Genomic DNA, 144,179 nt, shown 5'->3' on the forward strand with positions numbered 1-144,179 from the left:
GGTATTGTTTTATTGAGTTTATCATATACAGTCTTATCATTTTATTGATGTCAGTCGTTTCCCAGTACATATTGAAACGGCTTGTGTAGCAACTCAGATATTCTTTTTTGTAATTGAATACTATTTTCAACGTTTGTTTTTTATATTCAAAAAAATCAAAGTAGTTCATTATTACCCTGAAGATAATGTAGAGACTGAGCAAAAAATCTCAAAATCATGTTTCGGCCTTCACACAACCGAGACCAGTCAACATTCCTTGAAACCTTTGAGACAACAACTGAAATTCTAAACTGCTGCTGCCTAAAGCCTGGTTTCCATATTGGCTGTGAGACCGTGGTGGTAATCTTGTGCAGCAAAACACTTGTGACACTAAACTTGTGAAGCTTCTTTTCACATAAAACTGCATTGCTAATAATGCAGTTTTATTAGCAATGTGGTTAATTTTTTTTTAAATAGGTAAAATTATTTTTGTATTATAAAATAATGTCAATTACAGTTCACCCTCGAGATGCAATGTCAATTAATTCCAGAGTTAGAATCGTACGATGAAACATTTGTATACCGGGGTATAGAGATCATGGTAATTATACAATCCACGCATCCCCTAGCAAAAATCGCCAAATTTTATATAAAAATGTGTACATATTGACAATTAGCAACAAAATAGTATGTCAACTTTAGTAATTATAGTTACCTACAGTAACTGCATTGCATTTAGTGTTTTTTAATGGTTTTGATCTGCAATAAAATGCAAACTTATAATGTGTTTACCAAATGCAGTAGGTACGGTAAGAAGTTCTTACCTTCAAAAGGTACGCATAACATGAACTTTGAAAACACTTCAAGTAAGTTTAGCTTCCTAAACCTACACTTAAAACTAAGTTTTAGTATGTATTTTGAACTATTTACCGAATTTCAACTTTTTATCACAACATTTTATCCTTCAGCAGTTCTTATCCTCACTTTCACTATAAAAATTTAGCGTGTCTGGTTGAAAGCTTTTTCAACCTAAATCAACTAGGCCGAGCGATGCCATTATTGAAAGTGGCCTCTCGCACACTTGAACATTTAATGGCTACCAAAAGGAAAAATAAAATTTTATTTGCTATACAGGGCGTACATACCTTTGGAATAAGGTGGCTTCAGCAGGAACATGTAGCGAGTAAAGCAGAAAGGAGACAAAAGCGTATTAATGCTAATTATGTTGCAGTACACTTAAAAATAAATTTAATACATAATGAATTGGATTTTTTTAGCAGGCTGAAAGAAGTTGTCTATTCCTGTTCAATTTTTCTACTGGTTTAAAGAAAAAGGATGATGGTGCGATGCAGAAAATTGCTCGCTAGCTAACGCTTGTAAAAGGATCCAGAGGAGGTGGTACAGTAGTTTGTCTTGTATGAAATGAGCACAAGAATCAATGTAACCAAACATACAAAGTTTTGATGTATTTATACCCTAGAGGACATGGCTTTAGGAAGTTGCAGAAAGTAATGTGGATGCGTCAACTATCTTGAGTAGCTAGTTATATATGAGTTACATACATACGATGAGTTGTATTTACGTAGTAGAGAACATGCCGAACCGCAAAGACATGGTTGAACGAGAAAATAAAACATAAAATCAAAGTGAATTAAATAAAACATAAAATGAAATGAATAAAACATGCCACAAAAATATAAATAATGATATACATGTACATTCCACACGCATTGGTTTTATGTACCAGTCCACATCAGTAAATTAAACCCTTGAAATACTTCTGCCAATGTAGGTTTTTCTGTATCTTCTAGTTCCTCAGCCCTCACCCATACTAAAGGGTTGCTCCTCTTTAATGCTGATCGCGTGCATGGCTTTCCAACTGTTTGAAATCGTCACTCGTAAGCTCCTCCTTGTGCTTGCTTTAATAATAACTGCAAATTCTTATTAGTTACGACCATATTCCTTGACAATATTAACAATACGGGCGCTTTCTTCTTATTTATTTATGACTGCCAACTTTGTTGACGTGGAATAGAGAGTATAACACTCAAAATGAATATTTGCTCTCGCTTGTGTATTTTACAAAAAATTTCCACGCGAAATGCTGTCCTGAGAGAAGTCGGTCATCGTTTCTCTTCTAAAAGTTCTGAAAATGTTTTTGGCAAACTGTATTTTGGTGTCTTTGTTATTCGAGGTGCGTTATGAGCACCCTGACCGCCAAAGTTTAACTCGGGCGAAACTTTTCTCAAAATCGTATCTTGAAATATAATTTGTATAGCGAGGTGAAGATCTCACGATGTTCGACTTCATTAGGTGAACAAATCGTATATCAGGGTAATCGTATCCCGAGGGTGCACTGTATTTTGAAAATGGCAACCTTCACTTGTACAATGCATTTTGAGAAAGTTTCGCTTGCAACTTTCTACCAAAATTGCTTGTTGAAATCTTGCGTTGACGGCCAGTTGCATGCGCATAGGATCGCTATTCATCACTGATAGCCCTGCGATACTAGCACGGGCGCTTGCAGCATATATAAGAACCGGGCTATGGGACCAGTTTGTACTGTTCTATCCATCAACCAAGAAGTACTGTGAGGTAGGACTCCAATAGGTATTACCAAATGAATAATGTACTTTTAGAATTGTTGAAATTTAAAATAGTTGAAACATTAAAACAGAAATATATAACATTCTTGATTGAAAAACTCTTAAATTTTTATTTTATTTTGCGTATACACATTTTATTTGATTACAAACGGGAACATTCTCATATAAACGATCCACACTAAAAAAATAAAATAGGTTATATGACAAGAGAGACAAATCCTAGTATTTCAGACACAATCATCCTAATTGTTTTGCAATTATTATATTAGTACTTGCATGGCCCTGACAATATTTTAACTGGTTCTATTATTTATACATTAAAGTTATGTTTCTGAAATTCTTTGTAAGAAAAGGCAAAAGCAAAGGTGCAATGATAACGCTCATGATGCTCATGGCGAAGCACTCTTTTCCATCTCAAACCAAATTAAAACAATGACAATGCATGCAACCAGACCCATTGTTGATCTGGAAGGTTTCCAGCATAGGCTCTTTTCAAGTGTCATTATAAATATGTCTTTTATTAAAACAGCAACATGGCTTAGAAAGGCTAAAGTCAACACCTGGCAACCTAATCCATTGATTAATTATTCATATATAAAACATTTCTAAAACAAAATGTAAGGAAGGTCTAAGAACAAAACTAACATTATAGGTTAAATATAGTTTTTCTTTTCCTCTGTTTGTCTTTTTTTCCACTTTGCCTCTCCTCAAGGTGATACCGAGCATGGTAATTCTCGGTAGTAGATGGTGGCTCAGTGGAAAAAAGCAGGATCTCTACGAATGTTGGCTTTGCTGCGAGGGAGCGAGACGGGTGACAGAAGAGGGCGGCTTAGAAGGATACGGCTGAGCTTAAGAGAACTTGGCTTTTATGTCAACTATGTTACGGCTTGTCTTTTCATAGTAATATGTTTTGTGTTACTTACAGTCTCAAATAGAGACTCAGCTGCTAGTCATTTGTAATAATGTCTCTCCACATGTCTTTACATAACGACCTTTATTCTCGTGACATTGACTGTAGTCTCTGGTATTAATTCATCTTGTAGAAGCTGACCTCCTTGCTGTTATATTTAGGTAGGATTAGAGTGGAGCCAGACACCTCTAAGGAGGGTACACTACCTGCATCTATAGAGCGATGTGCCATCTGAGAAACTATATTCCCTACAATATATAATGATAAATACACAGTCAAACTTCCACATATAAATATTAGCTCCACATGGACACTGCTGTCAGGCAGGTCTTCTTAAAAGAAACATAAAATGAACATGGAAGCACCACCAAAGCTGACACAAACATTTTATGTCAAATTTCTAAGCTGTAGATGCTTGGCTCTCTCATAAACCGATAATAACCACTGTTCCATGGAATGACACAAGGGCAGGGCAGCAGGTCCTCCCCTAGAATGGTACGAGCATCTCTATATTAATCTCAGGTGTGATAAGAGCTGGGAATGTTATTTTATAACACACAGTACTCTCACAAGTGCACTCAGAAGTACTTGATTAGGAAGAACAGAGTACAGGATTTCTACAGCAAAATAAAATTCATCACTGCTATCTTACATAATGATAAGGTACTGATACACACTTTCTGATTGTTAATATAACACACTGCATTAGTAGTTTTCATCTGATTTTTCATTAAGAATTATGACAAATTCTGTAAAATTGTAGTTTCGTGTTATGAGCGTTTCAATAATTTTTTCTAAAGGTTTTATTCAAACTTGCCTACAATGTGAACTCAGACTACCTTTTTGCGAGAGCTCAGTCTATCAACCAATTTTGCTAGTAATATTTAAACTGTACAAATAGTTGGCATGCTTCCTTATAACCATGTACACAATTTAACTATAATGTATTCCTGCATGATAACAATACATATTATAATAAACCTGCACCATGCTAATAACTAACCTGTAGTAGAATTAATAATGTAGATAGTCTTGTTGTTGTGAGCAGTCAGTAGAATATATTCCCCATAGCTGACCAGCCCTTCAGGCCTCTTCACTTGAGTGAGGGTCCACATGACTTCATGGGTGGTCGTGTCTATTTTACATATTTTGGAATGTGTGAATGATGATAAGATGAGAGATGAGTTGTCAGGGGAACGTATGGTGACATGGCTACTAACAGTGAGAGGACAGGGCATATGATGTAGAACCTGACCATCTAGAGAGTAGGTAGTGATCCTGCTGTTGGGTGGGTCAGACAAAAGAACCTTGTCATTAATTATCACCAGCATGTCAGAGAAGTAGATATGATATGGATGCTCCCAGCTGGTGATTAATTCTCCTTCCATGCTGTAGACACTGACTGTAAGAGGACTAGAATGAGACAGAGTGTAGAGCTTGTTCTTGTAGCAAGTGACGGACTCTACTTGACCAGAGGTTGAGATGAACCCGTTGGTGACATTATTATCCATGTCTACTCTGCTGACTGTGTTATCGCGCAGTCCAATATAAGTGTTACCCTTATAGTGGCAGATGGAGAGGGGAGCGGATGGCATTTGTACGCTGGACAATCTGGTGAGGGACTTGGGGAATTGAACAGGTGGAGCTCCTTGTTCTTTAACGATAATATGACAAGCGGAGATAACTTCCAACTCCATATCTCTTCTCTCACCTGTAGAATATAGAGTATACATGTGAGTAGCAACACTTATTAAACATTTTACACAGAAATATTGCTCTTGAAAGAAATATATTAGCTCATAGAAGTCAGGATTCCTGTTTTATCATCATTTTCACATTCTTTTGTAGGTTATTTTACACAATAAAAACATAGAGTCAGCCAATATGACAGCGCTGCCAAACAATGATGTACGACTATAAACTAATAATTAGTTATATAATACTAATATCAACTGCTATCAGTAGTGTACAATATTAAGCATTGTTATAATGATTACTTGGAAGCATGCCGACCTGGCTATTTCTACCCAGCTATTTCTCACCTAAACACCAGACTGTAAACTATTGATATGGCTAAAGGTGCTCTATTATTCCATCTAACAATGATAATTATTATGTGAATATGTTGATGGCAGATCATACAGTGGTACCTGATCGGGCAGCATATAGTACCAAATACACTGAGACTGCACATTATTGACAATGAAACAACAAAACTCAGTTAACTGCTACATAAGCCATATTTTAATCAATCGACCTGAGGCTAACTGATCAGTCTTAGTAAACCAAATAACTTATCCATCAATTTTCAACCAAGACGCAGAAATAAGAATTATTAATATGGTTTATGACTGAAGAATCTTTAAATAATATACTTGAATGAGTGGTTCATCACACCCAATCCTGACCCTATTTCACAGAGATTATGTTGCAGACCCTTATTCGATAAGAAGTACCTCAATATTGAAAATAAAGTTATGTTAAGTAGGAACCATAATTTCAACACTTCAGAACATTTAAACTGCTTTCTAAACTCACACAATTATTATACATATAAGTACATATACTCGTCCATCATAGTATATATGGTACACTTGTATAGTAAAATGCATATACAGTGATTCATGAAGGCCAGTTCACACTAAATCAGTGTATTACATAGTGAAGATGTCATAAACTGATGCCTTTACCAAGGATATGTCTGGAACAATTAACAATTGCAGCTGTCAAAGTTGCCCCATATTTTGCTAAACATCTATGACAGCCTGCAACATGTGCAACAATCACGGTTCACTATGCATTAACAGTGATTGACTGTCACGGATTGTGTAGTCTACAGTATAGTTGCTGTAGGACTAGTATTTCATCACTTCAGTCACTACATTGTGTAATATGATCATCATGTCAGGGAATATTCATGTTGATGTAAATACTGAATTGCTAGAAAAAGTGTGAAAAATGTTACAACAAATGATAACCATGTAGTGTGGGATTAACACAGACATTGTGATACAGTGTGAAACATTTCACCGCTAATAGCCTGTGATGCTGTCATCGATGTTTTGCGACGTATATGGGGACCAGGCTTTACGCACTCCTTGATTCCATCCGTTAGGTGGCTTTTTAATAATGAATAAACTGCAGCAGCATTTCAGTTAATAGTATCCAAGGCTACGTTCACAACTTTAACCCTTTGAACCCTGGCTGTTCTTGTTAATGCGCGTGTTAGTAACTATGGAAATTTTTTTAACCATCCATAGTTTTTAAAATTCTATTAAGTATATTCAAATGTACTCATAATACAATGGTATATGGTAAAATACTAGTAAAAAAAAGGAAAAAAGTCGAGCAACCCATGGTAAATTTCATCATACAGAAAAAATTGTACTTCACCATTATTTGGGCTAAAAATATAAAAATTAACACGGTTTTAAAAAAAATTAAAAACTTTAAATTAAAGCAAGGTGTGATATTTTATTGGCATGTGCTACAAAATGTGCTCGCTGATTTGGTACTTGCTTACTGTACCGCAATTTACTGCATGTGTACCGCATTCCAGTCAAAGGTGAGAACACTCATTGACCGATTGCCTTTTAGTCAGCCAAAGCACGAGTGTCATGACGAAGACACAGAGTACATTTGTCAAACGACTATTGTGTGTGGGTTAAACTAAAACTATTTTGTGAAAATAATGGGTGTGGCTTATATATGCTGTAATCCTGTAACTCAAAAACAACCTCCAAGTTTTGGTATGAGGGTTAAACAGGATGGCAGCATTTTCATGAGGATTTATGGTGCCAAAATAAGATTTACCTCAAGGATTTATAGCCCGAACACACTATCGCTCAAATCGACGATTAGCGATGCGATAGACCGCAACGATGGACTGCTATGACATCATTCTGTGATGAGCGGCGTACCCAATCGTTGCTGGCGACGATGCGATGGACTTTCAACATGTTGAACTTTGACACCGATGACAGCAACTATTAGCATCTTGATCAGCATCAGATCCAATCTCAACAGTTATGAAGATTTGTGTCAGTTAATAATCATAAGCATGATGAAGAACTATGCTCGTGATGAATTGCATAATCAGATAATTAAAGATAACAAAAAGACTTACAATATCACTGATGCAATTTTGTAATTTCTAATTGGCTGTTGGTTAGCGATCACATACAGCTCATCGCTCAAAGTGTGTACACCTTATCATTGATGATGACGTACAAACAGCTAATCGTTGTAGTCCATCGCACAGCTAAACGTTGATTTGAGCGGTGGTATGTGTAGGATTTTACACAAGGATTTACCAAATACACTATTCTAAATGACTTTTAATAGATTCCAATTTATATCAATGACTTCTGTATATATTTACTCAGGGTAATATTTTTGTTCACGAAATTATGAAAAACTGTTTGTGTCAAGGAAATCATTTTATCTTCATCAATTGAAAGGCCCAAAAATGAATGCAACAGCATGTATATGAAATTAATGAGATAGAGTGGAGATGGTAAAATTTACTATTTCATCCAATTACAGACATGCCAGTCATTTCTCTACTGATTGTGACAACGAAACTAGTTTCAAAGTGACACATCCATAAGCCATCACTGACACATTGCAAATACATTGGCAATGTAAGCAATTCATTTTTATGGCATACGAGTAGCTAGTCTTTACATGATACAATCACTGAATGCCACTTGATAACAGCTAATCTCTGGAGCAATCAGAGCGGCTACCAAAAATCTTGGGTAAACGGACGGCTGTATCACCCCATGTTATCCCATCAATGTACTAGCAGCCATGCTACAAAAACATCTCCCAAATCACTACACTGAATAATGTAACTCCTTTCTTACCACTTCATGCAGAATCGATGTTAGTAAAAGCTACCTGAGCTAATCATAAATATTGTACTTGTACTACAGTACAGTGAACCCCCAACATACATATTCAATTAGTTCTAGTGGCAAATTATAGACAAATACTGATACTTTCTTATAAAACTTAATAAAAATTAGTGTAAGCTCCTCTTTAAGGGGAAACAAAGCAAATAATTGCTTGTATTGCTTTGATATTCGATTGAATGAAATGGCAAGTTATTTGGCTACTATTCACTAAAAGTTTTTTCAGTGAAAAGAAAAAATCCTTATATCAAGGTAGCAAGTTGGTAATAGCAATAGGAAATCACAACCTTCTGGAATAAAACTGCTTTCAATCAAAGATCTAGCCTTACAATTGTTAAGCTTCCAGCAAACCCTAACATGCGGAGTCCACATGTCATATGCTAAATAAATTGATGTCAGCATCAACAGGAGACATGCAGTGTGGGCAGCCCTGTATGAGGGTAGAGAAATTATCAATTTATGGTCATTCATATACCTGTCTGCTTTAACTGTAGCTGATCTGTGAGTTTGAGTTTTGGTAAATCTTCTTTAGCAATTCTGTCCAACTCTGCCTTCAATTCTTTGAATTCTCTCACAATTGCAGCCTAAACATAGAGTGATCCTCATAGAGAAACTCATATAAAATGACAATTAAATTGTGTGTGTTATGTTAAGGATTAAGGGTAATCTAATTACACGTAGTCATGTCTGTAGATAGAACTGCCCCAACATATGAGAAAATCGAGATGTGATCAGTATTTCAATCAAGTTTCTTTTTGTAGATATAGATTTTGTAATCTTCCACATACAAGCATACGACCGACTTTTTGAAGGCGACTATATGACCAAGTACGGTAACAGTTCACCTCACGAGGGCCCAACATATGAGAGACTTGAGATACAAGCCAGCTTTTAGGCAAGTTTTAGCACTAACATACGAGCCATGTTTGAGATATAGGCACGCGAGTCGGTGCCCAAGTATATCGAAGGTGTTTTATGAGAACAACATCACTAAGTATTTTTCAACTGTATTTTAAGTACAGAATTAGGTGAATTAAAAATGCTGTGGGCAAACCAAAAGTTAACCAGTACAATGAAGAATAATGCAGAGAAAAAGTGAATGATAACAATTGGTATCAAACATGAAATTATTGATAAACATGCGAAATGTATGATTGAGTTAGCTCAGCAATATAGCAGAAATGCCTTCAAAAATATTAAACAGAAGGCATTTAGTTTGCATAATGAATAATCATAGTTTATAAACATCGCAGCGATCTTCAAGATCGGCAGCGATTTTTATGTGACTAACTAACTCTAACATTAACTAACATTAACTCTTTGTGACGACACCTGTGTTCATCATTATCGCAACATGTTAAAAGGGCGACAAAGGCAAGCGTCCTTAGATAGGTTTCTCTTCAAACGACCGACTGATCGTGAGGGCGAAACTAAGCAAAAATAAGCTAAGTTGCAAGAAAATTAAAACTATGAACGCCTACAAAATTTTAATTTTGTTCAAAATGAAAGTCTGCTTCTAAGTCTGTGGATCGCAATCCAAAGTCATTAAAGTCAACTGTTGTAGCGAGGAATAACTTTTCTATTCGTTCCTGGCAATTGCTAGCAGCAACTGCTATTGTACATGTATATATTTAATTTTATATTTTATTCAATCACGTTTCCTTGCATTATCTTTTATTTGTGTTGCTTTTTGAAAGCAAGTCGTAAGTTTTAAATACTTTCTTCAAACCAGTTTGACGAAAGTATTTAAAAGGTTGGCTAATAAAGCTCAATAACTGCATTAAGATCGTAAGTCTTATGGCTTACGATGGCTAAAGTATGGCTGTACATGAGAGACTGTGTTTGAGAACAGGATCACCCAGTCTTTCTCCCCGAACCAGTTTGAAGTAGTTAAAATATTGGCTAAAAGTTATAACAAACGTGTGGCAAAAAGCGCCAAACAGGAAAGAGCTAATAAAAAGTTAAGACAACAAAATTAGAGTTAGTGTAGTAAAATATTGAAACATAGCTTCAAGTGCGTATTTAGTTAACTAAATTTATAAAAGTAAAATTCAGTTTCTGTTACGTAAGGTGGCAAAAGTTTTATATACTGAACACATTTCTATCGAGTCTCTCCGACCATCGTTAGCAACTATGTAAAATCATACAGTAGTGTTCATAGTAATGTTACATTTTATGGTAGATTTTACCAAATAGGTATTTACTACTTCTTTAGTGCATGGACTGGATTATTAAGTGTTGAGATACTTGAAAGCAAAAAAAACAATTATTCTATTATTGAAAAACAAAGGCTTTATTTTTATCAAGCTTTTTGATACTTGATGCCTTTTATAGCTATAAAACTAACAAACTGCTAGATAAATGAAATCACATTCTGTACTCATCAGTCTGATCCCAAATTACAAATAAACTACTAGTGTAATTCCAGCACTGGAATGACTAAGTATTTCAAACCTTTGAAATAACCACATTATGGGCTTTAAGTTACTGAGAAATAAAACAAAAGGGTAAATACTAGTTTTTTCCCAATAATATCATGTTTATGTAGTCTCTCTCTTGCTAAACAGTTTTACTAAAATATATACATCACACAAACACTTGTATACAGTGGAATACAAACATATATACTCTGCACAAGCAATAGTACACATGGGTATTCCAACATATATACTCTACACAAGCACTGGTAGACATGAGTATTCTAACATATATACTCTACAAAAGCACTAGGACACATGGGTATTCTAACATATATATATATATATATATATATATATATATATATATATATATATATATATATATATATATATATATATATAGTCAAATTAGATTGAATAGGAGGCCACTTTGGAAAATATATCCACGATATAGGGCTTTCTGATAATAGGAGGCTTCTGATAGGAGGCTTCGCTAGAAACATGCTTAAACAACTCTACTCGTCATGCTGATCGCATACGTATCTATTTTGTATTTTGCATAAATTTTGCCGGAGAGTTCAACATTTTGGAAAATTTTGCTGGTTAGGAGGCTCTGTAGTTTGAAATGGAGGACCTCCCATTAGCGTAAAATTTGAAAATCTTTATACAAAATTCTGAGTTGTCTTCTCTTTTGCAAGAGAAGTTATCTTCTCATTAATTTCAGGGCCTCCTATTATGTTTTTATATCTTGAATTAGATAGTCCTAGTTCCATGCTCTAATTCTTTTCTTTTTATATAAATTTAGCTAATTATGATATTTAGTTTGGTTCTTTTTAGTTGTAATGAACCTTTATTGCATCATTTAATTTTCTATCAATTGGTTAAAAAAGCAAACTAATTTGGGTTTCAGGGATTTTGCCAACAGATCTTAAGAAAACTGATTTGCAGGCACATCTGTGTGTGCTTTGATCTAAAGTTTATCATACGTATTATTCATAAAATTGAAAACTTATGCTTTCCCTTAATTGCTTGTTAGTGGGCATACATGGCAAAAACAAGCATTTTGTCCATTTTAAAAAAGTTGTAATAAGTTGCAATAAAAACTATGATGGTATTGACATCAAGTAATTAGTATTGAAACCATCCTGGTTGTCAAATAGAAAACTTTTAAAACGTATATTAAATAAAACAGTGCATATATTCATGCTGCCAAATATGCCTGGTAGAGTCAGAGACACCCAATTTTTAAAACATAAATGTAAATCATGGGATATTTGCATACCTGTGGCCACATTTATTACTTATACAATTTGATTAAGTCAATTCATTGCTACTGAGGCAAAACTGGGAAATATAGCATATGTGGGGCCCTTTGGATTATAACAGGTTTCAGATAAGAGCGTTCGATGAAACCATGCAGTAACATTGAACACACTGTGCAGATTGCATGCATGTATATCTAACTCACATTTATCAACATTGGTCAGCATATTTCTTTAAAAAAAGCCCAAACTTACTCATAAGGAAAAAAATTGACTTTTTAAGCAACCCCGTCAAGGAGTTGAGTTTACAGAAAAGGAAAGCTCAATATAAGTACGTCAAACAAATTGCTTAAGTGAGTGCAACGGTGACAAATAAAATATTCTTAAAACACAATGAGTTTGTATAAATCTAAAAGTCTTTAGTGCAAATGGAGCAACCTATCAAAAGCAGGCCAAACAGCTGTTACATTACCAAAAGATTAAAAATCAAAGCATTCACAAGAATACCATAAAACATCAACAAAAGTGGACTATTTTATTTCTGTCAAATAAAGCTGTAGAGCTTCAAAACACTGAGCTCCATAATTGTCTTGCAAATTGTGTGACCATTTCCTGGCACCTCGAGTATAATGTGTGGAGTGGTGGTAGCTGTAACTAATGGCTCTGCACAACGTTTAAAATATGATTTTAGCTAGAGATCTTTGAAGCAATTCGCAAGAGAACTTTGCTGACTGTAGACACGCCCAGCTACAGAAAGAACTTTAAGGTTGGATGTCATTTCAGTCACTGGATGCCTTTTTGGAAATTGAACATCGACTTGTTGTTTGAAGGTTAGGCAATCTTGACCACTTTGCCTCCACTGGTAAATATGCTGCTCTACCTGCAAAGAAACCAGTTATTAACCTGTTAGTATAGTTAAAAATTAGGAGAATGTTGAACATTACTCATTTTACAGACTTTCCCAAGATATCAAACCAGCTTTAAAACAATACTGACTAAAAAGTGTGCTCCATCATGTTGTTTTAGAACGCTTAGGAGATTGGCCAGAAACTTGAAGAGTAGGCTTTTGCAGCAAGCTATATCGGTGGCTGTACTAAATTTAGGTCGCACAGAAGATGCTTTCCTACTAAAACTCTGCATAATTATGTTTCCCCTAAAGAGATTGCAGTTCTCACTATGTTGATGTTTTGCCTAAAAAAAAATTAACCTAGTAAGCCTTAAACATTCTTGTTTCGATGTTGTTAACACAAGTTAACTCAATAAAAGTAAAAAACAACAAACATTATCATTAATGCTTTCTTTTAAGCTAAAGCTTTTTTGTCAAACTATTAGGTAAGAATGGTATCTTTTAAATATAAAATGTAATGAATAGTTGGGTTAAGAAAAGCTTTGCTTTACAAACTAATAATTACAGCGTTACCATTCCTCTTATTTCTAAGCAAAATGCACCAAAATCTACAAAATTCTACACATTCAGCCTGTACTGTGATGAGAACCGTGTCTGTCCATATAAAGCCACCGTTGGATAATGGAAAAATATTGCATCCCACAGGATTTGAACTTGCAACATTTACCTTGCTAGACTGACACTACAACTATGCTAATTGACCTTGTAATAATTTGCAATATTTGAATGCATAATTAATGCAACTGATAATCTTTTACAGCACTCTATACTGCCATGGTATTTTTTAGTACAAGCCAAGTTGATTCAAATTCTTGAGCTGAGTAAAATTCCTAACTGTCTACACAGTCAATTTTTTCCATGCACAAATTGACTATAAATTGTATAAAAGTCCCTTTTCATTCAGTTGGCCTTTAACACTGTAAGGTTGGTGTGTATGAATATGCCTTTCACTGCAATGCATGCATGTACAAATTAAGCATAGGGTTACTGCCAGGTTACTCTGCAAAGCAGAGTTGTCCTCTCGCGCACTCCAAACAAATCCTAAATATTTAGGATTATACATTAATCATTAACCCACTCAGGACTGTTCCCGAATACCTCGGGAAGAGTTGTGCTCTCCAGGGCCCATTCCCGAAGTACTCGGGTTAAACTTTGATTTGCTCTATTGCTTAGCTGTTTAGGTACATCGGTTTTATTCATTCACCAAACGAAGTTTAAGAGTCTGGGCATCATTTTGATACCAAATATGTGATTGGACAAGAAAGTTTTAACTAACAAATTATGTGATAGATATCAACTGTTTTGGAAATTTGATGATCGCCATATTGGAAAAGGTTTATCCGAACGATGGCAAAATGTTTAAGTGAATTAGATGCGGTAATCAGCTCAGGGGAAAAAATAGCAACAAAAGTAATGTTCAAGAAGAAAATGAGAATTTTCTGATGGAAGAAGGTAAGTTTTATGTGGCTATTTATAGAATTTTACCGAAAAAAAAACGATAAAAAGCCGAAATTTTTCTTGTGAATTTCTAACAAACTTTATTCTAACAGTGTAAGATATGGATATTTTTCATGATACACATGATTATAACATTTTCAATCCAATAAAATTTAGATCTTTTTGCAGCATGAACTCATCACTCTATTACCCCATAATAAACAATAGTTTTATGATTTCCTTGTAAAACTACAAGATAATAAAAATTTCTTATTTCATTTATATCCAATTGTTCAACCCACAATTAGTCAAGCATATAGTTCTCAACCTCAACATCTACTATAAACTAGCCTCAACCACTAGGCTCTAATATTGGTCGATAGGGGACACTTACCACAGTAATCATCTTCATGACTTTTTGTGTTTATATTTACAGTATCAAAAAATATTTGCAATTTGTATTACCAATTGTTAGCTGCAGTAGACTACTTATTTTCAATTTGTTATTAGGTATTTACCCTGAAAAGCTACTAAAGCACAATTTTTTCTAGGCTGTACAAGAAGTTTGAAAGCAAATAGGTTGCTTACTACCGATCATATTTGCTACATGTAGGTGAAGACAGTCAAGGGCTTGTGAGTGATGATGCCATTGTTGATAAGCCTAGGGCTTCAACACCAATATCTGATGAATACTGCATCAACTAACTTATAATGGCAGCAAATATGCATGTGTAGTTGGCATCAAATAACTCTCACCATGTCATAATTTTTTGATGAACACACCCTTATTATACATGTATATATTGTTTCGTTTTCATGCATATTCATTTTTACTGTATTTTTTACAATATATTTTACTGTATTTTTACACCTATTTTTTTTGCTAGTAATTGATTGTCTGTTAGCTGGTAACTTGAGTATTTTTTATGCATAATATATTCATAATAACCTCTGCAATGCATTTCAATATAAATTAACAAATTGTTTGATTATATAATTGATAAAACTGTCAGTGACGTAGTGTTGGTTAGAAGCTAGTAACACCTGTTCTATTGCTCGGAATTGAGAAATCTTTTTTTTCATTTGCTGCTGATAAAGTTTGCTATCAATCTAACATAGGTCCAACAATGTCAGTATCAAAAAACTGCTTGTGAGCTGCTACGAAACATGAAAAACAATTTTGACAAAAAAAAGGTTCACAGAATTATTAGAAATTGTGGTCAGTAGAATTTGTAAAGGTGCACAAAAATTTATATCACATTGTAGCCTGGAATGTCTTTGTTAAGCTGCAAAAAACAAATCAAGATTATTTTGAAAAGAACTCTAGTTATACTCAATTTTGTGTAGCTCTATTTTAATTGTAAGGCTAGTGAAAAATTAATTGGGCTGGGGGAGCAGTCAACCAATAACTAATTAGTCCTGAATGGGTTAATTATATAGACCCTATTGAAATTCTTTAAATAGTTTAGAAGTTTCTATTAAAACATATTTTTAGCTTTTGTTTACACTATTTAGTCTCTGCTTATATAATAAAGCTACTCTTTGCCATTAGCATGTCTGTGCAAATGCGCTCGTTTATAACAGTTCATCTTCGTAGACTATTTGAGATGACCAAAATAAATTCTAGCTCAGCTAAAAATTTAATTCTGATGCTGATATCAACTGATTTGGCAATTAAAAAAACATTCAGTTTTGAAGGTAGTAAACATGAATTAGGAGATCAAAAAGAAGGTGAGGTGAATAAAAGCCACAAGAGACAGACTGCTACTTGTTGCGGCTAGCTAACAAAGTAAAATCAGTGTCTGTATGACTTATCATTTATCCATCGTCGGGAAGAGCTTGGGAGCAAGATAGATTTTGATGAGACTAGATATCATGACATTCAGCTTGGTATACAGATGGTCCCCAACCTACGAACGGGTTACGTTCCGAACATTTGTTTGTACAGTGAATTTGTTCGTAAGTTGCTTCAGTGCTATATTTTGTATTATAATTTATGCTTAAAATGTATTTATTATTTATGCCTACATGTATATAAGTATATTGAAGGTTTATATAAGTATGTTTAAGGCTTGTATAAGTAACCTGTAAATTGGTTTGTACTGAAAAAACTTTTTAATAAAATGGAGAGAATACTGTGGTGGACGCCGGGCCATGACACTGCATTTCTTATTGATTGTATGTGTTGTCCTTTTTTATTATATCATTGTTTTAATCGTTATGCTGGAACTTATCGTTGTTGTCCTTTTAATGTGTTGTCCTTTTATTATACCGTTGTTTCACTTATTATGCTATTGTTATATCTGATATCCCATCATAACACTATCATTTATCGTCACTTTTATTGTTGTCATACCAACTCGCTAGCGGTCCTATTTATTCACTTTGTTAGCCGGTGTTCTCACCGTTTGCCGTTAGAACGGAACGGTTGATATTACTGAATATAACGGAGCGCTCTCATTTATTTGAGCAGAGCAGATAGATGTACGCTCCGCGAATAGTGAAATTTCCTTCGCTAATAAAAAGCTGAATGAAACTACACACACTCTTCTTTTTATTTATTAGTCTAGATCGTGCCAAGTAAAGGTCGGCAAACTCCTTTACAATACATACAGGAAAAATAAAAAAGTTATTTGCGCATTGGAGATACGTTCACACACTTATGCACTGCAACGAACTGGGCAGAGGAAGATGGATGCTGGGTGATGCTTCTACATAGCGCCTCTTTCTGCCGCTAATACGTCGGTAATACCGTCGGTATTATCGATGAATATACGCGCAGACCTGTTCGTATGTACCGTTGTTCGTAACTCGAATGTTCGTAAGTAGGAGTCTGTCTGTATTAACACTCCAAAGCTTTCACTGATAGATCCCCTTCAAATATTTCTGATTTCTTGCGAAGCGAATCATTTTACATATTTTTGACAAAAATAACAATCTCTAATGACAAACTAGTTTAACAATGTATTGGTATCTATAATAGCGAACCCTATGCATCTTATCATTGCTCAAGTTTGGTAAGAATGTAAGCGATATTTTTAAGGACAACTATGAAAATTTTGTTAATAAATTTGGGAATTTTCACCAACTTGACACTTTACCCTATATGGCATTACTTATGTTGGTCAAACAAAAGCTTTACCTAAATTCTTTACATTGAGAGGAATTTGCGTTATAATAGGTATACATGTACATTATAGCAAAATTTGCTGTACAGCTATTCCAACCAGATAAAAATCTGACCTATGCCCATAGTACAAAAAATTCATAATTTGAGTTAAAATACTTGGATTTAAGTTAGAATATGTCCTAAAAGTCAATGAAAGGAACATTAATTTACTTTTCACATAGGAAACAAATACATTATGCTAATGAAACAATGCAAGTGTTTTGGCCTTAAAGTTTGGCTCATTTATGTATATACTTAAAAACATTACTTTTTATTTTGTGGGTTTTCACTGTCCACAAAAGACCCTGGTCCCCGTTAATCCCGAAAATTGAATGATGACTTCAGAAAACAGCTATGACAGGCCGAACTGGACTTGGAACAAAAGGTACATTTCTCACAAACAGAGATTGTAAATGGTACAAAAATGCAAGTTAAGCAATACGAGTGTCATTCAGAGTTTAAAAAAAAAGCTATAGCTTGTTGCAGACTATTAGATACATCGTCCAAATACATATTATTGAAATTTTCGGACTAGCACAAAATTTTTCATCTCAATATTTGTAAAATACATCTAAAAAAATATTGTTTTTCACCAAGGTTCATTCTATGTCACTCAATATTTTGGTGTTTTGACACCATAATTTACCTTCACTAAGTTCCTTTGTCCGCTTTCCTCTGACCAGAAACCTCCCCAAATATGTAAGCTTTTGTAACCTTGAATCGCCGATTCTTTAGATAACTTGTCTAGCACCAGAGTGGGTGCGGAACATGCTATAGCAACACCCTGCAATTAGTAATAACAAAATAGAAATATCACATTTTTTGAATATATGATTTTCCGATTTAAATTAAACTCTGTTCATAGCTAATCAATTGCAAGCTCATTGATTGCTGCAAAAAAAGGAAAAAACTGAGCAAGCAGAAGTGCATCTGATATTTTAGCTTATGACTCTCAATCCCAGCTCTGATATTTGTCATCATTGTGATTTGTAGGCAGTAGAAGAACGCGAGTTAAGCAATGTAAAAACTTATTCATATCCTATTAAAAAATTGGACTTCAAATGTTGAAGTGGTATTTCAAAAGCAATTACTCAATCGTAAAATTGATAGTCAGTAGTCTGACCCTGATCTGAACTTGGCTTTTAGATATTATTGCAAGGTAAAGTTTAGAGCTGGTCACCATAGGTTTTAACTGTGAGTTTCAGTTCCTATCCCAGACACTATGCTTACATATAGTCTGTACAAGTGCTATCGTCAATGGTCAGGCAACCAGAATGCAAGAACATGACAAATATAAACATGCAAGGGTGAATAGGAGCTGTATACACAATTAAAATAAAGCAGTTATTTCACAGGGCACAGTCCAATTTGTAAAGCGGAACAACTAGTAAATGACATTCAACTAAATTGTTGTTGATGACAGCCCTGCACAAGCTTCAGCTAAACATTCACAGATAAAAATTACATAAAGAAATACACAAACTAAAAAGCAATAATACTTAGTCAATACTAAGAATGATTATGAAGTTTAAGAATATTAATTAAAATTACGTACAGTGGCACTCGCATACCGTTGTTGCTTGAAAGGTATGTCTCCAAAAGAAAGTCTTGTCATTTTTCGAAAAGATCACTAATGCTTAAAGGTTGACTTGCAACAAAATTCACACTACAGTTATTTGGTATCAAAAGATTCACTATGTCTTACTCTGTTGTGTTGCATGTGCAATATATGTAGAAATGTGATAACATGCTCTTAAAAGCTGAAAAGCGAACAGTTAATTGCCGCCATCACAAAATTGCCGAAGATTACAATCCCGTTCCAAAAATGGGTCAAATGGAACGTAGCTCAACAAAATGGCTTCTGTTTACACTTTCATGCAACCTCATTCATTTAAATTATTTCACAAATACACTTCACGCATTCAATAAAACGATGTCTATTGTCCTCAAGCATCTGTTTCCTCATCACTGTATTGATGTCACTTTGAGCACTGATATCTTAAAACCTACCATAAAAATTTGTTTAATTTTTAACCTTAGCTCGAAGGAATGCATATCATCATCTGATAAGCATGAAAAGCCTGTTGGTCACCTGTGATAGTCAAAAAATGCTGCGGAAATTATGCTCGCTGTTTGGCAAGAAGCATGGGTCACATGATCAGATTGCGACTAGACGATTAGATCAACCCAAAACAAAGTTGTAAACTAGCGAGCATCTATATTTGGTAAGAGCTCTTTGGTGAAACCCAAAGTTTATGTCATAAACTAGTGCTACAAGAAGTTTTATATTGAGCCTTTTACGGAACTTACAATTCATGTGAGAAGATCATGTGTCAAAACAATAACCAAATCATTTTACTATGTCAGAGAAATAAATTGATTCCAATCTACGGCGGTTTCGGGATCGCGGAGATTAACTGTTTCTTTTTAGCTTTTAAGAGCTTGTAATCACAGTTCTCCATATTTTGCACCTACAACACAGCAGAGTAAGCCATGGTGAATCTTTCGATACCAAATAACCGTAATGAAATTTTGTTGCAAGTCAACCTTCAACAAGCAAAATGATAACAAGCTCCAGTACCATGCATTGACAACTTGGGCAGCTAAGTCGTACATGCAAATCAGATGAGTATTTTACGGTATTTTGGAAAAGCCAATAATTAACCAATATTTAAGTTTTCATCAAATTAAAGTACATTTAATGGGCCATTTTAGCAGCGCAAAGAAAGCACATTTCTGATGACCATTTGCACCAATTTAGGGCAGGTAGTAGGAGTGAAACAAATTGGTTCGACTTATTTTAGTCAAAAATGGATACAAGTATTAGCCAAATGAAAGTTTGTTACGGAAAGTTTTATCATAATAACATAATTTGAAATAAATTATATGATAAACCTCTTGCAGTTGCTTCATTTTGTCCTGCAAATGCATTAAAATCTGTAATAGAAAACAAGACACCTATACAAAATCAAAACTGGTAGTTAATTTCTGTTAGTGATGACATATTTTTTATTGTAGTTCTACAATAGCACTATAAGTTCCAAACAGTGCATTAACTATTAATATGTGTCATGATCACAGAATTCATGGTAAGTCGGGATTACAAGATTTAGCAAACAAAATTTTGATTCTAGCCTAATTACAGCAGATTTTATGGTCAAAAAACTGAAGCACATTTACCATTAGTGCAAAAACATAGTTCCAAGAAAACTGGTGTTAAAGTTTGAGAAACGAAAACAAATGTACAGTTTTGTTTACATTTCAAAACGACATAGCAACCAATATCAAGATATTGTGTTATTTATCTAGATTTCTGCACTTGGATCCAAAACATTATGCTGAATTTAAAAATCTAAACAGATTTTACCTGGTTTTCAAAGAAATAGCTGTATATTTATAAGAAAGTGTATTACTTAATTTTGCAGATATTAAAAACAGCTTGAAAGTATCGCGATATTGGGCACACCCAAATCATCAACCAAATCTTTATAAAATTAACAACAGTAACATATTGCACACCATCGGTCACTATATACTTCGACCTTGCAAACTCAAATAATTATTCTCCTAACTAAATCTGATTATAATTTCATAAAAATTGAATAATTATTCTTATTATTAAATATTGTAGTAATCTGGTAAGAATCGTTAGGAAAATATCACCGCAACTCCCTTTACTTTCACTGCTTTTGACATCAGTTAGAATTCCAAAGAACTTATTACAAGTGTCCAAAATGTCAAAGTTACCTTTAAAATTGGCAAAAAATAAACAATTATTTTAATCGGACACCATTTTTCAGTACTTCTTGTTTAGCATAGCAACGGTTTTAAGTTTTTTTTCGAGGGTAAAATACTTGTATTGGCTAAACTGACTTCAGATTCAGAAAGATCACTCTTTGATTGGTCCAGAACTACAGGTTACAAAATTTGTTACCAATATTATAAGTTCAGTTGGTGCAACTTCATAGTCGAATAACTCAACTTCGTGATTTGCGACTTAACCATGGTTTCTGTGACCGCGACCCATATGATCTACCTGCTTATAACTTCAACTCCTTTACTACCAAATGGATCTCTCTACCGCGACATAAGTGTTTCGTGAAACCTAATTTCTAAAAAGAGTGTATAAATGGTTATAACTTTACACCCCAATTGTTTATTAACAATATTTTTATAGCAAGTTTGTCAGCATAAGTTTTTATGTTAGTTCATGCCCCCAAAAATATTACAAACGAGTTGCCGAGTGAGAGGGACCACTTTTCGTCCATTTTGAAATTACTGTGAGATAAGCACAAAACTCTAGTCGGATGATTTATGAATATTATTAGTTTACATGTTAATTAATCTGATGAACATAATTACTCTCATTAGTACTATTGCTCAATAAAGTTACTCAGTCTATAGATCTGAAGTTAGTAACCATTTATGGCTGTATTGCTTCTGAAATTACTGGTCATCAGTAAGAAGATTTCATAAAACAAGTTTTTGCAAAGCAATACTATGCTCAGGTTGTAAACGCATTCTTATTTGCTCAAAATATGCAAATAATAGCTTTTTTTAATCAGGTATAGATGTAATAAGGTAATTTACTAATTACTCAATAATCGGAAACAATTTGTACAAAAGCTTGCTAAAGCCGCATCATGCAGCACTTGGCCATACAGAAACACATTGCCAAACGAGCTGTACTATTGGTAGTTTAAGAGTTCACACTGAAACAGCTTCAAAATAAAATTAAGACATAAGAAATCAGTGCAATAACTGCTTCGTATTACATTTACTTCATGCCTTGTTGTAATTGAGCATCATACTGCGTGCACAATTGGGAAAAAATGGCTGCAAGATCAAAATTTACCAAGTATTTAATTTCTTAATGAAGCCGTGATAAAAAACAATTTAGACAATTTATGCAGAATTTAAATGCAACTGCATTTCATCAGCATTTTTATAAGCAGGCTTAGTGCAAAAACAGAGTAAGAGCCATACCACAAGTTCATGAAGTTTTGAACAAATTGTTACTTTACCCTTCAATATGTTATAAAATGCTAAGACAAGGTTAAACAATTATTGACGCTGTTGGAAGAAAGAACGTTTCAAATGCCTCTAGATTTCATAAGAAAACAGCTAAAAAATGATGGCCAGGGTTCTTGAGGACACTTTTATTTGTATGAAAGATTGGTAGATAGAACATTATTACACGAACAGACAACTCCAGAATTAAAGCGCAAACATTGTGGCTATAAAGGGTAAATAAAAATTGGTTCAAAGTAAAAGCTAAAAGGCTATTGTGCCTGGTAGTGGTAGCATCATTACCATATCATTTTTCTATTGAATAACGTAATACACTTTTTATTAGAAGAGAACAGACTTTGGTACATTAATTTGTCCTACATGTGATGGCTCTTATTAAAGACCTAATTTTCACCAATGAAGTGTGCCCTCAGATTAAGATGACCCTATTTATGAACCACACCGCCTATCAGAGTTTTTTAACATACACATTAATCAGCAGAAGGTTTTACGCCTAATGTTACCGACAAAAGATCTAAAAAGTGTGTTGCAGTATGAGCTTGGTCAGGTTCTCATCCTCTTTTGCTGATACAATAGGTAGCAATCAGTAGTCCATTTTCCAAAGGTTTATTTATTGCCCATTTCTAAAACCTTAGTAGCTGTAAAGGTCTAACACAGCTGTTTATTGCAATAATAAACTGTAAAAACAAAAATAATGATTCTCAAAAACTTTGGTCCCTGTTGGCTGTTAACATGTTTTCTATTAGTTAGATGCAGGATGGCGATTGGTTTTTTTCTATTAGGTACACATATGACCGGCTAACTAATTGCCTACTCACTAATAAGAAATTTTTTGTACAAAGATTTTTTTAGCGCATTGTTCTTGGTTATAAGCATACATTGTGCTGAGCTGCACTGCGCAGCCTGTTGTACGCACTCAATTAATGGACTAGACCAAAATCTGATTGTGTTTTAGACTTTTTCCATTTGGAAAACCCAGGCTACACTCATTAAGAAATACATTCAATCTTTAAAAAATGGTTAATATTTTAATACTTTGATATTGTATTTGTACAATTTAAATATCAATTGTACATGCCACTCCATACATGGTTATTTTGCTTCATAACTATTGTTTTACTATTTTTGCGGATTGTCAGTGCTATAGTATTTTAGTGTAGCCAACTACCCAATGTAATGACTGCAGTCTCCAGAGCTCACTTTAGTCATCAAAGCCCAATTTAATTATCAGAAGATTAGGACTACAAAAAGTAGAGGACTCATCAACTTACCCTTCAGTTTTTCAAAAAACTTGTAGGCCAATATGATTAGTTCTGTGAGAATATGATTAAAGAACAATAGTTCTGCTTGGTGAGCTCATCTTCGTTCTCCAGATTAAACAACTTCTACAAAAGCACAAAGTTTTTAACATTGTATAAAAAAATAAGTTGATGAGGACTTTATGCACAGAGTCTCTGACCACCTTCAATTTGGTATTGGAAGAAATGTTAAAAGTGAGCTTCTGTTAAACCTATATTTGAATGCACCTTGATTTGATTGGCACCGCTATTTGGGACCACATCAGGAGAGTGCTTTGAAAATCGACCGCCATTCTTTTAATGAACGCCACCTCTATTTGAGGAGGTATGTTACCTTCTCAGTATAGGTATAGGTTTAGGTATATTCACTTTTTTTTGAAAATATAGCAAGGAGCTTTTAAGGTCCAAACAGGGCGATTTTATTGCAAGCGTCATGAGGGCGAAGATATCGCCTGTGCGTGCATAAACACACTTGAGCGATTTACTAGTAAATGATATAATGGGCACGCTCACAAACTGCCAATAAAAATCCGTATCATCAGTTTTTTCGGAGTTGTTAATAAATTTAGGCCAGTCAATATGTCGTCGTCTAGGCTACAACATGAACAACCTCCACATTTGTTATTAAACCTATCTTCCTTTCAAAGAGTGTACACTGCCTACACTATAAAAAGACAAAAGAAAAACGATTCTTGTATTTTTAACTGTATTGTTTTTACAAATTTTTTATACATATTATATTTTGTAGTGGTTTTTCATATTTAATATATTAAATGTTTACCCCTCTCAAGATGGTCAACCGGCACAACGATTGACTCCAGATGTTGGTTTTCAACTCAGATTTTTTTTTAAATTTTGTTTGTTATGATGGACAGAACTGGGAGTGCTATTATTAAATTCATGAACAATTGAGTGTTCGTTCTGAAGATGTTTCAATCGTAACAAAATAGAAAATTGGCGCTGCTGTACGTTGTTGAACATCGGTAAGAAATAATTACCCGCCGTAAAATTACATTCTGGTAAAAACTAACCAATCGAAATGCATCTCGTTAGCAATAAAGTTGTGTAGAGAAATTCTAGCTTTATCGCTCTGCATGAACACGCTGAGTGAATTCAGATTAGCGCCACGCAGCAATATCGCAGCAATATCGCTCTAATTATCGCCTAATTTGTTTTCACCTTAAGATAATGCTTCAGCGATAACACTTGTTCTATTGAGTCAAATATGCTACAAAGCAAAAAATTCCTCTGCATTTATTGTCGGGGTTTTATAAAAAACACCATTATCAGCTTTTCAAATGTCTTAACCGCCAGTACATCAGCAGTCATAATTAAACATTGTCCCAAAAACAAGCTGCCTCAAACTGCCTAAAATATCGTACTAATCAAACATTCCACGTTGAGTGGAAAGAAAATGGGATAAACTACAGCATTGAAATTAAAGCACTCTCACACTCATTTCATGAACAGTTCTGTCAAAATCTTAACTGATAACTCAGCTTGCACTTTTATCCCATAAGTGCCAGAGTCACAGCTAGGAGCAATAGGTCGGCTTTGCGCTAGAGGACAAGCAAGGCTAAAAGTGATAAAAAATAGATAATACACAAGAAACTTTATTTGTCTACAAAAAAATATAGCATAAATGCTGAGACATTGTGACAAAACGTGGTAACCTGACCAAAATTTGGAACAGAGTTCAATTAGTGATGAGGGAGCAAAAGTATTCTACATGGGAGCTATTGCACACTTTAAACATGATATTTGTACCTCACAAACTCACAAGGTCTTTTAGAGTAAATTAGATGCTCCTATAACATATACCTCCTATAGCATAAATTCTAGAAAAAGTCAGGCAATTTTGTAAAGTTTTTGCTTCGTACCGCGTAAAAAACGCCATATAACTTAAAGTGTATCATCGGGCGAGTTCTAAAGTTTGATTTGAGTGTTAGTCTGTCTTGCCACACCTGCGAGAAAAGAAAGCGACATACAGTGGTGTCAGAAAGTCTTTGTCCACCTCAAACCTCACTGCCCATTTTAGGTAAATTTGTTGTTGTAGTCAAGTAGAGGGATTGAACCCTGACAAACCATGCATCATTTAAAAGTAAGTTAACATTAGATCTTGTTGACACCATCAGTAATAAAATTAGGGTTAATCAGGGATCAATAATCAATTTTAGGCCAATCAATGTGAATCAGTGCTTATTAACTCATTTTCAAACGCAATATGACATTATTAATTTTCAAGTGGAATATTATCACAACAATACGGGTCCTTTTGGACAGCATGTGCAGCAAAGGCTTACAGTTTTGCTTGTTAAAAAAGGAACAGCTAGAGATCCCAGAATTCATAGCAGCGTCAACATCAACCATGGATAAGAAATGTGTCAACGGCCTCATCATTCACCTGCATACGATGGCCAATCTGAGCAGTAGAAAAATAGCGAAGAAGCTTAGAGTATTTCAATCTAAAGAAAATTAAGTGGTAAAGAAATGAACGCAGCATCAAACCACCAAAGATCTACCACGATCAAGGCGTTTGAAAAAACCAGCTGTCCAACATGATTGCTGGTTTCAGATTATGAACACTCAAGCGCTCGTGAGGCTTGTTCACAGCATGCCTAAGGCTGCAGAATGGTTATAGTCTGCAAAGGCTACCAGATAAAATATTAAAATGCAAAACAACCCCAAAGGCTTTTTTCTGGGCCCATAACAGTACAAGACTGTTATTTTCAATTTAGAAAATAATTAAAGAAGAGATAATAACAAAATTTGCGATGACATATTTTCTGGTATGTAGTGTGAATGAGTAGGCAGCGGCTGATACAATAGAAGATATTTGGCAATTTTAAAATCTAGTTATTTCTATTCTTCAGCTCATTAGGATTGTTTTGATACAGGGCTTTATGTATGCGGTGCAAAATATTTCCAAGTTATGATGAATTTATTGCAGTGCTACACTTACTTAAACAGGCGGACAAAGATTTTTTCCCAACACTGTACATAAAGCATTATACATATAATACATACAATTTCCATGACATTCTGACTCTTGTGATAATTTGTCTGAAGTGACGACAGAACAGAAAATAGGTACATATAGCAGTGCAATTGTTGATAAATACTTTTAAGGCTATTGGTCAGTGCATCTGAATGTCACGAGTTGGAGTTGCAATCTTGAGCTCTTAAGGACGAATAGATGACGAAAAGGTACTACCGCTTTTTTATAGTGAAACTATTTTTTCTTAGTCAATTGTTGTAAGTCGCTGTCGCGTCAAAACTATGCGCTCTTCATCAAATTATTGTCAAATTACCACAATCATGGTCAATTAAACCAATGAGGTTGATCATGAAAAGTTGTCGATGAAAACCAATAATAATGCAGTTAAGGCACCGCCAATACATTCAAAAGAATTTAAGTCAAATTCTCACATGAGCGAGTTTGGAAAGGCCCTGAAATGGTTTAGATAATTTACATGTACAAATGTATGTTAACATTCTTATAATGAAAAATCCTTATCATGTAAACGTTCCTGGAACCGATCATCCCCTTTTAGGAGCGCCTACTGTACAGTCATGTCTGATATGAGAGCAAAATGCATTCTTGGACAAAAGCTCGCAAGTTAATTTTCTTAAAGTCCTATCTCAAAAAATGTTTTTCATATAAATTAACTAAAGATAAATTATTGTGTTGCCATCCTCTAAAAAACTACCAATAAGAGATATAACAATGAAAAAATACATGATTTTATCTATTCATGCTCTATACCCATGCCTCCAAGGTTACAAATACCTATGTAAAGGTTATGGTCTGCATTAAAATGTAGCAGTATTATGTATAACATAATTTTGAGTAGTGGCAGTATGCAGCAGTCCATACAGTAGCATACCGTATGAATTTCTGACCTTTCTGAGAGTCATAGCACTAATGACGGTGTGAGAGAGACTTGATGCAACACGCTTGGTACTCTACACTTTTGTGAAATCGCATAAACAAACTTAAAGTATAAATTTAATATAACTGAATTTAGCTTAATAAAACATACTTGAAAAAAACGCTCTGATCTTATATTAGAGCTAATTCTATTTTTGGGGGTCCTACCACACAAAGTTGTCGTCAGAATAGTCACTTTTAAAATCACTGTCGTCACTTTTAAAATCACTGTCGTCACTTGTAAAATCACTCACCTTTTTCAGTTGGCAACCAAATCAACCTTTTTCTTCACATTCGTTATTTTAATACAAATATCTATTCTGGTGGCACTGGGTTGCGTTAAAAATCTGAGACTCGCTTAGTTTGAACTTCTGCTAACCAAAAGCGTGGCTCAACCAGCGACCTTCACAAACTTATTAGTGATGTTTGGGAGCGTTGCTGATTACTCCGTGAAGAGTGACAGCCGTGTTAGGTTTTTAGGGCTATATTTCTTGTACTGAAAATAGACCGAGATTGTCTTTAATAATCACTGTCAGTCACAGACTTGGAAACGGATTTGCTGTCAATGTCGTGGCATTTCATTGCTTTAATTTTTTTGGCAGTCTATAAATGCTGGGCCAGATGCTTCAATCAAAACTAGTAAAGTTTCTGTTGACCGTGGTGATTTATGAACAAATAAAAAGTTAGTAAAGGTACGGCTACACGTAACAAAATTTCCGTTGGTTCTAACCAAAATCACGAAATGATTGAAACACAGAATTATTCTGCGCTGCTAGAATCGTGCTAGCGAGCACGATTCCAGCAGCTTTTGCAATTAGAGAGACGTATGATGACGTCCAACAGACGTATAATGACACACAATAAAAGTATAAGTGCAATTCAACATAGTACACACGATGCAACTGCTTAGATTGCGTTATTGAATGTATTTATTGTTTGGACGCTATAGCTGCAAATTGTTTATTTTTTAATTATATTTCCTTTTTAGCAGCAGAAATTTTGTGGTAGAAAATGTTGACATCTCTAGCGCAATCAAGTTGGTTGCATCGTATTTACTATCCTAACTTTCTGTAATATTTTTCTTGTGTGTCGCATTATGTTCTCGGACTACATATATCTTAAAATTTGCTCGAGTCGTGCTCGTTAACTAACAATAGCACGACTTAAACAGTTACATCGTGTGTTCTATGTTGAAATACTTTTGTATTTTTATTGTGTGTCGCGATATATGTCTTGGACTATACTAATTGCTAAAGCTGCTAGAATCGTGCTCGCTAATAATTTGTTTAATCTGTTAATTCAAAGCGTTTCGTCGACGAACTCGGTGGGCATGCACAGTTCAAATAACTCTTTGAATTTCGACCGATTAATTCTGCGTTTTTCGTGATTTCGGTCAGAACTCAGAACCGACAAAAAATTCGTTACGTGCAGCCGTACCTTTAGTAATCATACTTACAAAATCATCGTCACCTCGTCACCTACATTGATAAATGGTCGTCTCGTCTGTCACTTTTTAAATATCCCTGTCGTCGGGTCGTCAGAATCGTCACAAAACATGGGAGGACCCCCATTTTTTCTTCATTTTCATTTTTAAATCATCTCTTCTTGGATTCAAACTTTTCGATTTGCTTATACTCTCATTTTCAGCCAACCTTTTTAAAACAAAATTAAAGCAGACCTGACGGGAAAACCAAGTGATGTAGTTTCCGTAACTGGCCTCTCGCATCCTTGGGCATTTAGTGATACATCAAAAACCACCTTGCAAACTAGCATCTCTAATTTTCTAGAATTTCAAGGCGAAAGTGGGTAGCGAGATAGCGAATGGTACAGAATTTGTGTAAAAATAAATTGCTTGAATTCTTAAATCTATTCATTGGCTTTTGTTATATATATATATATATATATATACATATATCAATATATTTATTTTGAAGGTTTGGGGTAGACTGACACAATCTTCTGAAGAATCAATTGATTTCCTATAGCCGGTTTGTGTATTGACTCCGGTTTGTGTATTGACTCGTGTTCGCTTCAAATTCTGCATCATTTACTATTTTGCTACCCATGAAAGTTTATTATAAGTTATGACTAATGTGTTGAAAGTATATGGGAGGTCATTAGGTACAAAGCCCATCAAGTCAAGTAGTCAATGATGACTTACCAGCTGTTTAAAATTAGGTTGGGTATGTGTCTAATGACAGGGAAGAAGCGTTCAACTGACATTTATGATCTACTCATCGCCAAAATCTTCCGGAAGACAATGCAAGGAAGAGGTGCTTGATGACCGCCCAGGCCTATATAGATGAAGGAACGGTGAGTCACCACCGGTTTGTATGTCAATGAATTTGATATAGAAATACATAAAGTGCTGGTCAAATGAAAAGCAATACACGAGATATGGATGAATAGCTATGCAAATGGCTTTGTACTAACCCTTGGTATGAAATATTACCCAAGCCTGTGTCATTAGGCAGCAACCACATTTGCTAGTTAAAGCTCTATAATTTTCAAATAAATTAGACAATGCTATGTAAATACATGTAAGATAATATCATAGTTGTTAAATATAAATACAAACTTGTAAAAATCCATGATACAAAACCGAGTTTTAACCCGTTGATCCTTGCTCGATCTAATCAATGCGTGTCAGTAAACCTAGACAATATGTCCAGCAATCCGAAGTTATTAATTTTTTACCAAATATATCTAAACGTGCTAACAATGCAATCATATTTGGTGAAACAGCAGCACAAAAAGTCGGACAACCTACAGCAGATGTCATCAAACAGAAAAAAACAGTATGTCACCATTATTCGGGCTAAAACTATAAAAGTTCGCACGATTTTAAACACTGATTAAACATTTACAGATAATATTCATCCATAGCACACTCATCATCCTTTCATGACTCAAAATATACTGGAAATTTATATTTATTATCATAAAATTCTACATTTGTATCACAGTCATTTATGACCTACCAACGAATGAGTCGTATTGATTGTTTCGCGATATCATTCTAATAAAATGTGTTATTATAATGAAGGAAGTAGATAAAGATAAGTGAAAAATGTTACAAATGGAAGTGAAATTTAGAATCTAACATCCTGCGAAAGAATTAATTTTATTAGTTTTTGCTGTTGCTTAAAAACATATTTTGTAAACAGAACCATGTGGAAGCCTGTATTCCGCCGTTAAGGTTTCTGCCACAGCCTACGCGATTCCGTAATACCAGCTGTGAGGGTTCAGAGGGCTAACATTGATGAGATACTGCATTATTTACTCTTTTCGTTAGTATTGTTCCTTATACCTAAATTGTAAAAACAAATGAAAAATAATTTTCTTTTGTTTTGCAGGTACAACTACAAAAACATTGACAACAAACGTGATAATCTCAAATCAGAAGATTGGAGACTAAAATTATAAAAACACTACACCATTCTATGTCATTTTAATTGAACAAGTTGAACTGACTGAAACATGCTACATCTCCGGTGTTTTTTTTTTGTAAAACATAACTTAATACATGACACCAGCATAGTCAGCGTGATATTTAAGTGCAACTATAATTATTTCCCGAGTTGCATTAGTCCATAGCAAGCATAGTTGCTGAATATTGCACATCTTTCAAGTGGAGTAAACCCAGCACTTATACATTCTGCTCAAAGAGTTCTTGTGCCAAATCTCAAACTCAGCAGTCAAAATTCTAGCCAACAAGATAAAAATACTCAAACTTTTAAATATCAAGATTTGAGAGAAGATAATTCTCGAATTTCCAGTGAGTATAATACTACTTTGTACTAACAAAAGTCAACCACAATACCATGAGAACAGTACTACACAGTGCGGGTAAGGTTAGTCAGCTAGGCTATTGAAAACTAGATGAAATCATAATTGTTATATACAGGGTTTAGCTTTATAAGAGGGTCAGTATGGTGTAATCTCAAGAGTTCAAAACTTTCAAGTTAGAAACAAGTTGGAAAACATTGAAATCAATGTTCAGAGGCTAAGCATGACACTAAACCACAAAAAATGTTAATTTTAATGTCATGACCAGAGCTTAATCAATTGCTAATTATGATCTTTGTTATGTGGGCCTACAGAGAAAGGCTATTTTAAATAGTATTCCATAGGCTCTTATTATAATTATTTAAAACAACATGATTTTTAAATTTCTTGTTGGCATGAATAACAGTAAAAAAATAACAAGAAAAAAAGGCGTTCAGCTAATGACTAAGTCGCAGTTGTTGTCAAAATTATAGACTATATAATTGAACCCTGAAAAACAAAATTAAAAAAAGAGGCAGATTGTTTTATCTTGTCAGTACATACCTGCAACAAAAGCAAGTCGGGCATCATAGCACCATTACGAAACACAATTGCAGAATCTACAGGAAAAAAAGACAATTGATGATTAGCATGCATTCTTGGTGACCAAGGCAAGTTCGACAGTAAATCACAAGTTAGACAAAGACGTATGAGTAACGCATGTAACAAGTGCCAGCGAGGTGTTGACAGTGGCTGATGGGATTAGCCATTTCTCTGAACCAAACAATCACCAGCCGCGCTATTACATAATGCCATACACTCAGCTAAACACAAATGGATGTTTAAATAATGCTAACTACTAGATTATGACCTTCAGTTCTTGAACTGGGTAATGTTTGGCTCTGAAAGCTAAAGCTCGCAAGATACAAAAGGTGTCCCACAGCACATTGGAGAACTATCAAGCAAATTTAGTCACTGATTTTGCTAATGCTACACACAAATTTGTTGCTAACTAGCATATTAATGTGTATACAGAGAGCTTAATTATTTTGCATGTATCTGTATCATGGTTCAAAAGGTAAGCTTGCTGAAAAATTATTTAGTAATTCATATCTACCAAAGCATTATGAATTATAGCAACTCTCGACTACTGCTAATCGCTTGACATTTCTACAGTTTCTTCGACTTTTATGACTACAGAGGTTTTCTTGGTTTGCGATTAGGTTATCTGGAGTGTTCTTGTCCCTGCATACACGTATCTTTTTTGATCACTCAAACCTTATCACTATCTCTTCTTCGAGTATATAGAACAATTTAAGTATTATTCAATATATATACTTAAATTGTAATTTTACAGGTAAAAATAACTTTTTATCATTTCGCAGGTAGAACTACAAAAACATTGGCGACAAGCGTCAGAATCTCAAATCAGAAGAATGGAGACTAAAATTATAAAAAACACTACTTGGCTCCATGTCATATTTAATTGAACTAGTAGAACTGACTGAAACATGCTATATCTATGGTGTTTTATGTGTACAACCTAATTTATTACAAGACACCAGCTTAGTCATCATGATATTGAAATGCAATTATAATTATTTCCATAGTTGCTGTAGTTCATAGCAAGCCTGGTTGTTGAATATCACACATCTTTCAGTCCCAGTAAACCCAGCATTAATCCATTCTGTTCAAATAATTCATGCGCCAAATCTCACACGCATCAGTCTAAATTCTAGCCAACAAGATAAAAATACTCAAACTTTTAAATATCAAGATTTGAGAGAAGATAATTCTCGAAATTCCAGTGAGTATAATACTACTTTGTACTAACAAAAGTCAACCACAATACCATGAGAACAGTACTACACAGTGCGGGTAAGGTTAGTCAGCTAGGCTATTGAAAACTAGATGAAATCATAATTGTTATATACAGGGTTTAGCTTTATAAGAGGGTCAGTATGGTGTAATCTCAAGAGCTCAAAACTTTCAAGTTAGAAACAAGTTGGAAAACATTGAAATCAATGTTCAGAGGCTAAGCATGACACTAAACCACAAAAAATGTTAATTTTAATGTCATGACCAGAGCTTAATCAATTGCTAATTATGATCTTTGTTATGTGGGCCTACAGAGAAAGGCTATTTTAAATAGTATTCCATAGGCTCTTATTATAATTATTTAAAACAACATGACTTTTAAATTTCTTGTTGGCATGAATAACAGTAAAAAAATAACAAGAAAAAAAGGCGTTCTGCTAATGACTAAGTCGAAGTTGTTGTCAAAATTATAGACTATATAATTGAACCCTGAAAAACAAAATTAAAAAAAGAGGCAGATTGTTTTATCTTGTCAGTACATACCTGCAACAAAAGCAAGTCGGGCATCATAGCACCATTACGAAACACAATTGCAGAATCTACAGGAAAAAAAGACAATTGATGATTAGCATGCATTCTTGGTGACCAAGGCAAGTTCGACAGTAAATCACAAGTTAGACAAAGACGTATGAGTAACGCATGTAACAAGTGCCAGCGAGGTGTTGACAGTGGCTGATGGGATTAGCCGATTCTCTGAACCAAACAATCACCAGCCGCGCTATTACATAATGCCATACACTCAGCTAAACGCAAATGGATGTTTAAATAATGCTAGCTACTAGATTATGACCTTCAGTTCTTGAACTGGGTAATGTCTGGCTCTGAAAGCTAAAGCTCGCAAGATAGTCAGTCAGCCACATAGCAGAAAAGTGACTAAAAATAAAATTTCGTTTCTACTTAATTTAAACTAAGTTTTGTAACTATAGAGTTATGTAAGGAGGTTTGTAGATTCTATTTTTTATAATTTGCCCCAAAATCTGTTGCACATTAAATAATTATTTGATTCAAAACATTGACATTTTATTAGCGTAGCCAGCGCAATCATCTTTATATAGAATCCATTGAAACGTGATACGGTTTGTTATGAACATTGACCAATGAGGATCGATTTCCGGAATAGGCAAACCGATGAAGTTCGCGAAAGTCGTGATTGATGCGTTAGGATTGATTGATGATCTAAATGACTGCTATAATTGCTATTGACGCTTGTTGCATTCATCTTGAGGGTAGCTCATCAAAGCCTGAAACTGTATCACGATTGACAACAGTTAAAATAATGCTCTAACAGATGGGCTGCTGTTTCTAAACAACCTGAACATTCACATCTAAAGAAGTCATCAACTGTTACATTATTAGAGGTAAGATAAATTTTATTATTATTATTTGATGGTGTAGCTGCTGTATATATTAAATTAAAAAACTTATTATAAAAGATCTAGCAAATTTGTAAATTAGACAAATACAATTTGTTATTGTAAGTAGCAGCATGTGAATAACTGGCATGTAGAGACTGAAGGTTACATGGGCTGCTGCTGCTAATTATCTTTACATATTCATGTACTAGGCCTGTACCCAATAAAGCACTTTTTTTCTTATGAGTATACTTATGTTTACCAGAGCGTCCCATCTTCTGATGAGGAGAAAACTAAAAACTCTGAAAGTGGACCAACTGCCAAGCTTTTACGCTCTAGCTCAACTGTGAGGGCACGTCGACGAACCTCTGTTCTTGATCCTACTTGCATTATATGTCAAAGGTTGGGAAAGTTCATAAAATCTAAGCGTACTCACAAAAGGAAATCGGAAGCATTATCACAGACCCAAACTCTTACAGCGGGTAGGCCTATATTAATATAGTTATATTTTTTGTACTTATTCCTTGAAATTAATAGTAGCTCGAATCTCCATTAGTTAATGTTTTACAGCCTTAACATTTTAATTAATTATTGTCAATTATCTTTTTCCATACTTTATTATTTAACTGGATTGCAGGGCTGCTGAAGAAAGCAGCTGAAATAAGAAATGATCATAGAATCTTGATGTATGTAAGAGACGTGGATCCTGTAGCCTCCGAGGTTCGATATCATAAGTCTTGTTATCAAACATACACCAACTTTCTTCACTATGAACCTAAGGTTGGAAGGTATTTTAAATACAATTAATCTCTGTGATTAAAAAAAAACTGCTTTTGGCATGCTCGTTACTAAATGAATTTTGTCACTTCTGTTTTTAGCATTCTTAAATGTATTTTTCATTGTTGTTAAATACTTGGTGTAAAATACTGGATGTCATGTGTGCTGTGATAGTGACACTTCATTGTACTATAGCCACTTTGAACTACCAGCTTTGGTACATAAGGCGGGATATAAATACTTCCTTTACCTTTAATGTGAGGAGCCTACATTTAGGTGTCATTGTAACCAGCCAAAAACCAAGTTGCGTTTGTCCTAGTTTCATGTGATTTTGGAACACTCACCTATAGGTGTTTAGTAGCTGTTTCATTTGAGATTGACTTACAAACTAGGTAGAAGATGTATTCATTCGGTGTGCAAATTGTAATTTTATGTAGCAATAAGCAAGTGTTCTGTGCGCCTCATGCAGCACAAAATTTAGATTTTATTGTTTTATGCTACAGGACATCAGCTAAGCTAAAGTATCGACTTCGTAAGCAGTTTGACAGATTGGTCTTTTACAAGCCTGCAAACCGAACTCGATCTGAAATTGTCTATGCTGAAACTGCTTCACTGTCTGATATTGTGGCAGATGACAGTCTTCGACTCGCCAGATCATCAACAACTAGTGAAGACTCTGTAGACTGTAATCTTAGCCAGTTGATACCGTCTTCAGCATCTAATGTAAACAGAGAACTGTATTATAGTGGTCTACAAATAAGAAATGTCATAGAAGATTCAACAAAGGAAAAATGTTTGGACAATGCACAGCATGTTTCCAGTGACTTTGAGGACTTTGATAATTTTGATGATTAAGTAAATCTGTAATTGGGCTATTTTTCTAATTTTCTGTCAAATCTTCATCCAATTTTAGTCAACATTTATTATCTAAATATAGAATTCGGAGTTGTCCGTCTTGTATTACTTGCAGATAAGAAACAATTCTACTTTTGCTACAAAAGAGGTAAATCAACAGTACATGTTTGCATGATATAATTTTAAACATAACTTGATTGTTATGCACATATATTATAAAGATAGTAACAGCCTTTCTCAAAATATTTCTTTTTGGCACAATAGGGACAATTATTGCGAATTGGCCAAATTTTTGCGATAACAATTTTGGTAATAACTCGAAAACGTGCATAGAAATTTTGGGGCAAAAGTTTATAAATAAGTTCCTTATTATATAGAGAATGTTTTTCGACTATCAAACTTTAGTTTGACTAAAGTAGAAACGAAAATTTATTTCTAGTCACTTTTCTGTTATGTGGCTGACTGATTAAAAAGCAATGTTTTTTTTTAATCACAGAGATTAATTTTATTTAACATACCTTCCACCCTTAGGTTCATAGTGAAAAATGTTGGTGTTTACAAACTTCCTAGAAGTTTTTTTAATTTAGTATATACAGCAGCTACACCATCAAATAATAATAATAAAATTTATCTTACCTCTAATAATGTAACAGTTGATGACTTCTTTAGATGTGAATGTTCAGGTTGTTTAGAAACAGCAGCCCATCTGTTAGAGCATTATTTTATCTTGTTCATTTTAACTGTTGTCAATCGTGATACAGTTTCAGGCTTTGATGAGCTACCCTCAAGATGAATGCAACAAGCGTCAGTAGCAATTATAGCAGTCATTTAGATCATCAATCAATCCTAACGCATCAATTACGACCTTTGCAAACTTTCATCTGTTTGCCGATTCCGGAAATTGATGCTCATTGGTCAATGTTCATAACAAACCGTATCACATTCCGATGGATTATATATAAATATTGTTGCGCCGGCTACGCTAATAAAATGTCAATGTCTTGAATCAAATAATTATTTAATGTGCAACAGATTTTGGGGCAAATTATAAGAAATGGAATCTACAAACTTCCTTACATAACACTATAGTTACAAAACTTAGTTTAAATTAAGTAGAAACGAAACTGAATGATAAACTACCTTGGCTGACTGACTAAGATACAAAAGGTGTCCCACAGCACATTGGAGAACTATCAAGCAAATTTAGTCATTGATTTTGCTAATGCTACACACAAATTTGTTGCTAACTAGCATATTAATGTGTATACAGAGAGCTTAATTATTTTGGATGTATCTGTATCTGTATCATGTATCATGTATCATGTATCTTCTGACCTTCACCCGACCACGCAAAGACGAGTACACATAAAAATCAACACGCTTGATGTGGAAAATTATATACTAGTACTACACTATTACTACTGCTCCTACTACTACCGCTAGAAGCAACTACTGATTGCCGAATGGAATCTTCCGATGACGATTAGATTTTGTTGATGGTAGGATCGGCTGCGGGAGCTCTGACAGTCTGTATTATATGTAATTATATGTTTGTATGTATTTTAAGTCTATAAATATTTTATTATATGTGTCTTCCTTTTTATTATAGCCTTGTTACTTGTTAGGCTATCAATTGTCGTTGTTTATGTTGCCATATCAGCGCACTAGCGGGCCTAATTATTGGCCATTTAAACATTATTACCTGGTGTTCCTACTCAGTCCCGTTAGCCGTAACGGGCAATTTTATTGTATATAAGGGAGCAACGCACACATAGTAGACAGAGCAAATGGCCGTACGCTCCTCGGCTAGTAAATTTCCTTTGCTAATAAAACATTGAATAAAATCACTCAATTTATTTCTGTATGAAATAATTTAGATCGTGCCAAGTAAGGGCCGGCAAATTCCTTTAAAGTAGTACATGTAGTAGAACTAGTAGTAGTACTAGTAGTAGTCATACAACTGGCTATTCCCTTTTAATTACTTTAAATAAAAGCTCACTATCAGAAAGAGCACTAGGGAAAGTTTAATAACAGTGTCCTAGCCTCTCATTAAACCTAGCCCTTTCGTTTCATAAACTTAGAACTGTCATTAAAGCTTAGGCTCATTTAATCAGAGGCTCTTAGCTTCTGATTGGCTGATGAGCTGCTGGGATTCACCGACACCGACTTTCAAATCAGTACCAACACCGATCTCTTTGCTCACACCGACCGATGCCGACACCGACTCATCAAATTGGTCTGTGCTCGACAAAATGGGTGACAAAATCGGCCAGTGTAAACGCACCAATAGACAAAGACGCACGAGTAATGCATGTAACAAGTGCCAGCGAGGTGTTGACAGTGGCCGATGGGATTAGCCTGAACTAAACAACCACCAGCCATGCTATTACATAATGCCATACCCTCAGCTATATACAAATGGATGTTTAAATAATGCTAGCTACTAGATTATGACCTTCAGTTCGTGAACTGGGTAATGTCTGGCTCTGAAAGCTAAAGCTCACAAGAGACAAAAAGTGTCCTGCAGCACACTGGAAAACTATAAAGCAAATTTTAGCCATTGATTTTGCTAATGCTACACACAAATTTGTTGCTAAAGAGTATATTAATGTGTATACAAAGAGCTTAATTATTTTGCATGTATCTGTATCATGGTTGATTAGCCAATCAAAAAAATATTCAAAAGCTAAGCTAATGGCAAAATAGTCATTTTCCCTAAAGTAATATCTGCGACTGGGAATATTAATAATATCATTTGATAGTATAAACATCCATGGTAAAAGATTTTTCTCATGTCATGCGTATCTAATATCCTTCACGAAGCCTTGCTAGCAAAGCTGATGCTACATGTAGTTCTAGCATTATACAATGTTGCTCATTTTACATCCATTTTTCGTCCTATATTTCTATACTGAAAAATGAACTACTGCTAACTTTTGCCTTGCAATGGAAGCTTTGATAAGCATATGGTACGGAAATAATTTTTGTATGAATATTACAATATAAATTATATACCATTTCACTATTCAATTCTTAAATATCCTTCTGTAAACCATATTATTGAAACAGTTGCTGTACATTTTTGAATCCCTTGACATCTTTAATAAGTTGAAAAACTTATCATGCGCGACCTTGAAGCTTTAATGTAAAGCATGCATCTAGCAACCAGTTAGCAAGACAACATTTTTCTGTAATCCATATCTACGGAAACATTACCAAGGATAGCGACTCTCAATTCCTGCAAATCACTTGACATTTCTACAGTTATCTGCAGCTTTTAAAACTACATATGTTGTCTTGGCCTGCGCGGTCAGGTGGGTTTTGTACCGGCATATTTTTTGCTCCCTATATCTTTATATCTAAGCATTCATAACAGCCTTTATCTTCTTTGATTTTCTGCTTTTCAGTTGTTATACGACTAACACATATATAAAGTCAGAGTGACTGCGTCAAAAACATGAATATAAAATAAATGCTAGGCTACAATCATTCAGGCTTCTAATAAAAGTCCTAATTTTTTGTTACTTTGGATGAGTGACAACCATAAATTCTTTAGTTCAATGTAGTCTCCAAAGTACATGGTAAACCAGAGCTAAAGCATAAGCACACATACCTGCTACCTTCACTATCTGTCCTATTTCTTAAATAGAGTTTTAGCCTATCCTTGTTCGTCTAAATCAAAAACTAAAAGCTAAAAGTCTGACTGAAACGAGATGGAATGAGTTAGTTTTACAGCCTTACTTAGGCCTGGTTCGAACCAATATGGCATCTAAGACACGTGAGACAGAGTACCTGTTATGCAAGCGATCGCTCATGGACTACAAGCTCAGAGTGCGCGACTATTATGTCCTACAGAAAGAAATGTCGTCATTTGCGCAATTAAATTAATTTGATGCCCATATGCAGCTACACAATTTGTTTGCTTTCCAGCTGTTTGATACATAATGAGTTGAGATTACGCAGCTGTCCCCAGGTCTGAACCCGGCCTCACCTTAGCATGCACAGACAAAGGAGTGCCACACTTTGATAATTTCAAGATAAGATAAACTTCACTACAGGATTTGTAAATTTTTGATGGTTTTAATTTATACGCTACCACATGCACCATAATATATATATATATATATATATACAATATATCATTATATTTTTAAAACGATAACTGCAAGAGACTTGCCAAATCATTAGTTCAAAAGGCAATGATGAAAGCAGGGATGAATTTGAGCAGAAATTTAAAAAACAATATTTGCATAGTGCATAAAATGCTTTAGAAAAAAATATATTTGAAGCATATAGGTGCCTTTTAATGTTTTTTAAATGCTTTCTGGAAGGCTCACCTATCTGGTATGTCTATGAAATTTATTTTAAGACTGCCGGGCTTTCTGCAATGCTTTAAAACAGTATACAGTTCACAAGCTATCGGCATGCTTAATCCATCATGGCTAACTGATTGTCAATGACAGTAGTTTAAAAACACTGCTACATTAAGCGGCAGTAAAAACTTTTGTTAAATCTTTTTTTTGCAGTTTAATATATATGATATCTGAGTAAATACAACATCTTTAAAATTTATTGAAAGCCTTTTACTGAAAGCATTGGAGTAAGAAAAAACGTCAAAGTTCAGAGTGACAGTGAAATGGCATTGCCTTAATTAGTGTGTCTCTATCAAAGCCGGGCACTGCTACACTTTTGCTGTGTCATTTGCTGTTAATTTCTCTCATCCTTTGTCGAGCTGGAGACACTCCATAGGTATTACGTAATTACTTTAGCATTGAGGGTCTGCTGCGCCAAATTGGACATTCACTGATCCCCATAGCTCGTTGCTCTGGCAGTGATTATTTCTAATCACAATCATTCTAAACATAGATGTTTGGATTCATCAAATTGAAAAACATTTAAAATCCCTAATTGGAAATTATGCAACTCCTAATAAAACATACATGATAATAATTGAAAACTATTGTATGATGGAACAATCTTCTGCCAACACAATCTGTTTGAACTATTATAGCAATAACAAGTAACAGTTATTAGCGGAGAACATTGGCTAAGAGAACATTTCAGGGGTTGATGTAGATCTGGCCATCCATAGGAGCCTATTTGAGAATTGAACAATGAACCACAGTTTGAATGCCAGGAGTTCTAATTGAACAGGCAACGGCTGTCTAAAAAGATAATGAAACTTATGAAAGGGTGGGAAGTTAAAAAGGAGCCTAGCTTAATCATTCTCCAAGTTTGTGATGACAGCTCACACCTAAAAAACAGAAGAACATTGTTTGGTTTAATCCAAACTTGTAAATACTGATGATTGGATCCGATAAGCACCCCTAGCCCATATAGGTTGCTGTTTTTTTAGGTTTGGCTAACAGTTGAAGCCAAATAAGTAACTAATGTATTATTATTATTATTGTACCAGAAAATTTGGCCAATATCTTATTATTGGGTTATATAACATCTATAATAGATGTTATATAACTCAATTATAAGATATTGGCCAAATTTTATGGCAACAATTTCATTAAGAATTGAAAAACATGTTTTCTTGAGTTGTTTGTGATAGATAGCCAAGCTACTTAATTGCAATGCAAATAAATGGCATTTTGTGCATTTCAAAAGCATAGTAGCAAGAGCTAATGCTTTCACTTCTACATATAGAGTTAGGTAGTTGGTATAATGAACCAATTTGGGAGTGGCTACCAGTTTCTGTCTAGATTGCGTAATAGTAAATGTGCTGAGGTTCTACTGTTCTGCTATGTCATACTCTGAACGTTTGCTGAGCCCTATAGTTTGTTGTTGATCTGTATTTCATTTTCATAACAATAATTGTATAAACCTATAAATCTGGAATATTTGATATGAAAAAAATTTCATAAAAGGCTTTTATAAATAGATTTGGAAACAATATTTCAGTTTGTTTTTATAACTTTTTTGTGCATTGATAAAGCGATGTAAAGTACAATCACTACAAAGCTAAAACAATCCTCCTCAATATTTCTTACTCTTACAAAAATATTACTTTCACTACCATCAGAGTCAGTGCTGCTATTTTTTGTCGGTTTATTGAAAAAAAAGTAAATCTGAATTAGCTATAATATCATCAACATAAGTAATTATCTGTTGTCTAATGTAAGTTATGTATCTTGGTCTACTAAAATTCACTAAATGCCTCTCATCTTCAGCTCTGTTGTGATACTCTCCTTCACTGTTAAAGCATACATAGCTCACTGACTCCAGCAAAACAATGCTACTAGCATAACTCATCAACTACAAAAACAGATACAAAAACCACAGCATAATTGCTTTATAATAGCATACCATAACATACCTTAGGCACGACTAACTAATGACGACAAACATCATGAATACTTTAACAGATGATTGAATGTGAGCCAGTGCTAAAACTAATATTAATGACGTATTTAATGACAGACTTAATCCTACTCTGCTTATGATAGGTAATCCAATTCACATGTATCTCGGAAGGTTCTTACATAAAACTTACACAATAATGTTGGTTTTTTCGGTTGGAAATTTCCAAACAAAAATTTAAAATTACCTTGTGATTCAATGCTAATTTAATACAACAATTTTTGGACAACATTGTCAATACCATAAAAGTCCTAAATATCATTGGTTATGTTGTCAACGGATAATAAAATTAGGCTACTACGCAATTACTGGGAAGTTCGCGAAAATGCGCAGTCGACCATATATTTCACATAAATGAGCATACGACAGTGAAAGCATATACGACACTGTATATTGTTAGTCATATGTATATTTAGTGATCGAATCTTAGGAAAACCAGAAACATGAGTGTACCAGGACCTTTGAAATTGAAATTGAAAATTGAAAATTGAAATCCATTGAAAACTACCAACTAAAAATGTATAATGGTAAAAATTAGATTAAAAAAAACACCAAAGGTAATATCAATTAGCTACCTATAGGAAGTGCAACTTTGGCTTTTCCAAGCGTTGAAAGAATATACAGTAGGCCTACATTACGAGCTCTTGCAGCATAAATAATCTTTTCCTGTGAAGTTTACAATATATTGATTGTACAATATAAGAACAGTAAAATACATGTGAATTGCACAACCTATGCAAAGACCTTTCCAAACTGACCTTTCGGGCATACAAAGAGGAAAAACTTGACGTAATTTTTTTAAATATGTGGGGTGTACTGTAACTGCAGTAATATTAGGGTGCATTGACAACTTTTCTCTGTTTTTGATCAACTTCATTTGTTTTTTACCATTTTTCAGTACTTCCACAATAACTTGGGGAGCGTACATCTTTGACGTTCATTTACAACGATTTACTAATTTTTCTAAACAGCAATGTATAATCTGCAAAGGAAAACTAATAACAAATATTTTATGTCTACAAGGAAACAAAACAACAAAATATTTTACAAAAGCTGTTCTGCCTGCTCATCACCTATCTGTATTCAGAGGTCAAGGTTAGGAAAAAATAGAACTAGTGATGATACTCCCACTCGTTACATTCACATTGGTGGACTAACGCTGTAACACCTGCGCCAATCAATCGCCTTTATATTTATGAACATTGCACAATTACCCTATTCTCTGTTTTGTCGGTAAATCTGACAATCTGTCACAACCAACTAGATTGCTACAAAAATTATATACATAATATGTATAATGCTATATGCACATAGTCTTCTCTCTTGCATATGAAGCAATCAATATAAACTAACGTTTAAATCAAAGTTGAGAACTTACTCGACTTAGCATGTAATATGGAATTTTTTTGGTAGTCGAAAGCAAAAACTTTACAGAAATGTATGTCGTCTAGACTTTAGTTCTAAGAAGTATAGGCCTACGTTATAGGAGCGTTTACTGTATATGGTAAGAGTGATGGGAGTGATAAGAATAGTTTAGCCTTGTGGTTAGTCACTCTTGTTAGTAGACTTGCGGTCTGAATGTCATGAGTCCAATATACTGCAAGGCGATTTTCTCATTGCTAAAGCTTTATCGCTATAATTTGGTGAATGAATGACAGACAGACAAACATTGAGATTTGTGTATATATATATATATCTGGATTTAACCCTGCATTTATTTATTCTCGCTTGTTTAAACTGCTATTGTGTTATCTTAAAAATTCTAGCAGCAAGGCCAAATGGCTAACATTAATAATATACAAGCTAGGGCCCAGACAGTTCTATTTTCCAAACAGCTTTCTGTAAACTGCATCATCTGATTTGCTCTAAGGTCAGCATATAGCATGCAAGCATATACCGTAACAAAAATAGGTATTTTTAATGTTTTATGTTTGAATGTACATGTTGGTTCTAGTAAGTGTTTCAGAGCAGGCTTTATTATTCCCATGTGTGTTCTACCACTCTTTAACTAGCTCTGCCTTACAAACTGGCCCTTCAGGCTGAGAGCCACATAATGCGTATATAACGAGTATGTGATAATATTGCAAAATACTAGATAAGCAGCTGTAATAACATTGGCCTTGCTTTGACTGCAGCAGCCATAAATAACATCTCTGTCACATCTAGCAATACTGTGACGATTAATGTTAGTCTTGCTTCATAAATAGGTGTATTTATAGGCCCACAGGATAAACCCCGGCAATCAGCTGAAACTTGACCACTCTGACCCATATTTCTCAGTCCATTGGTCACCTGCACCTAAATTAGGCAGGGCTAAAAATAAAGGGAGTAACAGACAGAAATTTGTGCCTGTCCCAGCAACTATAGGCAATGAATTGGTACACCACAATTAGCTCTAAAGGTTAGCTCTGAGGTTGATTAGGTAACATTGTTTTACGGGCTGGCTTGATGATCTGGCCAAATACAGAGCTGAATGCAAGCTGATTATACTAATTAATCTTGGCTTCACTCACATTTTCATTGCTACATCATCCAATATGACTAATGTTGAAGTATAATCAAAATAACTATATTATAGCATTTGTAGACTCCTCCCCTCCTGATACATAGAGTTTTTAAATAAGGTGCAAACCAATGGTGAAGGCCTCAAAATCGCTTCAAAATCTTATAAATCGCACCGTCAAGTACTTCAAAACCACTCCTGTCTCTTAAATAACCCATCTAAGAACTGTGGTAACTGAAGGCCAAAACTTCATGCTGGTTGCTTTCATGACACCAAGGCCAACCTTGCGGGTTCTCAAAAAGGGCACCTGGCTCCATAGATGTTAATTAATATTGAGGTCAAGCCTTTTTACTTGTGGCTGCTACATGCCAACAGACAGCGTGTGTAATAAGAAAATTGTGATAATAATTGAATTTTCGCATCTAGTTGCGTTTTTTCAACAATTCATCTCAACAACTATTAGACATGGTCATGATAAAAAACACTCTAAAATAATTTGAGTTATGACATACTAAACTTTGAAGTATAAAGAATTTATTGTATTATAAACATTTCCAAGTTTTCCTAATATTTTTCAGATATATGGTAAAAGTAAGAATATTTTTGTCCCCTTGTTAATAGATGTTTGTGTGAATCCCTGTTGCTATCTTTGTTCAAATGTCATTCATGGACAAATTAAAAGTATGTTGGAAACTCATTAAATAAAAATGAGACTGTAAAAATCAACCATTTCAGTTAAGCACACATGTTTTGGCTTTATTTTAAAAATTGGAGTTTTGCAAAAATATATTTGGCATATAATTTACCAAGTTTAACTAAAAAACCTCATAGTCTCAGATTTTGATGATTTTTTTTAATATGTTGTTGCCCATGTTGAAAACGCTTATATCCCAAATTTTGATATTCTAGGGTCATTGGTTCAGGTGCTAAGAAGATTTGAACATTGACCATTTGTAGCCCGAGTTTGAGGGCATAGCACATCTACATGTAGGTGACTTTAAACTCATATGATCTGAAGAATATACAAGTTAAATATCTAGATTTTTGTGTCTACACAAAGTCTCTATATTTACACAAACAAATAGGTTTGAAATTTTTTGGATAAATAATGGGGGAGATAACTTCAACCAAAAATGAACGAAAATGCTATTTTAGCGACTATTCAAAAACAATTATCTCTCCTATCATATAATTTGCCTTTGTTTCTGTTATTATCTCTGAATTTCTCCATGCCTCAGCTATCCAAAACTAGTCTCATCTTCTCTGTAGATGTATCAGGTCAGCGTCTAGAAGCCATACAAGAATAACGTCGTTATCGAATTACTGCAAAAGGAAAGGTCAAGGTCAACCTGCGGTTTCAACAGTCGCACATTTTTCTCATGTTTTACACCAATTAGCATATGCAGATTTCATTAAAACTATCAAAAGTTTGTGTTTCAGCCTGTAAAATGCTGAAAATTGAGTTTCAAATGCCCTCCAAACTCCTTTAAAACTTGCCTCAATCAAATGAGGTTATCCCCCCTTGTCAAGCTTTAACTTGGCTGATTATTAGAATATTATCCTATCAAGTTCAAATATGCCGTGTAATTGTGGTTTGTGATTGTGATAGTAATGAGCCTAAAATATTTTCTTAACTTACATTCCTCAATGTTATCAATTGTTGTAGCTTCAAATGCATATGCTTTGCCTGAGTTGGTGGTAGATGGCGGCGCCACAGCTAATAGAACATGCTCTTGTGGTACCCAGCAGATGTCATCTTGCTGTGGCCATGTGAAATTGTTTGTTGAGCCTTTGCACATGAATCTCACATTAACACAAACGTTCTCTCGATCATAGATAATTGCCATCCCCATATACCATCGACCATCATATATACAGGCCAGATATTGACCAGGTTGAGGTGTTAAGGTATTGCTGGTAACATGTGAGTCATCAGTCTTCCCAACTTTGTATTCCTGTAGCATACATTTTTCATCAACCAGTGGTGAAAGTTTGCAAACTTCAATGGCTGTTCTACTGAGCGGCTTGAAACAGTGCTGGTTCTGAAAACCAATGACTCGTTGTGCTGCCTTGAACCTTGGTTTTTAATTCGCTGCTTGTTCTGCAACTTCTTCAGTGAGTACATAAAACACCTCCGCCCCAGCAATGTTTTCTCTAGCATACTTGCACAGTGGTTTAGCACTGAGCAGTCTTTCTTTTCCTGACTTAACTAACTGCTTGGAGTGACGGGTGGCCAGTCTCTTGACCACCCCGCGAATCCCATCTCACGGACCTTTTTCATGTGAGATGGCAAAGAAGCTCCAAGATGCTGTAAGATTGAAATCAAGCTCATGGTAACGTAAGTTGGCAAAGTTCTTGTAATTCTTGTATTGGGCGCCAGATCCATCACTGAAATAATTCACATGAGTCACTTGAGGTAGGTTTTTTAAATGAATCTGATGAGCGTTCTCTGGAATGTATGTATACTATCTAAAATGCCTCATCCAGATTGTACGCTTTGGATTGTAACCGAAAAGTGCTGCAGAAATTGTATGTGATGTATTGGGTCACATAATCAGATTACGACTTGCCGATTAGACCAAACCAAAAGAAAACGGTAAAGTAGCAAGCATCTATATTTGATACGGTGTCTTCGGTAAAACCCGAAGTGTTTGTCATAAACCAGTTCTACGATAAGTTTTATATTGAGCTTTTTATTGGCCTTTCAATTCACGTGAGAACATACGAGACAAGACGATAACCAAATATCATGTCTACGTTCAAGAAATAAAGAGATTCCAATCTACGGCGGCTTTTCGTTTTTGAGCTTTTAAGAGCTTGTAATCACATTTCCACACATTTGGCACCTACACCACAACAGAGTAAGACATGGTGAGTCTTTTGATACCAAATAACTGTAATGTGAATTTTGTTGCAGGTCAACCTTTAAGTCAAGAAAAGAAAGAATGTTCAGTACTGAGCACCTGTACAAGTATGCTAGGGAAAACATTGCTGGGGTGGAGGTGTTTTATGTACCCACTGATGAAGCCGCAGATTAAGCAGCGATTTTGGAACCAAGGTTCAAATCAACACAACGAGTCATTGGTTGTCGGGACCAGCACTGGTTCAAGCCACTCAGTAGGAAAGCCATTGAAGTTTGAAAACTTTCACCACTTGTTGAAAAAAATGTATGCTACAAAGATACAAAGTTGAGAAGACTGATGACTCACATGTTACCAGCATTACCTTAACACCTCAACCTGGACAATATCTGGCCTGTATATATGATGGTCGGTGGTATATGGGGATGGCAATTGGCTATGATCGAGAGAACGTTTGTGTTAATGTGAGATTCATGTGCAAAGGCTCAACAAACAGTTTCATATGGCCACAGCAAGATGACATATGCTGGGTACCACACGAGCATGTTCTATTAGCTGTGGCGCCGCCATCTACTACCAACTCAGGCAAAGCATATGCATTTGAAGCTACAACAATTGATAACATTTAGGAATATATGTTAATAAAATAATTCAAGCTTCATTACTATCACAATCACAAACCGAAAGAATACAGAAAATTTGATAATGAAAGGATAATAATCAGCCAAGTTAAAGCTTGACAAGCGGGATTATCTCATTTAATTAAGGCAATTTAAAAAGGTGTTTGGAGGGCATTTGAAACTCAATTTTAAGCGGTTTACAGTATGAAACACAAACTTTAGATGGTTTTAATAAAATCTGCATATGTGAATTGGTGTAAACATGAGAAAAATGTGTGACTTTGTTGAAACCACAAGTTGACCTGGACCTCTACTTTTGCAGTATTTCGACTAAGACGTTAATCTTGCAGGCTTATGGCTTCTATACGCTGACCCGATGCATCTACAGAGAAAACGAGACTAGTGTTGGATAGCTGAGGCTTGGGGAAATTCAGAAATAATAACAGAAACAAAGGAAAATTATATGTTAGGAGCAATAATTGTTTTTGAATAGTCGCTAAAAAAGCATTTTTGGTCATTTTCGGTCGGAGTTATCTCCCACATTATTCTTCTGAAAATTTTCATTCGTTTGCTTGTGTAAATATACAAATTGTGTGTAAACACAAAAGAATCTATACCTCTCACTGGTATATTCTTGAATTTATAAGAGTCTAAAGTCAGCTAAATATGCTATGCCCTCAAACTCAGGCGAAAAATGGTTCAAGTTCCCCAAGTTTCATGATCAGATAACGACTAGATGATTAGACCAAGCCGAAACAAAACTGTAAAGTAGCGAGCATCTATATTTGATATGGGTTTCTCGACAAAACCCGAAGTGTTTGTCATAAACTAATGCTACGAGAACTTTTATATTGAGCCTTGTATTGGCCTTCAATTTCACGTGAGAACATCAGTTGTCAAAACAATAACCAAAATTGCTTGACTAGCCTACGTCAGTAAAATAAATTGATTCCAACCGGCGGCGATTAACTGTTCGATTTAGAGCTTTTAAAAGCTTGCAATTACATTTACACATATTTTGCACCAACAACACAGCAGAGTAAGACATGGTCAATATTTTGATACTATACACTGTAATGTGAATTTCTTTTGTGCAAGTCAACCTTTACAGCTTTTGATTAAAAGCTCTTAAATTAAAAATTAGATTAAAATTCTTTTTATATATGTTGGATGAAATGTGGTGTACTCTTGCATGTGTGACACAATAGTTATGATATAGTTAACCAAAAAATTCACAGACGTCTAAAACCATCACTTTTTGTGAGATTTACAATGTAGCTCTCCGTTAAAAAAGTTTAATGTATTACACGAGCTAATTATATTTATCAAAGCGTTTTCATAAAAAGATTAAAATGTTGATATCATCGAAAATGTTGTAACTCTTACTTACTATTTATTGAGTAGGGTGTACAACTAATAATGATGTCATTATTTGGCAAATACTTCCTATAAACCTTTTAAAACCAATATTTTGAAATTGTCCATTGCATAAAGTTTTAAAAATTGTTATATAATCGTTATATTTTCCTTCTTTTGACTTTCTGCATGTTGTTTTATGTGATTTGGCTGCAGGGATGTTTCAAGATTAAAATTGAGAATTTTTGATTCCATTGATAAAGTTCAGAAGAAAATGTTTACTCCAAAAAGATGTCAATCGTTGCACTTCCTGTTCTTCCTCCAGTGATGTCATCGGCTATTGCAGCCAAGTTGCGGTGTTATGCATATTTATTGACGTACATATTATTTGTGTTTGCTTATGAGTGTTTAGATGCAAATTAGAATGTAAGCCTATCCTTAGATACACCGCTATAGCCAGTTTCAAATATTATAAAGATAGTTTGATTAGAATTAGTCCCACTGTTTTCCTTTAAATACTGTATGAACACGTGAGTATCCATTGATAACGTGACAGTATGTCTATTTTTATAAACAACTAGCATGACTATGGATGTAATTTTTTGAGAGGTCTGAGCACTTTTTTGTTGTGTGAGCATTGTAACTGGAATTTAGTTTTGCTAATTTTAATCTTAAAACATCTTGTCTGTCAGAACACCAAAAACAACCAACAAAATTTCAAATGATGGAAAAACTTCAATACTTTTTGACCAACTATTTTTGAAATTGACAGGAAAAGAGGCCGTTAAGACATCAAAGCAAATAAACTATGTATCAAAATTGAGACTAAAATGTCACAAGCATCTTAATTACTGTTTAAACCGTATAATAATTGCTGACATTTCCGGAAGCACAGCAAGCGTTATATTAAAGTGTAACAGACAGCAAGGAGAACCACACGTTTTTAAAAAGCTTGTGAAAAATCATGGCAGCTTTGACTATCCATCATCAGTGGCCTCTAAGCACAAGTTGTCTTATCCTGCATATATACACAGCTACAAGCAAGGTGCCTGGATGATTGTATTGGTAGTTCATTAGTACAGCCTTTTCATTAGCCTTTTCTCCATCAAATACAAACTCCAAGCAGTTCTACTTGTAGGCCTAAATGTATAAGAGTGTAAACTGATCAGTTCTTTTAAATATTTTTTACAAATGTTTGTTTGCATCTCCTTGCTGATTTTCTACCCATAGAACAAAATTGCTGGGACTGTTCTTGATCAGTGTGAAAACCTAATTTTCTCAGCTGTCGCTATCCTTGTGCTTTTCCTCTAGCTGTCTCTGGCAGTGATGTTTCATGAACGGGCTGAATTCTAAAAACTTTACCTCGGGAAATTATCAAAGCAGCAATTTATTTGTAAAAAATAATTTTTTCGTTGCAACTTTTCAATCTTTACCCAGTATGAAACCTTACCTATTACGCAACGTTTTTTCCAAACCTCCAACCATGGCTTAGAGCAGAAGGAGGCCCAGAATTCTTATTACAGAAAAACTGGTACCCTGTCAGTCTGGCACGCTGAATTTGTAAAATTATTACACATAGGCTATGGGCCGAGCAGGCAAAACAGTTCTAGAAACGATGTTCCTTTGGCACCCCATTTCGGTGGCATTTTCTGCAGTGATTTAGACTAATTTTGGTATGGAGAGCTCAAAACTGAAGAGTTGCCGCAGCTGCAATTCCCACTTCTATGATAAATTTGATAAAAAGAATATATTAGGATTTATCTCCCCTGTAAATTAAACTATTTCCATAGAAGCGTCAGATTTGCAACTTTTTATCATAATTATTTTGCTTTAATTTAGGATGTCATTGGTGAAGTCGAAATTTATCTTCTATCTCTTTTCGAACATTCAATATCGTACTATTGTTACACCCACGTGTAAACTATATACATGTATATATGAATATGTACATACATGTATGTAAATAATTGTATGGTTTAATAGCTTTATTTTACAAAAACTATTCAAAACACTATAATTATGTTTTATAACCTGACACAGATTAGTTATGTTTTATTACCTGACACAGATGAATAATAAAAAATAATAACATACAAGATAAGTGCATTCATTGTTTGAGCTTTGACATGATTTGTGTAGCTCACATACATGACTCTCAAAAAATTAACTTAATAAACATTGACTAGTCACTGTCTAGAAAGCTGGAAAACACTTTTAAAGAGCCTGAATGGTCTGTTTCAAATAGTGTATGCTTCAAGTTGTCTGCAATCGCTACTAGATTCACAGAACATATGCCATCAGAGACAAATAACAGCAAAATTGAGCTTGTTATGAGAAAACACTGTGAGGTGAGTGAGTATTTCAGAAGTCGACCTTCAGCAGGTAATGAAAGGACTCTGGAAATCATTTAAGTTTCAAAGCGACTTTATTCTCTCTGTGAGACCTACACACGCAGACTCTATGGCCAAGGAGATAGCACCCAGGAAAATGGTACAGACTTCAACTGACTAACAGACCGGCTGTTTGTGTCTAGGTCTAAACCAGTCAGTCCCTCCTTTCAATTGCTGAAAACCATGTGCATTGTGTCAATTATGTAGCAGCTATACATACATGTATATGGAAAGGGTCAACAACACAACTTGCCAAAGCACAATTTCCTTCTTTACATCGGTGGATACTGGGTAAGGAAAATGATGAGTATGCAGTAAAGTGTCATACCAGAATTATCGCCCCACTGGAAATTCTACAAGCTGTTCTATGGGAGTGTCAAAATCCAGGTTCCGAGGGAACTGATGTGCCAGTATCATGGCAGAGCTGCCTTACACAGAGCTTTACACATGCATGCACTGAAACAAAACTGTAGCAGGAGTAGCAGAAGATGCCGATAGTGAGGAAAATGATTAAGAACTAAACATATTGAACAAATAATTAGGATATGCGATATTTTGAAATATCCCAGCTCGTTTTGTAAGACTGCTGATATTAGCTGTTAATAATACCACTAATAATAATGCTAATAATAATCACCAATTATTATATTCTATGATTCATCAGTTTCAGGTTATAAAATATAATTAAAGAGGTTTTGAATTTTTTGTGTAAAATAAAGCTAATAAACCATACAACTATGCACACATTTACATTTACATATACGTATATACATGTATATAGTTTACATGTGGTTGTAACAATCGTAAGATATAGAAAGTTAGAAAGTAGATAGAAGATGAATTTTTACTTCACCAATGACATCCTAAATTGCAGCAAAATAAATATTATAAAAAGTTGCAAATCTGATGCTTCTATGGAAAGAATCTTATTTACAGGGGTGATAAATCCTAAAATAAAATTTTATCAAATTTCTTTCAGAATTGGGAATGACAGCTGTGGCAACTGTTCAGTTTTGAATTATCCATACCAAAATTAGTCTGAATCACTGCAGAAATTGCCACTGAAAGGGGGTGCCAACGGAGATGCAAGAATAAACTGCCTTGGCCCACTGCCCAACATAGCTGCAAGGTGGTTAAGCTGAGCCGTTTTTAGTGTTAGTTGTTAGTGTGCACAGCTGCTCAGCCAAAGTTTTGAGTTCAATTTCCCATGCAATGTTTTTCCTAACCTCTATATCTAGCTTTAGACATATGGACAGACACTGCTATTATTTATATTATTAGTGTCATTCTAAAAACTGTCTTCACAACCGGGTGGCTGGTAGGAGGTGAGCCAAGGCCTTAGCCTGATGATTTTGACTTTAACGAGTCATTTTACTGAATAGTCTTCCTTAAAATCTGACCAGCTCCTAGCAGCACTGTTTTCTGAGTTGTTTGAAAGACTGTTGAGCACTGACCTCAATGAGATATGACACAAGCTGGCTGAATAATGTATCAATCACTCCAATCACTACATACATTATATTACTTTTGGTTGAAAATTCTACAGCCTTCGATGCTCAAATCTTGCACTTTGTACATCTCCTTTATATATTTCCTTCTTCTTTCTACTCTGGCATCACATAGGATGGTTATACAACTAATCTGACAATCTGTTGTTTCTTTTTTGATCAGTACTAAACCTTTCACTTTGTCATTCTCAGACACTGGCTCTACCCTATGGTTATACCATTATGCTGTGTGTGGTATGTTATGCTTCTTACAGATACTCCAGTAATCTGCTGAGGCCACTTGATCAAGTCAGAGGTTGTATTCAGTTTGTGCAATCTTTGAGCACTTGTTTACAATATGGCTGTTTCACCCTTTGTCTTACACAACCTGCACTTAGTTACCATTCCTGGAATTGGTTTGCAGTGCTTAGTCTTGCGCTGCTGTTATTAGACACTCTGCCTCTTTCTTAAGGCCTCTTTTTGTCATCCACTTTTGTGTCCCCTACTGTCTGATTGCTTGTTTTCATTTGTTATAGTTCATTCATTAGTCTTGGTGTTCATTATCTAGCATAGCACCTTCTAGTTTATTTTTTCTAAATTCTATCTTACATGTCTTATTCATTGTTAGTTATCAGTTTATTTAAAATATGTATATGTATGTAATATGTATTTTTTCAGACTGCGGCTTTCATACTTTACAATTATCATTGTATTGTTATTGCTAGTACCCATGACAGTCCGCTGTACTTTGAGGGATGGTCATGTGTGTTGATAAAGTGCAGAGAATAATTACATCCACAATTATTCTACCCTTAAAGAAGACAGCTCATTATTGCATGTGTTAGGGTAGTCGACTCTTAAGCTGTATGCCACCAGTAGCCAAACCAATAAAAATAGTTTTTTTAATCTCTGCCCCTAGCTTCAGAGGCACAGACAAAAGTGTTGCGTACTATAGAAATTATTGACTACTGTCTGCTCTGTTTGATGTTTGCCTATTAAAACCGGTAAAAAATGAAAGCCTGAACCTGTTCTTCATTAGATGAAGTAATTCGCTTAACCACTCTCCGCTTGGTGAGGTAGCATTTTATTGACAAACAGCAATGTTTTATTCAATACAATTATATAAATATGAAATGCTAGTAGAAGCAAAAAAATTTTTTTTGTAACTATTGATGCATCGTTGTAATGATAGCCAATGAACTAAAATAAAATAACTGAATTTTTGCTGCCTTCATCACAAAACTAGCTGCAAGCGAATCTTACAGTATGTTTGTAATAATGTAGCCAGAACAGTGTAAGCTTTTCAATTAGTGGCATGCCTAATGGCCTGTTCATGGTTTTCCAAACACTTGTTATGAAGTCAATTAACACTTTGATGCCGTATAGGCCGTGGGCCAAGACAGTTTATCTTGCGTTTCCATTGGCACCGTTTTTCAGTGGAAACTTCTGCAGTGATTTAGACTAATTATTGTATGGATAATTCAAAGCTGAAGAAGTGCCGTAGCTGTCATTTCCACTTCTATGAGAGATCTGGCAAAAATGACATTTTAGGATTTATCTCCCCTGTAAATACGATTTCTTCCATAGAAGCATCAAATTTGCTATTTTTCATCTAAATTATCTTGCAGTGATTTAGAATACCAGGGGAGAAGTCAAAATTAACATTCTATCTATTGCTGAACATTCCATATCCTACGATTGTTACATGCGCACTAAAAATATACACATGTACATACGTATATGTACATGGATATATAACTGTATAGTTTAATAGCTTCATTTTACAATACGAAATAAAAACATTATAATAATATTGTTTTATAAACTGACACTGATGAATCATAGAAAATAATAAAAACACATTGTGAATACTTTGTATGTGTTTGAATAATGGTCTCTACTTTTGTAGAATATATCTTTTAAATTTTTTTGGTATTACATCGTTTTTGTAATTAAGTATCAATATGTTGTTGATTTCTTAACATTAATATCAAAAGATGATTTTTTTAGCGTAGTTCTGCATGATCATACTATGTTTGCATAAATTTGTTGCTGTTTGCTATTTATTTTTAGCACTGTTGTGAAGTAATAAAATACAAACTATTTTAATTGGTTTTAATGCATTTACAACTTTTTGGATAAAAATGCTAGGTAAACCAGCTGTTTTAGTACCTACCATTCAGTCCCTTCTTGCCATGACAATAACCAGTCAGCCAACATCCACATTTGCAAACTATATTTGTTGTACAATAAATAAAATGCTTTGAGTTTTTTTAAATTGAGGAAAAGTAGCCAATTTACACATAAGTTCAAAAGATAGATCACAATCATTGAAATCAAACCATCAGTTTTAAAGGTTTATATTCAAAAAATAACTTCTTGCTAATTCAATTCATAATTGGTTTGTTTATTATTCACATCACATAACACTTTGATTTCATGCCTGATAAAAACCTGCCTATAAAAGCTCAGCTGGCAGCCATCAGTTGTGCATTTTATTGCAAAATTTTGGGTAAGGAGACTTAACTCTTAAGTGTGTACAAATTTTACCTATGAATTCATTAATTTTGGACACATATCCTTGAGGAGACAACTCCAAGTTCAAAACTACCTCTAACGAATTTAAAAATATATCCTTAATAGGAGGCAAAAATGTTCCGCCTCCTATTATCAATTTGCTATACACATTTTAGATAATTTTTATATATACGAAGGCCTCTTATTAGGGGGCCTCCCATCCTACATATTTTGAGTATATATATATATATATATATATATATATATATATATATATATATATATATATATATATATATACGATAAACAAACACTGGAACACAGTGGCAAAGAAAATACTGCAAAACATCTAATTGAACGCCACTGCCAATTGACTGCCACCCTGAGAGGAGGGTGCAAAATAGACCGCCAGTCTCCAATTGAACGCTACCTCTATTTGACCTCCAACTTGACATTATTTGATCATTTCAAGCCCACATTATCTCTTGATCATTAGAAAAAGTGTCCGCAAAATGGTATTATTAATAAATCATTTATATCAATAACAATTACCTAATTCTCTCGTTTTCCAAATCCAAAGCTTTTGTTTTTTGTTGTAAAATTTTTTAAAGCAACACCGTAGCAATAATCGGTCTCAGACTAACAGTAGCTCTCTGTTTAACACGGTATTTCCACTTCAAAGTAGCCTAATCATATAAAAACGTCTCAAATTTAGGACTGTAGATGGAACTTAGAAAGCAACGCCATAGAATTAATAACTAACCATCTCAGGCTAATAGTAGTTCCTTGTTTAACGGGATCCTAATACTTTAAAGGATATGCGTATAAAACCGGTTCACAAGTTTTTGACCAGAGGTCATACGTTTAGAGAGCCAACTATTATCACAGCATGAGTGCTAAATGCAGCACATGAAAGTTTTGCTCTGCCGAAACATTGTTTGGACGCTAATATTGACTGGTTCAGCAGTGCAGAAGAATTGAAGACAGAAGAGATTGTGGATTGTATTGAACCACTACAAGATTGAACAACATCCATCGAAATCAACAACCAAAACGCAGCTATCCGAGCAAACGATGAAAATATTTTGTGTTTTAATAACGTTAATTTTTGTTTTTGCATGTAATATAAGTCTGGTTCATTTATGTCACTTGTTCATGAAAATATATTTGTATAATTTGACAGATCATTGTTGTATAACTATAAATATGCAGATTTATAGCATCTTATTTAATGGCATTGTGTGACTATCTTAACACGGCTTGCAATGTATCGATGCTCATAACTCCATTTCTATTTCTATTGCACACGAAAAGCTATAGTTTTGGCTGAAAACTATATATATATATATATATATATATATATATATATAGTCAAATTGTAGTGAATAGGAGGCCACTTTGGAAAATATATCCACGATATAGGGCTTTTGGATAATAGGAGGCTTCTGATAGGAGGCTTCGCTAAAAACATGCTAAAACAACTCTACTCGTCATGCTGATCGCATACGTATCTATTTTGCATTTTGCAAAAATTTTGCCGGAGAATGCAACATTTTGGAAAATTTTGCAGGTTGGGAGGCTCTGTAGTATGAATTGGAGGGCCTCCCATTAGCGCATAAATTGAATTTTTTTATACAAAATTTGGAGTTGTTTTCTCTTTTGCACAAGCAATTATCTTCTCTTTAATTTCATGGACTCCTATTAGGTTTTTTATGTCTAGCATTAGATAGTCTTAGTGTCAAGGTCTACATTACTTCTTTTTATATGAATTTAGCTAAATTCCATATGATATTTAATTTTAAGGATTTTAGTTGCAATGAACCTTGATTATTAGATAAAATGTTTTAATAATAGGTTGCAAAAGCCAACTAATTCGGTTTTCAGGACTTTGGTCAACTAATGCCAAAAAAAAGACTTATTGGCAAATATTTTTGTGCTTTGATCAAATGTTTGTCATATTGTTTATCCACATGAAAATTTTGTTTCACCCTTTATAGCTTGTTTGTGTTAAGCAACACAAGAACTAGCATTTTGTTAGTTTTAAACAAGTTGCAATAATGATCGGATTGGTATCGAGATCATCATAGTTTTCACATAGAAACAAATACACTTTGTGATCATATATTAAAGCATCGCATATATTCAAGCATGCTGCAAATATGCCCGTTACATTCACAGAGCTAAAATGTTCAAAACATAACTTTCAAACATGAACTGTGACCACTTTCGTTACTAAAACATGTTCATCAAATCCAATCATTGCTACTAGCAGACAAAACTGGAAAAGATAGCATGTGGTGGCCTTTGAATTATAAAAAAATTTACGATAGGAGCCTTCGATGAAACCAAGGAGTAACTTTGAACACACTGTGAAGATTACATAGATATTCATTTCGCATTTATCAACATTGGTCAACACTTTCATTTCAAAATATCATTCTTAGTCAAAAGAAAAAAATGAATTCATAAGCGGCCCCTTTAGGGAATAGAGTTTAGAGATGTTATAAGCTTAATATAGGCGTGTCAAACAAATAGTTTAATTGAGTGCAACAATGACAAAGACAATATTATTACAAACAATGAGTTTGTATGAACCTAAAGGTCTTTTGTGAAAATGGAACCAACCATCAAAAACAGCCCGAACAGTTGTTGCAATACCAAAATATTGAAAATTGAATGATTTACAAAGCATAGCATCAAACCTTTTGTCAACAAAAATGGATTATCTGATTTATTTCTGTCAAATAAAGTTTTAGAGCTTCAAAACACTGCTGCTACAATAATTGTCCTGCGATTTGTGTGAGCAGTCCCTTGCATGTTGAGTATAGTGCAATATGTTATGGTTAGTGTAACCAACGGCTAGGCACAACTTTTTACAATAATATTCAAGCAAGACATCTCTAAAGTAATTGGCAAGGGAACTTTGCTGATTGCAGACACGCCCAGTTGCAGAAAGAACTTCAAGCTTGGATGTCTTTCCTGTCACTGGAGACCTTTTTGGAAATTGAACAACAACCTGTCGTTTGAAGGTCAGGCATTCTAGACCACTATGCTTCAACGGGTAGAGTTGCTGCTCTTCCTGCAAAGAAACCATTTAGTAACCCACTTGTATAGTTGAAAATTAGGAGAATTTTGAACCCTACCCATTTTACAGACTTTCCCAAAATATCAAGGAAGTTTTCTAACATTAATTACTAAAAAGTGTGTTCCATCACGTTGTTTCGAAATACTTAGGAAATGGACCCGAACTTTAAAAGGAAGCTCTTGCAGCGGGTTACTTTGGCAGCACTACTACATGTAGGTGTGGCACAGAAGATGTCTTCCTACTGAAACTGCATAATTACATTTCTCCTAAAGATATTGCAATTCTAAGTATGCTGATGTTCCACCTAACAATAAAACTCTATCAATAAAACAAATAAAACTAATCAATAAGCTTTTCTTTGAAGAAGTTTGTTTTAATGTTGTGGTTAACACAAATCATTTCGCTCAGAAAATTAAAAACAATGATTATCATCAGTGATTTATTTCAAGCTAATGCTTCTTTGTTCAAATCTTAGTTAAGAATGGTATCATTGAAATATAATATGTAATAAATAGTTGGATTAAGAAAAGCTCTATTTTACAAACCAACAATTACAGCGGTACTGCTCCTTTCCCTTCTAAGCAAAGCGCACAAAAATCAACAACATTGTACACATTCAGCCTGTACTATTATGAGAACAGTATATGTCCATCTAAAGCCACAGTTGGAAATCAGAAAAAAAAAATTGTGTCACATAGGATTTAAACTTGCAAGATTCAACGCGTTAGACTGACACAATAACAATTGTGCTAATTGACCTTCTTGCAATAGTTTGCAATAATTGAATGTTTAATTATTGCAACTGACAATATTTTACCGCACTCTAGACTGCCATGGTATTTTTAGTACAAACCAAGTTTAGTCCAACTCTTGAGCTGAATAAAATTATTAACTGTCTAACAGTCAATGTTTTTTCATGCACAGATTGACTATTTAATTGTATAAAAATCCCTTATTATTCAGTTGGCCTTTAACACTCTAAGGTTGGTGTGTTTAGATATGCCTATTGCTGCCATCCATGTACCAATTAAGCATCGGCTTACTGTCAGTCGTTTTACTGAAAGATCGTGATTTTACTTCATGGTATGTTCACGGGTTTTTTAAACTTCAAACTCTAAAACATTTTTGTAACATTTTATTTTGCAAACGTGTTACCAGAGCTATGCACCAAATCGACATGTTTATGCTTTGTGCATTACTAAACCTATGTAAAGCTGTGATCGCAATGAAACTAAAATGATCATCTCCAATTTTACTTACACTTACAAAACTATTATTTCCGTCAGAACTTAGCAGATTACCGTCAGAGTTAGTGCTGCGTCTTTCATTATCTTTCTAATTACTAAGCCAGATTTTGAATTGGCTGCAATTTCATCAACATATGTAACTCTTTGTTTTTTAAGTCGCGAGGAACTTGCGAAGGCCATAATAACGCTAAATAGTTCAAATGTTGAAAAAAAGATGAGCGTTTCCGAGTTGAAATTTTCCAAACAAAGACTTAAAACAGACTTGCGAATTTATGCAACTTTCATAGAAAAATATTTAGACAACACTGTCAATACTATAAAAGTACTAAAGGTCGTTGGTTATGTTATCAACAAGTAATAAAATTAAGTTACTATGCGACTGCTTGAAAATTTGCTATAGTGTGCATATGACAGTTGGCCATACACTTTGCATAAATGCGCATATGGCAGCAAAAGGGATATCTTGCTATGAACAGTTTCTATAGTTACATGTTTTCCATGCGCTTCTGCCTTGCCAGTATTTAGGTATTTTATATAATAAAAACATTTAGCTTTAGCTGCTACTTACCACACTCCTAACTGGCAATAGTTTGAAACACCAGAATAGGGTTGTAGTCTATAGCACTAAGCTATCGTACAATACTGTTTTGAATGCATCTTAGGGTGTATCATCTAAGTACTTTTACTATCGCGAAATTCTGCTTGCGACCTGAAACACGGAGGTGAAAAACACTGACTGAAACACAACCACACAGTGGGATGCCAATTTAAAAGCCAAGCAGAACTTCATTGAGACAGCTGATCTAAAAAAGAAACAATATTTACTTGCAACAGGCTGAAACAACATTTACATACAACAGGCAGTGCAGCTCGGCAACACATACGCGTATAGCCAAGATCAATGTTCTATGGCTCTTACAAATATGTTTGTACAAAACACATTTTTATTGAGTAGCTGATTAATTAGCCTGTCATACGTGTACCTATTTGAAAGAAAAGAATCATCTGCCTGCATTGAACCAATAGAAAACATGTTAACAACCCTCACCGACCTGGGATTTTCCGTTTTTTGGGAGCACATATTTTTGTTCTCGCAATTTCGTTTTTTACTACAAGTGTAGTAAAAAAACCTTGGTAACTTTAAAGGTCTGACACGGCTGGTTACTTAACCAGCCGTGTCAGACCTTTAAAGTTACCAAGGTTTCAGAAATGGGCAATCAATAGACTTTTGAAAATGGATTACTGATTGCTTCCTATGTTATTAGCGGAAAAGGCTGAGAACACGACCGAGCTCACACTGCAACACACTTTTAGCTTTTTCTTTGCATCATTATATGTAATAGGTTCTGTTGATTGATATGTTTATAAAAATCTCATAGGCGGTGTGGTTCAAAAATAGGGGCCATTCTAACCTGAGGGCATACACATTCATTGGTAAAAGTTAGGTCTTTAACAAAAGCCATTACATTTATGAGAATAGCGATTTGTATAACAAAATATGTTGTATTCTAATAAAAAGTGTATTACGTTGTTCTATATAGATTGATATGGTAATGATGCTACCACTACCAGGCACACTGGCCTTTTAGCTATAACTAAACAACCATTTGTATTAACCGTTTTAGGCAACACTCTTGCTCACTTAAATTCTTGAGTTGTCTGCTCCTGTAATAATATTATGTTTTCCAAACTATGATACAATTAAAAGTGCTCTTGTGAATCCTGGTCATCAAATGTTTTAGCAATTTTTTATAACATCAAATGACAATTCAAATTTCCTCTCTTCCAACAAGATCAATAATTTTTTTAATCCGTCTTAGCATTTTCAACTTATTAAAGAATGAAGTAATAAATTGTTCAAAAATCATGAACTTGTGGTATGACTACTACTCTATTTCTTACATCTATCGCAAAAAATTATCGTCGACTTTTACGGACCTGAATTGCAATTTAAGAAAGCTTAAGATGAAGAGCTAAATATATAAAGTAAGTACATAGATTCATTGCAAGTTTACCAATTTTTGATGAGCTGAAATAGAAGTAGCATAAGTTGAATCAGTGCTTTTATTGAATAACAACAGGTTTTATGTAAACTAAAATCATTTATTGTAGGCAGGTGACACTGGAGGCAAATATAAACAGACAAGATCCTCACGCACACTTTTCGATCAATGTGGATTTTATTTGTATTATTAATACTGATTACACTAAAACTATTTAGTTCTTCTTAAATGGCCAGTGATCAAATTTTGAAATCTCACATTGCAGATGCATATTAACCGACTTAGCGTTGGAAGGCATTTGACACCACAACGATCGTTTTCCCTATATTTTCCAAGTTTATTAAAAATCCAAAAGGTTTACATCACTTCTATTATTTGAATTATTTTGATTCTGATCAAACAAAAAGTCACTAATGATCGCAAAATCAAATAATCTTTTATTTTACCGTTTTGAAAGTCGAGCTGATGTTGACTGTTTTTTCCAAATTTTATTCTTTTTCAAGGAGAGGCAATTTGTTTAGTTTTTAGCACAAATCAAAGCCTCTCAGATAATCATTTCATATTGTAAATCATCAACCGATATATTGTTGATGATATTTAAAACTTACTAGTGTTCATATCCTTTGTTTAACGTTACTAGGCGACAGTTTTATAAACGTCTACCGAAAGCGACATAAATTTTGTTTCTTCACGCAACCGGTAAACGACATTTTAGTCGATTCTCTGCCAAAGGGTTAACACTAAAATAGTACGTCCAGCAAGTCCAGCAAAATCAAGAAAAGTTTAGACCAACAGATTTTGCAAGCAAATAATTTTTTTAACAAATATGCTTCAAGATGTCATTTCTTACAGAAATAATTTTTTCGGTTGTCTAAGCTAGGATTATTAAAAATAAGTCAGCTTGCTTTATAACTCGCATGTTTTTAGACCACTTTGAATTACTCTTTCTAGGTTTAATGTTTTCTTCCAAAATACGCATGATACAACTAAAACACAATTAACACTAAAATAATATGTCCTAAGCTCCAACGAACAACATGAGCCTTCAATTGCTGTGCAGACGGCTTTTCTCCAAAAATTGTAATCTATTTGAAGAAGGTTCAATGCTGGGACAAAAAAACATGAAGTTGCCCTTTCGAGCACTTTAAAAAAATTCAAAAAATCTGAGATTATATAGACATTATTAAAGTCCTTTAAATAGCTCAGAAGTTTCTAGTAGAACAGATTTTCAGCCTTGGTTTACACGATTATGGCATGTGCTTTTACAATAAAGTTACTCTGCCATTGGCATGCAAGTGCCACTGCGCCTGTTTGTTACAGTTCGTTTTTGTAACACTATTCAAGAAAACTGAAATAATTACTAGCTCGGGTAAAATTTCCACTTTAATGCTCATGTCAACCGATTAAACAATTAAAAACATTCTGGTTAATTGGCAGTAGACATGAATTTGGAGACAAACAAGAAGGTGAAGTAAATAAAAGCAACAAAAGACTGATTGATACTTGTTGTTGCTAACTAACAAGGTGAAAGCGGTGTCTGTCTGACTTTTCATTTATCCATCGTCGGGATACAGTTAGGAAAAATATATATTTTTGATGAGACTAGAGCTCATAACATTCATCTGGGTATATCAATACTCCAATGCTTGCACCAATAGGTAGCTGTCCAATTTTTGGGAGTTTATGAAAGGCTAGTCATTTTTTCAATTTTTTGACACAACTGACATTTTCTAATGGCAAACTAGTTTAACTCTTTTGCTACTGCGTAAAATTCTGACCGAATGATTAACCTTCCCAAATTAATTCAAACGGTTTTTCGAAAAAAAGCGATATACCGCTAGTATTTAAGCAATAACTCAAGAATGAAAACAGATATTATTTTACTGTAAAATGCATCTTATTTAAAAGAATGTTCTCTACAAGGTAAGCTTAGAATTGTTTGGTGAATCTCACTCTCACAATTTTTCTGACGCTTTGTTTGCGATAACGATCTGGTTTTGCCGTTTTGAAAAAATGATTGGAAATTGAATAGTTGAACAAAAATAATGTATATTGGTTGCACCTGACTAGCAACAAGGTGGTCTCGTGCGAGACCAGACTTTGTTAGTCTAGCTAATGTGTAGGTTTCGTAATGAAAAGCAAAGTGAAACCCTATTGAAACGTCAATACACCGGCTTACTGTCTGTACTTAAATTACTGTGAAATGTTAGAATGGTTGAACTGCAAACGAATTATATTGGTTGCACCTGCTTGGAAACAAATTTCTTTAATTGGAGGCATAATTTGATGTGTCTAGCTAATGTCTGGGCTTCCTAATAAAAAAAGTGAAACCCTATTGATAAGCTGATGCATAGGCTTGCGGTGGCAAAAGAGTTAACAATGTACTAAAATCTATAATAGCGAACCCTATACATACTCTTATTGCTCCAGTTCGGCAAGAATGTAAACTATATTTTTAAAGCCAGCTATAAAATTCTCGTCATTGAATTTGAGAATTTGCACCAACTTGACACTTTACTTCATGTGAAAGTATTTATGTTGCATCAAACAAAAGCTTTACATAAATTATTTTTAGGTGGAGTTCCCGTTATAAGAGGTATGCATTATAAGATCATTTACTGGACAGATATTCCAACCAGATAAAGTCCAAACTATGCCCATACACTTGAAGTTCATTCTTTGAATTACCATACTGGGATTGAAATTGAAATACGACATAACAGTCAATCAAGAGAACTTCAATTTATTTATCATACAGGAAACAAATACATTATGTTTAGAGAAAAATGCAAATGTTTTAACAAAAAAAGTTTGAGCCATGTACATATATATATAGTACGTAAAAAAAACTACTTTTTATTTTGCGATTTCACTTTTCACAAAGAACCAATGTCCCTGTGTATCACGAAAAATGAAGGATAACTGCAAAACATAGCTATGACAAGCAGAACGGGATTTTGAGCAAAAATTGGATTTATCACAAACAGATTGTAAGTAATACTAATATGCGAGTCAATCTATTAACCAACATGAATGCCATTGAAAGTTATAAAGGGTATAGCATGGGGCAAATTATTAACTCTTTCGCTACCATAAGCCGATGTCACGGCTACCGAGGTAATATAAGTACAGACCATAAGCCGATGTATTGGCTTATCATTAGGGTTTCACTTTTCTTTTCATTACGGAGCACACACATTAGCTAGACAAATCAAACTCTGTCTCTACCAAAACAATTTGGTTGCCAATCACCCGCAACCAATAGAATAATTTTTAGCCTAACAGTTTCATTTCTACTTATTATCAAAACAGAAAAACCAGATCATTATCGTCATGGCAATAAGAAACACACAGCGTTCATTCAACGCAAAGAAAGCGTCAGAACATTTGTGAGATTGGGACTCACTAAACAGTTTCATAGTTATTTTGTAGAATTTTTTTTAAAAAGATGCATTTAACAGTGAAACGGTAGGTTTTGATTTTTGTGATATTACTTAAATACTAGCTGTATATCAGTTTTTTGAAAATTTGTTTGAATTAATTTTGTTTGGTCAGAAATTGATGTGATAGCAAAAGTGTTAAATGTATTTGCCAAAAATAATATAATTGAATTTTTAAGACTAGAAGTGATTTTTTATCTCTATAATTGTAAAATACCTCTAAAAAAAAAATTTTTTTTTTCACTAAAGCTCATTCTACGTTTCTCAATATTTTGGTCTATAAACACCGTGATTTACCTTCACTAAGTTCTTGTGTCCACTCTCTTCTGACCAGAAACATCCCAAAGATGTATGTAAGCTGTTTGAACCTTAAATTGCCAGTTCTGTAGATAACTTGACTAGCATCAAAGAGGATGCAGGACATGTTATGGCAGCACTCTGCAATGATTCATAACAAAATAGAAATAACAAGTTTTTTTTTAATAGAACCTTTTCCGATTTACATTAACTGTTTTCAACATACGTTTACAGCAAATCGTTTGCAAGTTCATTGATTGCTGCAGAAAAAACAAAAACTGAGCAAGTAGAAGTGTATTTGGTATTCTAGCCCTGACATTCAATCACAGCTTTTATATTCCTCACCGGTGTAGTCTTTAGGCATTAGAAGAGCATGACTTAAGCAATGTGAACAAAATTTCAAAAGCGATCACCAAGTCATGAAATCGATTGTCAGTTGTCTGACCTTGATTTGGACTTGGCTTCTAGATATTATTGTAAGGTAAAGTTTAGAGCTCGTCGCCATGGGTGTTAACTGCAAGTTTCTGTTCCTGTCTCAGACGCTACGCTAACCTATAGTTTGTACAAGTGCTATCGCCGGTAAACAGGTAACAGGAATGCAAGAACACGACAACTATAAACATGCAAGGGTGAATAGGAGCTGTGTACATAATTGAAATTAAGCAGTTATTCACAGGGCATAGTCCAATTTGTAAAACATAATAACCAGAACCTGACGTTCAACCAAATTATTGTTAACCTTTTCCACACCGTTCCCGTAAATCTTATGGGCTGAGAGCGCAGTCTCAGCGCACCAAACCCGTAATTGCCATCAGATCTGAGTCTTCGATAGGTATTTTTTAAATTCATTTATTTATTTTAAAAATGGCACCAACATTTTTCATTAATATTTTGACGAGTTTTAAAAGATATCATACTACTGTTTTGAGGCTGTAATTACTCCCTTCTACGCATGTGCAAAAAGAACACTTTGTTAGAAGTTGAACGGTCTTTATGGAAAGCTGATCACCATGAACGGATGCGATATTTGAAGCGCTATTAAAAAGATTTGTTTACAGGAAGATAACGACAGGTTTGAAAGTGAAGAAGGGGATTTTAGACCAAAAAATGTGAGGAAGCCGATGAAAGTAAAAAAGAAAATCAACAAAATGAATGGGATTGCGAAAGTGAGACTGAAACGGCCGGCGTTGAAACGGCTAATAATGACGGATATCAAAGAGGAGCTGATTTAAAACCAAAATAATTACATTTTGCTAACAGTCTGGCAGGAGTATAAGTTTGAATTCTTAAACAGGTAGGTGTTTTTTATTATTCAAAGCTTTTTAAACATCGGTCACTATAAATATTATTTTGAACGAAACAAATAAATATGGCCTTCAAAAACATTGCGATGCGTCGGAGCCTGTTGATGATAAAGATTTGGCGAGTTGTTTGTTTAGTTTTGCATTTAGGTATTCTCAAAAAGCCTACTATGCTGCCTTACTGGTCCACTGTGACATTCCTTTATTATCTACGCTGGTTTTTAATCAATTTAAAAATTGAAAGAAAATTAGAAGCAAGCTTACACTTTATTGACAATTTTGAAGACCCTACTGGCAATAAAATGTTCAAGTTAGAAAAAAGTTTTGCCATGACATGCGACTGGTTCTATCCTGTTTTTCACTCTGATAAATTTATATCTGTAGATGAAAGCTTGCTGACATGGGAAGGATGGCTCAACTTCAGACAGTATATTCCATCTAACAGATCTAAATTTGGAATTAAGTTATTTGCTTTCCGTTGCTGTCTCTGGCTATGTGCACCAGTTGTCTGTATACATTGTCGACGAGCAAGCTGAATGCACTGGCAGCGGAGTCACAAGTGGAATATATTTGTGCAAGTCATGTTTTGATCTTTACCATGCTAACTAAATTTATTTACAAATGGTATTTTATTGTTTCCGCAAATGCTTCACTGCTATGTATTGCTAGCATTTTTACATAAATTTGCTAATCTATTGTATTAGTTGTGCATTGATGTGCTGTATTTGTTGCACACTTTCATCTTCAGAGCAGCGGTCTAATCAAAAAGTTCTGTTCTCATATTGTTTTGCAATCTAGTAGTCCATGATTTGCTGTTTCTGCTCATAATAAATGTTACTTCATGTTTTTTGCTGCTTCACCAAATGTGTGAATATAGGCTCACGACTTAATTCTTCTTGCACACAACCGGTTAATGTTTGCTGCAGCACACATGAACCTGTGCATTGACTTTATATGCAAAACTTTTACATAGATCTATAGTCTCAAGAAATGCATAAAAACTAGAGCAAAAAATCGTAACTGCATATAATTATATATGTCTAGCTGCCAAGTTTTTGCAAGCTGTGTGGAGGAAAAAATCTCATTCTGCAGGAAAATTTCTCAGCTTCCAGATGCATATTTATTCACAGTTTTGTGCCAATTTGCACAAAAGTTGGAGCAACCTTGTCGGGTGACTGTCTTGCGCTGCTTATGGACAAAGCGTCTTGAGCATTTCCAGTGGCGCTCCCGCTATACATTGGAGCTCATAACTCCACTTTCAATGCTCTTGGATGACTAATTTTTTTTAAAATTGTTGTGAACATATAAATCCATGCAGGAATTATTTATACAACATTGCAAAATTGCTTTTAGTAAATATAAAAACAATTGAAAATGACCGACAAAAATAAAAAAACTCGTCGCTTCAACGAATTGAGAGTTTTGCAGGAAAGCAAATGCAAGCTAGCTACATAAAAAAAATCAGCTTGTAGAGAAATTTCTCAGCATTCTTGTGCATGTTAATTTATGTATCTACCTCAATTTTGATGAAAGTTGATGCAGTTTTTACGCAGTGGTATCAAAGGCTCAAATAACCATAGTAAATGCTCTGGTGCGCTGGGGGAATTCAAGCCGTAAGCCCGCGGTCACTAAAGGGTTAGTAAGAACTCTGCACCAGCTTCATGAAGCTAAAAAGTCATACATAATAGTTACATATATATGGAAAAAGAGACAAACCAAAAAGCAGCAACACTTATTCAATACTAAGAATGATTAACAAAGCTGAGAATATTAACCAGCATAATGCGCAGTAGCACTGACATACATTTGCTGCTTGAATGGTATGTTTCCAACAAAAAAAGCGGGTTCATTTTTTTAAAAAGATTACTACTCCCTAACAAGCAAAATGATAACAAGCCACGGAACTACGAGTTAGCAACCTAGGCAGCTAAGTTGTACATGTAATCCAGATGAGTCTATTACGGTTTTTAGCAAGGCAAATAATTAACCTATATTTGAGTGTTCACCAAACTAAATTTTCTTTAATGTGCCATTTTTAGCGGAACAAAGAAATCAAATTTTTGATGATCATTTGCACCGACTTGAGGCAGGTGGTAAGAGTGAAACAAACTAGATTTGTTCGACTTAGTCAAAAGCGTATAAAAGTATTAGGCACAATTAGCCACATCAATACTTGTTACAGAAATATCTATCATACTAAGATAGAGTTTAAAATCATTTCTATGAAAAGCCTGTTGCAGTGGCTTCTTTTTGTCCTGGGAACATTTAAAATCATTTAATAGAAAATGCAAAACCTATATAAAATATATAGTATAATATAAAATTAAAACTGGTAGCAAATTTATGTTAGCGATGACATATTTTTATTGTAGTTTTACATTAGCACTATTTGTTCTAAACAGTGTGGTAACTACATGATGTATTTAACAAACTAACGTCAACTCCTTTACTACGAAAGGAATTTCTTTACTGCGACATAAGTAATTAGTGACACCTAATTTCTAAAATGAGTCTGTATAAATTGTTATAACTTTAAACCACATGATCTATTAACAGTCTTTTTATAGCAAATTAATCCGTATAATAATACGTTAGTTGATGCCGCGAAAACTATAAAAAATGTGTTGCAGAATGAGAGGGAACACTTTTCGTTCATTTTGAAATTACCGTGAGGTGAGCATAAAACTCGAGTCAGATGATTCATGAATATTATTAGTTTACAATATATTATTACTGATAAAAGATTACTCTCATCAGCACTATTACTCAATAAAATTACCCAGTCCATAGAACTAAAACTAGTAAAAATTTGTGGCTGTTATGCCTCCGACATGACTGTCATTTCTAAGAAGAAATTGTCATAAAGCAAGTATTCGCAAAGCGAAACTACACTTGGGTTGTAAACATATTTTTATTGGTTCAACATATACAAACAATTGCTTTTTTCATTCAGGTATATATACAGTAAAGTAATTTGTCAATTACTCACTAATCATAAACAATTTGGGTCATGATCTCAGAAACCATGGTTAAATCAGTGGTTTGAGATTGGGAGTTATCTACACTACTATCAAAAGGAGTGAGTTCACAGCTATTTTGCAAAACAAAATTTTGATTTTACCTCAATTACAGCAGGTTTTATGGTCAATAAACTGAATGCATGTAATTAATGCATGCTGAATGCTGAAACCATTAATGCCAAAACATAGTTCCGAGAAAACAAGTGTTGAAGTTTGAGAAACAAAAACTAATGCATAATTGTGTTTACATTTCAAAATGTCATAGCAACCAATATCAATCAAGATGTTGTGATATTTATCTAGATTTCTGAATTTATATCCAGAAAATTATGCTGAAGTTAAAAATCTAAACAGATTGTAGCTGGTTGTCAAAGAAATAGCTGTATATTTAAAAGAAAATGTATTACTTCTTCAGTTAGTGCAGCTTTATAGTCGGATAACTCAACTTCGTGGTTTGCGACTTGACCATGGTTTCTGAGATTGCGACCCATTCGTACAAAAGCTTGACAAAGCCACATCATGCAGCACTTGGTTATGCAAAAACACTTTGACTATCTTTACTGTCCTACTAGGTTCACAGTAGCTCAGGAGTTGAACAATTTGATTCGCACTGAAACAGCTTCGTCAAAAGAAAACAGAAGCAATCAGTGTAAAATCTGCTTTGTATTTTTTTTACGTCATGCTTTGCTGTATTTGAGAATCATTTTGTATACGTGTATAATTCAGAAAAAATCAGGACCAGAGGTTTCCAAGCTTTTAATATTAATCGAGCTAATTATTATTATAGCTAATTTAATTCTTAAATGATTAAAAAAATAACTGAGACAATTTATGCGTAAATTATTGGTGAGCTTGCAACAAAACTTACATTACAGTTATTTAGTCTCAAACCATTTACCGTATCTTACTCTGCTGTGTTGTAAGTGCAAAATATGGGGAAAAGTGATCACAAGATCTTAAAAGATCAAAAGCAAACAGTTAATCGCAGCCATCACAAAAACGTCATAGGTTGGAATCCCTTTACGAAACGGCTAAAATGGGGTGTAAGTTGCGCAGTGATGGCTTCTGTTTAAACTTTTTTGCAACCTCATTTGTCAAAATATTTTTACCAATTTACCTCATGTATTCAATAAATCATGTCTATTGTCCTTAGGTGACTATTTCCTGATCATTGTAATGCTGTCACTTTGAGCACTGATATCTCAAAACCTCGCCTAAAAATTATTTTATTTTTTAACTTTAGTTCGAAGGAATGTATACCATCCTCTGATGACATGAGGAGCCTGTTGGTCACCTGCGATAGTCAAAGGATTCTGCAGAAATTGTTCATGCTTTTTGACAGGAATTATGGGTCACATGATCAAATTACGACAAAAAAATTACAGCAAGCTGAAAAAATTGTAAAGTAGCGAGCATTTATAATTGAGCATGTATATTTGATGAGAGCTTCCCGGTAGAACCCGAAGTGTTTGTCATAAACTAGTGCTACGAGACGTTTTATACCGAGGCTGTGATTGGCCTTTAATTTTACGTGATAACACTGCATGTCAGAACAATAACTACATTGAGTTGAGTACGTAATCAAAATACAGGGATTCTAACCTACGATGTTTTCCTGATGGCTGCGATTAACTGTTCATTTTTGAGCTTTTAAGAGCTTGTAATTACCATTCTACAAATTCTGCACCTACAACCCAGTAGAGTAAGACATGGTGAATTTTTTGATACCAAATAACTGTAATGTAAATTTTGTTGCGAGTCGACCTTTAAATGCAACTGCATTTTGACAGCATGTTTATAAGCAGGCTTGATGTAAGAAACAGAGTAAGAGTCATACCACAAGTTCATGATTATTGTGGATCATGTACACAAATTATTACTTCACTCTTCAATATGTTGAAAATGCTAAGAGGGGTTAAAAATTTATTGATCTTGCTGGAAAATAGGAAATTTGAATTGCCACTTGATGTTATAAAAAAATTGCTAAAAATATTTGATGACCAGAATTCACAATAGCACTTTTAATTGTATCATAGTTTGGAAAACACAATAAATTATTATTATTAAATAGGAAAATTTAATTACCACTTGATGTTATAAAAAAATGCTAAAAACATTTGATGACCAGGATTCACAAGAGCACTTTTAATTGTATCATAGTTTGGAAAACATAATATTATTACATGAACAGAAAACTCCAGAATTTAGGTGAGCAAGAGTGTTGCCTAAAACGGTTAATACAAGTTGTTTTTTAGTTATAGCTAAAAAGCCAGTGTGCCTGGTAGTGATATGGTAGCATCATTACCATATCGTTCTATATAGAACAACGTAATACACTATTTATTAGAATACAACATATTTTGGTATACAAATCGCTATTCTCATAAATGTAATGGCTTTTGTTAAAGACCTAACTTTCACCAATGAATGAAGTGTGCCCTCAGGTTAGCATGGCCCCTATTTTTGAACCCGCCGCCTATGAGATTTTTTATATACACATCAATCAACAGAAAATTTTACATCTAAAGATGCGAACAAAAAGCTAAAAGTGTGTTGCAGTGTGAGCTCGGCCGTGTTCTCGGCCTCTTTTGCTAATAAAATAGGAAGCAATCAGTAATCCATTAATCAATTAATCAATTAATCAATTAATCAGCTACTCACTAAAAAAAGTGTTTTGTACGGAAAACTTTGTAAGAGCCATAGAACATTGATCTTGGCTAAACGCGTACGTAGTGCTGAGCTGCACTGCACAGCCTGTTGTATGCACTCAGTCAATGGACTACGTACAAACCTGCTTGTGTTTTAAAACGTTTCAATTCTGAGAACCCAAATTAAACTCATTAAAAAAATCAGTCAAACTTTGCAAAAATGGTTAATATTTTTATATTAACATTTAAATATTAATATTTAATAATAATATTTTAATAAACTTTATACTAAATTTATACATAGTTGAAATACTGTACATAAATATAAAAAACGGATAATTTGTACATACAACTTCATACATTAGTATTTTGCATCCTAACTATTGTTTTAGTTATTTTTTTGATTGCCAGTGCTATGGTATTTTGGTTTAGCCAACTGCCCAATGTAATTAATGACTGCAGTCTCCAGAGCCAACTATAATCATCAAAAGATCAAGACTAAAAAAACAAGGGCTCATAAACTCACCCTTTAGCTTTTTTAAAAACTTGTAGACCGATATGATTGGTTCTATGAGGAAATGATCGAGGGACTATAGTTCGGTGTGGAGAGCTCATCTTTATTCTCCAGATCAAACAACTTCTACAAAAGTAAAATGTTTGTAACATAATATTAAGTAAGAAAGTTGATGACCACTTTATGCATTGAGCCTCTGACCACCTTTTATTTGGTATTTGCAGACATGTTGAAAGTGGGCTACCGTTAAACCTATATTTGAATGCTAACTCTATTTTAATGGTACTGCTATTTGAGACCACTTAAAGCAATTGTTTGAAAAATTGAGGGCCATTTTTTATTGAAGGATGGGAGTAGGACTGAAAGATAGAGTGTTGTTGCATCAAAATAGATGCGTTATGGTATTTTTTTGAGGTATTATTATCGCGTTTATCAAAAGTTTAAAAAAAAGTTTGGGGTATCGATCAAGTCTAAAATAAATTAAAATTATACCGCAAAAAGGTTCACTTTATGCAAAGAAATTCAAAGCAACAGACAAATGGCAACAACTGTTGAAACTAATGTGTTGAAAGGTCTATGCGAGGTCATTGAGTAAAAAGCTTATTAAGTGAACTAGTTAAGGATGACCTACCAGCCCTTGAAAATTAGGTTGGTTACGCATCCAATGACTGGGAAGAAGCGTTGAACTAGCATTTGAGATCTGTTCATCATTGTAACATCTCTCAGGAAAGATGACTTTAATGACTACGTAGGCCTAAACAGATAACAAACTACTGATCCACGACCAGTTGATATGTTGGTGGACACGCCGATAAATTTGATATAGGCATACATAAAGTGCTTGCCAACTGGAAAGCAATACATGAGCTGTTATGGATGAGCAGCTTTCAATGCAAGCAGCTGGGCAAATGGCTTTGTACTAGCCTTTGTTATGAAATATTACCCAAGCCTGTGTCAGTAGACAGCTCGCACCTCTGGTAGTTAAAGTGCTAAAATTTTCAAATAAATTAAGTAATTCCATGTCAATAAGATAATACCATAGTCGTTAAATATAAATATAAACTTGTAAAAATTCATGAATTGATGATATGTCAAGTTTTAACGCTTTGATCCTTGCCGATCTTATCAATGCGTGTCAGTAAACCTGGGCAATATTTTCAGCGATCCAAAGAATAGTATAATGATATTTGATCAAACACTAGTAAAAAACCTACCACCGATGTCATCAAACAGAAAAAAATGGTATTTCACCATTGTTCGGGCTGAAACTATAAACTTTTGTTCAATTTTAAAAACTCGTAAAAAAATTTACAGATCATATCCATCCAGCACACGCTCATCATCATTTCATGACTCAAAATATACTGGAAAAATATAGTTAGTAAAATATTTTCCACCTACAACACAACAAAGTAAGACTTGGTTAATCTTTCCATACTAAATAACTGTAATATAAATTTTGATGCAAGTAAACCTTTAACTCTTTCACTACCACATTAAAATCTTACCGAATGAATATTCTGCCCAAACTAATGAACCAACTTTTTGAAAAGCTGATATACCGCTAGTAATTAAGCAATATCTCGAGAATAAAAGCAGATATCACTTTACTGTAAAATGCATCCTATTCAAAACAAAATTTTCTACAAGATAATTACAAGGTGATTTTGACTCTTGTACAATATCGAACGTTTTATTTGTGTTGAACGAACGCAGTGTGTTTTTCCTTGCTATGACGATAACGATCTGGTTTCACCATTTTGAAAAATAATTAGAAATGGATTAGTTGAAACAAAAATTTTTTAGGTGCACGTGATTGGCAACACAATTGTTTCACTGGAGACAAATTTTGATTAGTCTAGCTAATGTGTAGGCTTCGCAATGAAAAGAAAAGTGAAACCTTATTGATAAGCCGATATATCGTTTTACGGTCACTACATTTATTACCGCGATTTGTTGACAATATTTAGCTAAAAATATTTACATTGATAGCAAGTAGTTGGCAACAAGGTTGTTTCACTGGAGCCAAAATTTGATTAGTCTAGCTGTTCTATAGGCTTCATAATTAAAAGAAAGGTGAAACCATATTGAAAAGCCGATATATGGCTTACGGCCTGTACTTGAACTACCACTAAAGCTGATATATGGCTTACGGCCTGTACTTGAACTACCACTAAAGCTGATATATGGCTTACGGCCTGTACTTGAACTACCACTAAAGCTGATATATGGCTTACGGCCTGTACTTGAACTACCACTAAAGCCGATATATGGCTTAAGGCCTGTACTTGAACTACCACTAAAGCTGATATATGGCTTACGGCCTGTACTTGAACTACCACTAAAGCTGATATATGGCTTACGGCCTGTACTTGAACTACCACTAAAGCCGATATATGGCTTAAGGCCTGTACTTGAACTACCACTAAAGCTGATATATGGCTTACGGCCTGTACTTGAACTACCACTAAAGCCGATATATGGCTTACGGCCTGTACTTGAACTACCACTAAAGCTGATATATGGCTTACGGCCTGTACTTGAACTACCACTAAAGCCGATATATGGCTTACGGCCTGTACTTGAACTACCACTAAACCTGATATATGGCTTACGGCCTGTACTTGAACTACCACTAAAGCTGATATATGGCTTACGGCCTGTACTTGAACTACCACTAAAGCTGATATATGGCTTACGGCCTGTACTTGAACTACCACTAAAGCCGATATATGGCTTAAGGCCTGTACTTGAACTACCACTAAAGCTGATATATGGCTTACGGCCTGTACTTGAACTACCACTAAAGCCGATATATGGCTTACGGCCTGTACTTGAACTACCACTAAAGCTGATATATGGCTTACGGCCTGTACTTGAACTACCACTAAAGCCGATATATGGCTTACGGCCTGTACTTGAACTACCACTAAAGCCGATATATGGCTTACGGCCTGTACTTGAACTACCACTAAAGCCGATATATGGCTTACGGCCTGTACTTGAACTACCACTAAAGATGATATATGGCTTACGGCCTGTACTTGAACTACCACTAAAGCCGATATATGGCTTACGGACTGTACTTGAACTACCACTAAAGCTGATATATGGCTTACGGCCTGTACTTGAACTACCACTAAAGCCGATATATGGCTTACGGCCTTTACTTGAACTACCATTAAAACTGATATATGGCTTACGGCCTGTACTTGAACTACCACTAAAGCTGATATATGGCTTACGGCCTGTACTTGAACTACCACTAAAGCCGATATATGGCTTACGGCCTGTACTTGAACTACCACTAAAGATGATATATGGCTTACGGCCTGTACTTGAACTACCACTAAAGCCGATATATGGCTTACGGCCTGTACTTGAACTACCACTAAAGATGATATATGGCTTACAGCCTGTACTTGAACTACCACTAAAGCCGATATATGGCTTACAGCCTGTACTTGAACTACCACTAAAGCCGATATATGGCTTACGGCCTGTACTTGAACTACCACTAAAGCTGATATATGGCTTAAGGCCTGTACTTGAACTACCACTAAAGCTGATATATCGGCTTACGGTAGCGAAAGAGTTAAAACCAGTCTTTATTTTCATTGGAGGGTCAGTGAATGTCTCAATAGCTTAAAACCTTCCAGTTAGCAAAACCAGAATACATTGAAATCAAGGCTCAGAGGCTAACCATGAGACTAAACCATAAAAATACTCATTTTAATATTATCACCAGAACTATATTGAATGCAAATTTTGATTTTTTGTAATAACAGAGAAAACTATTCTAAGTAGTAACTCTATGTTGTTATTATTGTTATATGAAACAATACCATTTTAAAGTTCTTGTTGGCATAAGTAACAGTAAAAAAAACAACAAGAAAGGCGCACAGCTAATGGCTAAGTCCTGGCAGTTGTTGTCTAAATTAGAGACCATATGAATACAAACCTGGAAAGAAAATATGGAAAAAAAGTTAGATCGTTTTATCTGGTCAGTACATACCTGCAATCAAGAGCAAGCCAGGCATTGTAGCATTATTACGAAACTCAATATCGGACTCTACAAGAAAAACGACAATTGATTAGCATCCATTTATGTTGGCAAGTTAGACAGTACATCACCAGTTAGACAAAGACATGAGTAATGAGTGTAACCAGTGCCAGCATGTGGTTTACAGCGATTGATGAGATTAGCTCTTTCTCTGAACTAAACAGCAAACAGGTATGAGATTACATAATGCCATACACTCAGCTATATACAAAGGGGTGTTTAAATAATGCTTCTTACTAGTTTAAGACCTTTATTTCTTGAACGGGGTTCTATGTTTGGCTCTGAAAGCTAAAGCTCGAGACAAAAACTTGCAAACTAGCATATTAATGTGTATACGAAGAGCTTCACGATTATGCATGTACCTGTATCATGGTTCGTTAGACAATCTTCAACAAAATGTTTACAAACAAAAGCAAGGCTAAGTCAAAATAGTCATTTTCTCTCAAATAATATCTGCTACTGTGAATGTTTACATAACCAGATAAACTCATTCGCACCCATGCGCGAGTTAACGCAAGTTAACATGCGTATTTATAACATTGTCAGGCACTCAACGCGTGTTTACTCGCGTCTGAAATTTACCAACTCCTTGCATCATTATTTTTTAGTTATAAAATAATACTTTTAATTCGCTATAAAGAAAAATTTCTGGCCAATCAGACAAACTTTAAAATATGCTTCTGTGACATCTCCGACAAAAGTTATAACCCGTTAGTACACCTATCTCAATATCTACCAAAACCGGAAATCATCATGCTGACTTGAAATTTTATCGTTTGTGATAATCTTTTTTCAACTTCAGCAGTAAATATGCAGATCAAAAAGTGGTAAGACACTGAAAGACTGCATAAATCAAATTAAAACATTATTTTTAATGTTTCAAAGTTTCTATTAACTTTTAATTTTGCCAATTTGAATCGTTATGCTCGAATAAAAATGCATTCTCCACGCTGCCAGCTGTAGTCAGACTGACGTTATCTTTCAGTTTCGATAGGATCATATTGGTTCTGAGAGCTGTCTATGATATCTGAAAAGTCAAGAACAGAGTTATTGAACATATTTTTATTATTTGAAACATTTTCATGAAGTTTTATTCGTGTTATATTGGCATATAGATTTGCTATGCATTTGTTTGAAGAAAAAATTCAAAGTTTCTCGTTGGGAAAAATTTGAAGTTTCATGATTTTCGTGTTCGTGACTAACTACATCTGTATAAATAATCTTTATAACTATGTATTGTCTGTAATAAATAACTAATTTCAGTCAAACTTAGTATATTTTGCAATTTTTATGGTGCAAATCTAACTTTGTTTCAGCAAATGACATTCTTTTGAAAATTGGAAATTTCCTAAAACTACCTTCTTTGATGCATGAATCTACATAAAAGGGATACGAGTTGTTTGTATGAATATAATATAATTTGAAAACGGAGATTTGGCTGGTTCTTGTGAAATTTGAATGAGTAAATTATCTTAAGTTTGTTTTTTGTAGTAGTAATTTGAATTACGGCAACTTTCCGAAAATCAGCGGTATCTGGGGCAAATCGCCTAAAAATTAGGCAGGTGCGAATGAATTAATATCATTCAATAAAATCAATAATATGTAAATCCGCGACAAAGAGTTTTTCTCATGTCATGCGTATCTAATACGCTTAACAAAGCCCTGCAATTATCAGTTCCTGCAAATCACTTGACATTTCTACCGCTTGCTTCAGCTTTTATGACTCTTATTGCTTCAGCTTTAGCTATTATTGGCTTGCGTGCTCTGGTGGGTTCTTGTCCCAGCTTAGTGCTTTATGTATGTACGAAGATGTTGGTTCTAGTAAGTGTTTCGATCAAGTTTTATTATTCACAGGTGTGTTTTGCCACTCTCTAGCTAGCTCTGCCCTATAAGCCTGACTCTTATTCGCTCCGAGAGCCACATAATGCGTGTATAATGAGTCTGTGATAATATTGCAAAATACTAGATATACCGCAGTGAAAACATTGGCCTTGCCTTGAATGTGGCAGCAGTGAATAACAACCCTGTCATATTTAGCCATACCATGTCAATTACCTTTTTTGGTCGCTATAACTTTATCTCTATCTCTTTCTTCAAGTATATGGAACAATTCAAGTACTGTTCCATATACTTAAATTGTAATTACAGGTGAAAATGATTTTCTATCATTTTGCAGGTACAACTACAAAAACATTGAATCTTAAATCCAAAGAATAGAGAGTAAACTTTTAAAAACACTACCCTGCTCAAACTTAATTTAGCAAGTAGCATTGACTGAAACATGTTAGATATCCAGTGTTATATTTCAGCAGCCTAATTTAATCCATAACACCAGAATAGTAATTGTGATATTAAAATACAATTATAATTATTTCCATAGATGCATTAGTCCATAGCAGGCATAGTTGTTGAGTATCGCGCATCTTTCAAGCGACTAATCCCAACATTTATTCATTGTGCTTCAATAATTCATGTGCCAAACTCGAACTCAGAAGTCAAAATTCTAGCAAACATGATAAAAATACTCAAACTTTCTAATGCCAAAAATTGAGAGAAGATAAACTCACATTTCCAGTGAGTATAATTACTCAGGACAAATATTAGGGGAGAAGTGGGATATATGGAAACAGGGGATACATAGGTATCCCATTATTAGAAATTGTTTACTTTATTTTAGTTTTCTATTGCTTGTATAATATTGTCCAATCCAAAAATAGGTCACTGCTGCCATCTTAGTTTCTGTCAAAGTGAAAATGTCAAGCATGGAGGTAAGTTACCTTTCATCAGTACTGTTTCGTAAATTTACTTAATATTCTAGCAGGTTTAACATGCAGCAAATGAATGATGTTTACTCAAATTTTTGTTTTTAACATAAATAAACATCTTTTAACCGATTTGAGACAAAATTTAAAACTAATCTGTAAATAGCTTGAGAGTTATGGCACTTTACAAAAGTTATAAGCTGGGTATACATGGGCCATTAAAGATGAGGGTAGTTGGACCAGTTGGCCCAACTAATCTACTGCAATGCAAGCGCAAAGACGGATAGATGGGTCAAGCGGCCAAGTATAATTTTATCATAACCCATTCAATTTACGCTTTTAGCCAATACCATAGTTTTATAAAAAGAAAGCAGCAAAAATCTATACGTCAAATAATTTTATGGGTAGTGCTGTAATAAGATATTAAATGAAAAGCTTTCAGTTATATGTATAGCCTAAGATCATGAAATTTGCCCTTATGCCCAAGTTTCCTCAAGTGGTGGCCTCTGAATCCTCCATACTGACCCATGCATCTTTCTTCAAAGATAGATGGCCCATTGACTTTACTATATGAAATTATTTGAATGCAGTTGAGAGAGCAAAAGTAAAACCATGTTCACCGATGCACTTAACCAAGCTCTAAGAGCATGCAAAATTATAAATACAACGCAAAAAAACCTTAGTTATTTCATATTAAAAATGTAACTCTTTTATTGGCTCAAGTATCCTACTTCTCACCTACTCTGCACTAACAAAAACCAACCACAATACAAGGACAGCACAACACAGAATGGGTAAGGTCTGTTGGTTAGGTTATTGAAAGCTGGCTGAAATCATCATTGTTAAAGACAGGGTTTATCTCTATACGAGGGTCAGTGTATGTCTCAATAGCTCAAAACTTTTAAATTAGACAAAAACAGAATACATTTAACTCAAGGTTCAGAGGCTAACCAGGATACTACACCATGAAAATATTCATTTCAATGTTATGACTAGAACTATATCGGTTGCTAAATGATTTTTGGTAATTACAGAGAAAAACTATTTTAAATTGTACTCCTTTTGCTATTATCATTACTATATAAAAACAATGTGAATATTAAATTTTCTGTTGGCATAAGTAACGATAACAAAACAACAAGAAAAGTGCACAGCTAAAGGCTAAGTCGTCGCAGTTGTTGTCTAAATTAGAGACCATATAAATGAAAGCCTGGAAAAAAAATGAAAAAAAGTCAGATTGTTTTATCTTGTCAGTACATACCTGCAACCAAGAGCAAGCCAGGCATTATAGCATTATTACGAAACACAATGTCACACTCTACAAGAAAAAAAGACATTTGATTATTAGCATGCATTTATGTGGACCAAGTTAGAGAGTACATCACAAATTACACAAAGACACATGAGTAATGCATGTAGCCAGTGCCAGCCAACAGAGACAGTGATTGTTGACACCCTGTTGACAGTGATTGATGAGATTAGCTCTTTCTCTGAGCTAAACAGCCAACAGGTATGAGATTACATAATGCCATACACTAAGCTATATACAAAGAGATGTTTAATTAATGCTTGTTACTAGTTTATGACCTTTATTGCTTGAACTGGGTTCTATGTCTGGCTCTGAAAGCTAAAGCTAGCTGGAGGCAATACATGTCCCGCAGGATACTGGAGAAATATCAAGCAAATTTTGGTCATTGAGTTTTCTGATGATAGGCTACACGCAAATTCGTTGCAAACTAGCATAATAATGGGTATACGAAAAGCTTAATTATTTTTAATGTACCTGTTTCATGTTTGGTTAGTCAATCTTCAAAAAATGTTTTAAAAAAAAACAAGGCTTATGGCAAAATATATATTTCCCCTTAAAGAATATATGCTACAGTCAATGTTTACATAACCACATTAATTATATCAATCAATAATATAAACATCTGCAGCAACAGATTTTCCTCATGCCATGTGTATCTAATACGCTTCACAAAGCTTTGCTAGCAAAGCTTTGCTGGCACTTAGTTCTAGGCTTCTAGCATTATAAAACGTTTATTTTACATGAATTTTTTGTCTTGAATCTCTATACCGAAATGTTAACTACTGCTAACCTTTGCCTTGAAACGGTAGCTTTGATTAGCATATAGTAGGCCTACGGAACTAATTTTTGTATGAGTATTACAATATAAATTATATATTCTTTCAGAATTCAATTAAAAACTCTTTCTGTAAACCATTTTTAATTAAACTTTTGTTATAGATCTTTGAATCACTTGAATTTTTGAGAAGTTGGAAAAATTTGGGATTTTAAGGATATAACGTAAAGCATGCATCCGACAACCAGCTAGCAATGGAAAATTATTCAGTGATGCATATCTACCAATGTCTACCAATGATCGCAACACTCGATTCCTGAAAATCGCTTGACATATGAGCTTGACTTGACTTGAGTATGAAGCAAATGTTAAGCTACAGTCATCCAAGCTTTCATTGAAAGTCGTATATTTTTGTTACTTTGGATGAGCGACAACAACAAATCCTGTAGCCCAGTGTAGTCCCCAAAATTCAAGGTAAAGTAAAATCTAAAGCAAAAGCACACATACCTGCTGCTTTCATTATTTGTTTCATTTCTTAAATACAGTTTTATCCTACTCACGTTGGTCTAAATCAGAAACTTGCAGCCACATAGATCTTCTGCCAGCTCAGTTGTCCTCCATTGATAATACTTGCACTAAAAAGCGTTGCTGACATGAGATGAGTTAAATGAATTAGATTTGAAGCTTAGATTCGATCCCGAGTGCACTCCGAGTTCACGCAAGCGATAGTAAATCCTACAGAAAGAAATGTGGTTATCAGCACAATTAAATTAGGTGTATGCCCATACGCAGCTACGTAATTTGTTTAATTTTTTGGCTGTTGGATAAATGAAGACTCAGGGTTTACACAGCTGTCTGCAGGTTTGAAGCAGGCCTTACCTTAGCCTATGCAGAAAAAGTATTGTAACTCTTTGATGATTTCAATATAACAGAGAGAGTTTACTATCAGGCTTGTACATTTTTGATGGTTTTAATTTATACGCTACGCTACAGCACGTACACTAATATGTATAGACAATATACATATATGTTTAAAACAATAGCTGGGAGAGACTTGCCAAATTATTGGTTTAAAAGGCAATGATGAAAGCGTGCATAAATTTGAGCACAATTTTTAAAAAACAGTATTTTTGTATTGTATAACATGTTCTAGGACATACAAGTTTGAACCATACAAGTGATTTTAATGCCTTGCCAACCCCTTTTGGTAATCTCTGCCATCTGGTATGCCTATGGGATTTATTTGAAGATCTTAGGGCTTTCTGCAATGCTTAAAAAACAGCACACATTTCACAAGCTATTGGCAAGCGAAATGCATCATGACTAACTGCTTGTCAATGAGAGAAGTTTAAAAAACACTAACATTAAGCGGCAATGAATTTTTTTTCAAATCAGTCAATTTGAAGTTAATTAGTGATTGCAGCAACATGCCCTATCTAGGGCAACAAGCCATAATGGAGAGCTAGATTTAATGATGAGAAGTTGTGGTTCATGTGACTCTATTTAACCCAACTGGCTCAATGTGAAGTCTGCATTGTGAACTACATGACATGTAAATCAATATAAAACAGTTGCAAATACTTCTAACAGATTAAAATATACATATTGGTGCAAATGTTTTAGAGGCAGCTCAAGTGAATAGAATTAGCCATAAAATGTAAAATAAACATGAAATCAGAAATAGGCAGTGAATGTAACAAATATTAATGTGTGTAAAAGTTCAACAGTTTGCTAAAAATGAAATACACAAAATAATTGAGAAAAAATTGCCTTGTTGCCTTCTGTGGCTCGTCTTGGTAGAATAAAATTGAAAATATTGTAGACTTTGAAACTTAAAAAAAAACTTTATAAACTTAGAAGCTTTATCACCAATAGGGTAAGCTTGTTAAGCCATATTGCTCAGGACAACAACTGCCGCTTTACTGACCAGGTCTAGAGGAGACAGTAGACCAAGATGAGCCGAGAATGCGTAAAACTAAACAGAATTAGTGCACATCTCGGTGCCTAAAATAGTCCTAGTCTCAGCCACACCAATCGCAGCAGAAGCAGCAGCAGCTCTCCATCTTATTCATCCCAGCAACCAAAGACTGGAAAGATTATTAGTATTTAATAAAAATGTACCTGTTATATAGTCAGGACACATATGTTGAAGTAATGATCTATTACACCTTGAAAACAAAGAAGTCTGGGGCTGATGTTTGCTAGAAATATGTTTAAGAAATGGCTAAAAATAATATAAGTATTTAAATTTATTACATATATGTTAAAGCCTATAAAGTAAAAGCCTACTCATATTAAAAGATTTGATTGCACTGAAATATCACTTGCTACTGCGCTATGATGACACAGTGTAGTGGCAAATTGTCACTACCATTGATACAAGGTAAAAGATTTGGTAAAATGTTATCTCAGCATTACAGCATCTACTGAAATGTCAGTATCTAGGTCGTTTCCAAATGACATCCACTGCTTTCATTTAGCTACCAATTATGAAGCCTGGTTATGTAATGTTAAACCAATGACTCATAACACAGAAAATCCCTCTCGCTACCCCTTTTATCTAGCTAGTCTGTAAATCATAGGCCAATCATGAGAACATATCATGTCCTATGCATATATAACAAAGTTATTCACTGCAACTGCTTGCTGTTTCATTTAATTTTTTTTCATATTTATTAGATAGAGCTATGGAAAAGCTAGAAACACTACACAAGTTTTGTTTCAGATTGATGATGTTTGATAGGTATAGAATTGGGCTCGATGTACCTCGGGTTTTTTTAATCTCTGTTGTCTAAAGCACGTCAACAGACTATCCTGCATACTATGCCGCAACTTTGATGCCACAAAATATCCTGATCTCACAAAAGGTTTGCTATTAAAAGTTGTTAAGTTTTTGAGTCATTATAATTGCTCTTTTCTTTTATTTCCACACAACATCACTTGCTTTTACCAATTATTCCATTAGCCAGTAAAATAAACTTCATACCAACATGTCAATATCATGTAACTGCAAGGTTTAAAGACAAGGTCACAAAACATTTTTATGTTATTCTAATCACTTAGCTTTGGTAGGGGATTACGTTATTCTTGCAGATTAAGCGGATTAACAGTTGACATAAAACCATGGTCAGGGTTGTCATCATTATGAGAAAACATAACTACTCATTAATGAGCACTGCCCTCACTTGTGCTTGGATATAAAACTCATAGCAATTGCAACAATTGCCAGTCTAGACATCTATATATTTGCATTAGCCTAGCCGTGCAGTAGCACTAGTAAGTGTGTCACAGCCATGATGCTGTCAGGATAATTGCATTACAAACTTTTACTATGGGTAGTATGCACTATACATGCTGTACAAGTATTTTATAATGCATACTAATGAGTATTGATTCAGTGACAGTATTACCTTCTGCACAGTGTGCAATGCTAGATACAGTGGAAGTGTTGCTAAGGTACATTTCGTAGTGTTACAAGCAATAAAAACCTCTGCATTACGGTTGATTGTACATACATGCACAGTACATTTTCATGAAATATCATTCCAAAATCAAGTATAGTGTTGAAAATTGCAACACAATTGCAAGATGTGGATGGCATTAAAATTTGAATGTAATTAGGCAAACAAGTTGATCACCACTAGCATATTGTAGCTTATATGATTGGAATCTGGAATATGATATGGGACTTACTAGACAAGTTCAGTAGTGCTAACAATAGTATTGGACGATCTTGTACAATGCAGTACAGATGCTTAGAAAGTCAGTAGTGTCAGCTGGTTCACAGTATCATTTTCATACTAATTCACATTTGCAGTACGCATGCAGTTTCAAGTTTTTAAGAATGTGCATTAGTACTATGTATGAATTGCTGGGTTTTAGGTAATGAGTCATGAAAGTAAATAGGCAGTGGATGAAAGTAGGAAAATTACAGTAGGAGCACGGTTTAAGTAACAGAAAATGTCCATTTTGCCTTGTAAAGTTGTAATGCGGTGGAAAATTACTGTTTACTGAGCTGCAATTACACAGTACAGATTTAACGCATCACAACTCTGAACCATTCACACAAATCAGCAGTCTGATTGCATTACAATTGTTTAGCGGAGTTTAATCAGCAAGAGCTTGGTTTGAATGGGTCTACTGTTATATCTAAAAGTACAAGTATACACCACAAAAAGTTGCATTGTTTCAATAGACATTATTAAAACTGCAAATTAATAAAATGTTGCAAGTGATCAACATTTCACTGTAAGTTTAAAGTCTGTTGTTAGAAAATTCTGAACAATGTTCATACTCCTTGAGATAATGTAATCTTTAGTTTTGCGCAATGAGAATGCCTAGGCAAGTAAATGCATTCAGCTAGTTTATAAACAATGCTTACATTAGTAGTGCTGCGGCTCACTGAGATTTTTTATTTTTATAAACAATCATGAAAACAATGTAGCATAGTAACACACTTGCGTTGGTAAACTAAAATTTTCTTTCCTAACTCAGAGTCACGAAAAACTTCAAAGGCTGAAAAGAAATTAACTTCTAAAAGCTTTCCTTGAAGCAAAGCAGTTGCTACTGCTCAAGTATGTAAATTTGATGTAGCTTGTCATGTTTTCACTTTTCAGACCCCAACTATATATCTTACAAAGGCTTTAAAGATGTGGTTGCGTCAAAAAATTTGATTTAATTAAATTAAGACCCATAAAAGGCTGAAACATCAGCTACAATTTGATGCCATTTTTGTCTTTGTAGACCAACCCTGTTCAGAGATATATGCATTTAAGTGGGGCCCGCTTTTAAAAAGCTCATGTTCCAGCGGGTGCTTCTTTCGTGACGTCACAAGCAATATATCTGAAAAGAAACCACGAGCGATAAATATGAGGTAGCTTCCTTAGTCAATCATCAGCGTAGAATTTTTATATAGGCCGTAACAAATGTTGTCAGTCGTAAGACGCGTTGGCTGTGATCTCAAATTTAGGAATATTACTATATTATTAAATCGCATGGACATCGATATTTACTAAATTAATTAACATCGTTACTTTAATGAATTACTCGATCGACACGTTTTATTGGTGAACAACATGATTGTAAAAATTGCTGCGAAGGTGACTGTGAGTTTTCTTGGCATCAGGTAGTAAAAGTTCTACGGAGGAAGATTGGAAAATGGAGATAAATTTATCTTTTACTATGATTCTCCTATAAAGTTTCCTGTTGAGTTTACATTCAGATTATATTTCCCTGTTTGAGGCTGAAATGTAATTTCCTGCGCGTGCGAGATACGTATGTACAGTGAATTTTTGATGGCTTCTTTCTAATCTTTAGCATCTAGCAATACAATGGCTTAGATTGATGAATATACTAAAGGTAATATTTTAGTACTCAATAATACATGTACTAATTAATAAAATTATACATTTTTGCTATCACTAATTATCTTTTTATGTTTTTTTATCGGTTCTCCTAGCTACATTTGCTTCAAATTTTCTGTGGCAGTTTTATGTAGTAAATTAGATTCATGATTTGACTTTAGATGTTCACTTTTCACTTGTAGAAAGTGAAGAAAATCGATTGATCAATGCAAATCTTTAATTTCCAGAACCGAAGCTCCGAATCGTTGGCTTGGCGTACTTGTGCCTTTGTTAAACGTTTATTCGTTTTTAAAATTACACTCGCAGTCTATCAAACTCCCAATTTGAAAGCTTTCAGTAGATACTCTTTAGAATGACATATTTATGAATGACATATTTTTATTGCCTTTGTGTTACTGATTACAGGATGTTTATGTCATCCCACCATCCGAAGCAGCTTTGTCAGTATAGAAACTGCCATAAAGGGAAAAGAGAGACTTGAATGTGTGCTGTATAAACCATGTTTTGTTTAAGTTTCTTGCAGTAGATGAATTTGTCTTATTGTAACAGCTAAAACTATGTGAGTGGCCACGAATTGATGAATATTTTTAATAAAAGCTTTATGCCGGGATGAAAATATTTTGCTTGTAAAAATTATATAATAGCATTATATTGTTGACGATAATGCAAAACATGATTTACAGAATATTGTATTGAATTGGATACGGTATATGGATGTCCGCAGAGCTGGAGAATGTGAGTTCAAATCCAGTTTGCAGCAGACTTCTCATCCTTAAAACTCTATCCCTATGTATATTATTTTCAAAGGTAGTAAGAAACTAGTTTTCAGTGTTGGCAATGATATACGGCCCCGCACCAAGGATAGGCGACGGACATAACGTCGCACATACATACAGTTTTGTATAGGGACATGTCCCTATACGACACGGGCTGTATATCGTTAGTGTGGGTAGCGGCGGAAGTGTGCTGATACAAAGACCTTATTATACAGTTAACTTGACAGAATTACCGTAGACCGGTAGAATTGGTAGTCGGTACTCAAATCTTTACACAGCATTTAGAAAAAGTGAGCAAGACTAATTTTTAATTTTTGTTATTTGAGGCCTTTGAAACATTCATAATAATGTATCTGTAGTAGGGTTTAAAATTTTATTCTAACCAACATGAGCAAATACAAAATAAAGTATATGCCGATAGAGCCGCGTAGGATTAGACTTTTATCGCAAATAGCCGATGTGAATACGAGATATATTGACAGATAAATTCACTTGTGACATCATTTTGGGCAAGTCTGGGCATGTTTTTTTGGCCTGAGCGTTTTTACGGCGACCATATTTTTCCGATTTTAATCTTCAAATATCTTGGCAATGAGATTGCCTAACACAACATACAACATATCAACTGATAGAGAAAAAAATGCTTTCTTTTAGGATCAACTCAAATTTGACACAACCACATTTTTAACAGTAAAAATCCTACCAACAGAAAACAGTATAAGCCTACAAGCGTTGCGAGGTAGCATCATATCCTAAAAAACAAATGAGCTAACAACGACTCTTTTTTATATAGGCCTATGTTGGGTAATATGTGATGTGCTCTCATGTGTGACACAACAGTTGTGATGCAGTCCACCAAAAAAATTCACAGACGTTAAAACTAATCACTTTTTGTCAGATTTAGCTTTCTGTAGCAGAGTTTAATGTATGACACGAGCTAATTAAAGTTATCAAAGAGATTTTCATGAAAATATTAAAATGTTGATATAATCTACATGTAAATTGTTGCAACTTTTACCTACTATTTATTGAGTATAACGCATAACTAATCTTGATGTCATTATTTGGCAAATAATTTCCATAAACTTTTTGAAACAAATATTTTGAAAGGGTCCATTACATAAAATTTTAAAAAGTGTTTTAAAAAACTATTGGCATTTTTCAATTTGTTGAATTTCTGCATGTGGTTTTATGTGATTTGGTTGCTGGGATGTTTCAAAATTAAAATGGTTAACATTTAAGTGCAATTATAAGGCTATTAGGTTAATTATAGGTTGATTAGAATTAGTCCCATTGTTTTCCATTAACTACTGTATGAACACATGAGGAATCATTGATAATGAGACAGTATGTGTATTTTGATAAACAACAAGCATGACTATTGATTTAATTTTTGAGGTCTGGGCACATTTCTTTTCTTGTGAGCATTGTAACTGGAATTGAGTTTCGCAAATTTTAATCTTAAAATATCCTGCTTGTCCGAACTCCGAAAACCACCAGCAAAATTCCATATGATAAAAAACTTCAATACTTTTTGATTAACTCTTCAAATACTTGACAGGTAAAATTGCCTTAAAGATATTAAAGCAAATGAACTATGTATAAAAATTGAGACTAAAATGTCACAAGCATCTTAATTACTGTTTAAACCATATAAGAAATGCTGACATTTCGGGAAGCACAGCGAGAGTTATATTAACGTGAAATAGACAGCAAGGAGAACCACACGTTTTTAAAAAGCTTGCGAAAAATCATGGCAGCTTTGACTATCCATCATAAGTGGCCTCTGAGCACAAGTTTTCTCATCCTGCATATATGCAAAAGCTGCAAACAAGATGCCTGGAGGCTTGTATAGGCAGTTCATTAGCTCAGCCTTTTCATTAGCCTTTTCATCACCCAATACAAATTCCAACCAGTTCTATTTGTAGATGGATGAGAGTGTAAACTAATCAGTGGTAGTGTTCTTTTAAATAGTTTTTACAAATTTTTGTTGCTCTTTGCTGATTTTCTAGCCATAGTACAATATTGCTAGGATTGTTCTTGGTCAGTGTGACAACCTAATCTTCTAAGCTCTTATTATCCTTGTGTTTTTCTTTTAACTGTCTCTGGCAGTAATGTTTCATGAATGGGCCAAATTCTAAAAACTATATCTCAGCAAATTATCACAGCAGGAATTTATTTTTCAAAAATAATGTTTGCGTTGCAACTTTTCAGTCTTAACCTATTACAGAAAATTTTATTAAATTTTGCATGCTTGTCACACAAACTAAGCAAACAGCCCATTTATTCAGTAGTATCATTTTTTAAGCGACACAGATAATTGCTTGAGAATAGCAAAGCACATCTGCCCTTTATCTTTGGTAAACAATATTGTTATGAAAGTAATGTGCAAGCTATCTTCACAACTAACTGTCAACCATGGTAATGTTATGCAGATGTAAGTGTGTCATGAGTAGATTATCAACAAACAAGTTTTTCCAAACTGTTTATATATACCAGTACAGCCTACACTAACAGATGTGTCAATAAAGTATAGTGAGTATGCCTAGGCAAACAATTTAAACCAATTGAAGCTGAATGGTCGACGCTGGTAGTGGCATTCTTGGGAATCAGTTTGCATGTTGTAGGTTTGACTTCCCTATTATGCAATGTTTATCCCAAACCTCCAACCATGGCTTGGAACCAAGGAGGTCCAGGGCTGTTATTACCAGAAAACTAGTAGCCTACCCTGTCAGTCTGGCACGCTGAATTTGCAAAATTATTACACATAGCTGCAAGGTGGTTAAGCTGGGCCATCGTTAGGGTGCACAGCTGCTCCGCCAAATATTTTGAGTTCAATTCTCCGTGCAATGTTTTTCCTAACCTCTATATTTAGCTTTAGACAGATGGACAGACACGGCTTTTATTAATATTTTTAGTATCATTCTAAAAACTGTCTTCACAACCGAGTGGCTGGTAGTAGGTCAGCCAAGGCCTTAGCTTGAGGAATTTGACTTTAACGAGTCCTTCTACTGAGGAGTCTTCCTTAAAATTTGACATAAATATTCCTATAAAGTATACCTATATGAGTATAGTCACTGATATGGACCATAACATAAAGAGGGCTCTTGTTTGTAAACTAAGGAAAGAGAAGATAATTCTGACAACTTATGGAGAAGTGCTTTCTGCAAATCCTACTATTTTAACTGATTTTAGATTCATCAGTATTCATAAGAAATCTAGCTCTTAGCAGCACTGTTTTCTAAGTTGTTTGAAAAACTGTTGAGCACTGCCCTCAGAGAGATATGAGAAAAGCTAGCTGATTAATGTCTCAATCACTCCAATTACTACAGATAACACTTTTGCTTGGACATTCTCCAGCCTTCAAAGCTCAAATCTTGCCCTTTGTACATCTTCTTAATATCTTTTTTTTACTCTTGCATCACCTGGGATGGTTATATAACTAATCTTAACCCATGTTGTTTCTTTTATGATTAGTTCTAAACCTTTCATTTTGTCATTTTCAGACACTGGCTCTACCCTATGGTTATACCAATATGCTGTGTGTGGCATGTGATGCTTCTCACAGAAAGTCCAGCAACCTGCTGCAGTCACTTGATCATGTCGATGGTTGTATTATGTTTGTGCAATCTTTGAGCACTCATTTACAATATGGCTGGTACATCTTTTGTCTTACACAATCTGAATTTAACATCATTCATACTCTCCTCAATCCATGCTTTCCTGGCATTGGTTTGCAGTGCTTAGTCTTGTGCTGCTGTTATTAGACTATCTACCTCTTTCTAAAGGCTTCTTCTTGTCATCCACTTTTGTGTCCCCGTACTCTCTGATTACTTGTTTTTATTTGTTATTTTTCATTCATCAGTTTCGGTGTATATTATCTAGCATAGCAAATTTCCGTTTTTCTCTAAATTCTATATTTGTATTCCTTCTTCATTATTAGTTATCAGTTTATTTAAAATATGTATAATTTCTTCACTCTGGTCCTTGTGTATTTCTTCAGAATGCGGCCTTCATACTTTACAGTTATTATTGTTATTATTATTACTAGTCCCATGGCAGTCCGCTGTATCTTGAGGAATGGTCATGTGTGTCGATAATGTGCAGAGAATAAGTATATTTTTGATTATTCTATCCTTAAAGAAGGCAGCTCATTATTGCATGCATTAAGGTAGTTGACTCTTAAGCTGTATACCACACATTTGAAACCAATAAAAACAACGATTTCTAAATCTCTAACCCTGGCTTCAGAGGCCCAGACAAAAATTCCATATACTATAGAAATGATTGACTAGTGTCTGTTCTGTTTGATGTGCTGTTATTAAAACAGGTAGAAAAAGAATGCCTGAACTGGTTCTTCATTAAATGAAGTAATGCGCTTAAACACTCTCTGCTTGATAAGGTAGCATTTTATTGGCAAAAGGCAATGTTTTATTATTTAGAATTATATAAATATAAAATGCTAGTAGAAGCAAGAAAATATCTTCTTTGTAACTATTGATGCATCATTGTAGTAGTAGCCAATGAACTAAGACAAAATAACTGGGGTTTTGCTGCCTTCATCGCAAAACTAGCTGCATGCGATTCTCACAGTATGTTTGTTCAATTGTAGACAGAACAGTGTAAGCTTGTTAATTAGTGGCATGCTTAATGGCCTGTTCATGGTTTTCTGAACACCTGTTAAGAAGTCGATTAACACTTTCAAGCAGTATAGGCCGTGCGCCAAGGCAGTTTATCTTGCATTTCCATTTGCACCGTTTTTCAGGGGAAATTTATGCAGTGCTTTAGACTAATTGTTGTATGGATAATTCAAAGCTGAAGAAGTGCCGTAGCTGTCATTTCCACTTCTATGAGAGATTTGATAAAAATGATTTTTTAGGATTTATCTCCCCTGTAAAAACGATTCTTTCCATAGAAGCATCAGATTAGCAACTTTTTCAACAAAATTATTTTGCAGTGATTTAGAATGTCAGGGTAAAGTCAAAATTTACTTTCTATCTATTGTTGAACATTCCATATCCTATGATTGTTACATGCGCACTTAAATTATATACATGTACATACGTATATGTACATAGGTATATAACCATAGAATTCAATAGCTTGATTTTACAATTCAAAATAAAAACATTATAACTATGTTTTATAAACTGACACTGATGAATCATACAAAATAATAAAAACACATTGTGAACATTTTGTATGTGTTTGAATAATGGTGTTTCTACTTTTGTAGAAATTATCTTTTAAATTTATTTGTTATTGTATCGTATTTTTTTAATTATGTATCAATATGTTGTTGATTAATTAACATTAATAACCAAAGACAAATTTTTTAGCATAGTTCTGCATGATCATACAAACATAGTATGATCATGCAGAACTATGCTAAAAAATTTGTCTTTGGTTTGTCAATAGCACACTTTGTCAATAGCACACTTATTGATGTGTGCTATTTGTTTTTGGCACCCTTGGGAGGTAATAAAATACAAACTAATTTAGTTGGTTTTAATGCATTTACAACTTTTTGGATAAAAATGTTAGGTAAACCAGCTGTTCTAGTACCTACCATTCAGTCCCTTTTTGCCATGACCATAACCAGTCAGCCAACATCCACATTTGCAAACTATATTTGTTGTGCAATAAATAAAATGCTATGAATTTTTGTACTTTGTGGACAAGTAGCCAATTTACAGACAAGTTCGAAAGATAGACTACCATCATCGAAATCAAACCATCAGTTTTGTGGTTTTATATTCCCAAACCACTTCTTGGTAATTCAATTCATAATTGGTTTGTTTTTCTTTTACATCACAAAACACTTTGATTTCATGCCTGATAAAAACCTGCCTATAAAAGCTCTGCTGGCAGCCATCAGTTGTGCATTTTATGGCAAACTTTGGTGTAAGGAGACTTAACTTTTGTAGTGTGAACAAATTTTACCAAAGAATTCATTAATTTTGGACACAAATCAACGAGGAGACAACTCCAAGTTCAAAACTACCTCTAACGAAATTAAAAATATATCCACGATAGGAGGCAAAATTGTTCCGCCTCCTATTATCAATTTGCTATACACATTTTAAATAATTTTTATATATACGAAGGCCTCTTATTAGGGGGCCTCCCATCCTACATATTTTGAGTATATATATATATATATATATATATATCTAAATATATATATATATAAATATATATATATATATATATATATATATATATATAACACAAACACCACTACACACAGGTATACCAGAATATATACACTACACCAGCAATGGTACACCAAAATATATACACTACACATCCACTAGTACACAAAGGTATACCAAAATATATACACTACACAAGCGCTAGTGCACCAAAATATACTAAAAAATATACACTAGACAAGGACCAGTACACAGAGGTATACTAAGAAATGTATACTATGCAAGCACTAGTACACACACGCATACCCATGTACCCATAACACTCTCACATACAAAAAATCCTGAACATTATCAAACACCTGCGGAACAATCCTAGCCAATATCTTACCGGGGGATAGCTCGTAGTCTCAGTTTCCAGCAATTCCTTCTTAGTCCTCAGGCTAATCCACTGCTTGAGCAGCTCGTCTTCTATGAAGTCAGCAATTTTAGTCTGTGACTGCTGTCGGTTTTCCAGCAAACGTTTCTCTAGTGTGTCATATTTAAGTTTAATTTCATTTAGCTGTAACAGGAAATGGTAAAGGAAATAGAAATAGAAATGCCAACATTCAAGAGTTGTAGTCTGTTTCTCTTGCTAAAACTACTGCTTCAATATCATAGCAACTACTTGGATATAACATGAGGAAGAACATTATCTGGGGTAAGTTGATGTAGCCTATTTCTATATTACCTCAAATTGTAGCCTCTTTCTCATATTAAAGCAAATGTCATTGTGTCACAGCAACTACTTGGGTATAACAAAGGAAAGAAGACCGTCGGGGTATTTCAACATGAACAATAATACAAACCTGACTGTCTCTTGTATTATGGATAAGTAGAAGCATGGCTTGTGTTTCATCATCAAAGTTTGACTGTACTTTGGATACTTCTTTGAAGAGTCTCTCATATTCACCATCCTTAGTTGTACTCTCTTCTGTTTTTATGGTGTTCAGCAGAGAGGAAGCCAGATCCTCCAGCAATAGGAAGTCATGTGGTCCACCTGTACAAGATTACCTTGATTTGATAATATGAAAGAAATTCATGAACCAATAATAGCGAGTGATCAGTAGAAACGTGTCCACGGAATCATACTAATAATGAATAAATTAAATCAATAACGATAAATTTTTACATTGTTTCTGTTCGTATAAAGTCCCTTTTTTAAATTATAAGCTTTCCAGCTTTTTCGGTAAATTTTTGAAAGCAACACCATATAAATAATAAGTAAATTAATCAGCCTAATAGAAGTTGCTTGTTCAATGTGGTCTTGCTACTTCAACGCACGAGGAAAACGGTGTACATCTTACAGTTTCAGCAGTGCAGAAGAGTTGAGATTAGAAAAATTGTGGGAAGTGATGGGCAGTAACAATAAAATATTCACTTCATCTGAAGCATCAAATAGAACGCATCTCGCCTGGGCATGGCTCTCTTGGGGAATTGGGAGAGAAAGCGTGGGACATACAGCGAAAAAAAGGTAAAATAACTTCTGCCAAACGAGCGACGTATGTTACATACGACGGTCAGACTGATACTAATGCAAGCGTGTCGTTAGATTCGGATCTCACGATATATTAGATGTGGTGCGTTTAAAAGCTTATTGTCACGGTGACGCGATTTGATCTAGTAAAAAGTCTTATATTTTTTATAGGCTGGGTGGTTACGTAACACCCTGTTTGATAATAAAATGATAAGAACCATAGGTTACTATTCTCTTGCGTTTTCATGTTAGCAGTTTCATTTTCTATACTGATAAAAAATGGAGTGATTCAAAAATTACTATCAAAGCTAGGCATAGTCACACTGAGACTGGAACAGTTTTAAGCTTTACAACATATTATTGCAGGTTTTGACCAACTTATAGTTGGTCTTACTGGTCCTACTGGCCTCGGAAAAAGTATTTGCTTTCAGATGGCACCGTTTTGCAGTGGTAGGTTTGAGTTGTTCATAATAACTGTCGCGAGTAATCATAATACTAGCGAGTAAAATAAAACTGAGATTACTTTTTACTAGATAGAGTTTTCTTTACTAGCAGAGTGCGATTCATTTTTGTTGTTCTATTGCTATTCATTTGCTATGTTTGTATTGTTATTGTGAATTATATTTATTCAATTGATTTAATTTTTTATTATAATTTAATCAGAACATAATGAATTGAACATATGAAATAATATAACTCTCATGATTGATTTATTATGCAACCAAAATTTCATACTTACAAACCAGCATTTGTTTACTGCCAATTCAGACTAAAAAAAATACCTAATACTCGCGTAAATCATAAGTAAGACCGTCACATGATACTCCTTCGGAAAAAACGATTGTGATATTAGCGACTTCAGAAGTCGACTTATAGAGTTGTCTTCCATGTGTGTTGCCGTGTCCAAGGCTCTCTCTCGCAATCCCCCACGAGAGCCATGCCCAGGCTAGAACGCACTACCCGAACAACGGTTGCAAATAATAATTTAAAATGCTCATTTGGTTTCTGAGTTTATTAGAAGTAAGACTCATTTATGTCGCTTGTTTTTGAATATGTTTGTCTGTTTGAATATGTCGCTGGGAGTGATACCACCAAACCTAGCTTCCAAGTAGTTAAATTACAAGAGTGCACCACCACTCCCAGCTGATGCATACCACATAACATTAGTGGTATTATCATTATTCTTATATAACATAGGAACTTGCAGATATATAACATTTTATTTGACAGCATCCTTGCGGTTTTTTAACTAGGGTAAAACAGGTAAACACTATTAACTTCTCCTATATTGCACATAACAAGATAGTTGTTGCCGTTAACTGTAACAAACATATCAACGGATGCAATGGGTTTTTATGCAAAGCTGTTGAATGTGGTTATAGAACAGTAATATGCCCTCAAATTTAGAATAAAATAAGCAACTAAAAGCCCTAACAAATAGCACAGCAGTACACAGACCATAATATCATCGGGACATATTGTAAGAAAAATATATCAACTGATACAGGAATTTCCCAGACTCCGAATGAATATTTATTAAGAGACTATGACAAGTTGGAGGTAAGTTAGCAAATTTATTGCCTGAAGGAGAGTGCAGAATATAACCAAGATCCATTTCACCAATAAAAAAGGTTTAAACAATCTCCTCAAAAGTCTGACGAGCTGGAACATGTCAGTGTTTATAACTAGCATCAGCTGTGATATGACTGCTTGTGAATTTTACTACTAATTGTTTCCAAATTTATCCAGTCTGCTTCAGTATTTAAATATCATCCTGCTATCTAATGTATGTACAGTGTTTACTCAATAAACTTACCTTTCTCACACTTAGAAGAATCTGCTACACATTTCATACAACTGATGGTATGGCAGACCTTACATCCAAACACAGGTGGTTGATTCTCATGTTTCGTACAGATATCTGGCTTATGTTGGCTCTCATTTGACATATACCAGGTCATGGAGTCTGTATGATGATCTCCTAGTGCGACATCATGGTGCTGAAACAAAGCAAAACATAGCTACAGTGTTATTTAAAACAAGGGAAATCACTGTCACAATGAGACATCTGCTACAGTAGTTGATCTAGAAATAAAAAATAATCAAATTTTAAAACAGGCCTTGCTTATCAAAAATTACCATTTAAGGATGATATGTAGGCTATTAGATTATCTACACCTGGAAGGGAAGTAGTTGGGAATCCCACGAGGTAATAAACAAGTTAAATATGATTGATGTAAAGTACATAACAGCATGAATGATGCTGCATCATTGAAAGCCATCCTGATACTGTACAGCAATCCATTGCAGCACGAGGCTCAGCATAATGTGGCATTATAAATAATACAATTTCCAAACTGCTAAAGAGAATGATGATCATATTGAATATGATTGTTCTTAATAGAAGACAGAACTCCATGAGCATCACCCTCACATGGGTCTGATTAGCGAGCAGCAGTTTTAAACTGACTTTTACCTATTTGACGCATTTAGGGCAAAATCTGCCTACATAAAGGCTACTGGCTGCATACTATACTTCCTGTAATATGAAATCCATGGGCATGTACTGAACTTCTAATCAGCTCTCCGGCGACCACAAATCAGGGCAGTCTCAGATAACAAGATTCACAAATTCACAAAAATGACAAATGAGAAAATACTATATTGATAATAAACTTCTGGTGATCTGATATGCATCAGATTGTCACCTAATGTATTCAAAAGTATAACTAAGCGTAAACTGCTTAGCCTGAGCTCTGAAGCTCTAGTGCTAAATGATAGGCATTTAGAACCGGTACCCACCCTCGATTACCATAATGCTATATCTATACGCTAAGTAAATATTTAAAGAGCGAGGCAATGCAGCTGGTTGACACAAGTAAATGACTGGACTATTCCATTTATATTTAATGAAAAATGGAGGTAAACAACAGTAACTATGCTGCCATGTGAAATAAACATGCACATGACAAGCTGAATTATGTAACTATAAATTGTAGCAGCAACATTCAAATCAAATATATGTTTGACATACCTCAAGGTGCTCTTTACAGAACTTCATAGAACAATCGGTGCAGTAAGATGTGGCTTGGTGTTTGTGTTGTTGTATCTTGATGCGAGTGTCACAGAGCCTTGCATCGTCAACATCATAGTCATCCAATGATTCGGGTGACATCTTATACACCTTCCTAAAAATCATGGTTTATACATAACATAATATAATTACATAATGAAATATTCTCAATTATCTAAAGTTATTTATTAAAGACTTAAATTCCACCTCAGGTCAACCTTTAATAACTTGGCTGGTTTGAGATTTGAGCTAATAAGCAACTAGAGACAAGGGCTCCGATGGAAATTGTAGTCTGTCCAACGATGATCACTCTTTCCAGTGAATTAAATGTACACAAATCATTTCAATTAATGTACACAAATTATTTCAATTAATGTACACAAATTATTTCAATTAATGTACACAAATTATTTCCCAATGGTCAATTATGAAGGTATCCAATCTCATAGAATTAATATACTCGTCAGTTAGTATTAATACATATATATATATATATATATATATATATATATATATATATATATATATATATATATATATATACATATACATATTTATATATATATATATGTATATGAGAGACAGATTTAATAAGAATGGCTTTCTAGAACAATAGCAGGGCCCAATCAATGAATCATTCTTAATAGTTTGTTCACAAACGTATTAAATATAAATTACAATGTTAGCATCACGGTTGAATATTACTTACCCGCAGCTTTGAAGCCCGCACCAGCAAATCTTGTTCTTTTCATAGTGTGATGCAAGGCATGGCATACAGTGAATGTGGCCGCAAGGTAATATTTTTGGATCAATTATTTTTTCATTTCTTAATCCACAGAATTCACACTCAATATCATGGGAAGCAGAAGCCATTGCTAAAATGAAATGACAAAAAAATATAGTGATGAAGTTAGAAAATTTATATTGAACTTACAGAATTACACACTAACCAATACATTATAAGATGATAACAGTATGAATGCTGTAGACTAGCTAATGCTTAATTGTCAGGAACATGATTTAGTGCCACATTATATACAATGCATCGGGTCAAGCATTTCTAAAGCACCTAAATAAATGAAGTCATAAAGTTTACATTTAAAAATAAGATTGTTACATGCAAAAATATTATTATTATACCATGTAAAGAAGAAGAGCCAAAGTGATGACTTGTCATTCTGTAGCTAAGAGATTGATGATTGATTCACCACATGACAAAATAAAGTAAATGGCTTAAAAAACGCCAAGTCTTTAAAATGCCAACTACTCACTGTCTCTAGCATGAGGCTGATTTAAAACTTCAACTTCCTCGGTCATATTCTCCTACAAAATACTGTTATATACCCCTAGAGCAGAGACAGTGGTTTATTAGTAAAACCAAGTTTTACCGCTAAAGATAACAGTACTTAGCATAGGTTTATGGTATCCATTAGAGGACGGATAGAAATGCAATCATAACATGGTGTATACTTGATATTTTTACTGCTTAAATTGCTTAAAAGTCTGTCTCGTCTCCTAGCATAAAGTTTTGTAATAAAGAGAAATAACAAAGATGACTGCTATAAGATCTTACTACACTTCTAATCACACCTCGTGAAAATCTTGAGATCAACAATAACCTATCCAGATATTAACCACATATCTATGCTCTCACGCAACTCACCACGAGTATCACCCATTACATTAAGCCATGGATCGACTTAGGATAACTTAAAGCAGAGCACACTAAAGCTAGTCATTGGTTCCGATACAATCAGGTCTAACTGATAATAATTAATTAGCAGTTTAAATGCCCTTAAAATATCCAAGAAATAGGCTCCAATAGATCATATATTCTTGATTGTGCAGTTTGAATCGAGCACGGTCGTATGCCAACATTGTCAGTGAGCAGAAGCGATCGTAAGCGATTGGCCTGCATAAACATGAGAATATGTAGCAGAATGAGCTTAAAGCACGCTTGACTGAATAAGCAAGCTCCACGAACTGCATACAATTAAATCACTCAGCTTAACACACAATGAAACGTAATACTCACGATGAAATTATCCAAAGCGCGATAATAACGATGAATACGCTACTGTCCGTGAACTAGGAAGTTACCGGAGGGGGCGGGCTCCTTCATGCGCGCGCATTTCACTGCAAACTCGCAGTATCCGGCAAAATACGCTGCCATTGCGCTTAGTAATTCGCTAACAGTAGCGAAGCGTTATAAAGTCTGTAAAGCAGAAACAGACGCGGCATTATAATTGTTGATATTTGAAAATAGCAGACAACTATAATTTTCCAATTATAGAGTGCGAAATATAGATATAGTAAACCCTAGATTGGCGAATAGCTATCAATACAATGGAGCAAAAGTGAGGCCTATAATTGGCTGTTGTTTTCACGACGTTACGTCGTAGTGATGTGCATCACAGCATCAAAGCCTTCATTTGAGCAATAAGTTTAGTAATGGAAGCACGCTTGGCATGCTAGTTTTTAAGTCATAAACGTAACAATGAGACCAAATTCTTAGTGAAATGTCATCAGAAGAGACCACAACACCCCAGGTATATCCTGAATTGCCCATAAAAAAACAGAACTTCAACTCAAAACGAGAAGTTCTCAACAATATCATAAGCTATATATGCCGATTAAAGACACCAAGCTGGAAGCTGCTAGTGAAAAATAATAGGAAAATCATCATCATTTCGTCATTGGTTTTGAGTCAGCAGCCAAATCTGTACATGACATTGCTCAATATCTTTTCAGCAACTACCCTTACATCAACTACTTCCTAACCTTTAAGATCCACCAGGATCACATTGAGATTCTGTTTTCCACAATACGATCTAAGGGTGGCTATAACAATAACCCGGATGTGCAGAGCTTTAGATCTGCACTTCGAGCACTGTTCATAAAAGCAGATATCACACCAAATCCCAATGTTAACTGTATTGATCTGGATGTGAGCAGGGCTGAAAAAACTGGCCAACTCCTGCTACATTCTCTGGCTAGAAAGAAAAAGAAAGAAGAGACAAAAGCTGAGGAAGGTGAAGGTGAGGAGTTCGGTGATGAGGATTTTTTCTAACTCAAATGTGATGAGCGTATCAAGTTCTTGACCGATGTCGAAGTAGTGGAAAGTAGCAGTAGTGATGACATAACCCTAATCTCAGTTAAAAACAGATGAGGATTGGTGACCAGATTGATAGGCCGAATATGACTTGCTGCAAAAAAGTGCCTATGTTCACACATGGAGAGCTGTGGTATCACACAGAGAGCTTTTAAACAAGTAACATCACAGACAGCAACATATATGTTTTATTACATAACCTCCATCAAGGTTTTACATGTACAGTGCATGCCAACAGTCTACTCAAAACTATAGTAAATCGCTATACTAAAATCAGAAAACACTATGCCGCTTCAAAGCAGGAATCTAGTTCAACCAACCTTAGACAAAAACTATCTCTTCTAGTTATTTTAAGTCATGTCTAATGGGTGTTTAATACAGGGGTCCAGCGTAACTGCTTCTAAACCTCATTTGATTCATTAGTTTGTTATTAGTTTAATTTCTATTTGGTCACTCTTTGTATTATCAATGATATAGAAGCTTCTAAATCATTGGTATTATTCATTACCATGTGTGTAAGATTCTTGCCTTTCTCATCCAAAGTCATTACAGTCATACTTCGAATTACGAGCTTAATGCGTTCAGAGACTGAGCTCTTATGTCAATTTACTCGCATGTTGGTGCAATTTATTTATATATAGAACAATTAAATATATATTGATAGGTTTTCATACTTTGAAAATGCAAATAAAACACTCAAAACAATATATTGTAACAGAAAGAACATGTTGGTTATTGTCCTAACTCACCACATGCTTTCAAAAAGCAACAAATAAAAATAATGCAAGAAAATGTGATTAATTAAAATGTAAAATTAAATACATACAATAGCGGCTAACGCTAGCATTTGCCAGAGAGGGAGAGATAAGTTATCCTTCATTACAACAGTTGTTATTGATAAATTTGAATTTTATCCAAGTCTTAAAAGACAAACTTAAAAGCAAACCTAAAAGCAAACTTAAATCTTTAACTTAACACAATTAAAGTTTCTTCGGCGTTCATAGTTTTAAGTTTCTCGCTGGTTAGCTAATTTTTCCTTTGTTTCGCTCTCACGACCAGCCGGCCGTTTTAAGAGATACCTATCTAAGGACGTTTGCCTTCGTCGCCCTTTCAACGTGTTGCGATCAGGACGAACACAGGTGTTGTCACCAAGGGTTAATGCACGACTGCTAGCCAACTTGTCCGAATGTCTATTTTTTATAGTCCTGATAGATAGCACCGGCCATTATACGTAGCATCGTTTCAGTTACTCAGTCACCGGCCAATTGTTTGTCTTTTATTCAAAAACCTGAGCAGTCTCTCCATCAGTGGTCGTGAAGATCGCTGCATCGTTTAGAAACTATGGTTAGTCATTTTGCAGACTAAATGCCTTGAATGTAATCCTTGTGTTTGATAATTGTGGATGTATTTCTGTCATATTGTTGAGCAAGCTCAATCACGCATACATCTTTTGCATATTTTTCAATAATTTTCCATTCAATATCAATTGTTATCATTCGCTTTTTCTTTGCATTATCTATCCTTTTACTGGCAAACTTTTGGTCTACGCACAGTACTTTTAATTCACATAATTCTGCACTGAAAATCGCGCACAAAAAACATGGTACAAAAGTATAATCTGAGCAGTTAAAAAATACAGAGTGATGCTGTTCTCATAAAACACCTCCGACATACTTGGCAACTGTCTCATGTGCTCGTATCTCAAACATGGCTTGTATTTTAGTGCTAAAACTTGCTTAAAAGCTGGCTCGTACCTCAAGTTTCTTGTACGTTAGGGCACTCGTAAGTTGAAGTATTACTGCATATAAGTTTTACATATTTTGAATAAAATATGCAGTCTTAGATGCACAAACTATGGAAAAATTGAGCAGTTTTTAGTGCTAAGTCAATAAGAGTTAATAGATCAGCTGATTCGTTTTGCACATCACCATGACGTTGCGTCATGCTAATTATAGGCCTCACTTGTTTTGATTATTCGCATATCTAGGGTTTACTATATCTATTGTGCGGACAGAGTAATTTTCGTATAGACGATACGTTGTGTAAAGATCAATGGAAGTGTTTTTAGCCGTTGCTCTTTGCCGAATGTCGCGTTACCAGTTTGTAAAACGCTGTAAGGTAAGCAAATTGAACTTTATAACCCTGGAATGGTAATCACGTGTTTTTTACGTTGATAACGATACGTAACCTATGCGCCATATTGGAGAGCTAATTGAATACTAGTTCCGTTTGCAAACAAACCATGAAAAATGACAGAAATTTACGTGTTGAACAGTTATTTTCCATCTGGGTATCAATGAAAACTCCTCCACGCAACGTTTAGAGCGCCCTGATAGAAGAAAACCTAGTTATAACATATGGAGTGGGATATATCAGATGATAAGTAGATGTAAAATAGATTTTTGTGGACCATGTTATTCACACAAACTGTCGTATTACTGATTCATAAACCCAACAAATTATATATTCAGGCAAATAGCAACTGCTCCAGTATATTAAAATCCATATTACACATGCATAAATGCATATGGAAAAACTTACCACATGAAGTATTTTGATGAAAACAACACATAGGTATGCTGCCAAAACGAACTGTTTTCAAGATTAAAGTGATAATAGCTTACGAATGAATGATATGTATAATACAGTATCTGTAAAAGATGGAATGAACTACTGCAACTTTTAAACGGAAATTAAAAACAGTTGTAATAGAGGATATTCAAAATAATGCAAACAAGGAAGTGCAGGAATTAGTGTGATCAGATGATTAAACTTATACATACATGTTACAGAAACTGTGTAAAACGAGATTTGTGTAGAAGTGGATATTGAGCCAAGGTGCATCAGAGTTTCTTAGAACTAAATCAGATTAGGAATAACAACATAACAACAGCTGCAGATTAATATTACAGTGATTACATTGTTACTGGCCTTTAAAAAGTTCTACTTTAGTATTGTATGCCACAAAGATGCACCTTACAGTTTAAGTGTAGGATTTTAGCCTAATGAGGCTGTCGGAGATCATAAAACGACTGATTAAGGTTTTTCATCAATGAGGCGGAATTTGGATATGCCATATGTCGTATCCGTAAGGTGTTTCCCAAAACATAACACATCACTAGATCTTACACTACTGATAAAATACACCACACAATGGAGTGGATCTGGTTTTGTATTAATACAAATGTATTGATCTGCAACTAGCAGGATCCTGAGGACATCATCTGATGGACGCATCAATCCTCCATTGTTTTGTAGCTTGAGTAGAGTATAGAGATGTCGGTACTGGATACGTGACTTAGTGGTAACCAGCGACTGACGGCAAATGTCATGACAGCACTTTAGTTAGCTATTGCACAATGTAGCCAGCTACATAGACTATACTGTTACCTATAACAGAACTTTGACATCTGAATTCATTGTGTTCACAAACTGATCAACTTCTGGAGTAGCCTGTATGGTGAGAATCTCGTTTTGAGAAGTGACATTACCTTTCTTACTAGCATCTAATTTTCCACCACATTTGCTGATAAGTTTGCGAAAGGTAGCCTAAAACTGAGTAACAGTAGGATTATTATTCCAACCACCTAATCAAAAGCATCAATTATAATAATACACATAATAATAATGCACCTAATAATGCACATAATACATTATACAGCCGCCCTTCATCACATCCAGCTTACCCTACTAGACATTCATTACTATCTCTTCCACTCCCGTCTTCTTCGACTATGTGTGGAAATAGGCAGGTCTCCTATCAGATGGCATGGGCTTGGAACCTATTGCCTGGCAGTCTACGCTTGATTGCCAATGCCCACAAATTTAAGTGTCTTTGAAACAACATCTGCTTGGATTACTGGAATAGCATAGGTCTATTGACTTATAGCTGCTTTGTCTGCTGACTTGAGCTCGGCGCCATGAGTAGCTCTGCTATTGCGCATATGAACCCTCATTTTCAACAGATTTATTATATTTTATATGTTGTATATTATATATGTACATGTATATTATATATGTTTATATAAATACATACATACAATTATAACAATCACATAAAACAACAAAAATTAATGTCTTATTCGTTTAAACATAGTACCCTCAATATACAACAATACAACTAATAGAATAAGCGCAAATAAAACAGCTCAAAATGCTACCATATCACAATGTAAAATGAAAATGTGGCAATTTTCACTAGAAGTCATTCACACCCATCTTAGGCATAAAGCTTAAAGATGGACTTGCAACAAAATTCTCCTTACAGTTATTTGGTATCAAAAGATTCACCATGTCCTATTCTGTTGTGTTTCAGGCAGGGTTTTTAAAAATCAGTGATTTGTTTTTAAATCAAAAAAATTGATTTATATTGATGTATTTAAGTCTTTTTGGTTTAAATCGATTTTTTTTGTTCCAAAAATATGTTTTGTGTTCTAAATCGCAAGTTGTTGCTATCAATTTGGAATTTATCATTCGCAGGGATATTATGAAGTTTTATTAGAACAATTAGGAAATGAAAAAAACATTTACACAGTTAACACAAGACAAAAAGGACAGCATAATTTATGCGTTGGGCATTAAATCCCAGAAACGAAAATGAAGAATCACAGAGAACAGATCACACAACTGCTAAGCTGCAGACATTTTCATAAGCACTTGCTGTGGCAGCTGTCACTGATTTGCGTGCGGTTTGAGGTTTCTAATTTTTTTTTAGATATATCTACTTTAAGTTGAACAACCTTGCAACACTGTGCTTGACAATATGGCTTTAATTTCAATCATTGAAAAGCATCATTCAACATTGAAAAACATTATCTTTAAATGACTTCAGTTGAACGTTTTATCATGTTGTCAAATCATGCATCATTGAAATGTTTGTTACAGATAAGTGCTCAAGGATCAGGCTTATTCACTCTTCTGCAGTTGCGATACGATGGTAAATAACGAGAGTTCTCAGTTGCTTTGTTTGGAATTCTAAAAATTGAAATAAAACTGTAGTTGTTAGTTAGCAACAAAAGTAATAGCAGGAGTATTCTTTCTCTTATCTCCTTACTGCTAGCTATATCTAGGTACAACGATAAATAATATTATAGGCATGACAAACATGTCTTTCAAATATAAATATTTAAAAATAACCTAATGGTTTGCAGTTCAAAAATATTAATATAGAAAAAATTCCAAATTTAAATAATAAAAAACCTTTGTATTGAAGGAAGGACATTTCACACACTATAGCTTATAAATTTATCTAATATCCAACAAAATACAGTCAAACTCATACACTCAGTAGTGACACTGATCGACTCTCACTCACCCAGTGACTAATGTAGTAAAACTAACTAGTAGCAGTACTAACTAGTAGTAGCACAACTAGTAGTAGTCGTAGACTTTAGCAATAGTAATAGAACTAGTAGCATAAGTGACTCACTTATGAAATGTCATGCCCTTTCCTTTGAACGTCCATTATTGCGTTTTTTGCAGTTCATCAAATAGCAATAGCACTGTGCATCTACACACCCATCTATCTCTTACATAACTGGTTAGTAGTAATCACAGTAATCTGTTCCTTCGATTTAGTGGTGAATTCGTGATCTTCCATAGCTGTTAAATCTGAAATTAGATTTCGTTCTCATATTGAACACAATGAAATTAACTCAAACGCTACCTGAAAATGGCGTCGGCCGGATTTCCGTACTCGCAAATGACCTTTGCCTTTCCAGGGGTTTTGAGTTCAAAAGGTGAGCAGTACACAGTCCCGTCTCTCATTATATCCAGGTAAACATGTCCGCTACGCAGGAAACGCTTAATAATAAAAACAAGAAAAATAAAGGAGTCAAAAGATTATTTAGTATTTAGTAGTTAGTATATTCCAACGCAACTGATGCATACATAATTCTAGTTGCTGTTGACACAGGGTAGTTTTTACAATATGTTTTCTATGTTTTATCACATGTTTTGCTAGGTTTTAGTGCTGTATATACATATGTTTTGTTAACACTTCACTTTTATTTTTGCCTTCACTCTGCCTCTTACTCTTTTTTATACCGGCCAGACGTTTTTTGGTTAGTATGCTGTTAGTTATCATTTTTTGCGAAAACAATACAGGTGTGAAGTCAAATCAAATTATTATAGTTCTGAGCTTTCTCTTTGTTGACAGTGTTTGTCGGAAATAATCGAAGTTATTAACTACTTAGTAAGGATGAGCTCAAGTAGTTGTAATTGTGTATGAGTTTCCAGTTGTAAAATGCGTAGTAGTAAGAATACATCGAATAATCACAATCCTATATTTTTTGTTTCTCATGCTTTTCATTTATTGGTATAACGCATTTATGCTTTTAGCTAAATGTGAATATTAAACTCATTTCATTTTAGGTGATGAATTGATGCGTTTTGCATTTTTCTGTTTGGATCTTTTTGCTGTCGCTGATCAGCTCCACCCTGTAGAAGGTATTGAGAATCATGACATAAGGCAGCAAATAATGAAATTGTGAGTTAACTACATGTCATGTCATTACTTTTATCCGTTTTAGCGCCAAATCAGCAATTATCTTGTTTCCTTTTGATTGATTTTTTTTGTTTCAGTTTTTTGGCAACTGTGCAAATAATTTAGTTTTCTTAGCAAATTAAGTTTAGGTGTTGCGTGAATTTTTAGTGTGAGTTGTTGCGTGAACTTCAGCAGTTTACTAATTATTCAAGAAGTATGTCAAGAGTGATCAGTATGCTTTAATGTTTTTTCTTTGTTTATATTTCATATGAACAGCTATGTTCATGAGGTACTTAAACATAGGTTGAACACAATAGATAAAAAGGTTATGAGAAAAAAAGAACTACAAATTCATTAATCCAAGCTTCATGATTTTAATCACAACAGCCTCCAAGATACCTCAAATTTATAGAGGTTCCACAAAGCAAGACTACTATGAGCAGGGTAAGTTGCTACATTTTTGCTCAGGAAAAACGTGCTACACGTTAAGGATAAAAATCAGTCTTGTTTCATTTGAACGAATCAGACTTCAAAAAGTAGCAGATTCCCTGAAGAACTATCTAAAATGGTGCATAAACATTTTAAATCAGGCCTAATTGCTAAAAGATTTCATGTATCTGTTACAAGTGGAAATATATTTTTTCCGTTAAATAAACAGTTGTTTATGTAAAACATTGTCATCATTGTTAATCCCATTCTTCATTATTTGAAAGCAAAACTCAAAAAATACAACCAGCCCTCTATCAGTTTTTCAATAGAATTGAATTGAGATATTATTTGGTTCAAAAAAAGTCTTTTAGCTCATCACAATTGTGTCAGTTTCTTCTTTACCGCCACAGACCGACATGTTAATTTAGACAAGATGAATTCACAAGGTATTGCTGACTCATTAGTTGCGAAAACAACACATTTTGTAAGCTGTTATGTTGGTCTGCATTACTACCTTTTCTACATCACTAACCTGGTGCACTTATCTGCTCAACAACTTGCTAACTTTTTCATTGCTTTCTCTCCTGTTTTTACAATGGGAGTTGTCATACTACCATATATATGTTTGTACCAAAGCTTATCAAACCATGTTTACTTAAGCTGTCATTTGCTGTAAGATACAGTAATTGCTGCTCTAGCGGTTGCCTCTGGTTATTTACAATGTTTACTTCTTTATAAGCTGTCCTCTGGCATGGCATGTTGAAACTCTAAACTGTGACGTGCTCTGTTGTCCTACATCCCTTCCTCTGTGACAGCTGATCAACAGATACAGTCCTCTGGTGATGATGTCACAGTAATTGGTGTCGACGTGTTTGTCATTGATTATGCATACAAATATGGATACGCGAAATTCTATGGGTTAACGGCTCTGCATAAACTTGTGAAATAAATCCTTTCGGTCCGAGCTTGGTTGTTGATCTGTTAATAAAATTGTATGTTTGACTATGAGAAACGTGTCCAAGGTGAAAGATCACGATACTTTTGGTTGATCAGTAATGAAAGTCACAAGGTATGCCAAAGTTGATGCAGTTGTGAAGTGTGTAATGATTTATATGAATCGTGTAGTTGGAATTTCTTTCAGACTTGTAACATAGTCCCTCTGTTAAATTGATTATTTGTTCTGTGAGCCGTAATTCGGGATAATAATTTATTTGCACTTCTCTGCTCTATTTTTAATTGTTGTGGTTTCAAATTTATTCTTTTTCTACCACTTACCTTATTAGACAATCAAACAAATGCTCAACTAATTGTATTTCTGTTTATCAAAATCTTGATTCAGGTACTTGCTGCTATGATTGCAATCTCTACAATTATTATTTATTGTTTATTATAATATATTGATTACAAGATTGCATTGAGTGTATTTATTGTGGTGTGTAGATTTTTGACAATATTTGCTATCGTTACCATAATATATTGAGGATCTATTGCAATCTTTGATGAAGTCTTTTTTCCATTTTCTACAATGCCATGCTGGGTAGTTCAGGAATATTACCTTGTACAATTTTTGAACTCACAGCCTCTAGCTTGGTTATTCAACACCTTACCACCTGTAACAACTGACTGCCTTGTCATGTTATGAAATATTTTTCCTTTAATTATTACACCTGAGGATATATCATGGCACACCAGACAGCCAGGGTGTTAGTCTTTACCATTATAACAACAGGGTTCGTCTTTTTGAAGTCGCAGTAGAAATTTTGCAAAAAATTCCACGGCTTGAGATTCAAACTCCTCACCTTCAGCTTTATAAACCAGATTGCTTACACATGTGTTAGTCCACTATTACCCGGCATATTTTAATTACTCTACATGAAGTTTTTACACAAGACAATCTTTCACTGAGCACTAGACTGCCAGAGTATAGCTATTGGAGTAAACCTTTTTTTGGCTGCTCTCACTAAAGATATACACAGACAAGCTTTGCAAGCATCACTAGTAAGAGGCTGATGAGCTTGGCTGGTGTAACTAAACAGATACACATCCAGTTTTCACAAGTGTTACTTCGCAAATAATTTGACACACTACATGAATGTGGGTCCCACCAGCAAATATAGATAAGTTTGATGTATGTTTATGTACATTGATTGTTAGTTGTTTGCTGGTTAGTTGTTTGCTTGCTAGTTGTTTGCTTGTAAGTTGTTTGCTTGTTAGTTGTTTGCTGGTTAGTTGTATGTTTGTTAGTTGATTGCTTGTTAGTAGTTTGCTTGTTAGCTGTTTGCTGGTTAGTTGTTTGCTGGCTAGTTGTTTGCTTGTAAGTTGTTTGCTTGTTAGTTGTTTTCTTGTTAGTTGTTTGCTTGTAAGTTGTTTGCTTGTTAGTTGTTTGCTGGCTAGTTGTTAGCTTGTAAGTTTTTTGCGTTCTAGTTGTTTGCATGTTAGCTATTTGCTGGTTATTTGTGTGCTTGTTACTCGTTTGCATATTAGTTGTTTGCTTGTTAGTTGTTTGCTTGTAAGTTATTTGTTTGTTAGTTGTTTGCTGGTTAGTTGTACGCTTATTAGTTATTTGCTTGTAAGTTATTTGCTTATGAGTTGTTTTCTTGTTAGTTGTATGCTTATTAGTTGTTTGCTGGTTAGTTGTTTGCTTGTAAGTTATTTGCTTGTCAGTAGTTTGCTTGTTAGTTGTTTGCTTGTTAGTTGTATGCTTATTAGTTGTTTGCTGGTTAGTTGTTTGCTTGTAAGTTATTTGCTTGTCAGTAGTTTGCTTGTTAGTTGTTTGCTGGTTAGTTGGATGCTTCTTGGTTGTTTCCTTGTTAGTTGTTTGCTTGTAAGTTATTTGCTTATTAGTTGTCTGCTTGCTGGTTGTTTGCTTATTAGTTGTTTGCTTGTTAGTTGTTTGTTTGTTAGTTGTTTGCTTGTTAGTTGTTTGCTTGTTTTCCTTTGAATGATGCAACTAATGAAGTTTTCCGCTCTAACTTTGTGACAATAAAAAAACGCCAAATATCCTGTTTCCCAGATGCACCAGATGACCCACCCGCTGCTTCAGATCTTGTCTTACCAATATATTCATGGGTAGAAGTTATCCTAGTCAGACTATGACAGTTTTCATTCAGCTAGTGAGAATTAGGAGGGGACGGACTCTGACTTTCCTAGCTCCCCTACATCGCTCAGAGAAAAAATAGAAAGCCACGTGAAAGCTTAGGAAATTGTGACGTCCATGCTGTAAGATATCTACTCAAACTCAGAGACGAATCTGTGATTTAGGAGGGGTTGATGAAGTGTAAAATTTAAATAAATGAGAAAATGAGCGCTGTGGAGAGTGCAACAGCAAACATTCGAATAACTTACTCTTGTATTCAACACAACAAACATTACAAAATGAAGCCTTCTTAAAACACCCAAGTAGCCTTAAAGAATAGAGAAAGCATAATATTACTATGCTTTATTAGTTATCTTGAGGTGTTGACTGATGTTCTAAAAAAAGAATCAAAGAGATTGACCCTCTAGAAGCTGAGATATAGCCAGCCAAACACAGGTCTACCTAATAAAGAATCAGAGGAAAACCCTTCGAAAATCCCGAAAACTGTGACGTATAAAATCGACTTAATGGTCATGTGCCGGAGTTGCGCACCCTTACCGCCGTTAGGTATAATGATTGTTTTGGCTACGAGATGTGAAACGCTTCTCGCGATAGTAAATAATTTACATACTAGCTCTGGGTTCTCAGAAAAATCAACCAATCATTGTGTGGTAAAGGCATTTGCCCACAACCCCTCGCCATGATTTTTCAAAGCAGAAGAGCATATTTTGACTATTGTGCTTCAAATTTTAACTCGATCTCCACGGATATGCTCCGAAGATCATCTGTTCAACGAACGTCGCGTGTATAGTCTATATGCGATATCCGCGAGTTGCAGTTTGTTTAGAATAAGAAATAGGAATGGGACTTTTTGTTCCTTCATCATGTTTCTACTGTGTATCTACTGCAGCATTCAGTTGATTTTCATGATTATCGTCACTATTAACAGACTAGAAGTTCACTGCAGCCATAATCTTAAAAAGACTAACTTGACCGTGCTGCTCTTGCTATAAGAAAAGAAAACGATAACTTTTGCTTTGATTTTTCTATTGATTTATTATCTTATCTATGATTATTTTTTTATGATTTATATAATATTCATAATGCATATTATACAAAATAATAATATAACTGCGTATAGAATAAATGATGTAACTAATATAATTTGTAGAAAATTCCAAATGATAACCGAGATTGATGATTGATTTAATTGATTCCATTTATTAGCTATAAGTAAAAAAAATCTGAACAACGCTAAAGATGAGTCTGAATAGGGAAGCTAAGTAGGAGAACAACAAAACTGAGCTGAACTAGCAAGATAGCGAAATGTTGCGAAATAATAGATGCGTGTAATTATTTTATGCTAAAACTAATCTACACGTCGGAGGGACTGGTTCGGAATTCTAGGAGCGATGATTGTTAGGCCCAATTTGATTGTTCTATACTCCCAGGGATTAAACCAATTGAAACGCCGTGATTGTTATAGGAGAGCACATTAGTTGGCTTAATTGACCAATGGCACACAAGTCGATTTTATACGTCATATATTGATGATTACCAAAACTCTTTTGTTTTTTGGTAGACCTGTGTTTGGCCGGCTATATCTCAGCTTCTGGTTGGTCAATCTCTTTGATTCTTTTTTTAGAACATCAGTCAACACCTCAAGATGAATAATAAAGCATAATAATATTAAACTTTCTCTATTCTTTAACTATACATATTACACGTCGTTTACATATATTCATAGACTTGCCCTTGTCCTCAACATTTACATGTATGTTATTATTCCTAGATAGACTATTCCTAGACTCGCGCAGAATATAGCCTTGTAAAATGTTTCAATCACATATCATACTAATAGTAACATCATTCGTTCCTATTTGTTATAGTGTTCATCAAATATTACCATTTTTTATTGATAGCAACATTTCATACACCCATGTACTGTCATTCATGTAAGGAATGGGTAATTTGACTCTAATTAACCTGCGAATCACATCCAGACTCAATTGCTAAACTCTGTGCTAGTTGATTATAATGTCTAAAACTTAACATAATTATTTCTTGCCGCTGCTTAAAACATTCATGTTATCCTTAGATAGTTGGAACTGGACAATATGTATTTAGGAGCTAAATTATTAATTATGCATATTGATTAATTGTAAGTAGTATGTGACCATTTCTGAGTAGTTTATTAAAATGAACTTGATTAATTTTATTTGTAGCTTTCATGAGTCGTTTTCAAATGCTGATGATAGAAGAGCTTCAAACAAACAACTTCATATTTTAAATATATTAAAGATCCTGGTACATATTGAAATGGCTGGTGGAGCAACCCAGATAGCCTGTTCAGTAACTTAATACTATTTTCAATGTTTGTTTCTTTATATTTAAAAAATTTAAAGCAGTTCAATGGTTATCCTGAAGATAATGTAAAAACTGAGCCAAAAGTTATGTTTTGGCCTTCATGCAACCTAGATCAGTCAACATTCCTTGAAATCGTTGAGACTACAACTTAAATTCTAAACTGCTGCTGCTTAAAGCCTGGTTTCCATATTGGGTGCGAGACCTGGTGGTATTCTTTCGCAGCAAGACACTTAAACACTTGCACAGGAAACACGCTACACTCAGCAGCTTCTCTTCGCATAAAACTACAATGATATTAAAGCAGTTTTATTAACAATGCAAGTATTTATTTGTTAAAATATTTAGCATTATTTTAGAAAGGTTCTTTTAAAAGTTGATCTTAACTTGTACAGTGGATTTTGGGAAAGTAATGCTCGTGACTTTTCATAAAAGTTGCACAGGGCTGCTAGTTAAACTTTTTTATTGACCTGCTTCATAAATTACCTGCTCATAGTCTTACATTGCTCCGCTGACAGCCTTGCAGAACTGTTAACAAGTGCTTTCTGCATACACGGGAACCAAGCTAGAGCACAGATGCTAGAACCAGTGCCAGCATGCACTGTTCTATACATCGACAGAGATGGAGTGGTGAGGTAGCACTCAATAAGTCATGTTGCCATTGCTTGTGGACCAGAGTGGAAAATCTATTTTTGGAATTGTTGAAATTTCAAGTGTGACACAACATTAAAACGGCAAGATATAACATACTTGATTAAAATACTCTTAAATAGTTTTTAAAACTTGCATATACACATTTTACTTTACTAAAAACTAGAACATTCTCATATAAATGATTCACACAAAAAAAATAAAATAGTCTGTATGTCAAGGGAGACCAATCCTAATAATTCAGACACTATCATTTTTATTGCTTTGCAATTATTATATTAGTAATTGTATGGGCAATAAATTAACTGGTTTCATTGTTTATTTAATAAAACTATGTTTCTGAATTTCTTTGTAAGAATAGATAAAACTAAAGGTGCAATGACAACAATAGCTCATAGCAAAGCTCTCTTTTCCATATCAAGCCAAATTCGAACCATGACAATGCATGCAACTAGTTTTATTGTTGATCTGGCAGATTGCCAGCATAGGCTCTTTTTAAGGGTCATTATAGAAAGTTATTTTATTAAAATAGCAACATTGCTTAGAAAGGATACAGTCAATACCTTTCATCCCAATACATTGATTTGTTATTCATATATAAAATATTTCAAAAGCAAAATGTAAGGAAGGCCTAAGACCCAAACTAACATTATATGTAAATTATAGTTTTATTTTCTACTGTTTGTCTTTTCTATCACTTTGCATCTCCTCGAGGTGCTGCAAAACATGATACTTCTCGGTAGTAGATAGCGGCTCAGAAGAGAATGCTGTATTTTCACAAATGTTGGCTGTGTTGCGAGGGAACGAGACGAGTGACAGAAGTGGACGGTTCAGAAGGACACGGCCGCGCTTAAGACCATGAAGCTTTCATGTCAACTCTGTTACGAGTTGTCTTTTCATAGTAATTATGTCTTGTGTTACTCACAGTCTCAAATAGAGACTCAGCTGCTAGTCATTTGTAATAATGTCTCTCCACATCTCTTTACACAACGACCTTTATTCTTGGACATTGACTGTAGTCTCTGGTATTATTAGTTTATATTGTAGAAGTTGACTTCCTCGCTGTTACATTTACGTACGAATAGGAGGAGCTTAACAATTCCAATGAGTACACATCTCGGACTATAATAACATGGGCCATCTGAGAGACTAGTTTCCCTACAATATATAATAATACATACACAGTGAGACTTCAACGTTTAACTATTAGCTCTACATGGACACTGCTGTCAGACAGCTTTTCTTGAAAGAAATATAAAATAAACATAGAAGCATCGCCAAAGCTGATACAGAATTTTATGAAAAATTTCAAAGTTGTATAAGCTTGACTCTCTCATAAACCAATAATAATCACTGTACCGTGAAATGACCCAAGGGCAGGGCATGGGTCCTCCCCTAGAATGGTATCAGCATATCTATATTTATCTCAGGTGTGATGAGAGTTAGGAATGCTTTTTTATAATGCACAGTACAGTCAGAAGTGCAATCAGAAGTACTTGATTAGGAAAAACAGAGTACAGGATTTCTACAGTAAAATAAAATACATCACTGCTATCTTACATAATGATAAGGTACTGATACATACTTTCTTGTTGTTAATATAAATCACTGCTTTAGTAGTTTTCGTCTTATTTTTCATTAAAAATTATGACAAATTCTGTAAAAATTCAGTTTTGTGTTATGAGCCTTTCAATAATTTTTTAACACAGTTTTATTCAAATTTGTCTACAATGGGAACTCAGACTACCTTTTGCGAGAGCTCAGTCTATCAACCATTTTTGGTAGTCATATTTAAACTGTACAAATGTAGCCATGATGAGATGTAGCCATGATATGGATGCTCCCAGCTGGTGATGAGTTTCCCTTCCATGCTGTAGACACAAACTGGAAAAAGACGGGTATAATACAGTTTGAAAAGCCTGTTGTTGTAGCAAGTATCAGACTCTGCTTGACCAGAGATAGAGATGAACTTGTGGGTGACATTATTACCAATGTCTAAACTGCTGACTGTGTTATTCCACAGACCAATACAAGTGCTACCCTTATAGTGACAGATGGAGAGGGGACAGGATGGCAGTTGTATGCTGGACAGTCTGGTGTGGGACAGCTTGTAATGACATTTCCACATATTTTGCACCTACAGCACAGGAAAGTAAGACACGGTGAATCTTTTGATACTAAATAACTGTAATGAAAACTTTGCCACAGGTGAAAATTTAAGTAGGAACCATAATTTTAACACTTCAGAACATTTAAACTGTTTTCTAATTTCTCACAACTACTATATTTATGTTCCTCATTGTATAGGTACTCGTAAACTCGTATAGTAAATTAAATTTATACAATACAAAGATCCATGAAGGCCGGTTCACACTATATGGCAGAAGGTTGTAGTTGTTCACTCAACGATTGTTCATCTATAATGTGCATCATAGACCGATGCCATTACCAGGGATATGTCGAGAACCATTGCAGCGGTCAACCTTTCTAGAAATCTTTCTGAGCATCCATGGCAGTCTGCAACATGTGCAACACCTAGCCAACAGTGATTGAATGTCATGGATTGTGTAATCTATAATTTTAGTGTAGTTGCTGCAGGACTAGTATTTTACCACTTCAGGCACCGCATTGTGTAATGTGAACATCATGTCAGAGTATATTCATGTTGGTGTAGATACTGAAGTGATAGAGAAAGTGTGAATAATGTTACAACAAAAGATCACAATATGGTGTGGGATTAACACTGACATGCTGTAGGACAGTGTGAACTAACCTTTAGATAACAAGGAAAGCTAAACAGTAAAGCGTGACTGCGTTAAAAATTGACGACGCTAAGTCAATGACTAGTATTGTTTTACCAATCAGGATCATCATCGAAAAGTCATAGATAGTTATCACTACTATATTGTCTGTTGGTAAGGCACAGATAGAAACTTTCTTGTTAGTATTGTAAAGCCTGGTTTTTATATCAATTGCGAGACTACGGCAGAAACATTGTGCAGCAAAATGATGCCACGCTCTGGGGCCTATGTTCGCATAAAGCAGAATCACTAATAACAGCATAAAATGTTTGCTTGATATGCCATTTTGATAATTCTAACCTCCACCTGTACAGTGCATTTCGAGAAAGTTTTGCATGCAGCTCTTCGCGAAATTTGATCATTGCTAAAATCTTGTGTTACCATCGGCAACTACCGGCAATACCAGGTGCATAGGTTTCAATTTCACTGCTAATAGCCTGTGATGCTGTCGTCGGTGCTTTGCGACATATATGAGAACCAGGCTTTAGGGACTGCGTGACACCATTTGTTGGGTTGCTTGTCAGTAATGCATAAACTGCAGCAGCATTTTGGTTGGTAGTTTCCAATGCTATACATTCACAGATTCAAACTTAAACATGGGGTCATAGTTTCTCTTCTCAATGCCATGTGTTACAAAACGTGCTCGCTGATTGGGTACTTGTTTACTGTACTGTAAACTGCTGAAAAGGTACCACATTTTATGCAGATGTAAGAACAAACAATGTCTGCTCTTTTGTCAGTTGATGCACAAGTGAAACGAACAATGAACTTGGACAATGACGATTGTGACTGGGTTAAACTAAATGATTGTGAAAATGGGGGATTCAGTTTATATATGCTGTATTCCTGTAACTCAAAAATAACCTCCAAAGTTTGGTGTAAGGCTTATACATGGCGGCAGCAATTGCATAGGAAATTATGCTGCAAAAGAAAAATTTACCTCAACGATTTACACAATGATCTACAAAATGAATTATTCTGATAGACTTTTAAATGATCTTTTTACTTTTTACCATAATGACATCTGTATATATTTACTTAGGGAAATATGTTTGTTCATAAAAACCCTGTTGGTGTCAAGGAAACCCTTTTGTGTTCATCAATCAAAAGCTAATAATGAATGCAACTATAGCATGCATTTTAAATTAATGAAGTACAATTGAGGTGGTAAAAGTTACTATTTAATCTAATTACAGACATACCAGTTCTTTCTACACTGACTTTGACAAAGATAATCATAGAAACAACACATCCACAATGCATCACCAACACATTGCAAACACGTTGTTGATGCAAACAATTCAATTTGATGGCATATGCGTAGCCACTCTTTGAATGATACCATCACATAATGTTACTTAATAACAGCAAATATCTAGAGTAAACAGAGAATTTAACTGAAAAATTGGATTAAGGGATGGCTGTATAAACCCATGATATACCATTAACACACTAGTAGCCATTCTACAAAACATGGCCTAAAGCAGTACCCTGAATCATTTAACTTGTTGACACAGTTTTTCAACCCTATGTAGAACCACTATTTTCGAATAAAACCTGAGCTAAATGTACAAACTGTACTTGTACTACTGTACAGCTGACCCTCGTCATACAATTTTGATTAGTTCCAGTTTTGACATCATAAGGAGAAAATATCGTATAGAGAAGTAAAAAGCGTCTAGTAATTATCCAATCCAAACACATCCTGGTAAAAGTCGTCAAAATTTTATATATCTACATATTACCATTTGGTAACAAAATAGTATGTTAACCTTAGTAACTATACTTACCAACAGTCAGTTTTGTGTATTTAGTTGATATGATCTGAAAATGAAATGTAACATTACTATGCACTGTAGCAGCAATACGTTTCATTGGGAATTTTAAACTTTGAAACAGACGTATAACATAAATGTTGAATTTAACATGAAAAGGTTAAGCTCACAAAACTTTCATATTAAAAACTAAGTTTCAGTAATAACCTCACAAAACTTTAACTTTTTCTTTCTCTAAATTGTTATCACCTATTTGTTTCAAGGTTTCATTTTTACTATAACTAATAAAGAACAACCTTGAGCTGAGAGATATTGAGCATCATAATTCTTTCAGGCGTTGTGAGAGGGATTTCAGCAAGTATCATTTTATCATTTTTGTTATTACTGGGTATTCAGTACACATACTGCCAAGTTTTGTTGCTGTAATGGAAATCAGTCATTGTGTTCAGGTTGCAGGGTTACACGGTTTAATTCTGTAAGTCATTTTGAAAATATTAGACACCAAAAATGCACCATCTCTTGAACTGAATGTTTTTTTCGATTGTATTCTAAAAATATCCCTGCAAGGCAGATTACCTCGCGCATCAAAAAATCACAAGTACTGATAATTTCAGATCAAATATGTTATGATTTTTTGTAATTTCGTCAGCAAGGACAAGAAAGACAAAAAATTGCTGGTATCATTTAGATATTTGGTTGAGTGAAACGGCAAGCAATTTGGTTACTGTTGAGGAAAGTCTTTAATATTAGTTATCTCATGGCAGCAAGGAAGTAATAGCAAAGGAAATCACAATCTTCTGACATCTAGTTACCTTCAATCAAATTTTTAGCCTTACAATCATTTAACTTCGAGCGAAACCCTAACATGCTGAGTCTACATGTCATCTGCTAAATAAATGCTGTCAGCATCATCAGCAGACATACGTTATAGGCAGCCCTTTATGAGTGATGAAAACATATGTATTATAGTTTTTCATACTCTCCTGCTTTAACTGAAGCTGGTCTGTGAGTTTGGTAATTTTCTTTTAGCCGCTCTATCCAACTCTGCGTTCAACTCTTTGAATCCTCTCACAATTGCAGCCTAAACATCGTGTGATCTTAACAGAACAACTCAGAGTAATTGACAACTAAATCTGATGTTGCGTTAGTAACTACGGGTATAGTTATTGTATATAGTCATGTCACTAAATACGAGTGCCTCAACATATGAGAAAATGGAGATGCGATCAGCGCTTCAAACAGGTTTCTTGTTGGAGATACGAATAATCTTGATATACAACAAAACAACCCATTTCTTAAAGCCTCTCTATGGCTAAATATGCAAGAAACCAGTTTCTAAAACAACATCGTCGGGGGTTTCTTCTCGCATCATTTAAAAAAAAAATTTAGGAGGTTATTTTACAGGTTTTTAAAGGTTATTTTAAGTTTAATGAATGCCAAAAGTTTATTTGTAAAAATAATTCAACGAATTAGGGTGTATGAAAATGTCAACAAAAGCGCATTGTGTTCAACTATGTCACATTTTGGCAGTTTGGGAGAGGGTTTCCAACCTAAGGCATTTTAATGAAGGCTGCAAATACCTGTTTGCTTTTTGGCTTTTAGGAGCTTAAGACGATACAATATACATTATACCAACACTAGTACACAATGGCTTACCAAAGCATATAGACTACACAAGCACTACTACACACCGGCAAACCAAAGTATATACAATACACAAACACTAGTACACACAAGTATATAAAAATAGATTCATTACACAAATACTAGAACATAGTGGTATACCAAAATATATACACTAAACAAGCATTTACTACACACAAAGGTATACCAAAATAAATTCTACATCAGGGCTAATCTAAACAGGTATACCAAAATATATACACCACACAAGTATGAATGCCTACAGGCATACAAAACCACATACCAAAACACATACAGTACACGAGCACTATACTACAGCCGTGTATACCAAGCTGTATATTATACTACACACACTAGGTTACGCAGATATCTCAAGTTATATACACCACCAACGCACTAACACACACTGGTATACAAAATTATATACACTACATTAGCACAAAACTGTATACCAAACTATATATACCACACAAAGATTAGCGCGTATATGTATACTAAAATATATACACCACACAAGCCTTAGTACATGGTTATACTAAAAATATACACTATATAAGCACCAGTACTCACAGTTATACCACAATTCATAAAATACACAACCACTAGTTCACACAAGCATACCAACAGTATATATAATACAAATGAATCAGTACACCTAGGTATACCAAAACACATACACTGCACAAGCAGCAGTACACACAGCTCTACCAAATTGTATACACTGCACAAGTATACGAATGCCTACAGCTATTCCAAATAGTATACAGTATACAAGCATTAGAACATATGTGTACATTAAAGTTTATACACTTTACAAACACTACTACAAACAATTTCACCAAAAATGTTTCCATTACACAAGCACAACTACAAAATGGCTTACCAAAATACATATACAAAACAAGCACTGGTACATAAAGTATTACTAAAATATATACACTGTGCACTACTATGTTACATAAAAAGGAAATTGGTTATGTAGTTGGCCAATATTACTGAACCCTACCTTACGAGTCATACAAGAAAACATTGATATGATTATTTGATTTGTTGCAGACATTCGTTGCTTTTATGGCCCGAATCTACATAGCTTTTTTATGCAACTTATTACTGATGCCTAAATACTTTTTTTACATTTTTAACAAGTCACACCTACATTACCTTTACAAAGCTTATATATTTGCTGGTGGCATCCATATAGCTTGTTAAGACATTTGCCTAGTGGCACCTTCAAATGCTGTATGTGTGCATCACTAGTGACACCTGCAAAGCTTGCCTGTGCACATCACCAGTGACACGTGCAAAGCTTGTTTGTATGTCTGACTAGCTAGAGCAACCAAAACACAGTTTCCTCACAATTCTGTTTCGCGAAAGATTGTCAGGCGTAAGGATTACATATGAAATTACTGAAATACCGGCAATTAATTGATTGGTGCAAGGGTTGGTGAGTTAGTCTAAAAAGCTGAAAGTCAGGAGGTTCAATTGCACAATAGAAGTTGCCTAATATACTGAATGTGCGATCTTTTTTTCCAATCTTTAATCTTTTTGGCTCTTAGTAAAATGAAGACTGCAAAAAATGTACATCCAAATATAGAAACAATCAATATATAGTTATAAAAACTGGAAGAATAATTGTACAGAGAGCAATCATAGCAGCAAGCGCCAGTAACGATGTGTTAATTACCAGAAACACAATGAGTTGAGCAGTTGATTGATTGTCTAATAAGTGGTGGAAGGCGAATGAAAAATTGAATCTAATCCATAAAAGCAATTGAAAGTAAAACAGAAAAAGGCAAATGGAACATTATGCTCAGAATTTTATTTGCTTCCCAAAGTCAAACCTAGTTTTATAAATTGGTCAATATTCAGACAGTGACAGAGATGATTCACATCGCATGTTCTTGCACAACTAAAATTCAAAGAAACTCACATAGCCATATTTGTTTGCATAATCATTGACAAGTGCTCTTTCACCAATTACTGTGACTTCATCATCAGATGAATGTTTCTGTTGATCAGCTGTAGCAGTAGTAGTGATGCAGGCCAACAGAACATGTCAGAGTACAAAGTTCAGCTTGCTCTGCTGAACTGCCTATGGAGATGCTAACATTGTGCATAACAAAAGACAACTAATACTGCAGCAACTTCCGTAAGTCAAGACATGTAAGAGCTGATGTAAACACATATTGATAAGCTTCTGTATAGAAATATTTAGAGTAGTATGATAACTCTCATGAATTAAATAATCTGGAGAGAAAGTACTGACTATTTTAAGTAACATGTGGTTGAAATAAGCGCACCTAACCGATAGCCGGTTATGAATAGATGAAATGTTTTTGGCGTGATTACCACATCGGCATTAATCAGAACTAAGCCGTCAGAGCACCATGTCTGAGTAAACATGCTAGTATGTTATGATCAAAAAGAAACCAAAATAGACGTGACAAATTAAAATGAGCTACTTCCAAACAAACAGTCTAGATTCGAGTTTATTTATTCCAAGCAAAATATGAATTTATTTGAGACACCTTCCAACATATGACCGATTTTCACAATGATGACAGAACTTTACAATGATAACAGGATTTCACAATGATGACCAATTTTCACAACGATGACAGGGTTTCACTGCACTGACAGGGTTTTGAAGTAATAAAAGGGTTTCAAAACGATGGCAGGTTTTTGCACCAATGGCAGGAATTCACAATGACGCTAGGTTTTTACAGAGATAACAAGGTTTCACAACGATGACAGAGTTTCGCAACGCTGACAGGGTTTGCAACGATGACAAGATTTCTCAATGATGACAGTTTTTTACAACAATGAAAGGGTTTTACAGTGATCACATGACTTCACAACCATAACAGGGATTTCACACGAAAATCTACATGGACATGAGCAAAAACAAATATATTACAACTTCTAACAGATATAAAATAGCTTTTAGCAGACATGGAAAATTTTTATGAAACCTTTGAAAAAATTGTTCAAGTGATTAGGGCAGTCTAAACTTCAAGTTGGTTTGAATTTGACTAATTTTGTGAGCTTGACTAATTTTCCTTAATATCCTGGGCATTTTTTTTGTGATCAAAAATATAGCAAAGTATTATGTTCATAGTTGCATCGCAGAGCCTTCACAAAATCAAGACTATTCAGAAAGTTGTAATTATCAAAGTCATGGAGCTTGCCATCATGAATCTCTAGTTTTTTCTGTCATATCTTTTTTTATCCTTAGTGTTGATTTGGTGTTGAAGTTTTCTCATAACAAGGCCGAATAACAAAATACAAAGTGCGGAAAATTGTGATTAAAAATACTTCAGCCTAATGATCAATCTTGACATATATATTTGATAATTTGGTAGTTACCCAAGAATTATTAAGGATGAACTGCCGGCGAAAGTTGAATGTTTAGGATGTGGAATTCATGCAAAATGTAAATTCACCTGATCTTAACATTAGAACTAACTATTAACAGATTTTATGAATTAAAACACAGAGACACCAATCTTCAAGGAAAAGCAAATTTGGAAATAAAACAGACAAAAGTAATGAAATGATACATAATTAACTCACTCTTTTGTGATCTGTTGCCTTATGTCATGATTCTCCACATCTTCGACTGGATTGAACAGATCAGCAACAACAAAAAGAAGCCATACTGAGAAAAACAGAACACACTAAATCATCCCGTTAGAAACAAAACAAAGACTATGTAGTTTAGCCTACAACATAGCTCAAAGCATAAACGTGTTACAGTAATGAATGTAAAATCTGAATACAAACAAAGCAAAAAATATAGAATCGTAGCAATTCGGAGAACTCATAGTACATTGGTACATGGCATAGAAATTAACTATAATAAAGGTTAAAAATTATAAGACCGACATTGCGCACACTCGTGACACCTTGCGCTTATTTTCGCTCTGAGTAAAACCATCACAAAAAATTACTAGTGAATATTTTATGCTATGGCAATAGGACACAGGTCTATACAAAATAAACTATTTTAATGGTGAACTAGTATTCACTGATTGGATAATAACTTCAATATTTCAAAACAACAAAAAAATGAAGCTCATATAAGCAAATTAATTCAACGTAATGTAAAACTGCAAAATACCAGTAAACATATAGGCATTTAATGAATACATACCACGGGGTGTGTGTTATTAACAAAAAACGATTTTTAATGATTTTCAAGAAACTTCTAAGCAGATCTACTTTAGTTCAGCTCCATGATCTACTCAAAAAGGCTACATACGAATCGAGCAGGTACTCGAAAGCCCTAAAAAGAATAGTGTTTGTACGAGCATTGCTAACATACTGGCAATTCTACTATATCATGTCGTCTTCGGAATTTAAGCGTTTCCTCCGACGTCAATCACTCAAACCGGATCTGATAAAAAACAGCTTCATGTACTGCCTTTGTGTTCAACAACTCGTAACGGCAGAATAAACTATCAAGGACAGGTGCGCCATTTGCGATTTGCCAATGAAAGTGAAGATAATGAAAAATATAAGATTATTAGATTCGTAATAGTAATTGATTTGTTTCGGAAAAAAGCTCGTCTCCTTTTACAAGGGTTCTTTTAGTTGACTCGCTGGTCATCCTAGTTGTTATAAATACCTGTAAACGCTATCACCGCATAAACGGTAGTTGAATTGAAATTCACTGTAACTAATATTCTCTTATGGCCTCTTATGGTGTTAATTGACGGTTGTTTTTATTATAGCGGACACCATTTTGTTACAACTCCTAATTTAAAAGAAAAGTGTTCGAAAAAAGAAAACAAAAATGTCTGCCGGGCTCCATGTACTAAGCTAAACAATAAGTTTAACGGTTTCTGCAAGTAAAAGAGCTTCCTTTTTCTTTTAACACAAAATTACTATGTATGTTATACTTACTGGAGTAGTTGGCAAATTATTACTAAACAGTAGTAGGTGTAAAACAAAGCAAAATATGTTATAACTGTCCACAATTTGGTATCAACACACAAAAGAAACATTTTGTAACACAAAAAGACTATGGGATACTCATTATTAACAGAAGCACGCAACAAAACATGGTATGTGATGTATGTTTATTGTCTGTATACAACGCAAAGTAACACTGTATGTGTAACATAAAGTAATGATTGTAGCAATTGACAGTATGTCTACACCACAGGGTATCTGATACCTTTTCACAATAGGTGTGCATGCACAACACAGACTATGTCATCACCATTTACAGTAGACATAAAACACAATTAAAACTTTTTATCAGTAGGTATATAAGACTAAGTATATCTATATTTAATCCTTTTCACCAAGAAGACAGGCATAAAAGCATATATTAAAAATAACAGAAGGATTCTAACAAATGAATAAAAACATCTACTGCAAACACCTGTCCTTAAAAAATCATCAGTTAATTTGTTAGCGAAAAGGTGATGATATCTGTTGGCTTTAATAATAGTTATACATATATTGTGGTGTCACTTGTCACAAGTACTGCATTGAACCATAGATATGCTATTCTACGATAGTCAGTCTCAAGCTGATGCTTGTTGTATGACCAGTGATAGACAGTAAACCTACTACAAACCAGGCATAAAACCTATGAGCCACAATCAATAATCTCTCTATCTACATGTAGGTGTTTACAAATGGATGCCATTGTGAGCTATATGACATGCACAATGGAAAAAAAATGAGCAAAGGCCAAAATTGTTAACAGAAGTCTAGCCTCTTCCAGTAAAGAAGTAGTAAGGAAGAATCCTGCGAAATGGATAGTTATTTTAGGCAATATTCATTGAGTAATATTTTTAAACTTTACTGGGTTTATAACAATACTGTTCAAAAGTCAAATGCCACCCCTTTTGACTTTTAAAGATGCTTCCTCTCTAGCTAAGTGAACCGCTTTTGAACTGAATTGAAATGTGTCAGAGATATGGTACCCTGATCTAAAATACTTAGTTAATTAAATTATTAGAGAAAATTAATCTCAAGGCTTTTATATGAACATATATGGCTAGCTACCCGGCGTTGCCCGGGTAATAACAAAGTCTGAACAGTAAATTGATTTTTATTTAACATATAACAACATTTACCATTTTAACTTTCAAACTACATATCATGAAAAAAGTGTTTTGTGTAGTTTAAATAAATTAGGAAAAGAATGAATACAACTGTGAAGGTTTTATAACTTTGTCAAACAACTGTAACTTTCAAGCTATTAGCCTGGCACATTGCTAATGGAAAATTGCAGCAAGCTGCTAGGCGTTTAATGAAGGAACGCCATGACCTTGTGTCAGTATTGTTGTCCAGCTGCAGTTATTCTAATAATAGCCATAACCATCATTCAGACAGACGTACAGTATACACACAGACATACTTTGAGAAATATATATAGATGTACATTTAGTAGACATAGTTATATGTTCTTTTTAAATGATAAGTAGCAACTGGCAATTCCTTGAACACAGAGAAGAGCTGAAATATTTGCAAATCTTCAGTAAAACCCAATCTCATGATCTTGACGTTACTATTTATCGATTCACACTAACCAACTCTCAATATTTTACTAGATACATCAACATATGGCATACTATAAATACTTGCACGATAGAACATTTGTTTTTAATTGAAGCATTAAAGTTTCACAATTTATTTTACTTTTCCGTCCATTTTGTCTAAAATTGAACCTTTTTATCTACACAACCCACTACGCCACTGGAGATACCCTACGAATATAAACTTCAAGCATCTACAAACATTATTATTTCACCATCTCTTCTTATTGCTTTCTTCTTTGCCTGCCACACTTTTATCCATTACTCATTTTGATGAAAGATTTTACCAGGTTCCTATGGTATGGTTTCCAGATACTTTAATGTTAACTTACATGTAAGTTCACTACTCAGGCAAACATCTAATACTTCGGAGCAATTAGCGAGTCAACTAAGTAAAAGAAAACGGGTTTTTTCTAATACAAACTATACTCTTCTGTTCCTCAATATCTCCTCTTCCAATGGCAAATGGCACACGGGTTTTTGATAACAAACAGATTAATATATTTGTGAACATCTTGGTGAACATCCTTGTAAACATTGTGGACGTAAAAGTGACTGACAGTTCGAAATCGCATGCCAGGTCTTCCGAAGTTTTGTACTACAGTCATACATCAACATACGAGCATAATGCTTGCAAGGAATAAGCTTGTATGTCAATTTAATCGTGTATCAAAAAAAGAATTTCAATATAAAATATAAAAAGTACAAATTAATATGTTAGCATTTTATTAAAAAAAACCTATAAAGCAGACTTTTATTGTAGAAAAATTTGTTTTTAATTTTTACAATTCAGTACCCACGCTAACAAATTAATAACTACCTATTTCGCTGATAAAATCAGCATAAGCTGTACCATTACAATGTGCATTTTTGTATGGAGTTTTTACATTCGAGACAAACATAGGGACTAATAGTTCTCTGAGAGACGTATGACCGCAACCCACTTGGTACACTAAACTTTTGTGATGCTGTGTAACAAAAACTTTGAATTTTATATAAATGAATTCAGTTTATTAAACAGACACTCAAATCAAAATTGTAATATTTTACTAAACCTTCAGTTTTATCATGATAATTCTTTATTTCATATCTTCATATTTATGCCTTTTGTGTTGCTAACCCCGAAACCAACGGTTAAGTTGGGTGGACAGTTATTTGAGCATTCGCAGCAAACTATCAATAAGTTGTCATACCTGTAAGCTTTTTAAGGCACTTTGGTGCTTCCGTCTTGTTGCACAGTAACGCATGTCAGTAGTTTTGCGTAGTGAAAAATTTACAAAAACGTTGAAATTTTTATGAATTGAAGAAGAAGGAAGAAGAAGGTACATGTATAACGTTTTATTGAATTGATTTTGAAGTATGTTAGTACCTTGGCTAGTTTAGCTATACCAAAATCTTGCTAATCAGTTAACACAAAAAATTGGTATATATTTGAGGACATAGAAATATGTGAATGCCGACAACTTTTTACATCTCAATGTGCTTCTGTTAATGACCTTTGGGTTAAAATCAGTCTAAGATTATTTAAAAAATAACAATGAGTTTGAAGCAGTCATTGTTGTTTTCCAATTTTTTGATAAATTCCAATTACCTTTTAGTCACAAACCAATTTATAACATACCACTCAATATGTTTTGCCATTCACCAACTCCAAAATTATTCATTTATCAAATTTGTTCCTGCTTTAATAATGCAATGGATTCTGGATCAGAGAAAATAGAGTACAAGTTCTGTCGGCAGAAGGACATTGAAATGGTAAACCCACAAAAGGCTGCCAAGTGGCCACATGCATTGTACGCCATGCCTTTTAGTACCCTTTGAAGAACCAAGGTCTTTTGGCGCGACTTTCAATGTTGTAGAGAGAGATATAAATAGCTATATCTTTATAAATTGTAATATATAAAGATATAGCTACCCCCCCCCCCCCCCCCCGTTTTAACTATTTTTTGCAGTCAACTGGAAAATATGGGATGATGCTTAGGCTGAGGCTTTAAACATTCAGTCATCTGAACCGGCTATAGTATGTCAATGTAACAACTGGTAAGTCAGGCTGTTTATGATTTTCTAGTGTTATGATATTTTAACACTATTTTACTCAATCTGAGTTTATTAGAAAAACAACAAACAGACACTCAGTCATGAACCTTGGCTCAATTTAATTAGAAATATTTATTTAACAAGTTAATCTAAATTGAATAAAGTTTCAGCCCACAAATAGCATTTGTCTTGATCAACAGTCACAATAGATGCAAAATTATATTATATTAAAAATTTGGCTTTTGAAAAATTGTATAAGATGTCACTTGAATCAGTGCTAGTCTTTGTTTTTGATCTGAGAAAACTGTGTGACCCTTGAATCAAGAAGCAGCAACACAATCATCCAGCAATATCATATTGGGCAGAATGCTCTAGAATTCTCTGAAAAAAACACCTAGAAGTATGTCAGACATACTGAGAGTTCGAGATTTTTCATTGCAATTTACAACTTCCAAATTTGGCTTGTCACATGCAGGTCATTTTACTTGTCAGAACTGGTTCTACAGCCCCGTTTTGTTATTTGCTAGATGAAAATAAAATAGGAAATTTAGTTATTTGCTTTAATAAAATAGCCACAAAATCTCTTTGATAATAGCCTTCATCTCGTGGCCTAGTTTTTGTTTATAGTATTTAATTAGTTTGCAGAGTTGCTGCTAGACGCTGATCATTTATTTTTAAATTTTGTTCCCATTTTTGGGCTGTACCCGGAAAATCTTAGCTTGTGTGTCTTTTTTATTTTTTACTATTGTTTCCTAATAGGCATGTGTGTGACCTTTTCCACTGACCTGCTTTTTTTTGGATAATCAAGAAATGGTCACATGTTTGGTCATTTAATTACTATAAGTCTTTGTTGTTGTTCATATTCTTGTTTATTTATCTACATATGTAAATCTCAATGTTTGTATGTATTCTGTCTGTCTGTCTTTCCACTTACAGCGCGAAAGTTTTAAGAAATAAAAATCTGCAACAAGCTAGTTTAAACGCAGTACGCAGAAATAAAGAAACAGCTTCAATCAAAAGTTACAATGTTAAATGTTGTCAAATGAATGTTGATGGAAAATAAATTATTTGTGCAAAAACTTTTTATAACTCACGCAACACTGAGCATTCTTTCAGCAGTTTTAAATAAAAACTCAGTCATGAATCACAACGCACAGGATACAACATTTTTTGAGAATAGATAACTCTTAGGTCAGTGATTGCTTCTTATTCATATTAATAAGTGTCAATCAAGTACCTGTGAAACTTGGCATCTGACAGATGGCCAATCTAAATGCATTCTACCAGACACCTGCAATTACTTGCATATTTTTAGAGGTGTACTTTGGTATTACTAATAACAACTATTACAGAAATTCCAGTAGCAAAGAATTATTAGTATTATTAGACAAATTATTATTATTAGTACAAAGTATTATTATAATCTCGTCAAAAATAAATATGACCAATAGTACTTGATTTGGGTGAGTTTATAGGAAACCATATAATGCTGAATAACGAAAAAAGAGTAATTTTAATTAAAAACAACTCTCGAGGGTCTAGTTTGTCTTGTACAAGGGCTGTCTTCTTAAAACTACTTAAAACGAATGGCACTGAGTACTCCAACAATAAAGGTTTAAAAGATTTGAAAACAAAATGTGTACAGAGAACTATAAGTGGAATATTAGAAAGTCTGTCAGAAAAATCTTTCAGCATGCAGTTAACCAAGATGTGAGATGAATCTCAAGTATTCTCCGAGTTTTTATGAATTGTTTTACTAGTTGCATATTAAAAGATATTCAAGAGTTGCAAAATGGCCAGTTACCCAGTTACTAAAGCATTTATTACGAGTTGTACTTGTTTAGATAAAACATAAATAATGGGAAGCTTGCCTTAAGTAAACTAGTCAAAGATTTGTAGACTGTTTTGAACATATCGTTTATCAAACAATACATGCACCATCGCAGTGATAAATTTTACATCGACTGCAACAATTAAAAATGTTTTTTCATGATTTTATATTTATGATGTGTAAAATAGAGCTAACTGCAGGTGCGAAGAATAGTAATATTAGGAAGATACCTAAATATGGGTTATTGGGTGCCATCCGATAAAAATTAAAATTCCAAGTAGTTTTTAAAATTTTAATCGCTTGTGACTAAAAACTGAAGTTTTAGATTTAATTAAAATTAATTTTAAACATAAATTTAATGTTAAACTTAAATTGAGTTTAAACTTAAAATTCAGTTTAATTTAATTGAGTAACTAAATTTTGATTTTAGCTGTCCGTAATATTTTAATACTTTGTTTGCTTGTGACTAAAGACTCAACATTTGATTGAATTTATGTTAATGACTCTAAATAAATTTAAACTAATGTTAAATCAAAATAAAGTTTAATTTAAATAATGTAAATTCAAAGAAAACTTGACTTTATATTAAATTTATATTTAAAATCGATTAAAAAGTTTTCTACTTTAGCTGTTTGTAAGCAAAAGAGTTTGTGCATAAATTAAATTAAAAAGTTAAATTAATTGAATCATTATTTGTTCCCTTAAAATGTCTGTAAGCATATGAAATTTAAACTTTAATTTTAATTAATTTTTATTTTATACTCAAAATTAAAATTAATTAGGTAATCAAACTTCCCCTCTATCTCTCCTTAAAGCACATAAATTACTTTCGTATTGTTTCAGCTTATTCAGGTTCTCCAATATTTTAGCTTTCGAATGAGCCATTGTTTGGCATGGTCAGATAGACATTGGGTAGTGTTTATAGGATTTCCCCAGAGCTCTACCGTAGAAATCTTCATTGTTATGGGCTCGAAAATTGTGTCGTCACAGTTTTCATATTTGGTGTTGTGTGCTCTTACTGCTTATTTTATCATTTCCTGTTTATATTTATAAACTTCCATAATGATGCTAGTGGCATGTGAGGTAGGACAACTCCAGAAAACCAATAAAGATTACAGAGGAATCAATGTCATCAGTTTCTATGTACTAATTATTTTGATAATAAATAACTGAAAATGCAAGCACCATACTATATTTTTCCGATAATTTTATGCACTAGCGAGCTCTTTTTATTGTGTTGTTGAGGGGCACGACTGAGGCATATTAATTTCAAGCATTGTGTTATGTCTCAAGAGTACAATTTACATATAGTCCTAGGGCCCCGTGACGGCAGGTCACATTTTACTCGATTTGATTTTATTACCTTTACCACCTTGGGTGGTTAACAACCAGGTATGTTTTTAGTAGTCATTTCTGTTTTTGTTTAATTTTGTTGTAGAAGTCAATTGAATTAACTCAATCGATTCGGTTGACTCTCTGCACTCAGAAATTGTTTAAGATAGAGAAGCCTACTGTAAATAACTTAATCTGCCTATAAACTAGTATCATGCACAAAATGATTTATTAAAAAGGTCTGATACACCTGTTTTCTAGTTTCCGTATGCTGAAATTTATTCGAATATACGGTAATATCAATATTGTAACTTTTTTTTTTCTTTTTGATATTTAAATAGTAATTAGTTTTTAATCATTTCTGTATGAGACAAACAATGCCATCATATAAAACGATGTGATAATATTTACTATGTGTTTAAAATGAAGGAAATGATAAAAAAAGAAAACTCCAACGGTCACCCGAAGTCTATTAACCCAGAATATGTGTTTGTAGTGGTCAGGCGTTAGCATGATCTCCGGGCATTTTTGATTATCTATAATGCTAGTTTATTATTAGTACTATTTTGGATTGAGAGCACTGATTGTCACGGAAAAGTACAGCCTCATTGGCAGCGAAAGGAATCAATAACATAAGGCTAAATGATAATTATGACATCACATTGTGGGAACCACAACCGTTTTTTTATTGCAGGACATACTTTTGACACCCTGTTTTTAATAGTTATATTTTTATGTGTATTGAATATATAGGCTCAATTGAAAGCCAAGACTCTGATGTACTGAAATATATAATAAAAGTAATTAATGGAATTTAGGTGTTTTAAGCGAAAAAGTGAATGTTTGTTTCTGAAATTATTTTGTAAAACAATACAGTAATTGCAATTGTCCTGAAATAATATTTTCACCTTAAGGAACCTAAACAAGATCAGGGATTTAATGGTGTCATATGACCAATCTTCAAGGGAAAGGCAATTTCACCAAATAAATGAAATAGGCTTAATCAAATGTCTGATAGGCTTATCAGACAGACTCATAGATGCCTTCTGTACTCGATCTGAAGGGATATCAACTATGCTTACAGATATATGAGTTACTCTCTGGAAACTGACAATTTAAAATTAAGCAAACCATGTTGACTGAATATGTAGAAAAACAGGAAAATTTGCAACTACAGAAATTTTAGTATGTTTGTATGCAACCATTGGCATATTAGGACACTAAGAAAAATTTCCAAATGTCTCCACATATTTATATTAGAAATGTTCTGCTATGATACGGTGTGCATTGCACTTTACGCTACATCGATTAGAGCTTTGCATTTTCCATTAGGTATTTGGGTTATAGTACAGCATATCTTACCCAATCCAAGTTTGATTGCCGTGAAGCAGACATCAACGTTAACATACTATTTTAAAAGGCTTTTCAGAATGGGATGTTTTGAGTTTTAAGATCAGGTTATAGGTATTACTGAGATTGGAAAGTACAATATTTTTGCTAATTTTGGCTCATGCTGTACATAAAACACGGTGTTAATTTGCATTTATTTGTAAATTGAGTAGACAAAGTTTTTTGATTTTTTTTCTTATAAGTACAAAAATTGGCTGAAACTAAACTTGAAACAAACTGAGCATATCAAGAAGCTTTCAGTCTTGACTAAACCACTGTTTTAATCTTAAAATTAGTTTATCTTTGTGAGAATATAAGTTTTACACATATGTTGCTGGACAAAATAATATTTCTCATAAAAAGCTCATAAATGTTAAGAAATTGAAGTTTTTAGAACTAAGGCTAGATGAACATCTGTGGTCTATAACAGCTGTCAGAAGTTATTAACATTCACAAGACTTATGAACTATTATAGAGATTAAAAGAGGTCAAAGATTATAGAGGTCAAACTGTATAAAGATGTTGACATGATGCAATAATACACTCTTAGGTTCTTTGAACTTCACAGCTGTTCAGGTAAGCTGATCCAATCATAAAATATAGATACCTACCACTATATATATTAATAGAGCTACCCTCCACTATGTCTATTAATAGAAATACTTACCCCTATGTATATTAATAGAGATACCCACCACTATATCTAATAATAAAGATACCCACAACTGTGTCTATTAATAGAGATAGCCATCATTATGTCTATTAATATTATAGATACCCACCACTACATATATTAATAGAGATACTCACCACTGTGTCTATTAATAGAGATACCCACCACTATGTCTATTAATATTATAGATTCCCACCACTACATTTATTAATACATATACTCACCACTGTGTCCATTAATAGAGATACCAAAAATTGCCTGTATTACATATTCTTCACATTGTTTATAAGACCCAATAGATACATGTATAAGAAAATATCTTAACATATGTGTCAAGTGGTTATTTAGAATGTTTCAATATATAAAAATAAGTTGAAAGTTATCTAGAGGACATTTGTTTGTCAGTTTTAGTCTGTTGTCATGCGATTAATGATCTAAACTATTAATCCTACAAACCGAAAATTTCATTTTTAATCAGAATCTTATCATATATATTATGCATAATATACAATGGTTTATAATGTATGTTATAAATCACCATGGTTAGTATTTTGAGTAGAGTGAACTTAGTAATAAAGTTCTTCCTACGCCAATTGCCAGTGCTGATACAAACACCAATTTTATCTCAAAACTATCTCCATCAAAAATCCTTGATTAGTATAATTTCTTTTTATATTTGGGAAATTAACCAAGGCCAACAATTTCTTTGCACATGGATTAAGGAAAAATGTTTAATCTAATAATGCTGGTAAATAGAATTAACACCAGACTGTCCTAGAATATGGTTTGCTGTAATAAAGTTAATCACTGAAAGTTGAAATACTTATTATCAGTAGTATTATTATTGTTATTCATGCTGCAACTCGAACAGAAAATAATTGCTAAATGTTTGCCGGATTTTAACTTTGCAAATCTGGCATGAATAAAAATGATTTATGAGGATCAGATTTTCAAGTTAGATTTCATAGCTTGAAACCATGTACACACAAACTATAATTTATAATTTACATATTTGACTTATGGGATAAAATGGTTGAGTTAATAATGTAGCATAAATAACGAGAAAATAATTTACTTAGAAACGGAAATATATTTTTTCTGAAAATAAGTGTTTCATACCAGTGTATATTCTTGAACTAATAATCATGACATTCTATACAATTTTAAAAAGCACAGCTAATGATTCGATACTGTAGTATTCAAACCCACCCACATAAGTAAAATTGTTAGAAAAAATTGGCAGCTTTGTACAGTTGTTATTGTTAACTTTTAAAAAATATATGAAAATTTCTACAAATATTGCCTTTAATAGACTCTTTGCCATATAAAATGAAACTGGTTCTTAATTTTGCTGTTTGATTTTTTTTAAACAGCTGCTTCTATCTGTCATAAAACATTGCCAATAGCAACTCATGAAGTGTTTTAATGCAAAGCTTTGCAAAGTAACATAATAAAAAAAGTTTAATGCTAGCTAGTCTGTTTAATCAAAATATTAAAAGTTTGACGGTTTACAAAAAAGCAAAAACATAATTTAAACTAGTCTTCACAGAAATAAGCAGCCAGTAGCTCCATCACTAGTAATATCAACATTACCAGAACAATTATTACCACCAGCCTTTTACCAGCCATCTGAAGAGTGCAGAAACATGAAAAAGAGCTGCTTTTGATCGATCATGAAACATCAAGCTAAGATAAAATAAGTACAGTTAACTTTTTTCTAACACACTTGTTATCTTTAACACTTTATACTTGCTAGATAACATAATGCTGTTAAAACTAGGCTAACTCCACTCATAACCAACACTACTTATCTATTATACTTTCTCCATTATTTGTTGAGCTCTTCATCACATCGTCCATAAAACAGATTACCTTGGGTTAAACCACTCCATAAAAAGTTTATCAGTAGCTAGGAGCAGACAATACTTGCTTTAACGTCATAAATTGACTGAGAAACTCATCAAGAAGATGGAATGTTGTGCTCTATTCTACCTTAATCTGGCAACTAAGGCTAACACTGGTGAGGCGTATGATTTTAGGTCTGCTAAAGCACCCCACCCGCAAGCACATACTCCCTGACTTTGCAAATAGAAAAAGAACACAGAAGACATGATAAAAAAACACATTACAACAATGAACCCTGGCATAAACTACACAAAAACATCAATGCAACCAAGAAATGTATCAACTTATTTGTTAAAACTAACAAACCTATTACCTACTACCAATTTACACCGGGCCAGTACAACTCACTCACACCCAAAATTGCGACAAAGTCCTACAAGCTAGCACCAAAAAGCTACACTGTCAGCATAATAAATATGGATAAAGACACTGTCACCTCACTTGACTTAGATATCACAATAGGAGAGTTAGAAGAAGAATCAGCCTTTACTGCTATAAAAAATCATATGCCAAATTTCCAAAGGAACTGAACATTCAGGCTGATAAACTCAATCCAACTAGAAAGTGGCAAACTAAATAAGAAAAAATGTCCAAAAAATTGGCAAAAACTTGACTACAAAAACCAATGCTAAACGTTGGCATTAAAAACCAGACATGATGAAATGGATTAAAAGTATAAAAAATAGACAACCACTAATACCTTTCTAACTTAGGAGATGATAGACTTCAGAAGTCTACTATGTCAATATGCAGGATGATAGGATCTATTTTTCTATTACAAAAGATTCACTCAAACAATCACTGGACTCTGCAAGCAAACAAACTTATATCATTACCAAAGATAAACAAATAATCATGCCTGATAAAAATTCCACACCAAACCAGAATGACCAAAGTTCTTCAGAAAACTCTTACTAAATAGCTATATTATGTAACCATAAGTCACTTTGATTAAGTTGATAAATATAATTTCACAAAAAACCTCATATTATAGAGATGACGATAGGCTATACATCAGCGCAGCCAGCAGACAGATAACTGAAAGACTACAATGTAATTGTACTTTGGGTTGATAGTAGAGTCGTTTTACTTCTACTAGAGCTTTGATTATTTTGCATATATGGTTATTTTTTCACTAGTAAAACTACAAAAAAGAAAGCAACTCATTACAATATGGAGGCAGTAAAAGGCTAGACAAGCAAACAAATAAGCTGCTAGAAATTGATAAAGCGGCATGAAAAAAATAGTTTAAAATAAACAAGTCTTTGGACAGAAAATAATTTATTTATTTTACATATACAACATTTACCATTCTAACTTTTAAACTTGATATCATGATAAAGGTGTTTACAAGCAGTTCAAACAAATTAAGAGAAAACGTAAAACAACTAAAAAGTTTTTCAAACTTTTCAAACAAACATGACTTTAAATTTCATATCGTGAAAAAAGTGTTTGGGTGAAACAATTTGGGAAGAAAAATAAAACTGTAATGAATGTTTGAATGTGAAAGTAAAATCATTAGCAAGTGAGGGCTAGATATTTTCAGTTTTGCTTCGATTAAAATGTAAAAGTATATGATATACGGCTATACGATTTTAGTTCATTTTAGTGTTGGTATCATAAGGCGAAAATGTTGTATAGATGTATAGAGTGGCATAGAAACCCAAAGTAATTATCTAATGCATTCACTACCTGTTGAAAATAATCAAAATCATCCTCCATTAAAAACATTAACTAAACAATATGTTTTCCTTAGTAACTATATTTACCTATAATGAGTTTGGTGCGTTTTGTGGTCAAGATCTCCAAGAAAATGTAACATAGCCTTTACTATGTGAAAAAGATCTCACTTTCAAGACAGACATTTAACATAAACTCTGAGTTTAACTTATATAAATTTAGTTTGCTAAAAAATATTCGGGAAGAAGTTTCAGAATGAATTTGAGAAAACTTTTAACTAAAATTTGTTGAATCTGTTTTACTGTAATGGATGATGTTGAACAGAAATAAAATCACCAAACTTTGATGTCAAGAAAATGGTTTGTTGATAAAATTGGGCAGAAAACAAAAATCAAACAAAGATCATCATGTTTTATAGAGCTAACAGAGTTCATATAGTTTTGCTCAATATGTTAATGAGCTCTGAAATAAAAAAAAACAAAGGGTGCATGATAAAAACAATAAAATAGTAAAAATAGCGTAGCTTGTTAGCTAAATGCACTGTTGAAACTTGTGGTTGCGATTTTCATAAATTTGAATTCATCAGAATGCGAGTTTTCAATTTCAATATTCTAATAGCTAGAGCTAGACATACTAAAAAACAGACACACAAACTTTTATATTTGTATATATAGGTTGTAGTGGGTAAAATGTAACATTGCAATGTACTACACAGAGAGTTCCTACCTTCAAGTCAGACATCTAACATAAACTTTTAATCTACCTTCCTACCTTCCTTTTTTCAAATTTTCTAGGAGAGAGTTGATAAAATAAAACTTTGTTAATATATCACCATGTAAGAAACTTGCTAAACTTCACAACCTTGTAGTATGAATATATCTGCGATAGCGAAACTAAACAAACATAACATTTTTTTTAAACTGCGCAAAAACGTCAAGCTGTAGCAATGGCAACAAAAACAAAAGGTGATGCTGCCATTCAAATACCACTTTAATCTGAAAACAGATTCCATTCATTTCTGTGGTGAAATGAATGAAAGAACAAGCAAAATGGTGGCAGTGAAGTCAATAAACATTTTACTTAAATAAAAAATGGGCGGTAAACATTTTATAGCTAACAGGCATACCATTACAAAGACAAACTAATATGGGACACACGTAACCAGGAAAACTTAAAACTAACCAGTGAAGCTAGCAAAATCCATAAATGTATTTAATATAGCTTTAATTTGGCCTCAACACAAATACATATGTACCCTGTAACAAACTTAGAATCACATTCTTCTACAAAAAAAAAACAGTAAACACTCACCCACTGTAGCCAAAAACCTAAGATTAGTCAGCTAAGTAACCCAAATTTAGCCACACTCAGTTATGAGCACAAATTTTCCAAAGCAGCACCTTCTTGACAGACAACATTCAACCAAAGTAGTTAAACAACATGTTGCCTTGCATGCACACTTCAAATCAAACACCAATTAGTCGGAGACAATGAAAGTTACACATAACATGGTAAAACCACCTTATAACACCAATTTGCATACTACAATAGGCAGATTGTTTACATACATTGAATACACATGCTTACTCCTTATGCCACTATTGCTTCGAGTATTCGACAGACATACACGAAAACTCAATTATTCCAACATGCAAAAACGAAAAAACGAATCAGCCCTCAAAACAAGCATTTAAAGCACATCAATTACATCAGTACTGTTTCGGATTAATCAGGTTCTTCAATATCTTAGCTTTCAAATGAGCCAATGATTGACATAGTGAGGCAGACATTTGTTGATGTTTATAGGATTTCCCCAAAGCTCTAACTCTACTACAGAAATGTTCAATAGTATAGGCCTGCAAATTATGACATCACAATTTTCATATTCGGTGATGTGTGCTCTTACCGCTTATTTTATCACTTACCACTAATATTTATCAACAACGATAATGACACTAGTTTTGGTGAATGTATGAAAACTCCAGAGAACCAATGAGGATGGCATAACAAATGTTTAAAATACAGTCAAAAAATCACTATACTTTAGGTAAAAACTGAGAAAAATAACTGCCTTCTAATTGGAAAATGCTTCAGAACCATCACGGAACACCAGCCCCTAGTAAATAAAAAAAACTCATGACCCCACAGCACATATAGCACTTTGCATAGCCTGTCTTGGCTAATTGTAGTTTTTTGCGGATTTATACCCCGTTGAACGAGGCGAGCAAAACAACAGCTTGTCACAAGACGCACTGCACCCAATGCACCAGCTTCACTGAAAGGGAGTTGTTCTTTTCCGTCTAGGCGGCTTGGCTGCAATGTTATGTCGGTCGCTCCATTGTTAATCATCCCATAGTTCGCGCAAAATTTATGTAGAAAAAATAAGAAGAAATATTGTAACCAGAGACCAGTCTATGCGGAAAACCTTAGTAGAACCTTAAAACCTAGGCAACAACATCAACTAAACATGTTGTTATTTGTGCGCTCAGTCATTTTTATTGCTATCTTTGTATCAGTTCTTTGTATCTTTTCAATTGTTCTTGCGAATTTTATTTTTAATTCATTTTATTCTCAAGTTCTATTAAAGTTTACCGCAAAGACTGGTCTCTGGTTGAAGGTTTTTTTAATCTTATTTCTTTCTATGTAAATTTTTGCCCGAAGTCTATTAAGATTTCCAATAGAGCGACCGACATAACATCACAGCCATGTCGCATAGACAGAAGCAAACGACTCCCTTTCAGTGCAGCTGATGCATCATGTGCAGTCCGTCTTGTGACAAGCTGTTGTTTTGCTCACCTCGCTCACTGGGGACAACTTCGCAAAAACAACAGTTTGTCCAGATAGGCTACACTTTGAACTGCTGACTTGATAACTTAATAAATTAACTGTAGGGCCTCATTTATGTACATTGACAAACTAAAAAAACACATAACTCAGCAAGCTTGTCTAGAACTGTAAGAATACATTAGAAACCATTTGATTAAATAAAACTTATGCATGAAGTTAGACCCCATACAAAGCTGAACAAAAACTTTAAAAAATATTGCTCGCTTTGTAAATCATCATCACCGTGAACAAAAAAAGTGCAATAAATAACACCTGCAAACACTCCAAACAACACTACCAGTCAGGCAGAGGCAAGGTACAAAAACGCTGACAACACAAAATAAATCAAAGCTACCAACAGTTTACCATCAGGCACATGAAATGTGCAAAAGCATAAAACGGAACTGCAGGGATTTAACAGAGACACATAAAAGTGGAAGAAAAGAGAGTGAGGTAATTCCAACACTTTTGTTATATATCTATCTTACTTATTTGTTCAACTTACCATGTAGAGCAATGAAATACTAACAGGCGCTGCATACAACTTTCATGATAACATAAAACTTTTCATGAAGCCTGTTATGTTACCCAACTAGTGTATGGTAATTTCAAAACAGTTGGGACAAATTTATGTTCTCAAAAATTTTCAAATAATAGTATTACCAAAAGTCAGTTTTTTGTAATAAACCAAATGTATTATGAGCCTTATTTTTTCTTTTGAGAACAAACATAATTAATCAAATAAAAGTTTATTCATAAAAATAAATATTGTTGACTTTTGAGAAGTATAAAATGTCTCTCCATAAATAGCCATATCGTTAAAAATGTTTCATCAATCACACTTTATTTGAGAGCCGATAAAAATTTAATCTAAAAATATGTGCTACATTTTTAAAATAGTTTTTAGACTAAATAATTTCCTTGCACGAAAGCTATCCATCCTCTATAGCTTACTTGTTATATCATGGCACTATATTAGTACATCACTGCACTACATTGCTATGGAAGACATTGCTGATATAAGATCAGAGGCTGACCACAGAAAACTCATGAAATGTCTAAGTCAAGCATTAGGAAAAAGCCATGATAATTGTGCATGACAGAATACCTTTACATGTAGCTCAATGCTGTTGCTCCACCAGAGATTTAGACCGAACCTTGAATGAGACTGAATCATGGTTTTGCATTCAAATTATTTGAAAGTTGATAGCCAAAGTCTTCGATAATTGTCAGGTCTCAATGATGTATTCGGTTCTCCCACTGACTCTGCATGGCTACCTAATCCCTGACAGAAAATTGAGCTGCAAACCAAATTTTGCATTGATTAACAGGTACCGACATGTATGTTTACAAAAACAGCAGCAAACAGGTGACTTACAAATGGCAAACAATTCTATGAAAGCCATAACTGTAGACATATTAATGTCATTAAAAAAGTGATTTATTAAGAAAAGAGAGCATTTTCATATATTCGTATCATATCTGAAAATCGTTTGATGAAGTTGGCTTGGAAAAGGTGTGGAGTGAAAAAATTGACAAAAAAAAACAATTCTGTTATTAGCTTATAATGATAATTGTATGCTTATAATTGGCTGTAAAACAGTCATTACACTCAAATAGGAATTACAATGTAAATTTATATTAATGTAATTTGCTACTACTTTCTCTGGCAC

The 144,179-nt window shown here is 34.1% G+C and overlaps 2 protein-coding genes and 2 long non-coding RNA genes across 4 annotated transcripts; 1 reads left to right on the forward strand and 3 right to left on the reverse strand.

Moving 5' to 3' along the window:
• Positions 1–3,564: 3,564 nt before the first annotated feature.
• LOC137397202 (uncharacterized) lies at positions 3,565–102,116 on the reverse strand. The gene is made up of 9 exons (XM_068083489.1): positions 102,044–102,116; positions 100,653–100,818; positions 99,905–100,058; positions 98,687–98,870; positions 96,203–96,393; positions 95,746–95,916; positions 8,887–8,995; positions 4,499–5,206; positions 3,565–3,743 (listed from the first exon to the last, which is right to left on the reverse strand). The coding sequence occupies exons 1-9, from the start codon at positions 102,114–102,116 to the stop codon at positions 3,613–3,615; spliced, it is 1,887 nt and encodes a 628-aa protein (XP_067939590.1). The 3' UTR covers positions 3,565–3,612.
• On the reverse strand, positions 12,114–40,159 carry LOC137396838 (uncharacterized). Its single transcript, XM_068083148.1, has 5 exons — positions 40,110–40,159; positions 33,996–34,051; positions 32,199–32,254; positions 18,253–18,390; positions 12,114–12,973 (listed from the first exon to the last, which is right to left on the reverse strand). The coding sequence occupies exons 3-5, from the start codon at positions 32,223–32,225 to the stop codon at positions 12,785–12,787; spliced, it is 354 nt and encodes a 117-aa protein (XP_067939249.1). The 5' UTR covers positions 32,226–32,254; positions 33,996–34,051; positions 40,110–40,159; the 3' UTR covers positions 12,114–12,784.
• On the forward strand, positions 34,645–35,592 carry LOC137396794 (uncharacterized). Its single transcript, XR_010978612.1, has 3 exons — positions 34,645–34,870; positions 35,130–35,346; positions 35,502–35,592. It is a non-coding gene; the product is annotated as an uncharacterized lncRNA (long non-coding RNA).
• On the reverse strand, positions 74,802–83,723 carry LOC137396993 (uncharacterized). Its single transcript, XR_010978689.1, has 4 exons — positions 83,624–83,723; positions 82,241–82,297; positions 78,170–78,226; positions 74,802–74,908 (listed from the first exon to the last, which is right to left on the reverse strand). It is a non-coding gene; the product is annotated as an uncharacterized lncRNA (long non-coding RNA).
• Positions 102,117–144,179: the final 42,063 nt, after the last annotated feature.

This window comes from Watersipora subatra, chromosome 5, assembly GCF_963576615.1.
Source record: "Watersipora subatra chromosome 5, tzWatSuba1.1, whole genome shotgun sequence".
NCBI classification, from domain to species: Eukaryota; Metazoa; Bryozoa; class Gymnolaemata; order Cheilostomatida; family Watersiporidae; genus Watersipora; species Watersipora subatra.

What these genes read in the sequence shown, in the direction of transcription:
- LOC137396838 (XM_068083148.1), bottom strand. Translation starts at nt 32,225, where the DNA reads ATGATGCCCGACTTGCTTTTGTTGCAG. An exon ending in CCGACTTGCTTTTGTTGCAG is followed by an intron (nt 18,391 to 32,198) that starts GTATGTACTGAC and finishes TACTAATTGCAG; the next exon opens with GGTGTTGCTATAGCATGTTC. An exon ending in GACAAAGGAACTTAGTGAAG is followed by an intron (nt 12,974 to 18,252) that starts GTAAATTATGGT and finishes GTTTCTTTGCAG; the next exon opens with GTAGAGCAGCATATTTACCA.
- LOC137397202 (XM_068083489.1), bottom strand. Translation starts at nt 102,116, where the DNA reads ATGGCAGCGTATTTTGCCGGATACTGCGAGTTTGCAGTGAAATGCGCG. An exon ending in TTCTTCTAAGTGTGAGAAAG is followed by an intron (nt 96,394 to 98,686) that starts GTAAGTTTATTG and finishes AATCTTGTACAG; the next exon opens with GTGGACCACATGACTTCCTA. An exon ending in GCTACAGTTAAAGCAGACAG is followed by an intron (nt 5,207 to 8,886) that starts GTATATGAATGA and finishes TATATTCTACAG; the next exon opens with GTGAGAGAAGAGATATGGAG.